This window comes from Lepidochelys kempii, chromosome 1 (assembly GCF_965140265.1).
Source record: "Lepidochelys kempii isolate rLepKem1 chromosome 1, rLepKem1.hap2, whole genome shotgun sequence".
NCBI classification, from domain to species: domain Eukaryota; kingdom Metazoa; phylum Chordata; order Testudines; family Cheloniidae; genus Lepidochelys; species Lepidochelys kempii.
Window position 1 is genome coordinate 309,219,420 of NC_133256.1, and position 117,742 is coordinate 309,337,161.

At 43.1% G+C, this 117,742-nt stretch overlaps 1 protein-coding gene across 1 annotated transcript; it reads right to left on the reverse strand.

Annotated features, from left to right (window-relative positions):
* Positions 1 to 23,907: 23,907 nt before the first annotated feature.
* Positions 23,908 to 115,622, reverse strand: SLC13A1 (solute carrier family 13 member 1). Its single transcript, XM_073341450.1, has 16 exons — positions 115,532 to 115,622; positions 92,102 to 92,235; positions 75,709 to 75,837; positions 72,683 to 72,819; positions 68,910 to 69,097; positions 68,746 to 68,803; positions 68,609 to 68,657; positions 65,834 to 65,994; positions 61,721 to 61,840; positions 40,135 to 40,233; positions 39,938 to 40,039; positions 33,171 to 33,274; positions 31,187 to 31,296; positions 28,842 to 29,003; positions 27,323 to 27,460; positions 23,908 to 27,174 (listed from the first exon to the last, which is right to left on the reverse strand). The coding sequence occupies exons 1-16, from the start codon at positions 115,620 to 115,622 to the stop codon at positions 27,031 to 27,033; spliced, it is 1,926 nt and encodes a 641-aa protein (XP_073197551.1). The 3' UTR covers positions 23,908 to 27,030.
* Positions 115,623 to 117,742: the final 2,120 nt, after the last annotated feature.

Below are 117,742 nucleotides of genomic sequence, written 5' to 3' on the forward strand. Positions count from 1 at the left end.
TGCCCAATGGCCTGTGATGGGATGTTAGATGGGGAGGGATCTGAATTACTACAGAGAATTCTTTCCTGGGTTTGTGGCTGGTGAGTCTTGCCCACATGTTCAGGGTTTAGCTGATCCCCATATTTGGGGTCGGGAAGGAATTTTCCCCCAGGGCAGATTGGCAGAGGCCCTTGGGGTTTTTCGCCTTCCTCTGCAGCATGGGGCACGGGTCACTTGCTGGAGGATTCTCCACACCTTGAAGTCTTTAAACCATGATTTGAGGACTTCAATAGCTCAGACATAATTTAGGGGTTTGTTACAGGAGTTGGTGGGTGAGATTCCGTGGCCTGTATTGTGTAGGAGGTCAGACTAGACGATCATGATGGTCCCTTCTGACCTTAAAGTCTATGATTCTAATACAATGAAGAACCTGGAGTCTTTCCCTGTGGTAGGGAAAGGCTCCAGCTGCAGGGAGGCAGTAAGACACTGCACTGCTAAAAATAACAGCACAGATGAGGAGGCGCAGCTGGGGCGAGTAGAGAGCTGTGTAGGGTAGGCACTCCAGTGCACACCCACGCACTTCAGGCGTGTCTTTACTCTACTCACCTAAGCCTGGCCTCACCGTCTACACGGATATGTATACGCCCATGCTCTGGGGCTATATGCATTTATACATGACACAGCCAAAAGATGTACCCATCGCATATGCTTCTTTTGGTGGCATGTGGTGTATGTACATGTGTAGCCCGTAGCACAGGTATATATATAGCAGTGCAGATCGTGAGGTGTATAAAATTAAGGCATGCCTGAAGGGCATGGGTATGTACTAGAGTACTTACCTTACATGGCTCTCTAATCTCTCAAGACATGCCTCCCCCACTATGCTTCTATTTTAAGCTGTGTAGTGTCCTGCTGCCTCCCTGCTGCTGGAGCCTTTCTCTGCTGCAGGAAAAGACCGTCAGTGGGGAAAGGCTCTTGCAGGGGGAGCCCTTGAGGACAGGTTCTGGCAGCTCCCTGCTGCTGGAGCCTTTCCTCACCACAGCGAAACACTCCAGCAGCGGAGAAAGGGTCTGGCAGCTTCCCACTATTGGTGCCCTTCCCCTGCCACAGGGGGAGACTTTGGCAGTGAGGAAAGGCTCTGGAAGCATGAGGCTGTGGGGAAGTTTTCACAGGATCACAGAACATCCAGGGTTGGGAGCCGACCTCTCACTATAAGTCTAGAGCCAGTGGAGATTAGATAGGAGGCTGCTGGAGTCAAGAAAAGTAAAAGAAGGACAGTATTTATCAGGTAAAAAGCTGTAATGCTACCACTGGTAATAAATCTCAGAAGGAATCCCAGAGAAGGGTTCCTGATAGACTGCCTGCCCACATTTTCACCCCTTTTAATATGTTTACAATACTTACTGAAATACAGACAAAAAATATTCATTAAAACGTCCCTTTGAGAACCCTAGTAGCCATGTGGAGATCTCTTATGTTTATTTACATTTAGATTGACCTGAAAAGGCCTGCCCTTTAAATTCTTGTAAAATGTAGAATGCCAGTGCAAAAGGCATTTGCTCACATCTCCCACCACCAACTTACGCTTCCATCCTTATCTCCATTTTGAAGGGCCTGTCAGGCCATCCCACTTTCAAGCTCTGGTTTCATATGTACTCTCCTGGTAATTCTGAAATGTGTTTTTCGAGTCCTCTGACACAGGATGTGCTGAAGATTCTGTACAGCTTGTGCTAGTTGGTGTAGTAAATAGAAACAAATCTTAGTTTCCTGTGGACCCAATTCATTAAACCTTGACATATCATTTATAAAGGCTTTCCTTAGTGTTTTACCAGTATAAAGTGTAAAAATATTTTTTCAAGTTACACATTCAAAAAAAAAAAGAAAAAAGAAAAAAAAAAGAAACTGGTTGTCTGCTATGCAAAAGTGGCTTCTTTCTCAGACACCCCGAGGATGGCAAGAAACAGATCCAGCAAAGCACTTAAGCACAGACTTAATTTTAAGCACATGGTTTACTGGACTGGAGCCAGAGTCTTGTAGGATTGATGCCAATAATTAGCATTTTGATAACTACTGCAGCAAACTCTATATACAGTACTGCCTATTCGAAAAGGATTGGAGCCTATCTTCTGGCACCCTCATCCTGCTGGATCTGGTTTTGCCCTTACTGAGCTAGCTCACTCCCTGGCGTAATTCTGTCGGTAGCTCACTCCCTGGGGTAATTCTGTCGGTAGCTCTCTCACAGAATCCCGGGAACCAGTTTCCAACAGGATTAGTTGGTTTTTATTTTAAGCCTTCTTAACAAAACAAATCAAAGCCACACAGACTCCTCCCTCAAAGTCTGTGCAGGTTGAGCAGACCCTTCCCCAAGTCTGCCTCTCACACCAGTAACTCCAGCAATCCCAAAATTTCCTGGCTCTTACCTCAGAGCCTCCATAATAAAAGACTTTGCACTGTCTCCCTTCCATCTGTTTGGTTTCTAGAATAATTCCTCTCTGCTGTAGCTCCTGTCCATGGAGGCACAACTCCTGGCCCCTCTACTTTCTGGAGAGTGTGACAATCTCTACCCTCCACTTCCTGCTGCCCTCTTTCATGAGGACCCGACAGTTAAGTTTTCAGCTCTTTTCTCAGGTGCAGCAGATGGGGCTAATCAGCCAGTTAGCTCGCTGTAGGTCCGACTCCAGAGGAATGTTATCCCTTATACTGTCACTCTGCTACTTCTTAGAGAAACCCATACATTATTCATTCTAAAACACAAGCATTTACTTTATCGATATATTTTAAGGAAAGATATCAGCAATTTCCCCCCACTTTTAAATGCTGATTTTTATAGTGAAATTCTTGTTCTTTCTACAGTTTAACATTCAGGTAAGTAATAATCCAGTGATTCTCAAACTTTTGTACTGGTGACCCCTTTCACATAGCAAGCCTCTGAGTGCACCCCCTTTATAGATTAAAAACACTTTTATATATTTAATACCATTACAAATGCTGGAGGCAAAGCAGGGTTTGGGGTAGAGGCTGACAAATCGTGACCCCCCATGTAATAACCTCATGGCACCCTGAGGGGTCCCAACCCCCAGTTTGAGAAACCCTGTAATAATCCATTTCTTCCTTAAAAAATAAATAGCTGCATTTGATAAAGAAGGGGAGCGGAGAATGAAAAGAAGAACTAACATGCATCTTTTGGCCATTCTCTATGAGGTCAATCTTTTATTGCTACTTTTACAAGAATTCAGCCATATCTTGTTAGATAAGAAGCTCTAGTGATGAATTCCAGTGATGAATATATGATTGGTTCTTTTCCCCCATTATACAAATATTATTTGATTTTCATATCTGCCATTTACTCCCCCTAAATGCCACCATTTTCAATTAATATTTAGGATTCCACACCCCCCCACCTTTCCTTTTTGAAGTAAAAGGTCATTATGCAACCCAACTTCAGTTTAAATGGCTTGGAACAAAAATACCCCACAAAGAGAACTTTTAATGTATTTATAATGAAGCTCCTCCTTTGCCATGGCTCTGTGCTCATCCAGGGTAGTGCTATTTTTTAAGCTCTTTCCTGGACGATGGAGTTGCCAGTGTCACCGATATTGCTGGGTGAAATTCTATGGCCTGTGTTATACAAGACTTCGGAGCAGATGATCATAATTATCTCTTCTGGCCTTAAAAAAATCTATGAGATACCTTGATATTGTTTCCATCAAATGTTTGCCCGTATAAATCAGCCTGGAGTTCTAGGAGAAACCCATGGTTCACCCCTGTGGCAAAGCCTTTGGTTAGTCTTGGAATGGGACCAATTGCTTAAGCCATATTCTGAGGCTTGTTTCTTAAATTCTCTCTTGACTGCCCAGCTAATGAGGTCATTCAGGACAGCCCTTTCATAATGGTCTGGTTCCACCTGGGTAAGGTGCCTCTAAGGGATCTACATGCACCTGGGAGTGTGCTCCCCTGCTCGGGTAGACAGCCACACTAGCTAGCACACCAAAATAGAAGCGTGGCCACGGGTAGCATGAGCGACAGCTTGGGCTAGCCACCTGAGTACAAATCTGCCAATACCTCCTGCATATGTACTCGGGTGAATAGCCCAAGCCACTGCCGATGTGACGCCCCCAGCTACATGGCTATTTTTAGCATGCGAGTTCGGGAAGCATGCTCGCAGCTGCAGTGTAGACATGTCCTCAGAGATGCTTTGAGAGGACACCTCTTAAATAAGTTGCAACCAAAGCAAATGCTAACTATGGCGTTTTTACCACTATTTACAAGGCCAATGTCATGAAGCAAAACAAAAGAGAAATTAAAATGGAATATACAGAAACTGCATTACCAAAAACCGAGCTAGAGAATTAAATTGGGGTATTGGAAAGCTCCACTTTGGATAGATAAAAATTAAACTTCATAAGACTTACCAACACCAGACTCAGGAGCTGATATACATTCTCCTCTGAGTGAGCCCTCCAGGAACAACATTTGCTTATAGAGCTTCTGGCTCTGTCCCCTCTCTTCCACAGAGCGGAGAAAAAAGGTGTCTGCCTTTCCTTCTTCATATACAAATTGGGTCTTTAAAGACACTTTAGCCTTTGTTAATAACCAGCAACACCTGACTTCAAAATGTGCTTTGGGGATATTATATTACTGATCCAGCAGATCTTCACGACTGACCAGGAAATCTCAGCTCCTGGGCAGACACCATCATAAGAAGAGTTTCACCTTTGTGTGTGTGCGTTTTTCACATTGTGTGCTCTACACAATAGACGTCAGCCCTGAATAATGACATGAATCTAAAAGGTCCATATGACACACGCAGAAACCTTTCTTTGGGGATGGGAGAGAACATTCCAATAAACAACTGATGCTATGAAAACAAGCAAATGCTATTTTAAAAAACAGTGGCCTTAGTCAAAGCTGTTCTAAGTAATTTTAAATTTACAGGCTAAACGCATGCTGCTATCACATCACTGTAACACTATCCCTAACCATGACATCTGTGTAGCTCGAAAGCTCATCTCTTTCACCAACGGAAGTTGGTCCAATAAAAGATATTATCTCACCCACGTTGTCCCTCATAATGTCAACATCCAGGAAAAAATCTTTTTTCCTAGCCAAGAGCCAGAGATCTGCAGAGAATTTTGACAGGGTTTTGAGACGTCATTCCCTAATCTGGAGGGGTGAAGGAAATTGCTAAATTCTAGGTAACTTCTACACAGGCTCATTCTTTTGGTTTTTTCATTGGCTCTGTTCTCAGCTTAGGGTGACCAGATGACAAGAACAAAATGTCGGGACACATAGGGGGCAGCCACATGCTCACCGCCCCCCACGAAGGCCTGCTCTAGGTTTTTTGCCGCCCCGAGCAAAAAAAAAAAAAGCCGGAGTGCCACCGAAGCAAAATATAGGGACAAATGGCATCTCAACCGTACATCAGTCGGGATGCAGGACAAACAACTAAATATCGGACAGTCCTGATTTTATCGGGACGTCTGGTCACCCTATCTCAGATGTTAGAGCCTTGCTTATGCTGGTGATTTGTCCTGTCGCCATCTATTAATTGCCAGGTAGCCAGCTGCACCAGTGTAGCTTAGGCCTGGTCTACATGAGGGACTTGTATTGGTGCAGCTAGACCCTCTCTGTAACAAACTTTCTGGTACTTGGCATTGTCAGTGGCAAATAAGTCTATCATAGGGGTTACCCAATGCAGGAATATCAGTTTTATAATGGAGCTCCACAGCAACCACTCATGATTGGTTAGGGATTGTCTGCTCAGGAAGTGTGCCGGGTTGTTGCTGGCTTCTGGGTGATTGAAGCTGGTTGGCCCAGTGCCACTCATGCCCTGGCTGAGGTGGAGCTCTAAATGAGGGACCCCTATTACCCGCCCCGTGGTCATGCTCTGAAGTTAAAGGAGACAGGTCTCTACTTGATGCTGGAGAAAAGGAGTAGGATGGTATAGGTGAGGATGAGTAGATTTCTTTTTTCAGTGGTGGCACTGTGATATGATACCAGTATCTGCCCAGGAACTGGTCATTGCTTCAGTGCAGACAGTGTCTCCAGAGCAGACATAGAGTCCTCCAGGGTGTATCTCAGCCCTCTGTGAGACTCAGATATGGATATCAGTCCTGGGTCTCATTTCACCCTGTGCCTCTCTGTTTTGGTGGAAGCTCTGTCCTTGGGAGAATGATGTTACAAGCCCTTTTTCTGGGTCTGTCCTCCTGGGCTGGAGCCTTGTTTGCACTCTCTCTGTCTCTCAATGTTGCTCTTTTCCAGGAGAATAGCTACTGGTTTTATTGCTGAGGTTCCTGGTTACAAGATGGCCAGTGTGGAAGTTGCCAGTGTTGGCTTAGTTGACCTCTTTTTTGCCTTCTTTCCACTGCCTGATCCCTAGCTGCTTGAGGGAACACTGGCCAATGATGGATTTTATGGGCCTGCTCTGGTAGTTACCATCACCTCTGGATCCAAAGTGACTCACGTGGCCTGCTCTAGCAGGTATAACTTAAGCTGAGCTTCCCTTGATTTGCAGGCTCTTGTGGAGAATGACGTACACCCAGAACACCTACCTGGGATGTAGGTCTCCCTGAGGCAGAATATGCAAGATGGGCAGGACTTGAACCCTGATGCCTGCCATTAGACATGGTGGTTGGTGTGAAGCATGTCAGCCCACTATAAAGGAAGTGTGCGGATCTGCGGTTCCTTAACCCGTGTCTCCGGGCTCCCAGTTGGCTGCCATCTCCATGCTGCCATTCCACCCCTCTGGTAGCACAAGGAACAGCAGCCTAGGAGCCCTGTGGGCTCATGCTTCACTCATGGGGGAGGCCCTGATTGGTGGTGCCTACTGAGTCTCCCGATTGGCTTAGGCCTGATAGTTAGGGCCTGGAGGAAATACCTGGAGGCTGTCTGTGCAACTAGGTGGGTCCTGGCCCATGGTTGCAGATAGACCCCGCTATGTTTCCAGATACCTCACACTCCTGGCTCTGCGTTCCAAGTTCTCCTGTCTCACTTCTGGCCTCTTGTCCTGCTACTGATCCACTGCCCCAACCTCCATTGGGCCTTTGACTCAGCACAGCTCACCGACTCCAATCTGATCCTTTGGCATGACACCAGGGCGGATTTCAGCTACCAGCCTCAGCCCATGCCCCGCAATGGGGATCCCTGCAGAGAAGTGAGCTGGGGCAATCTTTTTTTTTAAAATGTCATATTTAAGGAAACATGAGTGTGAAGATGAATTTTCATCACAAAAAGTTGTTGAAAAACCTCTGTGAAGTCTCTTAGGAGAGTAGCGGGTCGGCCACTCCCGGGGTTCCATGGCTGCTATGGGGCAGTAAGAGGGAACCGAGGGAGGGTTGTGGCTGCTTTGCCCTTTATGCCCTTCCTCAGCAGCATGAGAAGGCACAGGGTATGTGCACATGTGGACACCACTGTTTCAGTGACTTCGATCCATACACACAAGGTGCATACGCACTTATCCTGGGCTTCATACTGACACATACTCAAGGAAGAATATTGTTTACACAGGGAAATAAATTCAGAATATAGTACACAGTTACCCTTAACTGCCTTTACTGCTGCTGGACCCATCATAGGAAATGTTCAGGTTCTCTACAAACTTCTCAGCTGGAGTCTTAACATATTTTAACTGATGGCTCTTCAAGCAGCATCTATATTCTCACCTTGGGGCAGTATGTCCAAATAATCAATATAGTATTCAGCTAGTGACAGATTGAATACTCAGACGCCACTATGATTAGGGACCCACCAAATTCACAGCCATGAAATCTGGTCTCCCCCCACAAAAACTGGTCTTTTGGGTGCTTTTACTCTATGCTATACAGATTTCACAGGGGAGACAAGTGTTTCTTAAATTGGGTGTCCTGATCCAAAAGGGAGTTGCGGGGGTGGGGTCACAAAATTATTTTAAGGGGGTCACAGTATTGCCACTCTTATTTCTGTGCGGCCTTCAGAGCTGGGTAGCCAGAGACCAGTGGCTGTTGGCCAAATGCCCAACTCTGAAGGCAGTGCCCTGCCAGCAGCAGTGCAGAAGTAAGGGTGGCAATGACATACCACGCCACCCAGAGAGTGGTGGCTGCTGACCCAGGGCCCAGCTCTGCAGGCAGTAGCACAGAAATAAGGGTGGAAATACCATACCATGCCAACCTTACTTCTGCGCAACTGATGGCGGCAGCTCTGCCTTCAGAGCTGGTCTCCCGGCCAGCAGCCACCACTCTCTGGCCGCCCAGCTCTGAAGGCAGTGCTGCTGCCAGCAGCAGCAAAAAAGTAAGGATCGCATTACCAGAATCCCCCCCACATATAATAACCTTGCAACCCCCCCACAATGCCTTTTTGGGTCAGGACCCTTACAATTACAGCACTGTGAAATTGCTGATTTAAATAGCTGAACTCATGAAATTTACAATTTTTAAAATCCTGTGACTGTGAAATTGACCAGAATGGACCATGAATTTAGTAGGGCCCTAACTATGATGTGTTTCTGTACAGAAGCATTCATACAGAAGCACCACAGAATCCATCTCACTCTCTTGCACTGTGTGCATGCAACTCCATGTGTGTTAAATAGGCTGCCTCACACTTTTATTTCTATGTAAAACCCATTCAAATTATCAGACTGTTAGGCCGGGGCAGGAATGTCCAGCTGCACTGACCCAACAAGCTCATTAGTTATTTGTTCTTGGAATGATACTCAATAGTGTGTGGTTACTGCACTTAAGAAGGGAAAAATCAAATACACAACTACAAAATGGGGAATAACTGGCTAGGCAGTAGTATTGTTCAAAAGGATCTGTGGGTTATAATGGATCACAAATTGAACATGAGTCAACAATGTGATGCAGGTGTAATAAAAGCTAATATTGTTTTGGGGTGTATTAACGGGAGTGTTGAATATAAAACCTGGGAGGTAATTCTCTTGGTTTACTCAGCTCTGATGAGGCCTCAACCAAAGTACCATGTCCAATTCTGGGCGCCACAATTAGGAAAGATGTGGACAAATTGGAGGAGAGCAACAAAAATGATAAAAAGTTTAGAAAACCTGATCTATGAAGAAAGGTTAAAAACACTGTTCAGTCTTGAGAAGACTGAGTGGGAGACAGTCTTCCTCTTCAGAGCTGTTATAAAGGACAGTGAGTAATTGTTCTCCATGTCCCTAAAGGTAGGACAAGAAGTATTCAGCTTAATTTGAAGCAAGGGAGATTTAGATTAGATATTAGGAGAAACTTTCTAACTATAAGGATAGTTAAGCTCTGGAGTAGGCTTCCAGGAAGTTTTTGGAATCCCCATCATTGGAGGTTTTTAAGAACAGGTTGAACAAATTTCTGTCAAAGATGAGCTAGGTTTATTTGGTCCTGTCTCCTGCCTGAGGAGAATGGACTAAATGATCTCTCGTGGTCCTTTCCAGCCCTACATTTTTAGGGTTCTTTGATTAATAATGGTGGCATTTAAGGACTGAAGCCGTGACATTTAGAGCTGGATTTGGATTTTGAACACCTAAAATTCCTGGGGTGTGTAGGCTTTTGGACAGTGTCTGTTGGATCCTGTATTTTGATTTATTGATTCCATGACAACCATGCAATCAATTCCAACAGTGTGCAGCTTTGACCTCATGGAAATTATACCATCTCCACAATCTGCCTATTAGTAACACAGCCCCCACTTGCTGCTCTTAGCGATTGTCTAATGATTTGCATCTTCCAAAGGTCTTGCAGGCATAAGCCTTTCATCTCTAGTATCCCGCCCAAGTTCCAGTTTGAGGAATTACCCTCTGCCCACCAACAGTCTCACTACATTTTCAAATGGATATGCTATTCTTCTTTCTGCTTTAATCAATTACGTAAGTGTTACTCTTTGCTGGTAAGAAGCTGCCATGTTCCACCTGGGCATTGGCTGCATTTCATTTGTGGGTAAAGTGATTGCTTCACCAGATCGGGAGGCTGGTGTGACCTAATGACTACTGTTGGGCAAAAAATTTTCTACAAATTGCTTTTTATTTATTTATTTATTTATTTGCCAAAAAATGCATTTTGGGAGGGGCGGAAGGAGTTTTCTCAAAACTCCTGAATTTGGCAAATAGTTGCAATAGGAAAAATGTTCAAAAGAGTCAAAACATTTTGTTTCAACCAGTTCAAAACATTTCATTTTGAAATGTTTTGCTTTGAGTTTTTGAAATTAAAATGCCATTTCAAGACAAACTTGGACAACTGAAAAAAAGAAGGTGAAAAACACTCAAAAAGACTGAACTGAAAAAAACAATTAAATTTTTTTTCAGTCAGCTGACAAATATAGTTTTGTGTGTGTGTTTTTTTGATTAGATGAAAATATTTGTTTCAATTTGAATGAACCAGACCATATTTTTTAATTTTCTGTTTGGCCCCTGAACCAAAACCAATTATTTGCTCATGACTTGCCCTATCTCAGCAGCCAAGAATGTATATTAGACATATATGTTACTAACTTCAACAAATGTTTGCAGTGAAGGTTTCAGGCACTTGCCTAAAGGCTTTATAAATCCCAGAAATGTACAATTCTTTCTCCTGGATTTCCTTTTTCCATTACCGACTTGAAGATATTAATTCTAACACTAATAATACTTAGTAACTTTTTCTGTTAGTCTCCAGGATCATCTTACAAGAAAGTGAGTGGGAGTTTTGCCATTGTTACCAGAGGCAGCAGGATCAGATTCAGAGTTGGTACAGATAGATTCCCTCGGCCTTAGTTTTCCTAAAGACTTACAAAGTGAATCAGTGATAGGGTAGAGAAGAGAACCCCATGTTTCCTTGCTCACTGCCTTTCCTCTCCCCACTAGACTGCACAGCCGATAATGGTCTCTCTCTCTCTCTCTTTGGCTGAGTGTGAGCTGGCCAATAATTCAATAAGTAGGTTCTGGAGTTTAATTTATTAATGGGTAACTGAATATTGTTGCATATTTCAATTGCATAGTGTGAGTAGATAATGCCATGACAAATTAAAAAAAATTAAAAAACATCTTTCTCCAGTTTACCAGTCTTCATTACATTCTTATCATTTAGAGCCAACTATTCTTGACTATCACTAAGCAACTCGAAGCATGAAATTGGGGCAGAGATTGCCATTAAATCAGTGTTTGCATTTTATTCTGTTTCTCTTTTTTAAAAAACTGTGGGGAAGGCACTGGAAAATGTCAGTAAAGCAATGCACAAAGACCCTAATACATTTGCTGACCTTTATTCCCAGAGATGGGTTAGTAGTCATTATAATGCTGCAGATGCTCTCTTAAATAATTTAGATGCTGTTGCCTGTCTCTTGGAGACTGTGGACACTTCATCAAGCTCTATTAAAGCTCCCAAAGCAAGCATAAATGTGGAATTCTTCAGAAATAAAATACACAAAATTACCACGTTATTGCATTTTAGGTGGATTACCTTTTAGTTTCTGCTCAGCTATTCAAAGGGCTTCCTCTGTATTCTCTCAGATAAACGTTACAATAAAGAGGTTCATTCTGAAGCAGAAATGCATGAAGCGATAAAAAAACCCTATGTACATATATCTGTGCTTAGTAAACGCATGCTCTTTGTTTTCTTGTCAGCAAAATTCCTCCAGTGCAGATGGCCCAAAGGAAAGGAAGCCAGGTTAGGCAAAGCAACAACCTTAGCCATATGGCCACAATCCATAGAAAGGGAATGGTAAATAAAAACAGAGACCAACTTGTGATTTAGGGTCACATTTTCAAAAGCACCTAATTGATTTGGAAGCCTAATTTCCCACTTCAGAGCCTAAATCCTATTGATTTTCAATTAGGCTTAAGCTTCGAAGGGCTAGATCTACAAAGGGGACTTATGGCTTGTCTACATGGGCAGTTAGTTTGAGGCAAACTGGGTTATGAAGTAGCAGTCATTTGGCACGGACTAACTGTCCACTTAGCCCCAGTGATGCACATGAACCGTTTGTTAATGCACTTTGATCTTGTCCTCATTGAAATGGGACTAATCAAAGAGCATTAACATACTGTTAATGTGTGTCAGCTGGGTCCACATCGACAGTTAGTGCATGCAGGATAGTGCAGGGTAGATTCACATCCCAGCTTGCTGCTAACTAAATGTTTGTGGAGATAAGCCTTTAGACTCAGTGTTGCAATGCTTAAGTAGAAGGGCCCTGCTACGGACTGGAATCCACAGCCCTGAGTTAGGCACCCAACCTCCCTGTACAATGCATGGGGAAAGTTAGGTGCATGAGAATGGGATTCACAGAAACCAGCATGCTGAGTTGGGAGCCACCTAAACTAGTCAGTAGGAAATAATGAGGAGAAGGGTGGAGCTTAGGCTCTGTCCCCCAAAGGGAGTTAGGTAACTCCTTGTGCTGAGGATTCATGGGTATGAATACTCTTCTGGAGTTAGGTGTTCAAGCCAGGTCAGCTCCTTTTCACAGAAAATTGAGAGGCCACCCTTTTACCCCAGTGGTTTGAGGACTCACCCAGGATGTGGGAGACCATGGTTCAAATTCTCCCTCTACCTGATGTGGAGCAGGGACTTGAAGCCAGATTTCCCAGGTGAGTGCCCTAACCACTGGGCTATGTGTATTCTAAGGGGGGGTCACTACCTCTCCTCTTGAAGCTGTTCCATTTTGTATAACATAATTACAAACTTCTTGGAACAGGGCCTGCGGCTTCTAGGTGAGAACATAAACAACTAGGCTATAGAGTCACTCATTCTCTCTCTCCCACTGACTATTTAAGTAAGTATTTATGTCACTTTCTGAAATGGGACTTAGGCTCCGAAGTCATGCGAGACCTTCTGAACATTTTACCCTTTGTTGTTTCTTGATTGCTGAAGGAACAGAAGTTAACTCTGGAGGCTGAATTACTTCATCTCTTCAATGTTTTTTGCACCAGTTCATTGACTTACAAACCTCATCCTGCTCCTCCAAGATTTTCTACCTGCCTTCAGTTCCCATTGACTTCAGCAAAAATGCTTAGGAGTTTGCAGGTCTGCACCCAATGATGCACTAGTACAGATTGTACAGCATCACAGGCCACCCTACTGAAGTTGGGCTAAAATAGATGTCCTCTTGGAGCAGATACTTGATGTACCTTGTCCATTCCACATTCCTTTGTTGAATACAAAGTGACCATTCACATTAGTCATTTGAACACTGATTGCTTTTGTTGGCATAATGACTGCCAGGGAATGTCATAATGAAAGGAGATGTGGCAGCCATATTAACGTTGTGCTGAGCAGGGAAGGAGAGAGTTTAAGGAACACACCTATTCCCCACTTGTTACTTAGGTCCAAGGTTAGAATTGGACCTAATCCAAATTACTGTTGAAGTCAGTTTTTTGCCACTTGGAGCAATACTTTTTCAACCCCTGCTAATATCAAAAACAAAAATTGTGACAGGTGCTAAATTGTGTAATCAAACACTTTTAAAAGCACAGTCTTTGTGCCAACCCTGCATAAGTGGAACTGGGATATCATGTTATGAGTAGAAGTGTTTGAAAAAGTTTTGTGGGACATTTCTAAACTGTTTCTGGGTTTTGTGAAAGTTTCCTTGACATTCTTATGGCTTTTTAAAATCAAAATTATCTTTAGAATCCTTATCAAACAGTTTCATTTACCAAAAATTGTATTTTTGGTAAACAAAAATGTTCAATAATTTTTATACAAATTTTGATTTTTAAAAAATGGGTAAAAAAAATCACAAACTTTTAGGAAAAATGGAAAATTTCAGTGCTGACAATTTGCACAAAAAATGTGACTTTAAGAAAAAATCTTTTGTCTGCAGAAAAGCCTTTAATGTGAAAAATTTCAAGCCGCTCTAGTTACAGGTGATGACAGAGAGGCCTATAGACTAGAAAGGCTGTACAACAGCTCCACAACCTGGCTCCAGTCTGAAGATTTCACCAACACAGAGCCTGATGTGCATGGAGTTAGTTTTATCCCCAGTGAAAAACAAAAAACACCAAGATTAGGAAAGTGTTGGTTTTTTAGTAATTTATTTAGGATTAATGACTTCGATGAATGGCACCTCTTCCATTTTTTCTTGTTTCTCAATAGATTTGGAAATGAGTTTGGATTTGCTCCCACAGACATTCAGAAATGATGGTTAAAAACTTGTAAGTTTCTCATAGCCCTAAAATTTATTCATTGCCCTTAACAAATGAAATGCTACTTGCCTTACTCACTTGATGTCTCATCCAGGACTGAATGTAGGCAATCCTGGAAACCTAGTCACGTCATAACTCCTCCCAGATAGTACTTTCTTTTTTCTATGTCCTCCTCCTCTCCTGACTTGCTGGGACACAAGCATGGGCCCTCCTTCTTCTCTCCCAGCAGCGGCAACAGGGTTCCTCCTCTCAGGAGCTGCATCAGCAGGCGTCCCCTCTCCCACTTCAGGGATGGCAGCAGGGAATCCGTAGTATTTACCCCCAGCAGCCAGGATGTATTCATTTGGTTGAGTGGAGTGAGCCCACTTCACTCTTCTCCTCCTGCCACACATAGAGCCCTTTGCTGGGGTGGCAGGGACTCCCAGAGCAATGTACATTGTACATTGGAGTTAACACTTCATTGTGATGCATGGGGCTATTCACCGTCCCCCCCACCCGAGCTATTACTGCAGGCTGTCTGCAGACTCAGGCATACATCACATTTCCAAGCTATTCTTTGTAAACACGAGGGCTAGATACTATTCTGTTTTGAAATGAAAGCTTAGATTCCGACGTAATCAAATGACTCCAGAAGTCAGGGCCTTATGTACAGTTCTGTAGTGTCTGTGCCTTAATCCAGCACTGACCTGATCCACTTCCCATTAATGTCAGTTGTAAGACTGCCATAGGTTTCAGTAGAATATAGATCAGGATCTTGAATAGTCTCATGGAAAGGACTTACATCTGGAATGAAATTGGCTTATTGAGACTACTCATGTAAGACAAGTAGGATTTGTTTTATATCTGAGCTTATGTCTAAGTAGTTGAAATCTTCCATTACTTTGTCCATAATCGGTTTCTAGTCTTATTTGTTTCCATCACATACAATGCTTTTCCTTTCCTATGATACTTCCTAGCACTTTACAATATCTGGCAGTGGATAGTACTATTGATTTTTACTTTTCCACTACTGCTAACCACCTGAAGTAAAAAATTTCTAGTAGTTTCCAAATAGGATTAGACATTTATTAATGTGCAGTCTCTCTGGCTGAGATAACATCTGAAGAGCTATCATGATTCTTGGCATAAAATGAACATCAGCTGGAGTCAGGAAACATCTCCTTTCATAGTAATGTATTCTACGGTTATGTACATCCAAGGATATAAGCACAGCTTCTGGTAAAGCAGCTTGTATTGTTCACCTTTGCAGACAAGATCACACACTAGATGGCCCAAGATTCACTATGCGCTTCCCACCTGTCCCAAACTCCCGTGCTGTGCTGGCTTGGGAGAGGATGTAGATAGTATATGGAGGTTTCACATTAAACAGGAGAGGCAGTAGGGTACCTGCCATATGTCCCAGTCATAGCTGTGATGAAGAGACATTCCGCTTCTCTCCAACTTCACATTATGATCCTCACAGAGTTCTGTCAGCGTCATGCACTACATTTCCCCCCCAATGCAGCAATGGTGAAGGAAGCGTAAAACAAGACTTGTGAGTGACGGCCAGTGCAGTTGTCGGGGTAGTGACATTGGCTGCTCTGCTTTGGACTAAAAGGTACTGGCTATAAGGCAGTATTGTACAAAGAGCTCCTCACAATTAGCTCTTTCGGGGTCAGTGCTTTCAGTATATTACTGTAGCAAGGCGTGACTCACCGGCGCAGCGCCTCCCACTGCTCATCCTGGGAATTAGCTCTCTAGCCTCCGGAGCGCCCTCTGCAGGCTGGTGTCCTGCTTGCTTCAGGCCCCCCGTGTCCTTCCCGGACCCTGGTGCCCCTCTACATCAGGGTTCTGCCCCTTGCAGTACTCCCACAGTCTGGGTCTCCCCTCCCCGGGGAATCCACACCCTCTATCCCTACCTTGCCTCAGCAGCTACTGCCAGTCCTCATCTAGTTACCGTACACTGGGGCGGACTCCAGTCTGTACCACTCATCATCGGCAAGGAGGGTTTGGGACCTGCTGCCTTTGCCTAACCTTGGGCTGCCCCTCTGCAACTCCAGCACCTGCTTTAGGCCTTCAGCAAGGCCTGCAGGCTGGGGGTTTTCCAGCCTGGAGCTCCCCAGCCCTGCTTCACTCTAGGTACCCTGGTGAGCTCCCAAGCAGCCAGGCCCTTCTCTCTTCACAACTAGAGAGAGACTTTCTGAGCTCCTGGCTTACAGCCTTCTTTAGGGCCAGCTGAGGCCTATTGGGGTGTGGCCCCAGCTGTGGCTGCCTTCCCCATCAGCCTAGCCTTTGGCTCACAGCCCCAGCCCTCTCCCAGGGCTGGCTGTAACCCTTTCTGGAGTGGGTGACTACCCCGCGACAATTACTCATGAAATATTGGAAGGAATCATAAGCCAGTGTTGTGCAAACTATAACTGCTTCCCTGGGACTGTACAATGCAAACAGGAAAGGGTTAACACTTGGTTGGAATGGATGAATGGTTCACAACATGCACACAGCTCCACCTGCTTTTGCAGTACGAACATTGCAAATTATAGTATTTTCTATGCCACCCATTTTCTCCTCCTTTGATACGTTATCATAGCACCTGAACAAAGCACGTGACATCTGAAAAAAGAAAGAGACAAGCATGTGGCTTTTCTAGTGCTATGCAAACCAATCTTTTCAAGTCAATCAAGGATGTCAACAAAAGGGGTCTCAATCTTGTATCTGGATCACTGCCATTTTTAGAGGACAACAAAGCTTCAAACTGCCGGCTTTAGCTTATCAAACCTTTCTAAATGCTTTAAGTGTATGGCAGTAACAAGTAGATTCTTGCAAGATGCTATAGAGGATAAAAGCCAATTATTCAGACAGCTTATTTAGGAGAGCAGGAACTCTTTGCACACACTTTTATATGTAAAAAAGAAAAGGAGGACTAGTGGCACCTTAGAGACTAACAAATTTATTTGATCATAAGCTTTTGTGAGCTACAGCTCACTTCATCGGATGCATTCAGTAGAAAATACAGAGGGGAGATTTTATATACACAGAGAACAAGAAACAATGGGTGTTACCATACCCACTGTAACAAGAGTGATGAGGTAAGGTGAGCTATTACCAGCAGGTGAGGGGGGAGGGGGAAAAAACCCTTTTGTAGTGTTCAGAGTAACAGCCGTGTTAGTCTGTATTCGCAAAAAGAAAAGGAGTACTAGTGGCACCTTAGAGACGAACCAATTTATTTGAGAATAACCTTTCGTGAGCTACAGCTCACTTGTAGCTCACGAAAGCTTATGCTCAAATAAATTGGTTTGTCTCTAAGGTGCCACTAGTACTCCTTTTCTTTTTCCTTTTGCAGTGATAATCAAGGTGGGCCATTTCCAGCAGTTGACAAGAACATGTGAAGAACAGTAGGGGGAGAAATAAACATGGGGAAATAGCTTGAATTAATATGCAAACTAGATACCATTAACCTGGGTTTGAACAGAGACTGGGAGTGGCTGGGTCATTACACATATTGAATCTATTTCCTTAAGTTAAGTGTCCTCACACCTTCTTGTCAACTGTCTAAATGGGCCATCTTGATTATCAGTACAAAAGTTTTTTTCTCCTGCTGATAATAGCTCATCTTAACTAATTAGCCTCTCACAGTTTGTATGGTAACTTCCAACTTATCTGTATGTATATATCTATCTTACTATATGTTCCATTCTATGCATCCAATGAAGTGGGCTGTAGCCCACGAAAGCTTGTGCTCTAATAAATTTGTTAGTCTCTAAGGTGCCACAAGTACTCGTGTTCTTTTTGTGGATACAGACTAACTAGGCTGCTACTCTGAAAAAAGAAAAGGAGTACCTGTGGCACCTTAGAGAGTAACCAATTTATTTGAGCATAAGTTTTCGGGTAGCTCACGAAAGCTATGCTCAAATAAATTGGTTAGTCTCTAAGGTGCCACAAGTACTCCTGTTCTTATTCCACTACTGCGGATTCAAACAGTTATAAGTATAAGTAGTATAAATATTCCTTGTAAAAAGCCCCCATGAACCTTGGAGATGCCTTGTATACTGAAGAAAGAGTTCCTCAGGGTGATAAATTACTTTGAAACCTGTTTTAAAATCCACCTGTCTTAAGCGATCACCCCACATACTTTACTATAGACTTTTTTTCTTGTCTAAAATTTGTATTCTTATAATAGGAAATTCACTAACCTGGAATCTGTCTCTTGGGTTCAGCGGTGGATTGACTGTTTAGGGGTATGTATATTAAGCTACTTATATAGACAAGCCCTCTAAAGCGATTCAGAACTGGGCCCAGATATAGTAGTTCCTAAGAGACCAGGTGAACTGACTTGGACTTCCATGCACCCATGGCACAGAGTGGGCTTAATCCAGGAGCTGCCACCCAAACCAATGTCTGCTGAAGTCTCTGGAAAGATTCTCCCTGACTTTAGTGGGCACTGGAAAGGTACCCAGTGTACCGGAGATTGCATTTCATGTAGATATATGGATTGCTTTAACCTTTTATACTGAACCCCCGACTGCAGATGATGGAAAAGCGTTCCATCTTTATTTCACCTCTCAACAAGATGCCTAGTAGAAAGACAAGTGTTTCAGCTACAAGTGACTTTATATATATTTTAAAAACTTTTTTTGTTAAGTATTTACATTTCACTAACAATAAAAATATGAGTACTTCAGCATTTGCGTCTGAAAGTATTTTATAAGCTAAGCAGGGCTTTTGTTGTTGTTAAATACCTATAATTTATTCCCTAATGAGATTTCCTTTAGCTTTATCCATGATGGTCCTTTCCTGCATTGATTCTGAAATATTATGACAATAGAAGGTATTTTAAATTCTCAGTCACCTTTGTCAAAAGACTGCCTTCCTTCACAGATCAGGACCCATTAAATGAACACTTAACATAGGTTTCTCTGTACAACATTTGGCAAATATTACTTTTACAAGTAAGATTTAACCATGTGAAGGTATAGCACTGTCATACAGTAATTGTACATTACACAGGTAAACTGAAAACATACAATAACTTCCAAGAACAGTGGGGGAAAAGATAGCACTAAAAAGCAATTCTATGTATATTGGTCAAAAAGAGACTAAATATTTAGTCAACTTTACACACACAGGTGGATAATTTATTGTGGTATTTCCCTCAATCATTAATATTGTATGATTTTCCTGATGCTTCAGTACTTTGGGGCTTCTTAGTGCTGCTCCAACGGCACAAAGAAGCTCCAAACCTGGCAGATCTGGCCACTGAAGGATTTCCCCTACATGGGGGAATTCTTCTGTGGTCTAGAGCTGCTATAGTGATTGCTACACTCTCTACTCCTGGCTACTAGTGCAAGAGGGTGGAAAAGGAAACACGAGTGTGGTGAGAGACCATGCACTCCAGCTGTCACCAACTGTTGTAATGGTATCCAGGGGCCGTTGGCAATTGGGCATAAGTTGCAGCAGCCTTCAGACTGTTGTACTTGACACTAGGGTCAGCTTGGCATTTGGATTCTCAAAAGACTGAGGGAACATAAAGGTGGTTTTGCACCCTCTCTCTGTTTTGAGCCACTGTGCTGAGTGCTCCTTAGCTGCAGCTCAGGGTATGCATTAGGTGGGTGTGCAGGCAAGATGAGCTGAAGTTCCTTGAAGTATTTGATTTGTATTTTCTGATCATTTGAACACATACCTCCAAGAAATAAAGTGAGGGAAGGATAAATTAAATACTGAACATCAATAAAAATAGCAAAACAAAGGCCTGACCCTACGCCTATTGAAGTAAAAAGCAAAATTCCCACTGAATTCCTCAGGTGTAGGATTGGGGCCACTAGTAAATAGTAATTATATTACATATCCTAAATGTTACTTATTTGCTAAAACATTCTACTTATACACATTAATGGAAAACGAAAACACATTCATTTTTATATTCATTTATGCCTGAAGCATTAAAAATATTTAATATATTCATCATATTGGTCAATTGTTAAGAATAATTTTGACCATTTGCCAAACCGTATACATCCTCTGGATAAAGCCATAAATAACTAATGCACAAGTGACAAATAAAGAGGACATTTTCCTTTGGCAATTGGAATAGTGCCCCATGCAGCCTGTCAGAGATGACTCAACCCAACCTGTGGAGCCTAACATTTTGTATTTCTATTTTCCCTCTATTCTTAACCCTTTAGAACCAATACTTTGTGGTTAACATTATCAGTTCTACATCTGCAAACTATCCAGTTTCTTTTCCAAATGTTAGATTAGAGGGAGGCGTAGTCCAGATTGCTAGGATAATCCTAATTATACTTCTCTATTGTTACTGAGGTTTTGGTTTTAGTGTAAAACATTTTTGAATTTCCATGCATTTAAGCATGTGTCATTTTAACTGACAACTAACTATCATGATGATATGAAGCTCATGGCAGACTATTGGCCTGCAGCCAAGATTTTCCAAGACAGTTTCTAGTGTATTTCATCTGCATAATGCAAGTGCAAGCCACAAGTTAAATGTTTTCCTCAATGGCCAATACCTGCAGCATGATCCAAACCTGGTTTACCTCAGTGTGACATTGATCATTAATGGACCACAACCACTTGAGACAGATGGTAGCCAAAGTCAGCACTTGGAATAACCTGCTCAGAAAATTGGTCAGTTCAATCTGGAGTGTGAGCACCTGGACCAGTGGTTTTCAACCTATTTACCTTTATGGACCACATAGGCAGCTCTCTCTGTGTTATGTGGGTTGCATCCACACAATACATATACTACATGTATGGCCCTGAGGATGTCACATGGACTGCAGCTGTGTGGTGTTTGGGCTGCAAGCAGCCCTCGGGTTGAGAACCACTGGCCTGGATGCTTAGAACACCAGCCCTTGCTCCCTGCTATTCAACAGCAGAGTACTGTGCTCCTGTCTGGTGTTGCTTGCCTCACACAAGACTGGCTGAGATAAAGCTTAACAAAGCTATGCATATTGTTACCAGGACTTTACAGACAATGCTGCCATTGCAATGGCTACTGATCCTTAATAACACAGCACTGTCCCATATTCGCCATGAGAAGGCCTCTGTTATTCTGCTGGCCAAGATCCATGAGAATAGCGACCTGCCTTTATAGGCAGACCTTTTTAACCACCCACCAACTTGCCTGTCTTCTAGATGCCTTTATGGTCATTTATGCCACCACATGACAGGACAGTGGAATGTGCTTGGCTCAACGAGCTATCAGCGATGAGTGTTGTTAATCACTCTCTCATCGTTTAGTTGCAGATTGGTCCTGCTTTGAGCAGAGGGTTGGACTAGATGACCTCCTGAGGTCCCTTCAAACCCTGATATTTTATGATTCTATGATCATTGACCCAACTATCTGTCTACAGGTGCCTTGGTAGATCAAAACCTTGTGGTCATCTCTGACCTGGTTTCGAACAGGACAGGGCAACTGTGCAGCCAATCTCTTTAAATGGGGTTTTTCTAATGACTCACGATGCAGCTGTGGTCAATTTCAGACTATGTTGCATATCCTTGAGGAGTGCCCACTGACTTATTTCAACAGCGGGCTACCAGTGCTCCACCTAGCTGATGATGACACCATCAAATGGCTGGGCACATTGCGCATATGCTGATATATTTTAACTGAAATATTCTTTAAAAGATTTTTCAAAAAAACGTTAATGTTATGTCTGAAAGTTAACAAAGCTGGTTTGTCTGCTAATTTCCTTAGTTTTTTAAAAAAAGTTTAACAGTGGTTCAGTCACAGGAATCCCACATTCACTCAACCACCCACTCCTTTACTCATGAAAGGATAACATTCTTTTAATGAAAATTGTGCTCATTTTAGCTGTCACTACTGTCATGTGATACAATAATTAAAATATTGATAAGAATAAAAATCAACCCACTCACAGCATTGCATTTCATTTTGAAAATAGTGCTAAAGGCGTTGGCGGCTGTGATTGCAGAGCCATTGGCCATTATCTTTGAAAACTCATGGCAATCGGGCGAAGTCCCGGACGACTGGAAAAAGGCTAATGTTGTGCCCATCTTTAAAAAAGGGAAGAAGGAGGATTCTGGGAACTACAGGGCAGTCAGCCTCACCTCAGTCCCCGGAAAAATCATGGAGCAGGTCCTCAAGGAATCAATTCTGAAGCACTTAGAGGAGAGGAAAGTGATCAGGAACAGTCAACATGGATTCACCAAGGGAAGGTCATGCCTGACTAATCTAATCACCTTCTATGATGAGATTACTGGTTCTGTGGATGAAGGGAAAGCAGTGGATGTATTGTTTCTTGACTTTAGCAAAGCTTTTGACATGGTCTCCCACAGTATTCTTGTCAGCAAGTTAAAGAAGTATGGGCTGGATGAATGCACTATAAGGTGGGTAGAAAGTTGGCTAGATTGTTGGGCTCAACAGGTAGTGATCAATGGCTCCATGTCTAGATGGCAGCCGGTATCAAGTGGAGTGCCCCAAGGGTCAGTCCTGGGTCCGGTTTTGTTCATTATCTTCATAAATGATCTGGAGGATGGTGTGGATTGCACTCTCAGTAAATTTGCAGATGATACTAAACTAGGAGGAGTGGTAGATACGGTGGCAGGTAGGGATAGGATACAGAGGGATCTAGACAAATTGGAGAATTGGGCCAAAAGAAATTTGATGAGGTTCAACAAGGATAAGTGCATGGTCCTGCACTTAGGACGGAAGAATCCAATGCACCGCTACAGACTAGGGACCGAATGGCTAGGCAGCAGTTCTGCGGAAAAGGACCTAGGGGTAACAGTGGACGAGAAGCTGGATATGAGTCAACAGTGTGCCCTTGTTGCCAGGAAGGCCAATGGCATTTTGGGATGTATAAGTAGGGGCATAGCCAGCAGATCGAGGGACGTGATCATTCCCCTCTATTCGACATTGGTGAGGCCTCACCTGGAGTACTGTGTGCAGTTTTGGGCCCCACACTACAAGAAGGATGTGGAAAAATTGGAGAGAGTCCAGCGAAGGGTAACAAAAATGATTAGGGGTCTGGAACACATGAGGAGAGGCTAAGGGAACTGGGATTGTTTAGTCTGCAGAAGAGAAGAATAAGGGGGGGATTTGATAGCTGCTTTCAGCTACCTGAGCGGTGGTTCCAAAGAGGATGGTTCTAGACTATTCTCAGTGGTAGAAGAGGACAGGACAAGGAGTCTCAAGTTGCAGTGGGGGAGGTTTAGGTTGGATATTAGGGAAAAACTTTTTCACTAGGAGGGTGGTGAAACACTGGAATGCGTTACCTAGGGAGGTGGTAGAATCTCCTTCCTTAGAAGTTTTTAAGGTCAGGCTTGACAAAAGCCCTGACTGGGATGATTTAATTGGGGATTGGTACTGCTTTGAGCAGGGGGTTGGCCTAGATGACCTCCTGAGGTCCCTTCCAACCCTGATAGTCTATGATTCTATGAAAATTTATAGCAAATATTACTATTTTTATAAGTTTAAATTAGGACTATATTTTGTAATACACCCAATACCTCCTCCATATCATCCAAAGTATGATATTCCCTTATGGTTAGTGATCATGTAGAGAAATACCTTATATTAAATAAGTTTGGCAGAATTTGATTTTTTTTTATAATTTTGACAAAATCTATTAATTTGTAAGCATTTTTTTTCAATTTAAATTTTCAGTTGCTCAAAATTATGGGTTAAGTTTTTGTAATGTTTATTTAAATTTTCCCACCTGCAGGAAATTTTAGGGGGATCAGAAAATAGAGGGGGGGTCAGACATTTAATGAAATTAGACACTGAGATTCAAAAAGTTAAAGCTTTATAACCATTAACACACAAATTGTTGACATCACATGACAAAATATACAAGGTAAATATCTTTAAATCAAACAAATAAGTTCTCAAGCAGCATTTTTGTTACTTTGCTATCAGTAAATTTCAATCATCATTGATGGAAATATTTTTTCTTCAGTTTGTGTGTGTACAGTGAAATCGATATTTACTGACATTTGCCAGTAAAAATCTAATCCTTCCAAGCCTAATCATAAAGAACATGAACTCTCTGAAGGCTCTTTCAGGCCAGAATCAGAACATGGTAGAGTAGGAGGAATGCATGTCAGGAGGCATTGGGAAGTGTCCTCTGCAACACACTTTAAAATATCCAAAAATAGAACAAATCACTGCAGTTTATATTTTCTGTACAACTCTCACTTCTCCCTCCTGCCCCCTGCAAACTATTCACTTCAAGTGCAATCTGTTCATAAAAAATAACTTTTAAGAGTACATCCTTTCCTGAAATGTTTAAACTTGTCTCCAGTTTACTTGGATGCTTTTTTTATGCTGTCAATGGGATCATTAAAAGCCTCTAAATAAAACAGCAGTAAAGCTAACTGACAGTTCTACTGTACAAACTAAACCTCAGTTTTATAATGAAACAGTTGTATTAACTGTTAAGGGGCTGGCAAAATATAACTAGTCAGCATTTTCTTTAATAAAGATGGGGAGAATACAGGTACCCGAGCATGCAAGCTCCAGGAGCTCCATTCAGATTCGATAATTGCTTGCTGGGACTAAAACTCAGTGGGCCACAATGCCATATTCAAGATGACAATTTCAATCAGTGCTGCTGTATCAACATTACAACACTGGGTTGTAAGCAATAAGCAAATTGCCTTGGTTGGGCAATATTTAGATGCCCCAGAAATAAGACAATAGATATCCTTGGGATTGCAAAGACTGGATAACTAAGGATATCACATTCATTGTGGCAAAGGCACAAGAGGTTTGCTTACTTCATGTTTTCCATAGCAGAAGAAAATATGTCCTCTTTCTTCAAACTTGCCAAGAAAATATCTTTGTAAAATTTTGCTCCCTGGGATTGCCTGAAGAGACACCAATCTTATTTTTGTGAGGTTCCCCAGGGGGAAAACACTCCTATCGTCCCTTCCCACTAGGGTTTACACTGTTTGTAAGGCAGCCACAAAGGTGGACCTGATCTCAGGCATGCAGACTTGAGTCTAACACTTGGATGATGGTACACATAACTCAGTAACTACTGTAAGAGGAGAATGTCATAGCTCTTAATCTGCAAAACACACTATAACAATGTAAATTATCTCTAAACAGCTTTTAACTGTAAACTTCCTCTTCAATCACATGGGCTTTTTTAAGGTTTCTAACATTAATACAGTCTAGGAAGCTTAAAATTATACCTATCCCGAAGGGGATATTAACTTGTTAAAGAGAGTTGAATTTTAACTCTCCAGGACTATATACTGTGTATTAATCTAAGAATGCATCTATTGTTTTGACAGGTACTGAGCAGAGAATTATTCTGATAGGGTTTATTCTTCACTCTTATAGGCTCCAATTCAGGAGAGCATCTCTATCTAGGACAACTCTAACGTATGTCCTTAACTTTAAGCAAATGCTTAAGTCATGATGACCCTGAGCTCCAGCAGTTGCCGGCCCTGGGTACAGATCCCCAGTGCGACAGCAGGTGCAGACCCCAAGTGCCAGTTCCAAACCTGCTGGCAGTCAAACCCTGGCTGTGCGCTCTGACCCCCAGCCCTGGCTGCTGACCCCTGCACTGCTCCTGGACGTCGACCCTGGGTTCCGGCAGGTGCTGGCCATGGCGACCGATCCCCAGCCCCTAGTGCAAATCCCCAGCCCTGGTCACGCAGCAGCAGACACCAACCCCAGGCTCTGGCAGGTGCTGGCCCTAGATATCAACCTCCAGTCCCCATTGCACAGCAGCTGGCTCCAGTGGGTGTTGGCCCAGGACACTGACTCCTAGCCCCCTCTGTGCAGCAGTGGGCACGGACCCCAAACGCTGACCCTGGGTGCCGACCCACAGCCCTGGTCGCACAGCAGCAGGTGCCAACCCCCAGCTGCATGGCAGTGGGTGCTAATCCCTGGCCCTGGGCGCCAATCCCTGGCCCTAGCCATGCAACTGCGAGCAATGACCCTGGGCTCCAGTGGGTGCTGGGCCAGGGCACTGACCCCCAGCCCCAGGTGCTGACCCACACCTCCAACCACGCGGTGGTGGGGCCCCCCCATCCATCGCCACTGGCCTCTGCTGCCTCATCCCCCAGCCCTCCATCCAGGTCTTAACTTGCCAGGACTTTCTGTGAAAAGTGATATTAACAAACACACAAATATCACTTTACACAGCATTATTTTTATTGAGTCTGAAAAAAAAATCCTACGTAAATAAATTGCATGATCTGGATGTGTATACATGCATATTTATTTGTTTTTCCTAAAATTAATTAAGTATTTTAGGGAAAAGTGTCAGTGTGGCCACCAGCAAGAGTTGCAGCCACCAGCTGCACTCTGAGGCCACCAAAAAATGTGTTGTGAGAACCCCTGGCTTAAGTGCAGTCCTGGACAGGGATAGATTTAAATAAATGCTTCATTGCTTTCCAGAACTGGGGTCTGAATGATTCTCCTTGCAGATAGTGAGGGGATGGCCAGAGAAACATTGACAGAAAAGCGGTAGTATAAATGCCCAGGCAGCTCTCCACGGGTTGTACTTTTCCTACAAGATCAGATGTATGGACAGGGCCGTGAATGGATTGTTCAGACAATCCCCAACCTGACCTTTCATTTGTAATCATCATCATCAAAAATTTTATGACTTGGAAAAAAATATACAGTGTGTTCTACAGACCAGCAGCAAATGTTCCTACAACATTTAAAATGTTAAAATAGATAGCTCCTGTTATTTTATGACCCCAAGAACAGGGCCAATTTGGCAATTATAAATAATGTGCACATTTATAGATGGTACTCGACAACATGTACAAGTAAAATCTGAATAAGATGACCTGGATAAGAAACACATTGAAGCTTGATGGTGCTTGCAAGGTCCATATTTGGATAACATTATTCCTGATTAGGATCAGCAGATCATCAGTCCCTGGGACTGGGAAATATAGATCACTATCATTATTGTGGTGTATTTTGCATTACTACTAACTCACCAAATAATAGTAAAAAACCCCACAAAAACCTTGCCAGACAGTTTTTACGGCCCTGTGTTATTCACAGTGGAAAGATCTGGTGCCCAACTTGGATATGTGTGAAGATCTAACAGGGGCACTGCCCATGTTGTGACTGCAAGCATAACTACAGCAACTCCGATGACATTAACACCCAAACCAGCCTTCACCTAGAGTAATAATAAAAATCAAAAGTTGGTATCAGGAAAACTAAGCACTTTTGAAGAAAATTTCCAAAATGGCAAAATCAGACAGCAGCATTAGTGTGATTATCAGAGAGCAACACTGGATGTTATGGAATTTTTGTTAATAACTCACCATTTCAATAACGTTCAAATGACCATATGAAAATACAATGGCATTGGGTGGATTTGCTACCGGAAGCAGGAATGCAAATGAAGTACACAGTGTAGCAGGTATCAAAATATAAAGTGGATTCACATGAATAGCTTCAGCCTGCCAGATGGTAAAGATAATGAGAAATAACAGATTTCCAGGGACACGTACCTACAAATACTTACTTGCTACAATAATACAAGTGCATGAATGAACTGAATAACTTGTTCAAATACAAAGGAACAATCTTCTAAAGAACAACTTATTTGTTTATATTGTGTAACAAAATATTATAATTGCAGCATGATTATATTATAATACTTCTTGTAATTATAATTAAACATTAGCATAGAAAATACACAGTGTTTTATGAACCACAGACTAAAACAAGGGCCCCTGCATCAGAGTGTTTGCATTCTAGCAGATACAATGCAACAGTTGCAGGAAGAGCTTTGAAAGAGAGCGTGATGAACTTGAATTTGAATGTGGTAAAAGACAGGAAGCTAGTGAAGGGATTCAGGAAGTTAAGTAACGTGACTGGGGCAGTGGGAGAAGAAGATAATTATAGAGGATGGGGGAGCCAGGCAAGATGAGAAGAGGGGGAGCTGAACATAGTAGGTTACATAGGAGGAGGAAGAGTAGAGAACAGAGAGGGTGCAGATGGTAAAAGGAAGGAGAGGATGAACTTTATGCCATTCCCCCAGTACTTGATCAGGAGGACAGTGATTGACAGTGGGAGAAGTGATTGAGGAAGTGGGAAATACATATTCAGGAACTCTCAGTTGGCTTACTACTGTTTTTCAGATTGAACTTGTCAAAGATTTTGACTTTTGATTTTTCAACAAAACGTTTTCTCAAAAATTTCAATTGTGATAGAACCCTCTTCCAGAAATTTTCTTTGAAACGCTTCCTTTTTAAAAAACAAGATATAGAGATTGTTGGGGATTTTTTGATTTCAAAGCATTCAAAAGTCCATCAAAATTTTGAAAAAAAATTAAAAATCATGTTTTTTGTTTGTTTTAACTATTTCTTTGACCAGCTCAGTTTTTACACTGATGGCACCCATGCTTTGAAAGTCTATTATATATCATTGTCACTGTTTCTTGGGGTAGTCTCTTGAGGGGTCTCAGCTTCTCCTGACTGACCACCTTACTTTGTTTCTCAGTCAGGTCAGTTCCTGGACCCTCACCTTCAATTAGGTCTACCAGTCCCTCAATTTTAGGCCTTATAGTCTCCTTACCTTTTCTTGAAGGCAGCCTGGCACAGGACTGTCACCCCTTTGCTAACCCAGGACTTTCTACCTCCCCTTCTGGCTCTGTACTCTCCCCTTTATAGCAGGCTTTGTTTTCTCTACTGGTTGCAGCTGTGGGTGCCTGCTTCCATTATTGGCAGCTGCATGGTGTGTGTGTGAGTTTATAGACACATTACAATTATATAGTGTATTTTTCTTGCATAGAGCAAGGAACATGAAGGTTAAAACAGACCTAGATAGGGTACTCACCAAAGGTGCTAATATAGGCAAGAATATAGTGATGGTAGCTGGATTGCTGGCCACTTCTGTTACTGAGGTGACAATCAGACACGATATTAGGATGATCAACCAAATTGGTAATGATCCCAGAGGGGTTATTTTACTTCCTATCCAAGCTGATAGTTTTGAAACCTGAATAAGGAATAGGATATTATTATGACACAACAATTATTGAATGAAAAATGTAACCAACACAGTATTAATGAAGTTTATTCACTTATTAATATGTGGCATATTTGTATAGTTAGAGATAACAGATTATAAAATATACTTCATCCTACCATGTGTTTTTATTGCAGTGCTCTCATATCAAGACATTGGCTTATGAGAAGAAATGAGAAACTATACTGCAATGTTTATACCTCACAGATGTTTACAGAGACAACCTCAAATGTTTTTAGTCTGCTCAAAAAAGAACTAGATAAATTCATGGAGTATAGGTCACTCAATGGTTATTAGCCAGGATGAGCAGGGATGGTGTCCCTAGCCCCTGTTTGCTAGAAGCTGGGAATGGGTAACAGGGGATGGATCACTTGATGATTACCTGTTCTGTTCATTCCCTCTGGGACACCTGGCATTGGCTGCTGTTGGAAGACAGGATACTGGGCTAGATGGACCTCGGGTTTGACCCAGTATGGCCGTTCTTATGTTCCTGGACAAGCTCTAGGACCAAATCCTGCTCCCCTTAGTTATGGGATAAATCAGTGCTGCTCTACATGGGAGCTCCACCCATGCAGAATAAAGATGGGAGAATTTTTTTGGCAAATAGTTTATTCACTGAAAAATGCAGTTTTGGGCAACCCGACACTATCTGTGAATTTGTGTTTTCACTGTATAGTTTCAACTGAGAAACCTTTCAGTTTTTTGGGCTGGAGTCAGAGCTCTCATAACTTTTAGCCTGGTGGTTGGGGCACTCACTCAGGCTTTAGGTGACCCAGGTTCAGTTCTCCTCTCTACCTGATGTTGAGAAGAATTTAAACTCAGCTCTAGCCTATACTATAGGGAGACTGCCTTAGCCACTGAGCTATACTGGGATGGGTACCTCTCAATCTCTCCTGTTGAAGCTGTTCTATTATGTATAATTAATTAACTAACCAGTGGAGTAGGGCTTGAACTTGGGCCTCTCTCATCCAAAATGAGTACCCTAACAGCCACAGAGTCTGTCTCACTCACAGTTTCTTGCCAAACCTTGGATGTGGGAGACCAAAATTCAAATCTTCTTTCTGGAGTCATGTTATTTGTTTGTATAGTTTGTAGTACAATGGGAAGATGTACTAAATCCCTCTTTGGATCCCTAATGGCTACCACAGTAACAACAACAAGTAATACAAATCTGCGACAGGATTAAAAGATTTTGAAATGACTTCACTGACCAAAATATTTGTATTTTTTCTCCAGTTCATTGCTTGCCTTTAGATTTTTTTCCCTCAACAGCAGAAAAATACAACTGTTCAGATAACAAAGGTTTTGGATTAACTGGGAGTCATTTATATACAGTGAAATTCAGCAAGTAAGTCTTTATGTCAAACTTCTGTGCACAAAGACTTAGATGTTACTAGCTTCATGCATATAATTTATGAAGTCTGTTAATTGAGGCTTGACTCTGTTTTTTTTAGTGTCCTATCTGAATATTCTTGAATCTTCTCTGCATTTCCATGTTCCAGGTTTAATCGTTAGCAAGATACACTGGTAAAATGACATCATAACCTTGAATAACCTCAATAACAGACTTAAAAGTGGCAATTCTTCAAAAAAACCCTTCAAAAACAGACTCCAGTGAGAAACTGCAGAACAGGAATTAATTTGCAAACTGGACACCATCAAATTAGGCCTGAATAAAGACTGGGAGTGGATGGGTCACTACAAAAACTAATTTCCCCCTGATGATAGTCACACCTTCTTGTCAACTGTTTGAAATGGTCCACCTTGATTACACTGGCCTCATTAGCACGAGAAAAGTGATTTCCACCCCTTCTTGTCAACTGTTGAGAATAGCCCACCTCCACCTTAATTGAATTGACCTGTTAGTACTGACCCGCCACTTGGTAAGGCAACTCCCATCTTTTCATATGCTGTGTATTTATACCTCCCTACTGTGTTTTCCACTCCATGCATCTGATGAGGTGGGTGTTAGCCCATGAAAGCTTATGCCCAAATAAATTTGTTAGTCTCTAAGGTGCCACAAGGACTTCTCGTTGTTTTTGCTGATACAGACTAACACAGCTATCACTCTGAAACTTGAATATGCCATTAGTCTGTGTTTGTCTTGGCACAGGTCATGTTAATTGTTCAGAATCTTGTAGAAATTGCATTACCTCACAGCCCTCTGCCAGTGCAAAACCTCCACCAACAAGAATCATTATCTCCCAGGGCATGCATGACTGAAATTCCTTCCAAGTAATCAGCGGAGTGTAATCAAAAACAGCTAGGGGAAAAAAAGTTTTTAAAAGACCTCTTGATACAGCTTTTCTCCAGATACACAAGTGAAATATTTAAAGACTAATCTTTATCATCAAATTAGGAAGGCTTTTCTTCTGATCATCTTGAACTTTCTGGGGCAGACCCTTTGCAGCTGTGAATTGTCATTACGCCATTGACTTCAGTGGAGCCATGATACTTTACACCAGCTGAGAGGCTGCCCCCTTATGAAAGATAGCTATTGATGAGACTAATGCAGCAAGATGGCTACTCTATTTAAACAGATTGCAGTGTAAATTCTGGGCTTCACTGAGACACATTTAAGGTCTGATCTTGTATTCCTTGTTCATCTAAAAAATCTACTGATATAGTAGGAGTTTTGAGTACATACAGAATTTAAACTCAGGTCATATTCTAATCTAGGTAAATTACTTTCTAAAACAGAAGAAGGGAATGAAAATAGACTCATTCACCATTTTATATTTTCCTAAGGTTAATCTAAATAACAGCTGAAAATATTTTGTTAAAAAACAAACTTTAGTGTCTAATCCAAAGCCCACTGAAGTCAATGGAAAGCTTTCCACTGAATTCAATGGGCTTTGGATCACTAAGAGTGATCCTACTTAGAGTGAACTTCTGCTGCCCTTACACTGAGTCTGTTCTTACTCTGCAAGTATTATCACTTGATTTCCTTGGCAAGGAATTAATTTTCTGCTAAGGTACTACTCATTGTGATGGTGGCAGAATTAGTCCCCTAGTGAGAAAAGAAAACCCCCCCGCAAACCAATAACACTCCCACAAAAAAATCCCCCACTTTTTACCTAGGAAAAAGTATATATATACAATTCTGATTCTCATTTATGCTACAGAGACTTTACACAACTCTACCAGTGTAAGTGAGCCTTAAAGCAAGTGTAAATTTCAAGGCCCCTTTCCAATATGTCCTTTTAAAAACCTCTTTCCACTGCCAAAGCTATGTAAAGCCACCTTATTGTAAATGAGAATCCGGCCCATATATGCACATATCAGTGAACCCTTTTTATGAACACATGTAGCTAGTTTATGTACCATAGCAACAATAATATGTAAAGTAACATTCAGTGTTACATGGAGTTAATCTGGATTTACATGAGTGAAACTGAACAAAATCTGGCCCAAAGAATTTTAACAATCAAATGTACTTCTCGCCACTTATCCAGCTATTTTTAATTTGTTCTATTTGGTTTTCACTCGCTTTGGACACTGAAATGAAGCTCAGTATCACTTTCTCTTCATAGGTCAATTTTGCTTTCTGAAGGTTTGTCATCATTACCAGGGAGATTGACACTGCTGCAATCGATGCAATGGGTGTCAATTTAGCAGGTCTAGTGAAGACATGCTAAATCAACGGCAGAGCGCTCTCCGGTCAACTCTGGTACTCCAGCTCCTCGAGAAGAATAAGGGAAGTCGACCAGAGAGGGTCTCCCGTTGATGCAGTGCAGTGAAGACTCCGAGGTAAGTCAACCTACACTACGTCGACTCCAGATACGTTATTCACATAGATGGAGTAGCGTAATTTAGGCTGAATTACCCCAGTAGTGAAGACAAGCCCTAGATCTCAGGAGTTAACTCAGTGCTCTTGTGTTATGGTTTCTAGCACTGCAGGGGGAAGTTTAAATGGGAACAAAAACTATTTGAATTGATATCATGAACATTTTTCTATTTCTATCAAGTTTTTCTAACAACTCCCACCCTCTATACACTTTTCTTTTTATTTAACAAAATCTGTACCTGTTGGGCTTAAATACCTGATAAATTTCCTAGACCAAACACTGAATTATATTCACATAGGGTCACCTACAGTCCTTGCTCTAGCAAAGCTCCAATAAAAATATACCCAACTGTTTTCTCCATTTGAAGTCTTAGACAAAGTTTTTGCTGGAATAATGAAGAAGAGGAGGCCAATTATTAAGGCAGCTGTTGAATCTGTAGCAAAACCTGGGTATCTAAGGAGAGATTAAATGCATATTTAGTAAAGAAAGAATAAAGGATATACAGCTCCAGGAAAAATAAATATTCTGTAGAAATATTATATAACAATATTATAAATACTAAACCTTTTAGTCTGCATGTGACTGTACAGTAATTTGTCGCATTCTATCAAGTTTACAAATCTGTAGTTATATGGTACTTAAAGATTCCCATTTCCACACAAAAAATGGCCAGATTCTTGGGTGTAATATAGTTGCTTTGCACTTCTCCCAGTGGTAGAATCTAGCAATAGAGCCAATGTAACTTGTCCCAGGAAGATCATTCCTGCCCAAAGGGGGATCCTCTCATGATCTAGAGATGACATGGAGCCTTTTATGACAACCTCTCTCTGCTGCCACCGTAGGAGGCATAACCATAGAGTGTGGGGTGCCCCTATGCCGCACTTATCTCTTGGTGCATTTTCAGCTCCTTGGAACTGTCTACAAGTGGTGCAAATCAGAGTAGCCCTTACACTGCTCTGTTTACTACAGGGGATCAGCTCAGCACAGAGCAGGCTCAGGATCAGAGGAATAAAAGGTGAACTTTATACCACCTTAACACACAAATACTCACCCAATTTATGCTGTGTGCTTCTCAGGCACAGGCAAAGATCTAGTCGATTGTGTACAATTCTGCACTTCTTACTCAGCTAAAACTCCCATTAAGTAGAATGAGAATTTTGCTTGAGCGAGAAGGATCCGAGCCAATGTCTTGTTAGTGGTTTTTTTTTTTTTTTTTTTTTTTTTGTGAAGGGCCCCTGGGATCTCCTTATTTTTGGATTGATACAGAGTATTTTTCCTTGCAGCATCATGCCACATTTCCACATATTTCTGATCCTATCCTGATTTAGTATGTTCCAGAAATAATTTGGCCCTTAGGTTTTATATTATGTTAGCTATTTCCTTGGAATAAAACATCACACTTTCTTACACTTTATAACATTGTATAATCCAACAGGGCAACCTAGGGAATCCTAGATTTATTAACAGTGCTGAGTGAAACTCAAAGACATTTTAATATGAATATTGCACTGAAGCCACCTCATAGCTCTTCTAAAACTAATTTTGTCCCACGAACTCTCATGTGAAAGGAATGTTGCTAGCTAGCTTCTTAAGGATGTAAAAAAAGGAATGGTCCATAAATGCTGGGAGTGTGCTTTAAACATATTTTTGTTCTGTTGTCTGCTACCGCGGAAAAGATTTGTTTTTGCAAGCTATTATTTTTAGAAATATGTAGGACACATTAATGCCCCTGCTACTGCAATATCCTTATGGCCGCATGTACAATACTCATGTGACAATATTGCTCAGCTTTCCCAGTAGCTTCATCAGTTCCTAGCACAGCCCAGAGGAGAAAGTAAGCCGGACCGGACCAGCTTCCCCAGCCCCTTTAAACTGCCGTCCGAGCCCCTGGGGTAGCGGCGGCAGGGCTCCGGCAGTGATTTAAAGGGCCCGGAGCTCTGCTGCAGCGGTGGCCGGAGCCCGGGGCCCTTTAAATCACCCCTGAGCCCCGGGGTTCCCAGCCGCCTCTGCAGCTGATAGCTCTGGGGGTGATTTAAAGGCCCCAGGGCTCCCAGCCGCAGCCGGAGCCCTGGGGCCTTTAAATCTTGATTTAAAGGGCCCAGTCCCGCCTCCTCCTGTTGAGGCCACACCTCTTCCGGTCGAGGCCACACACCCCTGCTCAGGACTCTGGAGTACCGGTAAGTCCTTTAAGTTACTTTCACCCCTGACACAGCCACATACTCCCTGGTATTCCAAGCAGAAATTTATAGGAGGATCCTATTCTGCACTCTGGTATGAACTCACTGGGAGTTGTACTGGAATGTAGGATTCGGCTTGTAATGATATAATGCCTACAACTACCATGTCCAGGAAGCAGACACATCTGTGAACAATAGTGAGGTTACAGAATTAGATTTTCTGATGCAATTGCATTATTCCTGGAAAATCTGCTCTTGGGACAATATTGCATACACAGAAATGGATTTAAAAGGAGAACAATACCTGAACTGGAATTAAAAAATGGCAGCTGTCACTGCTGTTTGGCCTGATGGGCATGGGTGTCTCTCTAATTGTAGTTTTCCAAAGATCACTGTGTATTGAAATATAGGATTTTTAAGCACCTATTTGTCTGACTTGTGATACCTGGATACAAAATATGTATCAGCATGAGGTCCTATAAAAATAATTGCCCCATATATCAGCTCAGTACTGTCCTGTAAGGAAATCTCACAATGGGCTGATCTGAAGCAATTCTGGGAAATAGGCCCAGTGGCAACCTAATGTGAATGATTCTATTCAGGTTCTTGTCCCACATTCATCACTGTGGTCTCTGAACACCTTCCAGAAATGCATGTAGATGGCCTAATATTAGAACTGAATAATAAAATATAATCAATATATGTCATCCTTGCACACACTCCACAGTACATTATTATATTAAAAAGAAAGTAATTCAACCCCCTGAACAAATTCTCAACTCCCTTCTGAAACTGCAATGTACAAAACTTGGACAAAACTATATTTATGATAAATCTAAGGAGGACTGTAAGAATAAGAATATAACTGCTCATTTTTATGGAAATTATTACACAATTAATTAATTATAACAAGAAGAATACTGAATAGCAAGACATGTTATTTCTTATGCTTTCATTGTAAAGAAGTACAGGCTTTGTATTTCAGCAGGTTAGTTCAGCTATCATACAATACAATGACAGGTTTCAGAGTAACAGCCGTGTTAGTCTGTATTCACAAAAAGAAAAGGAGTACTTGTGGCACCTTAGAGACTAACCAATTTATTTGAGCATGAGCTTTCGTGAGCTACAGCTCACTTCATCAGATGCACACCGTGGAAACTGCAGCAGATATTATATACACACAGAGATCATGATTTAGCCTAATGTGAAATGACACATGTTTGCATTCTATTCCAAATGAAAACATTAAAGGACAGCCGCAAGTAACACACTTGTGCAGTACCTGTAAATAGTGAATAGTATAGTTACACTCCACTTATCTCTTTTTAAGATCAAGATAGTTTGATAAACAACAAACAGAGAAGATAATATAGGAACATATCAGTGTGTGCACCTTTAACAAGCTGTTTACAATTGCTTTTTTAGTATCAGGGATAGGTCATTCAGTGGTGCTATATGAACATTACATGCTATTTTAAAGCAGGTAGGCATGGTCAAGGCAGCTTGATTGCTTGATTGGCTGAGTGCTTGATTAGCTCAGCACTTTAAAATCTTCTTTAAAAAGATGTTGCTTCAAGAGCAAGAGCAAGATCAGAAGCTCTTCTATCGTTGCTGTGGGGATAGTTTTTTTTTTTTTTTTTTTTTTGCATTTTTGCTACTGTTTGAAGAAATATGTTTAAAAGATAAAAAAACAATTTTAAAACTCCAAGATGCTTTATACCGATCAGGATAAACTGATGATCTTTCTTTGGGTGTCACAAAATAACTCTACTTAACACTTTACTTTTTCAAAGAGTTACAACCATTAACTAATTATTCCTTATGATACCCTCCCGGTGTATGTTTTGGGAAAGCAAGTGACTGAGTGTGTGTGTGTGTGTGTATTTATAGACAGTAATGAGAGAACTTACTATCCCAGCTGAGATAGAGATATAGATCTGGGCGTCATTATAGATAGTATTTAAAGCTAGCAGAGTGAGGTTTGCCCAAGGAGAGGATATATATAGAGAGAGAAGAGTGGGGCCAAGGACAGGCTCCAGGGGGAACAACAACAGACATCTGGAGAGTCGAAGAGGAGGAGGAGGAGGAGGAGCTACAAGAGGATATGCAGAAGAATTGGTTAGGGAGGTAGGAATAGAACCAGAAGAGATGAGAAAATAGTGAGCTTGGGGAGGAGAGTTTTCAGTATAGTGAAGTGATCAAAATGTCAAAGGCAGCTGACAGACCAAGAAGGGTAAGAATGGAGTTGAGTTATTGATGAAGTGCCCAAGAAATTTAAAAAAAGAAGAAGAGGAAGATGGGGTGATACCTGGATAAGCAAGTGGGGTCAATACAGGCTTTTTGAGAGAATGAGATGAAGGGTGATGAAAAGGGAGGAGTTGAGAAGATCAGGAGACAGAACTGGATTGAAGGACATGCAAATGAGAGGAGGTTGGACACTTTAGAACCAGAGATCATGCTAAAGGAGGAGAAAATGGCAGGCTGTGGGAAATGGGGCAGAGAGAGGGGGATTGTTTTACACCAGCTCACATTGATTTTTTTTTTGGAAGAAGAAGTGAGTCAGATATTGCAGGTTGAGGAGGGCGTTGAAAGCAGAGAATGCACTTGTGTGGAGGAATCATGCAGAACTAGTTTCTGGATTTTCTCAAGAGTCATTCAGGACACACAAGCAGCAGCAGACAAAGAAGATGCAAGGAGTGAGCCAAGCCTGGGCATGTGTGGGATAAATACAGCTGTTTGAGAGAAGTGCAACAATACCTGAGAATGGATGAAAAGATAGAGTTGTGTGTGGAAACTATGGAGTCGATGTAAGAGTGAGGTAGGACAGGGAGGAGTGGATGGAGGGCATCAGGTAAAGTGTTATAGGACATTTTAATGTAGATTGCCAGATGGATTCCTTCCAAGCCCAGAAATAACCAAAAGATGCACTATTTGGTGGCTGCATTATGGTCTGCATGAAGTTATTGATATTTATTATTTTATGACACACACAAGTATGCTAGTTGCTTCACAGAAAAACTTCAAAAGGACAGATCCTTGCCCCCAACACCTTCGAATCCAAATGGAAGACATAACCAGCAAAAAGAAAAACAAGGTGGTTAAAGTGGCCCATTAACACCCCTCCAGTCAGAGGGAGAAAAGAAATGGGGAGGGGGGAAGGTAAAGCAGCTCAGGGGAGTTGTTAGTGGATTATAGATTGTTGTAATAAGCCATAAACAGCCCCCTCCCCAACTGGCGAGGTGTTAATGGGCCACTTCACCATGAATGGTCCCTCGAAATGTACTAACTACAGGTGGTAAACAATTTGTTCCACCTTGTTTTCAGCTGTGACATTCTGTGGCCAGGTCTACATTACAGACTTATATGGGTATAATTATGTCGCTTAGAGCGTGAAAAATCTATACCCCTGAGTGATGTAATTATACTGACCTAACTGCCTACCCCTCTGCGTAGACAGTGCTGTGACGAAAGGAGAGCTTCTACTATCGACATTGCTGCTGCCTCTTAGGGAGGTGGATTAATTATGCCAACAGGAGAGACTTCACTTAAGTGCTACAGTGGTACAGCTGCACCGTGTAGACCTGCCCTGAGTTAGTTTCCCAGATCTGAAGAAGAACACTGTGTAAGCTTGAAAGTTTCTCTCTCACCAACAGAAGTTGGTCCAGTAACAGATATTACCTTACCCACCTTGACTCTCTAATATCCTGGGATTGACATGACTAAAATAACACTGCATGCAGGCAAAAAGGAAGGGGAAGGTGAGAAAGGGGCACAGGTCTTATGTACATGTAGTTATTCCATTTAAGTAACACACTGGTCATGATGGTTCAAGAGGTTTGTTTTCTGTTTTGACTGAAATAAGGTGGTGCTTTCAATTGAATTCCTAGTAGGTGGTTGTCTACATCACATCTGACACCACTGTTTGGAGTTTCAGCAGAGAGGCTAAGGACTGAAAGAACATGGAAACTGAAATACCTTTTCCTCCTGGAGGTATTTCCTCCAGGTTCAGCTGGAAGGTGGGAAGAGTCTGGAGAAGCTTGCTGTACTTGTTTGGGTTTGGTCATCTCATTGGTTATTCACCAAATCACAACCCCTCTCTGCATTCGAATCCACCCTAAAACCCCATTTCTCTGCATTGCTGATAAGCAGCGAGTTAATGTAAACAAAGCACATTTTTACATACTCAAAAGAACCACCAAGATGTGTCCACTCATAACTAATCTCATTTCTCAGTTAACTACAAAATCCCCATCCCCTTAGTCAGTCTCACTCACTGGGCATATCTGAAAGTAGACTGAAGCGCCTCAAATGTCCACCATGTCCTTGAATTTGTTCTGTAAAATTAGTCCATTTTAGTACTAGTTGTCATCTGATGAAGTGAGCTGTAGCTCACGAAAGCTCATGCTCAAATAAATTGGTTAGTCTCTAAGGTGCCACAAGTACTCCTTTTCTTTTTACATTTTCAATACGGTATAAAGAAATAATATTGGTGCCTGTGCTGTACCCATTTTGTAGATAAACACAGATTTCCACTGCTGTCAGTCTACGGCCTTTCCAACTACTAAAGTTCACTTTAAATCTGGAAGAAAATGCAAACACTTAGCCCTGGTCTACATTGCGGGGGGAGGGGGATTGATCTGAGTTACGCAACTTCAGCTATATGAATAACGTAGCTGATGTCGACGTACTTAGATTGACTTACCGTGGTGTCTTCGCCGCCGTGAGTCGACTGCTGTTACTCCCCCGTCGACTCTGCCTGCGCTGGAGTACAGGAGTTGACGGGAGAGCGCTCGGGGGGTCGATTTATCGCATCTAGACTAGACGCGATAAATCGATCCCCGCTGGATCGATCGCTGCCCACCGATCTGGCGGGTGGTGAAGACATACTCTTAATTAAATACAGTACAGTCATTGTTGGTATTTCAGCTGTTTTACTTACTGAGGAAAAAGAGAAAACCATCCAGGGATGAATCCAGGTTCTCTGGTAAACCACAAGAGGGCCATTAAAATGAACAGGACAAGGGTAGTGATTTCTGGGTAGCTGCAGCAAAAGCACAATTTGTTAGTGTCTGGATTTCCTTAAATTTAAATCTGTGCTTGTTTTGAAATGGCCTGGTGTTTTGCCGTCTCTGTTACCTTATTGGCCCAAGCTTTGTATACTCCTCTTTAATCACCTGTGCTGAGGCCTGTTCTCTGGCTGTTTTTTCCTTGCCACATCGGAACATTTCTTTGAAACTGGAATGTAAGTCAACAATAATGGAGTGTTATTCTTACAGGATAGTCACAGATCCCAACCTGTCCAGCTAATTGTACCAATTTACTAGGCTAAGATTTCAGTTCTACCAGCCAGTGCTCATTATCTCCTATTTCATTGTGCATAGTCTGAACTTTACAATACTGATTTGGAGTAACCTGAGCAGATTGGAGTCTACACAAATGCATGGGAGCTTGGCAGAAGCAGTAGCAAAATATACCCCAACACTCAGGCTTGTCATTAAGGGAGAGGAGGCAACCTACATCACTAGGTTCTATAAGGATGCATCGTGGTCTAGTGGCTAAGGCACTGGACTGGGAAATGAAGAGCCCTGGGAACTATTCCTGTAATGTACTGTCCCTTTAAATGTTTGAGCACTCTGCTCTCTGCAGTGGAAAACCTCACTTTTGTGTTAGTTTCAGTTTTGACAGCACAGCAAACAGCTGTCTTTCTATCAGTTCCCTCTGTGTCTGTGACTCTCTCCTTCTCTGCTGGGTCCAGAAATATAACATTGGTCACACAGGATTTATATCCCATGAGCGTCCAGTGCTCCCATTACCTGAACAACAAAGAGAAAGAGTGAGCAGATAATACTGTGAAAGGGGAACAAAGTTCACCTAGAGGCACAGGGTAACAGACTTTTGTTCCTGGGAACTAGTTAGCTACAGAGGGGGAAGTAGGCAATTAGAAGCAGAACAAAGGAGCTGTTCAAACAAGACAGTGAAGTAGAAGCAAGCAGCCATCTTTGTTGACCAGGTGCAAGCAGGCAGGCAAACAGCCTTTAGCCTGCACTACAGCGTCTATAATCAGCAGAGGGAGCCCAAATGCAGCCAAAGGAAGAATTTTGAATTTTGCAGTATAAGAACACAGCCAGCAGAGGGTGATCCAGAGAAGATAGTGTACGATTGGGGGCGGGGGGAAAAGGTAAAGAAAGAATTTCCCCATGGAAGAGAAGTCCAGGAGGTGCGAAGTTCTACAGGAGAGCAGTAAAAAGGCAGCTTTTATGGGCAATATTGGTGAATAATGGGTGATGTACCTCAAACATTCTGAGCAATTTGTAACCTGCAACACCATTCCAGATGGACAAAGAATTTCAACCTTACTGACAGTGACGCCATATGGACTGCTGTGTCTCCAACTATGCCCAGAACTGCCATGTATGCTGCAATTACTGCAGCAATGCAGGAATATTTTTCTTCTATCCCATTGATGATAGCTGAATGATAGTGGTTTCATCAGTGACATCAGGGAAGTGGACAGTCAGTAGCACAGTTTGTTGCCGCTCTCAGGAAGTTGTCAGAGCATTGTCAGTTTGGAGAAACATTAAGTGATGCCCTGCATGACCAGTTAGTTTCTGGGTTACACAATGACCACATTAGAATGAAGTTACTGGCTGTAACAGAGGTTACATTCAGAAAGGCTGTTGATGTAGCAGTTGCAATGGAAACCACAGAGATGGGATTCTCTGTGAAGGGATAAAATCCATATGCTGTTTATGTTACAACCTGCTATATAGACTGTGTCAGCTCTTTTTACAGGCCCCAAATCCAGAGCTTGGTCAAGAAGACAGAGGCCTAGCAAATAGTGAACAATATTAGCTAAGAACAGAAGAAACAAAGGACAACCTTGCTTTTTGCTAAGATAAGCTTGGTCAGCAAGAAGCCAGGTGGAAATTATAATTGGGGGCTTTATCTCAAAGTTGCAAACAGACCAAAGGAATGAAAGGGGCCCTGTTTCTTCTGTAGAAGTGGTGCCTTCCTACACACCAGCCTTGAGTTTATGGAAGAGGTTCAGACATGTCAGTATGAGATATGATATCCTCCCTCTCACAGATGTGCACCTCTCCTCCAAGCCATTGCCAGTGCCTACCTTAGAAACACAAATGAACAACTAAAAGACAATCTTTATTGCTATATATTTTTCATTTGTCCTTTTGCTTTAACTCCTAGGTGTGTACCTGTCGGACAATCAGGGGAGCTACTTCATTCCTATGGATCCCAAATCAGAATTCAACATATATATTTTATACTAACATACTCTATATATTGTTTAAAGGAAAACACCTCTGTACTAATTAAGTGTCATGTGTTAACCTGAAACCATGGGCGAAAACATTATGTAATCTTTGACTATTGGCTACTGTGCTTATCTTGTCTTGCTGTTGGACCTATCCAGGGGTCTGGGATGCCTACCCTGTCATTTCCCTCCGCCCATGGAAAATCCATAGAATGTATTTAATCAATTGTTTGGCAGTGTCTCTGAGCCTAATAAGCAAGGTGACACTCCGCCAGCACTGTGCGTAATAAACCCACATGCTTGATTCTACACGGTGTCCATATTCTGTTCCTTCAGATGGGGGCTCATCCGGGATGCAAGCTTGTGAACTGATTGAGGAACTGAGACTGAAATCCCAAACGAGGTGAGTATGTTTAATTTACCACTTCATTAGGCCAGGGATAGAAGTCTCTTATCCCCTTTCAGACACATCTTGTTCTCACTTTTTAAATTTAAGTGCAAAGGAACCTAGACACGGGTAGTATAAACAGAGGGGTTAATAAAGGTACCAGTTGGGAGGGGAGACATGTGCAAGAGGGTTATGTACTGTTTAAATTAAGGGGTGTGTTACAGAGGACTTGGACAAACCACCAGCAAGCGATTGGCTATGAGTTAAGCCCAGGACTGGCTGGGTACGCGAGCGGTAGGCAGTACAAACTGGTGGTCCCATTTCCTCATTGCACATAACATTGCAAGCCCTAGGGGAGTGCCTCCCCCAACCCTCGGCATGTGATGTACATGCCTTCGAATAGCACAAGTCTCCAATAAGGCCGGCAAGGTACATCCCCATCAAAGCTGTCAGTGTGGAGATTTAGACCACAGTATTCAAAAGGGGAAACATAAATCCCCATTAAGGCTGACATTTGTGGAGATTGAGACCACAGAAATAAGAGGGAAGATGTACATTCCAAACAAGGTCAGCAGCCAGGGTGAGTAAAAGCCCATGGCATCAAAAGGAGAGGCGATAATCAGCCCTCGAGAATATTTGGAGTGTAAACATGTCAAAACCCGACAAACAGCAGCTAAAAAACCAAACTATTCCACTGCCGGACCAAAGGCAGATCTGGTTACTTGGTGGAATAATCAGAAAAGTAACAAAACAGACAAGGCAGTAATAGTGATATTGGATATACTCAACCTAAAAGAAAGAGAAATTGCAACTTTAAAATCTGAGAATCAGGTTGTGAAGGATAAGAGTTTGTGCTTTAAACCATGTAATTGGCAGGAAATTGGAAAGATCCCAGAACAAAAGAACTACATTCACCATGCCTGGGACACACGCCCAGAGCAGAAGGGGGAGAGCCCACTCCCGGCATTTGTCAGCCAAGCCCAACAAGGGCGCCACTGATTAACTCTCTGTGGGAAAACTCAGCAGCACAAGACAAAGGGGAGGAACAGAACCCCCCTCCATACATTATTTCATGTGAAAGGCCAAATTTAAGCCCCCAGAGAGCTAATGAAGGGGCACCACAAGGATTAATTGCCCCAGCAAGTACAGTGTATGGCTCGAATCAAAACACAGCTAAGAAGGTTCAGAAATGTTAAGGTGGAGGGTGAACAAGTAAGGGGACTCAGGACAGAAACTACTGAAATCTACCATCCCTTCACCCCCCCCCCCCCCAGGAAAAACAGGCACTGTTGTCTGATTTACCCAAACTCAAAAGCGATAACAAAAACACTGAGTTCTGGGACAAGCTGGATGGCCTTACTGAAATACACGGCCTCCATAGGAAGGATGTTCACATCCTGGTCAAGTCAAATGCCCCAGGGATGTGTGGGACAACTTAGACGATAAATGGAAGACGGGGCACTGGGCTGAAGATCATAGCCCCAGCCCTGCGGGAGGGGATTGGCTGAAGAACCAGCAGGAATTCCAAACCCAGATGCAGGCACTGTAATAGAATTCAGGAATTCACTGCTGCTCTAGGAGCCCAGACCAGTAACTGGGGGGCTTTGCAATCAGTGGTTCAGCAGAAAGGGGAGTCTGCCATGTCCTATGCTGAAAAGAAATGAAATGCATTTCGAGCTTTTTCAGGTCTTGAGAATTTAACATCCCGAGACCATGATGCTAAATTCTAAAGGAAGGGCTGTCTGCAGACCAACAAGCAGTCCTGGCATTAGGCATCTCAGTGGGAGAGACATACTCAGCAGTAATGAAATGGGCCACAGAAGTAGATAACAGGAAAAAAAGAAAGGTAGCAACAACCATCCCCTCTGAGGAAGTTGCAACAGTTCATGCAGTCAGAACCACCATCTGCTTCACTTGCAATAAGCCTGGACATTTGGCACGTGACCGTAAAGATAAAAAAATCAAAACATGCAGTAATTGTAAAAGGAGCGGCCACCTAAAAGAAAGCTGCTTCCACCCCTCCCCCCCGGGTGGGGGGGGGCGGGTGAGAAAAGTCAGTGGCTGAACAAGCAGAATAAAACTGATACAACTAGCACCCAAGAACAGGAAAAGGATAAACATATGCAGGAGTTGCTCAAATTCCTGGTTAGCAAATAGGTATCAGTGGCCTCTGGGGCTGGAACTGAAGACGACCCCAGTGGGGGGGCCAACCATGCAGTATGTTAATAGACACAGGAGCCTCGGTATTGATAACCAGCCAAGATCTCCCCTTCACCTTGGATCCATATGGATTGAAGTGGCGGGAGGGGGAAGATTAAAAGCAACCCTAAGACAGCCAGTAGAAATAGAATTTGAAGATATGGTCACAGTCAGTCAAATCTGGGTTTGCCCCGAGCAGGGAGACAATTTGCGGCTTAGATCTCCTTAAGGAGCTCAGGGGAGTAATCAACCCCAGAGCTAGCTGCACTGAAAGGGCTGGAGGATCCAAACAGGAGAGATTATCTCAAAATATAGCCATGGTTGCCAGTAGTAAAGCAATAATACCAGAGTGGGGGGGGGGGGAGGGGGGAGTCCAGTAAAAACACTGTGTTCCCTTCACCCTGAAGTGTGGGCAACAAATAAACAAGATTGTGGGCTAGTAAACATGAAGCCTGTAACTGTAAAAGGACCAACTCATAAAGTCCACAGGCAGTACCCAATTATACCAGAAGCCTTAGAGGCAGTTCAAAATATAATCACTAATTTGGAATCTAGAGGGGTAATTAAAAAAACACCTCCACAACTAACTCCCCAATTTGGCCCATCCGGAAGCCAGGCGGGACCTGGAGGTTAACTATAGCCTACACCCACCTCAACCGGGTGACTCCAAAGGCATATCCTATTGTGGCAAGCCCTGCCACCATCCTTAATTTGCTAAAACCAGGACACTCAGTATTCTCAGTCCTGGATATAGCTAATGGATTCTGGAGTATTCTCCTTGCAAAGGAGAGTCAGGAGAAATTTGCAGTGGGAGACCAGCAGTACACTTGGACCCGAGTACCTCCGGGGTTCCATAATTCTCCCTCCATCTTCCACACGGCAATGGCAGAAATAATAGCACAAGTACCCTTGGAGGGGGACACAGTGATCCTGTAGCATGTAGATGACTTGCTAATTGCCAGTTCAAATGAAAAGGACCATTTAAAAACCCTAAACAGACTGGATGAGTGAGGTTGGATTTAAATTAAGCGCGAGGAAAGCTCAGTTACAGCAGCAGCAGCATGTTTTATATCTAGGGCATGACATAGCACAGGGAGTTAGAAAAAAGGCAATTCGAGAGTTAAAAAGACCACGGACAGTTAAGGAAGTCTGGAAGGTATTGGGACTCCTTAATTACTGTAGAAGATATATACTGGAGTACTCAGAGATGGCGGAACTGATTCAAAACCTCACTAGAGGGGGAAAGCCTGAAAATGAGTCAGTAATATGCGGCACAGAACAAGAGAAGGCATTTATAAAGATAAAACAGGCTTTAGCCTCCACCCCCAGCCTGGGCTTACCTGATATGGGAAAGCCGTTCCACCTTTACTGCAGCTGCAGGGAGGCTCAATACTCAGCTGTACTGAGACAGGTGACAAGCAGTCCATACCTATCTACCTTAAGACCCCCTGTATCCCAGGGACTAGGGAGTGTGTAGCAGCTCTGGATTGTTCTACTGTGCGCGGTAAAAGCTTGTGAATCATACACCCTCACGGGGAAATTAGTGCTACATACACACTTACTGATCTCCTTAATACAGGGTGGCTAAGATCTGTAACAGTTGCCCGGAGGAGTCAGTGGGAATCCATATTGTGTTTGCAAAACCCCAACTTCTCTATAGTAAGGGACAAGGGAATAAATGTAGCTGAATACCTGAACATAGAAGGAGAGGTCATAGATCATAGAATATCTGGCTTGGAAGGAAAGGAGTACTTGTGGCACCTTAGAGACTAACCAATTTATTTGAGCATGAGCTTTCGTGAGCTACAGCTCACTTCATCGGATGCATGCCGTGGAAACTGCAGCAGACTTTATATACACACAGAGAATATGAAACAATACCTCCTCCCACCCCACTGTCCTGCTGGTAATAGCTTATCTAAAGTGATTATCAGGTTGGGCCATTTCCAGCACAAATCCAGGTTTTCTCACCCTCCACCCCCCCGCACACAAATTCACTCTCCTGCTGGTGATAGCCCATCCAAAGTGACAACTCTTTACACAATGTGCATGATAATCAAGTTGGGCCATTTCCTGCACAAATCCAGGTTTTCTCACATCCCCCCCCACCCCCCTCCCAAAAACCACACACACAAACTCACTATCCTGCTGGTAATAGCTCATCCAAAGTGACCACTCTCCCTACAATGTGTATGATAATCAAGGTGGGCCATTTCCAGCACAAATCCAGGTTTTCTCACACACACCCCCCACCCCCATACACACACAAACTCACTCTCCTGCTGGTAATAGCTCATCCAAACTGACCACTCTCCAAGTTTAAATCCAAGTTAAACCAGAACATCTGGGGGGGGGGGGGTGGTAGGAAAAAACAAGGGGAAATAGGCTACCTTGCATAATGATCCATAATAATAACCCAGGAACTTATCCTTGCAACAAAGCCCGTTGCCAATTGTGCCCACATATCTATTCAGGGGACACCATCACAGGGCCTAATAACATCAGCCACACTATCAGAGGCTCGTTCACCTGCACATCCACCAATGTGATATATGCCATCATGTGCCAGCAATGCCCCTCTGCCATTTACATTGGTCAAACTGGACAGTCTTTACGTAAAAGAATAAATGGACACAAATCAGATGTCAAGAATTATAACATTCATAAACCAGTCGGAGAACACTTCAATCTCTCTGGTCATGCAATCACAGACATGAAGGTCGCTATCTTAAAACAAAAAAACTTTAAATCCAGACTCCAGCGAGAAACTGCTGAATTGGAATTCATTTGCAAATTGGATACTATTAATTTAGGCTTAAATAGAGACTGGGAGTGGCTAAGTCATTATGCAAGGTAGCCTATTTCCCTTTGTTTTTTCCTACCCCCCCCCCCCCCCAGATGTTCTGGTTTAACTTGGATTTAAACTTGGAGAGTGGTCAGTTTGGATGAGCTATTACCAGCAGGAGAGTGAGTTTGTGTGTGTATGGGGGTGGGGGGGTGTGTGAGAAAACCTGGATTTGTGCTGGAAATGGCCCACCTTGATTATCATGCACATTGTAGGGAGAGTGGTCACTTTGGATGAGCTATTACCAGCAGGATAGTGAGTTTGTGTGTGTGGTTTTTGGGAGGGGGGTGAGGGGGTGAGAGAACCTGGATTTGTGCAGGAAATGGCCCAACTTGATTATCATGCACATTGTGTAAAGAGTTGTCACTTTGGATGGGCTATCACCAGCAGGAGAGTGAATTTGTGTGGGGGGTTGGAGGGTGAGAAAACCTGGATTTGTGCTGGAAATGGCCCAACCTGATGATCACTTTAGATAAGCTATTACCAGCAGGACAGTGGGGTGGGAGGAGGTATTGTTTCATATTCTCTGTGTGTATATAAAGTCTGCTGCAGTTTCCATGGTATGCATCCGATGAAGTGAGCTGTAGCTCACGAAAGCTCATGCTCAAATAAATTGGTTAGTCTCTAAGGTGCCACAAGTACTCCTTTTCTTTTTGCGAATACAGACTAACACGGCTGTTACTCTGAAACCTGGCTTGGAAGGGACCTCAGGAGGTCATCTAGTCCAACCCCCTGCTCAAAGCAGGACCAATCCCCAATTTCTGCCCCAGATCCCTAAATGGCCCCCTCAAGGACTGAACTCACAACCCTGCGTTTAGCAGGCCAATACTCAAACCATTGAGCTATCCCTCCACGAGTGTCTCATAGATAGGGCAGATGAAGTTTTGGGAAAAGTTAAGGAAGGACCATTAGAGAATCCAGATATAGTTTTGTATGTAGATGGATCAAGAAAGTATGAAAATGGAGTGCCACACACCGGATGGGCAGTGGAGCTTGGTGACGGAACAGTGACAGCGTCAGGACAGCTGGATGGATCCAAGTCAGCACAAGAGGCAGAGCTGACAGCTCTCGCTGAAGCTCTGAGAGTGGGGGAGGGCAAAAGGCTCACTGTGTATACAGACAGCAGATATGCATTCGGAGTAGTGCATGATTACATGGATGAGTGGTCACGAAGAGGTTTTATAACAACAACCTGCAAGCCCATCAATAATATGGAGGCAGTTCAAAGACTAGCAGAAGCTGTCAAACTACCATCAGAACTGGCAGTAGTAAAGATAAAAGCACATAAAATCTCAAGTGAGGAACAAAAAGGAAATTACTGGGCAGATAAATGTGCTAAAGAAGTTGCACATGCAAGTCCTATTAAGGTCTGTGCAGCTACAGTACCAGAGGAAGAGTTGAATTTAAAAAAAACTATATGCAACCGTAAGCCCAGAAGAGAAAAGTAAATTGGAAGAACAAGGCTGTGTGTATAAAAATCACCTCTGATATGGGCCGAGGGGGAGGGGGGGGGGCAGGGGGAAGCTGGTAGCCCCAGAGTGCATATAGGCTCTGCTGCTCCGTGCCATCCACTCTCCAGCTCATCTGGGGTGGAGACAAATGAGGGCTGCCCTGGAACAATTTCTCAAAAGATGTGTGATGCACACAAGTTAATGTGGGGAGAAGGAAAAAAGTACCCTTGAATCACCAGCCACGGCCAGAGGGACCTGCCTCTGCAAATCTGCAAATTGATTTTACTGGACCCTTGCCACAAAGCAGGGGGTTCACTTATATCTTGGTAATTATTGACACTTTTACCCGATGGGTAGAGGCATTCCCCACTAAGAACTGTACTGCCACAACAGTGGCTCAGATCCTAGCAGAAAAAATAACACCCAGATGGGGTCTGCCATTGTCAATAGAATCTGACCAAGGAACTCACTTTACAGGGTGAGTAATGAAAGAGGCATGTAAGGCACTAGAAATAAAGCAAGGATTCCATATACCATACCACCCTGAAAGCTCAGGAATGGTGGAAAGAATGAATAGAACAATAAAAGCAGCCTTAACAAAAGCAGTACTGGACACAGGGAACAGGTGGGCTTGTATGCTCCCTGCTGAATTGTATCGGCTCAGAGGAAGCCCAAACAGGCTGACTCAGCTGACACCCTTTGAGCTAATGACAGGAAGAGCAATGAGAATGCCTAGTAATGTGATCCTCCCTGCGGGAGGGGTTGGGGCTTTTTGCAGACAGGCTGTAGAATTACATCAGGGCACTGGAAAGAGAGTTAAAGGATTTATACAACCAAGTGAAAGAAAATCAAACCCAGCTGGATGTTAACAGCAGTTTGGACAAACCTGCATTTGAAGTTGGGGTTTTGGTAAGGTGCTGTATTTACCCAGAAGTTAAAGGAATTTTAAAGCCAAGGTGGCAAGGCCCTATGAGGGTCCTTCTGACTACTAATACACATGCAAAGGTTGGGGACAAATTGGGAACTTTTTGGAGGCACCAAAATCAGTTAAAATTGTTTCAAACAGCAACTGTCAATATTAACAATGTTTCCACAGGTGTCTCCACAGGTGAACAAGAGGAAGTGGAAGAGGAAGGACTGAAGGGTGACCAGGGCAACCAGAGTGACCATGGGGAGGCTCCTGCTGTGGCTTCTGCTGTCCCTGTGGTGCATGAGGAAGGACGCAAATAGTGTGCCATGTGAAAAGGAGGACGGGGAGTGGGTCACTAACCCCAGTCCTCCGAGTTTGCTTCGCTTCAACTGCCACGCTAAGGAAACACTTAGCTTTTGCAAAACACGTGCAGTGGTCAATAAACAGCTCTGGCCAGAGGTAAAGGTGGCACTATGGTTAGGACATGAGCACACAGTGGGACGTAAAAAGGTCCAAATAAAATCATACACTGATGCTCATAACAATAGGAAGACTAGTAACATCACAATTTTAATAACAGCTGACTGCCCAGTTATTCGCTGGTGGCAGGTGCCAGAGATTATGGAGTTTTATGGAGGCATTTGGAAGGAATCATGGAAGTGCATGAGCTACCCCTTTGAGCAGGGTGACAGCCTTAGATGATGTTGTAGCCCTCTTAGAGGGACAGTGTCTATACTTAATGCAACCAGTGTCCGGATCACCTTTAAAGGGGGACAGCTGCATACTACTAGTGAAGGGGACTCAAAGTCCTGGGCTATCCCTCATTTGAACACAATTACATGGCATATTGCCACGATGGCTTGGGAGGAAACACATAGACCTCGGTACTGGAATTTGTGCGGGATTTTGTGCAAAAGAAACCAAACACTCATGAAAGATCATGTGCCAATTATACTGACATGGTACCTGTGAAGGTTGGGCCTGCTGATTCAGGATAGGGCTTACCACTTAAAGCATGGACCGAGGTAACCCCAAAGGCATGGCAAACGTCGTTAAACGATGGCCCAAATTAGAATGTCCATGACTGGTAACAACCAAGTTATCAGATACAGAGTGGAACCACCTGACTGTGTGTCATGCCCTGAACAAATCCCTGTTCCAGAACCAGGATTGGTAATGATAGGACCAGCACTACCGGTCCTCACCTCGGTAGTATTCCACACCTACAGGGTCGAGGGGCATATTCCATTAGAGGAAGCGAACAGACAGTGTGCAAAGGTCAGGCCTCAAATGAGTAGAAATATTACTAGCCTAACAAACCAAATTGGTGACCGCTTAACTAGACAGAAAAGGGGGTTACTAGATACCATTGCAGGATGCGTTGGTGCAGGTAATTCTTTTGGCAACACCTATAACATAGCACGCAAAGCTGAGAAGAGGGATCAACTTGAGTCAAGGTTGGCAGATGCTGTAATCTCTAATGCCTGGGGAGGACTGGATACTAATAAGGCCAGTCGATTGATCCTAGACAGTTTAAAGGATCTGTCAACCTCTGTATCTGTCAACCTCTGTCCACCTCATTAGATATAACAAAATACCTGGGTAAAGAAGTCACCACCCTGCTGATAAATGGTACCAAAATAAAGGCACTGGAAGAGAGTTGTTGGAGAGCAGGACAAACTTTGGCCATCACCACACGATCTCCTTGATGGCTGGATCCACCCAGCCCTTATGGAAGTGGTGGGACCCTATCTCCCCAGTACCCCTCCGTGGGCATGGGGAAACAGAGAATCAATGAGAGTCCAAAGACCAGTTTGGACAGGTCACAGTATACTCTTTAACCTTCTGGTACCTCTGGGCATCCCTAATTTCCAGCGAGCCAGGATGGTGACCTCCTTGCCAGTATGGAGGAGGGGTCATGTTATTAAGATAGAAGGCGTTGCATACTCCGAGGTCACTGGGAGAGCATTGTATCCTAGTGAATGTTGCACCCACTCTGATAAGGAAATTCTGTGTACAAGCCCATATAATATTCTAACGAATCTGTCTAGGTTCGAAGTGGCCATCACTGAGAAACTGGTGCACACGGAGCTGGTCCAAATGAACAGTACCTATTGGTGTGTGACTGCCCAGAACCACTCCATCGAGCTAAATGGAAAGCCCTGCCCCTCGAGACATCCATCGGTGTGCATGACAGTACCCCGAAGGGCGACCCTGACCGTTGATGGGACGCGGCTCCACAGTACTCCGCCAATGACGGGTAACCTAACATGGGATCCGGAATGGCACTATGGCAGTAAGTGTCTAGAGGAAGGTCTACAGGCCCTGCAGGCGAAGATCAAGGAGTTGGTGGCTGAGACCCAGAGGCATATTGAGGAAGGCTGTCTGAGATACAACCTGATAGAGGAAACTGTGGATCAGACCAATTTGAAGTACTCGAAGGCATGAAACCAGGCAGTGGAGGTTAAAGCGATGATTATGGTCAGTGCCATCTCAGGTGATGGCCCATACAGGCGCAAAATCCAGAGTTTGCTCAAGAAGACAGAGGTCTAGCAAATAGTGAACAATATTAGCTAAGAAGCAGAACAAACAAAGGACAACCTTGCTTTTTGCTAAGATAAGCTTGGTCAGCAAGAAGCCAGGTGGAAATTATAATTGGGGGCTTTATCTCAAAGTTGCAAACAGACCAAAGGAATGAAAGGGGGCCCTGTTTCTTCTGTAGAAGAAGTGCCTTCCTACACACCAGCCTTGAGTTTATGGAAGAGGTTCAAACATGTCAGTATGAGATATGATATCCTCCCTCTCACAGATGTGCACCTCTCCTCCAAGCCATTGCCAGTGCCTACCTTAGAAATACAAATGAACAACTAAAAGACAATCTTTATTGCTATATACTTTTAATTTGTCCTTTTGCTTTACCTGTGTACTAATTAAGTGTCATGTGTTAACCTGAAACCATGGGCGAAAACATTATGTAATCTTTGACTATTGGCTAGTGTGCTTATCTTGTCTTGCTGTTGGACCTATCCAGGGGTCTGGGACTGCCTACCAAGTCATTTCCCTCCACCCATGGAAAATCCATAGAATGTATTGTAATCAATTGTTTGGCAGTGTCTCTGAGCCTAATAAGCAAGGTGACACTCCGCCAGTGCTGTGCATAATAAACCCACGTGCTTGATTCTACACGGTGTCCATATTCTGTTCCTTCACTCTGCAATTTAGCCTGCACTGAAAAGTTCATCTCCTGAATCAGCAAGACAGAGGACCACAGAAGCATAAGGAATTTCCATGTGGCAGTTTGCACAAACTGTGCTTGCTGAAAAGGACTGCTGGGCACACCAAGTCACTTGCAGAAGGAGGGACACATCAACATGATCTGTCGCACAGTTCAACAACTAGTAACAGAGTAAACATACATAAAAGACACCTGTGACAACTGAACCTAAGAAAGGATGGAAGTTGGGAATTCATAATGTAGAAAAAGACAAGAGCTGTAGTGACACTGATCAAGGCCTAGCACTGCATGTGTTATCTGAAGATGGAGTCAAAGATGGGATCTGGGTCACACCCTTGATAGAAGGAGTTCCTACAAGAATTCAGCTTAATACGGGGGAGCTGCTGTCTCATTGATTTCTGCATCCACCTATCACCAGACTTTGTCACAAGTTCCACAAGAAGAAACATCCATGGTTTTGAAATGTTAGTCCTAAAAGGGATACTCCAGGTAAAAGTTCAATTATATGGACTATCAGTTGTTTTACCCTTGTATGTGACTGAACAAAAGTATCCACCATTATTTAGCAGATCTTGGCTTGAGATGCTCAAAGTGAATTGAACTGATATCAAGGCGATCACCAAAGCACTTCAAAATCTTCAAGAAATACTGGACAGACACTTCAAGCTCTGTTTCAAAATCTTTGGACAAAGCAACATGTCAGTGAAGCTCACTGTTAAGTCTGACAGCCAACCATAATATTGCAACCCCAGAGTTATGTCTTATGCTCTGAAGCCTCTAGTAGAAGCTGATTTGGACTGTTTAGTGAACATTGGAGTCTTGTTATTGGTTTCACACAGTGCGTGGGCTACATCTATTGTACCAGTGTTCAAGAAGGAAGGCTCAGTCCAAATTTGTGGAGATCTCAACGCAATGCTGAATCCAGTTTTACATGCAGACCAGTATCCTCAGATGAAGTGTTCTATCTCAATTTGAAGGATAGGTTACTCATCACTAGCACAGACATCCACAAAGAAACTGCTAAGGATAATGTGTTTTTGCTTATGAAGGGAATGGTACTACAGGGTATGGCATTGGATCAAAATAATCCCCAGTTTATACAATTCATATCACGTCAATATGAATTATCTGTGAATCATAGTTGCATTTTATGGAGAATGTGAGTGAATGTTCCAAAAGCACTTCAGGGTCAGGTTTTGAAAGCTCTTAATGAAGGTGATTTTGGCATTGTATGGATGAAGACCATAGTCTGGAGTCATATCTGGTGGCTGGGGACTGACAAAGCTATTGAGAGGAATGTAAAGTGCTGTACTATGTGTAAGCAAATTCAGCATGATCCTGACCCATCTCATCTACAGCCTTGGTCGTGGCCTCAGACTTCTTGAATATATATTCATGTGGACTTTGCTGGACCTTTAGAAGATTGCATGTTCAAAATGGCCAGAAGTTTTCAGAATGACTTCTACAACAGTCACTAAGACCATTGGACATATCTGTAGTTTGTTTAGCAAGTTTAGTTTACTGGTACAGTTGGTGAGTGACATTGAACCTCAGTTCTGTTCTGAAGAATTTCACAGGTTCCTAGCTTCAATTAAAATTCAGCACATATGCTCTGCACCATACTATCCTGCTACAAATCGACTAGCAGAATGCTTTAGGTAAATACTTAAGAATGCCTTAAAAGCTAACAAATCTATTTTAAGTCATCAGCAGAAATTGGACAATTTCTAGCTTCTCTCCAGGAACCCTCCACATGCTACTACCCAGGAATCACCTGCACCTCTTTTCTTGAAGCAATATTTGTGTACCTGTTGGAACCTGCTACGTCCTGAAATTGCTTCATGTGTAGCCAAATTCCAAACTATGCAAATTGATCAATCATATGAGACTCGTCACCACTGTTTTCAAGTTGGAGACTTAGCCCTGGACTACACTACAAGTTTAGGTCGAATTTAGCAGCGTTAGATCGATTTAACCCTGCACCTGTCCACACAATGAAGCCATTTTTGTCAACTTAATGGGCTCTTAAAATCGATTTCTGTACTCCTCCCCAACGACAGGATTACAGCTGAAATCGAAATCGCTGGGTCGAATTTGGGTTAGTGTGGATGCAATTTGACGGTATTGACCTCCAGGAGCTATCCCACAGTGCTCCATTGTGACCATTCTCGACAGCACTGACAACTCGGATGCACTGGCCATGTAGACAGGAAAAGCCCCGCAAACTTTTGAATTTCATTTCCTGTTTGGCCAGCATGGCAAGCTGATCAGCACAGGTGACCATGCAGATCTCATCAGCAGAGGTGACCATGGAGTCCCAGAATCGCAAAAGAGCTCCAGCATGGCCCGAACGGGAGGTACTGGATCTGATCGCTGTATGGGGAGATGAATCTGTGCTATCAGAACTCCATTCCAAAGACAAAATGCCAAAATATTTGAAAAAATCTCCAAGGGCATGAAGGACAGAGGCCATAACGGGGACCAGCAGCAGTGCCATGTGAAACTTAAGGAGCTCAGGCAAGCCTACCAAAAAACCCAAGATGCAAATGCTCGCTCAGGGTCAGAGCCCCAGACATGCTGCTTCTATGATGAGCTGCATGTAATTCCTGGGGGTGCCCTTACAACTACCCCACACTTGTATGTGAACTCCTGCAAAGGAGTCTCATGCAAAAGAGATGAGGATTTTGGGGATGAGGAAGATGATGAGGAGGGGGAGGTTGAAGATAGTGCACACCAGGCAAGCAGAGAAACCATTCTCCCCAACAGCCAGGAACTGTTTATCACCCTGGAGACAGTACCCTCCCAACCCGGGCTCCTGTACCTTGAAGGTGGAGAAGGCACCTCTGGTGAGTGTACCTTTGTAAATATAATATACGGTTTAAAAGCAAGCGTGTTTAGTGATTAATTTGCCCTGAAGAATTGGGATGCGTTCGTGGCCAGTACAGGACTGGAAAAGTCTGTTAACGTGTCTGGGGATGGAGCGGAAATCCTCCAGGGACATCTCAATGAAGCTGTCCTGGAGGTACTCCCAAAGCCTTTGCAAAAAGTTTCTGGGGAGGGCAGCCTCATTGCGTCCTCCATGGTAGGACACTTTACCACAGCAGGCCAGTAGCACGTATTCTGGAATCATTGCATAACAAAGCATGGCAGCGTGTGGTCCCAGTGTTTGCTGTCATTCAAGCAACATCCATTCTTTATCTCTCCGTGTTATCCTCAGGAAAGTGATATCATTCATGGTCACCTGGTTGAAATAGGGGAATTTTATTAAGGGGACATTCAGAGGTAGCTGTTCCTGCTGGGTTGTTTGCCTGTGGCTGAAAAGAAGTCATCCCTGCTGTTAGCCATGCGGTGGGGGGAGGGGTGAAGCGATCATCCCAGAGAATTGGGTGTGTGTGGGAGTTTAGTTGGGTTTATGCTGCACGTTAACCCGAAAACATCAGCCTCTCCTTTTAAATGGCCAATGTGTCTTTTTCAATTTTAATCTCCCTTTTTTTCCTCCTGCAGCTGCAAATGTTTCAACACTGTGACTAGCATCTCCATCCCTGAGGCTAGCACAGATAAGAAGGCGAAAAAAACGCACTTGCGATTAAATGTTCTCTGAGCTCATGCAGTCCACCCAAACTGAAAGAGCCCACCACAATGCATGGTGGCAGACAACGGCAGAGTCCAGGAAAGCACAAAATGAACACGAGGACAGGAGGGATGCATGAGAGGACAAGTGGTGGGAGCAACAGGAGAGGTGGCGGGATCAAGAGGAAAGGTGGCGGCAACATGATGAAAGGAGGCAGGATGCAATGCTGAAGCTACTGGAGATTCAAACTGATATGCTCTGGTGTATGGTTGAGGTGCAGGAAAGGCACAGACCGCCACTGCAGCCCCTGTGTAACCAACCGCCCTCCTCCCCAAGTTCCATAGCCTCCTCACCCATATGCCCAAAAACGCGGGGGGGAGGGGGCTCCCTCTGGGTACCCAACTACTCCACCCCAGAGGACTGCACAAGCAACAGAAGGATGGCATTCAATAAGATTTGAAGTGCAGTGCAGCCTTGTCCTTCCCTCCTCCCCCACCCCACCCAGTGTTTTCCTCCTCCCCCACCCCTCCCGGGCTACCTTGGTAGTTATCCCCCTATTTGTGTGACTAATTAATAAAGAATGCATGAATTTGAAACAACAATGACTTTATTGCCTCTGAAAGCAGTGATCGAAAGGGGGAGAGGAGGGCGGTTGGCTTACAAGGAAGCAGAGTGAACCAAGGGGGCGGGTTTTCATCAAGGAGAAACAAACAGAACTGTCACACTGTAGCCTGGTCAGCCACGAAACTGGTTTTTAAAGCCTCTCTGATGCGCAGCACACCCTGCTCTGCTCTTCTAACCGTCCTGGTGTCTGGCTGCACGTAATCAGTGGCCAGGCGATTTGCCTCAACCTCCCACCCCGCCATAAACGTCTCCCCCTTACTCTCACAGATATTGTGGAGCACACAGCAAGCAGTAACAACAGTGGGAATATTAGTTTCGCTGAGGTCTAACCGAGTCAGTAAGCTGCACCAGTGCTCTTTTAAATGTCCAAATGCACATTCTACCACCATTCTGCACTTGCTCAGCCTGTAGTTGAACAGCTCCTGACTACTATCCAGGGTGCCTGTGTACGGCTTCATGAGCCATGGCACTAAAGGGTAGGCTGCGTCCCCAAGGATAACTATCGGCATTTCAACATCCCCAATGTTATTTTCTGGTCTGGAAAGTAAGTCCCTTGATGCAGCTGTTCAAACAGACCAGAGTTCCTGAAGATTCGAGCGTCATGTACTTTCCCGGCCATCCCACGTTGATGCTGGTGAAACGTCACTTGTGATTCACCAGAGCTTGCAGCACCATTGAAAAGTACCCCTTGAGGTTTATGTACTGGCTGCCTTGGTGGCCCAGTCCCAAGATAAGGATATGCATTGCGTCTATTGCCCCACCACAGTTAGGGAATCCCATTGCAGCAAAGCCATCCACTATGACCTGCACATTTCCCAGAGTCACTACTGTTGATAGCAGCAGCTCAGTGATTGCGTTGGCTACTTGGATCACAGCAGCCCCCACAGTAGATTCGCTCACTCCAAATTGATTCCCAACTGACGGGAGCTGTCTGGCGTTGCAAGCTTCCAGAGGGCTATCACCACTCGCTTGTGAACTGTGAGGGCTGCTCTCATCTTGGTATTCTTGCACTTCAGGGCAGGGGAAAGCAAGTCAAAGTTCCATGAAAGTGCCCTTACGCATGCAAAAGTTTCGCAGCCACTGGGAATCATCCCATACCTGCAAGATTATGCAGTCCCACCAGTCTGTGCTTGTTTCCCGGGCCCAGAATCAGCGTTCCATGGCATGAGCCTGACCCATTGCCACCAGGATGGCCAAATTGCCGGGGCCCGTGCTTTGAGAGAAGTCTGTGTGCATGTCCTCATCACTTTTGTCACTGTGCTGCCATCGCCTCCTCACCTGCTTTTGCAGGTTCTGGTTCTGCATATCCTGCATGATAATGCGTGAGGTGTTCACAATGCTCATAACTGCCGTGGTGATCTGAGTGGGCTCCAGGCTTGCCGTGGTATGGCATCTGCAGGAGAGCAGAGTTGCAGGGGAAGCGGTGGTTGGATGACCAGTTTTGCAGACCTACTGCAACGTCTGCTGCCAGGCCACAACAGACGAGTGGGCTGCATGTTTGCTGTGTTATGGCAAGACAGGAGCAGCTGAGCAGAGAGGCAGCAGAAGTGGCCCTGCGAGACCACCAGGAGAGCAGAGTGGCAGTGGAAGTGGTGGATGACGACAGTCATATAGAGGAGCTGCGAGGTGGATTCATAGCATCAGGAGAGCAGAGTGGCAGCAAAAGCAGTCATTCAATGATGGTTAGCAGTCCTACTGCACCGTCTGCTGAAAGCAGTATGGCGCCCGCACGGAAAAAAGGCGCAAAATGATTGTCTGCTGTTGCTTTCACGGAGGGAGGGGCAACTGACGACATGTACCCAAAACCACGCATGACAACGTTTTTGCCCCATCAGGCATTGGGAGGTCAACCCAGAATTTCAATGGGCGGCGGAGACTGTGGGAAGTGTGGGATAGCTACCCATAGTGCACCGCTCTGTGAGTCGACGCTAGCCACGGTACTGTGGAAGCACTCGGCCAACTTAACGCGCTTAGCGGGGACACACACAATTGACTGTATAAAATCGCTTGCTAAAAAATCGACTTCTATAAATTCGACCTAATTGTATAGTGTAGACTTACCCTTAGTGTAGAATTGCAATTACAGTTGGAGAACTTGTAAAATGCACAGGACCTGTTTTGTTCATGGTAGGACTATCCAGTAGTATTTTATGGAAATAACATGGACCAGTTTCAGTCCTGATGAGTACCAGAGTCCAGGGATGTTCCAGTAGGACTTTTTGTTCCTCTAACTGAGCCTCCTTCTCTTGCAACTCTTAGTTTTGATGACTCATCAGAAAAAAAAATGTGGTACCCGATCCAGCTGATTCCATACTAGATGCAGCTGATCCCTTGCCACCGACTGCTCCTGTTATTCAGAACTCTGCTGCACCACCATCACCACATTGTCCCAGGAGAGTGAGAAAACCACTTAACCTGTTCAGTTAGTGAGTTGCTATTCCAGGACAGAATAATCCCTTGCATTTTAAGAGTCTGCTGTAGTCCACCCACAACTCTTAGTCAGGTAATATAGTGCTTATTTTTAGTCATGTGAATGATAATGCATGTGTGTTTGGAAAGTTTTTATAGTAGGTTGGAAGAATGTGATGTCCTGTCCCTTGAAATGCTTGAGCATTCTCCCCACCCCAGTGCAAAGCCTCACTTTCATGTTAGTTTCAGTTTTGCAGCCTGAACAAGAGAGCCAGCACAACAGAGATCGCTGGTTCAGTCAAATCTCTGTGCCTATGTCTATCTCCTTTTCTGCTGGTTCCAAATATAACAAGATGTGGGCCAAGATATGGCCTTAGGCAAGTCACTTTACTTCTGCCTCTCTCTGTCCCATCCCACTCTTTGTTATTCTATTTAGATTGTAAACTACTTGAGGCGGGCACTGTGTCTTGCTATATGCTTATGCAGAACCCAGCATAAGTAGGGCTCTAGGCTCTGCCATCAAAGAAATGATATTAATAACAACAAAAGGCACATAAGACTGGAGTACTGGTGTGTCTACCAATAAATATCTATAGCTAAGAGCCACCTCATGTCAGAACATGGGAAGTTCATGTTTTAGACAATCATCCTTATGACTGTACAGTATTATTCATCATAGTATTTCTATCAGAAAGAACAAAGGCCTGAAAAGTCAAATTGGCTTGTTTGCCCAGGAAGGGCAGTACTTACACAAAGGAACAAATTAAGCACACAATGTATCCATCTAATTAAGGGAAGTCATCTATGTCTTTGCTGAATCAGACTCTCTCCTGTTAATACATTGCCTTCTTTTCTAATGGGAAAGTTTTTACTGTGTAACTAGCCAGCACATTAATCAGGGTGTTCTGTAGCATCTTTCACAGGGGACAAGATTAACAATTTTGGCTTTCAATTCACACTCTTTTGCGGTGAGCTACTCCACAGTGTTAATAAGAACACTGTCAAAATGGTCTAGAAAAATGAAATGTTAAAGTTTAAACTATCAGTGGAGTGAGAAGGAAACTTAAGATGCTTCTATTTAACATTAAATATAGAGGGCCAAATTTTCCACTGTCTGCACCTTAAGCAGCCATTTATACCCGTGGAAAGCAAATGCTATATGGGAAGCATTTCACACTAAATTAGCCTGGCTCCATTTTTCATACTTTTGAACACCTACTTCATACAGCTGTAAATAAGTATCCAGAGTGCAAGGCAATTGAGAATTGGGCCCAAAGAACTGTCATTCTATCCAAAAACTTGAAGCACAAAACTCAGGAGTGAAGCAAACCCACTCAAAAAACACAAACAGGAATATCTGTGAACAGGAACTATTGTATTTTTCTCTAAATATAATATATCAGTCTGCTCATCAAGTTTGTTAGATAAACGTTGTTCAAACATAGGGTCAAATGCTGGCCTCATTGAAATCAGCCAGGAAAGTACTGTTATTTCAATATCATCAAGATTTGGACCACAAACTGTAAAATCTGAATTCTTCTCTCAGATACTCTCTACTAATGGTGTGTGTATATTCTATAGAAATGTACAACATATTTTACAAAATGGATCCTTGAATAAGTTTTCCTGTGGTGTCCTGTTGGACAGTTCAGAGAAGCCACAACGACTGGCAGTGTGAATTCCCAGCACTTCCAGAGAACTCATTTGTGCTATTTGACACTGAAAGGACAATAAATGGTCACCATTCTACAGTGTGTGCATTAGATATAGATATGATATTCTTTTTGATCTGTATAGAATATCTTTTAACATTTACTCACTTGAAACCAAGGAAAAGCCATTGGAGCCAGACCCAGGAGAGCAACATCATGATAGTAGTGATGGGGATGCAAAGTACAAACCAGGACCCAAAATTGATGCACTGGCAACCTGGGTAGCGTCTGAATGAAAATAAAATAGGCTTAAATTAGGCATTGCAAGAGTAATCAAACCATATGTAAAATGCCATCAGGCTCTGCTGCAGCAGGAATACTTGGGGAAGGCTGCTGCTATCAGCTGCCTCCAGTGAAGCAGGAATCTTCAGCCAGAGACTGTCAATGGCCTGCTCTCACCTCACTCTCCCATCCTGTCCCATGATGATAATGGCCATTAAAGTAACTGGGCTGCTCATACCTCTGTGTCCAACCCTCATGCCATGAGCACTGAATATCAGAGCAGCAACAGAAGACTCCATTGCTCACTGGATTGAAAGAATTAAATATCTACTCTGTGGTAAAGGCTCCTCATGGGGATGGCGGTGAAGGAGGAAGGGCCATTAGGACTCTGGGGCAAGAGGAGATGGGAGGAAGAGAAGGAAGGGCCTTTCTCTGAGAAGGGGTAGTGGTGGAGGAAGATAGGGCCTTACGGCTCTAAGATGGGCAATGGAGATGGGAAGGCAAGAATTGGAGGGAAAGGGCCAGTGCACATTTAATAACAATATAATTGCTCATAAAATGTCCAAGAACATTTGCTGGGTTGGAACCTGTGGGACAAGTGGGTGGAGCCCTGCGATCTCATTGTGGCCCCATATAATCTGAACCCACCATGCAGGTTTTCAAGTCAAAGGGCCACCCAGCCACAAAGACCCCCCACCTGCAGACCTCTAAGGAAAGTAGAGTTGTTGTGGGATTTTCTGAAAGAAAAGGACTGGCTGTTGCAGGAGATGGAGACCAACTGGGACCAACACTTACTAATGTGTTTTTATTATTTTTAGAACATTCTTAAGCATTTATATGATTAATTCTGGATACGGCCTGACTCTTCCTTGTGGAGTTTATGGACGGGTCAAAGTCAATTACCTGACTATGTTTGCAATAATCTAGGGAATTTTCAGTGGGCCAAACAGAAGGAAAACAGAGGTTCCCCTCTGCAGGATCATCCCTGTTGAGCTGTAGGGGCAGGAGTCAACCTCCTCTGTGGCACCATCTCCAGATGCCCCTCCCTGGGACCAGGCATTTGTAGTTGGATAAGGAGTAATCTGTGGGTAGCACATCAACCCAAGCCTACAAAAAGTTAATGAAATTTAAGGCTTCATCACCCTTTCTGTGGCTTTCCTCTGCATTTGGTAATCTGCCTTAAAAGTGGGTCTTGGGACAACCACCAGCTGAAAGACTCTCTTTACTTACAAACTCAACTTGCATTTGATATTGAAATCACTGAGACACAATGAATATGAAACGCCACAATGCTATTTTAACTGTACTGTAACAAAGTGGCCAACTCTAGAACCCTGCATAAGGATGAAAGGCTCCTTTGCAGAATCATCCTGTTATCAGGTTTTCGAATTGTCCATGACAGTATAGTGCAAAGATCTGTAGACAGGTCATACTAGTGGGGCAATTCAGTTAACTTCCATCAGGATATAAATGGGTTTGGAGCCTCTCTTGGAGCAGAGGAAACTAAGCATTTAGACAAAAAAAAGTATGCAGTGAAAACCCTGGGAACAGCCAAGCTAAGGTTGAGGAGAAATAAAGCTTGAGATTTATGATTAGTAAATGCACTGAAGGATGTAAAACTGGATGATGTGTATCTATACTGTTTTCCTAGGATGGATGGGGAACAACGCTGCTTACACACACTTGGAAAGACTGCTCAAGTCTAGGGGAGTTGGAAGATAGGCTTTGAGCCAGTTTCCTTCCACCTGAAGGAGATGAAAGATGGCAATGCCTGTCCCTAACTCCCAGTGTCTTGGGGACCTCCTAGGCTGCTGGAAGAAACTGGTTCCTAGCAGAATCAGTTAAGTGATTGTACATTAAATGCATGAGCACTTAGCTGTTGCTACAGATTTCTGGAAATTTGCAGGAACCCCTACAGACTTACAAAGGTCCTTCCTGCAGGGCTCAGTCTCATTCAGACAGCCCTGTGCATTAAGGGCTACACTGCAATCTCAATCTACTCTGCAAAAGGGGCAGCATGTCATTGTGTTGCCCCACAAGCAGACTCTGTGTTATAATTTGGTTCCTACTTTCCCCACTGCTCCATGGGAGAAGTGATCTGCACCAGACCTTTTCCTAGTGCAGTTTGCTTCTCCCCCTCCTTCCCGTACCAGTTCAGCTGTGGTGGCCAGTGTATTGTGGGGTAAGAGCCAACTCTCCACTCCCCACCTCCCATCCCTGATCACTGGCACTGGAAGGGTAGCAGCAACCCATCAGTGGCTGCTCTCGTCTCCGCATTGCTATGAGTGTTACAAGTAGCAAGCACAGGGGAATGAAAAGAATGTTTACGCCTCCTTACTTCCCTGCCTGAGTATGCAGCAAGGGTCACACACTGGTTCTGAATGAGAAGGGTTTCAAATGTTTTAGTCAAATCTCATATTCCACACAGCTTACTTATACCCACTTTCAAAGCCATTACAATGACAGGAGATCATTATTTATCAAACTCTTATTGTTAGAAAAATAGTACACATATGTGGAGTATGATTCATGCTGTTGGAACAATGAAGAATGAAAGTCACATGTTCAGAGTGTCTCCATGCCAAATCTACCTACCTACCCTCCTGCTTTGGTGCCAGAGCTGCTCATAAAACATTGTACAATTTTTTTTCATTAATTTATTTTTAGTAGTGTCAACCATATTCTTTCCCAAACTCTTCTTGAAAATGGTTGGACTTTTTTCCTCAAAATGTCCAAACTAAAAAATACACATGCTTGGTCAGAGAGCAGACCCAGAAAATTTCAGTCTTAAAAGATTAAAGTTTGAGAAAAGTTTTATACAAATGAAAAAGGAGCTTTTAGATGAAAACTCTTAGACTATTTATGACTTCCACTGTGTGCTACAGATTTGATTTTACAATCTATTAAACAGGTTTTAGGGTTTGAAAACACTGTCTTCAGACTGGTGCAAATGAATGGAAAATCAGCATTAGGGCTGAATCCTCAGCTGTGAGCAAGAGCAGGAATTGGCTGTGATCTACCTAGGACGAGCTGGGGACCAAACTACCCCATAGTACAAGTTAGAGTAGCCACAGGTCTGCTCTAAATTATGCTAATTGGAACAGTTGGCACAGGAGCAAAAAAGGGCAGTGCACTTTGGCTCCACTCCAACATGTTTCTTTCTATCCTAGAGGCTGAGAAAGCAGGTGGTTCCCTCACAGCAGCAGAATGTGCCGTGTCCAAATATAAAACTGATTTTAAGTCCCATTGTGATGATGGAGACGAGGAAATAGACCTTAGCTGGAGCCTTAGCTGTTTTGGTTTGTTTGTCTGTTGTTTTTTTTAATCTAAATGACGGTAAAAGTTCTGTAAAAGCTCAATTTTCAATTATGCCAGTTTTAACAAAACATAGGGGGCAGTCAGACATTATTCCTACTACTTAGAAATCACATTAGCCCATTAGAGACATTTGGGACACAAAGTGAAACTGACAAAATTATCATTGATATCACTCAAAGAGATCCCAAATTAGTATCAGGGAGATAAAATGGTGCTGTCACAGCTGCTTTGGAATTAAAAGGCAATAAAAACTTAGCTCCAATTCTATTTAGGAATGAGCAAACGTCTCTTAGGGCCAGAAATTGTGCCATTGGTTATCAGTATTTACACGGAGTGGTACCTAACTCCTCAAATAAACCCACTTGTTTCAATGGGAAAATTCAAAGAGTAAAGTATTATTCAATTTGAGGAAGGATGACAGAAGTCTGGCTGTCATTTTGCATTTGTAGAATGAGTCCTTGCTACCTTCCCTAGTGCAACTGCATGTATGCAAATCAGATATCATCATGGAATTTCATTGTATGTCTTATGGGAAAACAACAAAATCATGATGCCAGGCATTGCCAAGTCATAGTATAAAACTGCAGACTATAACACACTTGGGGGGAACCAGCTAAGAGTACAAAAAGTAGTATCTGGACTTCTGGGTAACAGGTACAGAAATAACTTGGTATCTCTTACGTATTGAACTGCTCAGCAAAAATCAAATTTGTTGATGTTCCTGTGATTGTAGTCAACCCTCCAATGGTAGAAGAATAAGCAATACACAAGCACATCATTTTGCACATCATCTGGTCTTTCTGGTTTCTGTATTTCCTTCCTGTCTCAGCTGGGGGCAGATTCTGCTCAATAAGAATACACATTGATTAATGTATGAGAAAGGTTCATCTGACATCATAAACTCTACATAAAAAACAGTGTCTTTAAGAAGCAACCAGCTTTCAGTATTTCCCAGCATTCCACAGGGCTCTTTCATTTGCTAGGAGTATTGTCATATGCAGCATTTGTTGGTGCCTAGGACTATGGTTAGGGCCCTACCAAATTTACCATCCATTTTGGTCAATTTCACAGTCATGGGATTTTAAAAATAGTAAATTTCATGATTTCAGCTATTTAAATCTGAAATTTCATGGTGTTGTAATTGTAGGGGTCCTGACCCAAAAAGGAGTTGGGGGTGGGGTTGCCAGGTTATTGTAGGGGGGGCTGCGATATCACTATCCTTACTTCTGCACTGCTGCAAGTAGCGGCGCTGCCTTCAGAGCTGGGCAGCTGGAGAGCGGCAGTCAGGGGCCAGGATCCCAGCTCTGACGGCAGAGCCACCCCCAGCAGCAGTGCAGAAGTAAGGATTGTATGGTATTGCCACCCTTATTTCTGTGCTACTGCCTGCAGAACTGGGCCCTCAGTTAGCAGCTGCCACTCTCCAGCCGTCTAGCTCTGAAGGCAGCAGCGCAGAAGTAAGGGTGGCATGGGATGGGGTATTGTCACTCTTCTGTGCTGCTGCTGGCAGGGCACTGCCTTCAGAGCTGGGTGCCTGGCCAATAGTCCCTGCTCTCCAGCGACCCAGCTCTGAAGCCAGCAGTGCAGATGAAAGGGTGGCAATATCACAATCCTCCCAAAAATAACCTTTCAACCCCCTTTTGAGTCAGGACCTCCAATTTGAGAAGCTCTGGTCTCCCCTGTGAAATCGGTATAGTATCGGGTACAAGCACACAAAAAGACCAGATTTCACAGGGGGAGACCAGATTTAATGGTCCATGACTTTTTTTTTTTCATGGCCATGAATTTGGTAGGGCTCTAACTATGGTAATAGAAATATTACAGAGAAGAGTTTTTCTCTAGTTTTTCTCAGTCCTTACACAGGTAAAATTCCCACTGAAATTAATAGTCCAGAACAAGGATGAGTAATAACTGATTAATAACTTCAGGATTTGGCCCACAGACATTTCAAATTCTGGGAAATCCTGACTGGATGGTGATGTGCACTGGTTGCCTTTTGGTGGAATGTACTAATTTATTCTATTGTGGGTGGAGCTAAAATTCCTCCTTAGAACTGCTGCCTAGCCATTCGGTCCCTAGTCGGTAGCGGTGCATGGGATTCTTCCGTCCTAAGTGCAGGACTCTGCACTTGTCCTTATTGAACCTCATCAGATTTCTTTTGGCCCAATCCTCTAATTTGTCTAGGGCCCTCTGTATCCTATCCCTCCCCTCCAGCGTATCTACCTCTCCTCCCAGTTTAGTGTCATCTGCAAACTTGCTGAGGGTGCAATCCACACCACCCTCCAGATCATTAATGAAGATATTGAACAAAACCGGCCCAAGGACCGACCCTTGCAGCACTCCACTTGACACCAGCTGCCAACTAGACATGGAGCCATTGATCACTACCCATTGAGCCCAATGATCTAGCCAGCTTTCTATCCACCTTATAGTCCATTTATCCAGCCCATACTTCTTTAACTTGCTGGCAAGAATACTGTGGGAGACCATGTCAAAAGCTTTGCTAAAGTCAAGGAATAACACGTCCACTGCTTTCCCCTCATCCACAGAGCCAGTTATCGCATCATAGAAGGCAATTAGATTAGTCAGGCATGCCTTGCCCTTGGTGAATCCATGCTGACTGTTCCTGATCACTTTCCTCTCCTCTAAGTGCTTCAAAATTGATTCCTTGAGGACCTGCTCCTTGATTTTTCCAGGGACTGAGGTGAGGCTGATTGGACTCCTTCTTCCCTTTGTTAAAGATGGGCACTACATTAGCCTTTTTCCAGTCTTCCAGGACCTCCCCCAATCACCATGAGTTTTCAGAGATAATGGCCAATGGATCTGCAACCACAAACACCAACTCCTTTAGCACCCTCGGATGCAGCGCATCCAGCCCCATGGACTTGTGTTCGTCCAGCTTTTCTAAATAGTCCTGAACCACTTCTTTCTCCACAGAGGGCTCATCACCTCCTCCCCAAGCTGTGCTGCCCAGTGCAGCAGTCTGGGAGCTGACCTTGTTTGTGAAGACACAGGCAAAAAAAAACACTGAGTACATTAGCTTTTTCCGCATCCTCTGTCATTAGGTTGCCTCCATCATTCAGTAAGGGGCCCACACTTTCCTTGACTTTCTTCTTGTTGCTAACATACCTGAAGAGATCCTTCTTGTTACTCTTAGCATCTCTTGCTACCTGCAACTCCAAGTGTGATTTGGCCTTCCTGATTTCACTCCTGCATGCCCGAGCAATGTTTTTATACTTCTCCCTGGTCATTTCAAAAGTCCAGTCTTCCACTTCTTATGTGCATGTAATGTGTATTTAAATATCTACGTATATATGTGTACATATAAAAATATAAACATTTAGATAACAGTGAGAGGTGCTATGTAAAAACTAGATTAGATGGCTAGGTTAAAATTATGTTAATTAGCATGTACTAACTGCATGATTTTTTTTCTCAAAATAATCGCATCTTAAATACCTTTTCCTTTTCAATCTTGCACACAGTGTGACCCTCACCATTGTTGTATCTGGAAAAAAAATTCCTTACTGTAATAAAAGAACTATTTTGCTTAAACAAATTCTTAAAATATGAATGATGAAATCCATAAATTGTACCCATGAACTTCTTTTGTTTTCTCTTTCCAGTCACTATCTTCACAGTCATTAACACTTTCTGTAAAATATTAGTGGAATTAGAAAGATAAATACTGCAATTTAGCTGGTCACTTTCAAACTGAAGAATGAGGGTGGATGAATATCAAAACTGTATCTATGCACACCATCAAGTTCCAATGCCTCATTGGTGGATCCAGTTGCATAATTCATCTCCAAGGCATCGACTTCTGCTTCGGCACCCATGATCTGCTGAGCTACAGCCTCTACAATTGGCATCACCATAGCAGCAGTAGAGGTGTTGCTAAGCCACATAGACAAGAAGCCACAGCTAATCATGAAACCCAGCGTAAGCCTGAAATGAGAAATACTTCAGTCTTTGACTGTTCCAGTCTATTACTGTTCCATTAACCTCTGCTATCAGCATCCAATTCAATACAAAAGCATAACTTTTTCGGCATAAAAATTGGGACGATAAAAAACACCAGTGTTAAGGGCTGTTGATTTGATTGTGATTTTTTTAATATATTAAAGAAGAGTTATTCACACAAATTGCTCTCCCTAATGACTAAAGGCAACATTTTCATTTAAAAATAGAAGTCCTTTTTCATGATAGAGACACAAAAAAAAATGAGTGGGCTAAATTCCGGCCCTGGACAAGTAGATGCTCTCTCTGCTTGTATTTCTGCCCATTTTTAATAGCTGTGATAATACAGAGTTGTACTTTTTTGACTGTAGAATTTGCTAATTTACAGTCTAATCCCAAACACTAGAATGACACTCATGGACCTCACAGGGCTTTGGATTAGATCTTCAGTTAGTCTCTTGTAGGAGTTGTGTGAGAAGTGGGTCTCCAGGACCAGGAGGCATTTGAATGGGGGAAGAGGAGTGGCTTTGAGGAAGACCAAAAGCTCTGGTAACAGATTTTTTTTATACTGGAAAAACATACAACCTTAACAGAGCTAGCAGCAACTGTAAGAAATAAAGAAAAAGAAGACATTCACTGACAGCTGCTTTGAAACAATTTCTTATTAACTTAATACATTTGATGGTCAGATGTTCAAAGGATCATTCAATACATTGGAGAATTAACCTATTCCCAGTAGTTCCAGTGATTAAGAGCTGATGATTCACTGATCTAAAAAATAACAGAGCATGTCCTAACCTGTTCAACCTCAATTTTTCCTAATCTGTTCCAGCCGCAGTATTTCAAGTGAGGTTTTGTATGAAATCTTGGATGACGGCTTCATTTATAACGAATAATAAAGCTAATACCCTTTTGCCATATAACAATGAGAGGAAAACCCTGTTTGCCTTACTCACGCAATTCGTCCCTGTGGGCTACATCCTCAGCTGGAAGTGAAATACGGTGCAATTGGTGGTGAGGTGGTGAGGTGCAAAGGTTACTCTATGCGATCTCTGTGTTTTTTTACTAATCTTGGGGCCAACAAGGGAGTGGCCCAGTCATGAGTGTAATTTAGAGTAGCCTCAAGGCTATTCTAAGGTATGCCATGCGAAGCTGTTCATGGCCCTCAGGGGCCTTTCTGGATGCCAAGAAAACCAAAGCACAGTGCAGCTTGGCCAGACCTGAGGATGGAGCCTACTGTCTGTTGAATTCTTGAATGAAATCCTGGCTCCATTGAAGTCAATGCCAAAACTCCCATTGACTTAAATGAGACCAGGATTTCACCTCTCGTCTGTGTTGAGGTCTAGGGCACAGTTCTAACCTGAACTCCAGGTCAGATGGTGCACAGATGTCACAACTGATCATTTAAACAGCTAGCCTGGTTGACTAAGAAAGCATCTCCACCCTGTATGATTTTGGCCTGCATACGAAGTGGTGGTACTACATCTCAAACTATCAAGGTTGTAGGCTTCTCTGTATTTTACTTGTGACACTGCATCTAAAAAGCTGTATTTGAAATGCAAAATACATAGTACAAAACTGGAGGGGATTTAGGGAAGAAGAAAAAATGGGCAAACACAGCTTTCACTTCTGTGGCTTTATAGTCTTCCCTGTCAGAGAAACTGCTGTGGTTCCTATATGCAAGGGCAGGGCTCGGGTGCAGGCTGCTGCTCAGAGGAACAGAGAGCTCAGCACAGAAAGCTTGTGCCTGGTAGTTTGCAGAAGGCATGTGAGAGTTGGGCATGAGCTGGATGGGGCTGAAGGTGAGGCTCGAGGAACCTCCACTACTTAGAACTTTCTCAAGAGGAGGTGGTGGTTTAGCGGTGGGGTGGGGTCAGGGCAGAACTGCTGCAATCCTCACGGTTTCAGTATTGCCTGTGGAATGTCTACCTCCAGCTTGAGGGCAGGATTCCTTTCTCCATAACTGCACAGGGGGCTACCCAGCCGAGTCCTCAGCACAGCATTCAGGTCATCTGCCAGGTTACTAGACTTCAGCCAAGATGAAAGGACTGGCGAGTGTGAGTGATTAGGAAAGATTAAAATAGCTAATGTGCAAAGCTTGGCTAACCAATGAGGAGGGGAAGATACAAAAGCTCGGTACAAATATTTGAAGGGCATGAACATCAAGGAAGGAATAGAATTCTTGAGGGGGCTCAAGGAGGGTAGTTAAGAGTAATGGGAGAAAACTGAACACAGTAAAATGTAGAATAGCAGGAAGATTTTTCTAATAATAAAACCTGTCAGGGAAGAGAATAGTTATTAAAGGAAGTGGTGGAAGGCCCATTTAAGAAATTATTGAAAACTAAGGCAGACAAAGCATTGGAGAATAGGGATAATTCTGCACTGCCAGAAGGAGAGATTAGATGATCTAATAGGCATTTTCCACCACTAATATCTGACTTCTTTTTGTCTGGCCTTTTAACGTCTAGCTTTTAACGTCTGTTTCTTAAAGTAAGATTATGAGAATCTCATATTCTGGGGAGCCAGACTGACACAGCACATTTCCTGTCCAGTCTTACTGAGATGCTGATGGAGGCCTCTACTTCACCCAGAGCCTTCTTGTTCAGAAGCCAAGGGTAGCGTATTCACTTCATATGATATCGCTAGCTCATTATCAAGAGATGAATGTGTGATGAGTATTTTCAGTTCCTTCACCGCATCATCTGACCATTCTGAGGCTATGACTACACCCACACCCCTGACCAACAAAAACCCCACACCCCTGACCAACAAAATTTACACTGACAAAAGTGCTAGTGTAGACAGTGCTATGTCAGTGGAAGAGCATCTCCCGCTGATGTAGCTATTGCCACTCATTGGGGATGGTCTAATTATGCCAGTGGAAGAGCTCTCTCATGCTGGCATAGAGCGGCTACACAGGAGACCTTACAATGGTGCAGCTGCAGTGGTACAGTAGTGTAGACATAGCCTGAGTTGGAGAAGTTCAGTTCTGTTTGGTACCTGCTTTCTTCACAGATAATGGCAAAGAGGAGGCTCGGTCTAGAGAGCTGAGGCTCTCAATTTTCTTTTTGTATGTTTTCCCCCTTCTCCTCCACCTTTCTTATTGTCCTCCCTACCTTAAACTGTGAACTATTAGGGTTGAGGACTGTCTTACAGTAGATTTTGAAAGTGCCCAGAACACTGCAAGTACTTCTGAAATACAAATTACTAATAATAAGCATGTTACATGACTCTTCAGTTGTGGGCTTTACAATCAATCATTAAGAAATATGAGTCTTAAATACATTCACAAATTCATAATATATTTGTTCTGAATATTACTAGTTATTGTGAATATCAGAGGCATTAGAAATAGAACTCATTCATACCCTACCTATCCCTATAATTAGAATTTCAGCAAAAGAATAATGTTTCACCTACTATAGTTCAATCAAAGCATTTCACATATTTTCATTTTATTTCAGCAGCAAAAGGTGCCTGGAACAAAACACTACCCCTCTGTAGGCAATTATTTCTGTACTACCAAGTTTTTCATGAGCATTACCATATTCCAATGTAGTATTTAGTACATACCATGCAGGGTTCACACCCACCATCATCACCATTTTCAAAGCAATTCTCTTGTGCAAATTCCATTTTTCTATTGATGTGGCCAAACAAATTACTCCAGTTAATAGCAAATGAAAATCTTTGAAATAAGCAGACGCCACCTGAAATCAAAAACAATTTCTTAATGAAACAGGTGCTTTTTAGCTATCATTTTTAATATGACCAAATAAAAAATATCAGCCTCAGTAGAAACAAGTTAAGGCATGCATTGAAAAATGTGCTGGAAAGGTCCCATTTTGTTTTAATTAGGTCAGTGTTATCGCTTAAATCCATGTGAATCACTGGGTACATGGAGTTAAATAGGTGTGAAACAATGGAAGAAAGAGGATAAGTAAGGCTGTCAATTAATTGCATTTAACTCAGGCGATTAACTCAAAAAAATTAATCACGATTTAAAAAATTAACCAAGATTAATCTCACCGTTAAACAATAGAATACCAATTGAAATGTATTAAATATTTTTGGAGGTTTTTCTACATTTTCAAACATATTGATTTCTGTTACCAGACAGAATTCAAAGTGTACAATGCTCATTTTATATTATTTTTATTACAAATATTTGCACTGTAAAAATGGTAAACAAAAGAAATAGTATTTTTCAATTTACCTCCTGCAAGTACTGTAGTGCAATCTCTTTATTGTGAAAGTGTAACTTACAAATGTAGATTTTTTTTGTTACATAACTGCACTAAAAACAAAACAGTGTACGAAATGTACGAAATGTACGAAAAATAACTGCATTCAAATGTAAAACTTTAGAGCCTACAAGTCCACTCAGTCCTACTTCTTGTTCAGCCAATCACTCAGACAAACAAGTTTGGTTACAATTTGAAGGAGATAATGCTGACCACTTCTTGTTTACAATGTCACCTGAAAGTGAGAACAGGGTGTTCGCATGGCACTTTTGTAGCCAGTGTTGCAAGGTATTTACATGCCAGATATGCTAAATATTCATATGCCCCTTCATGCTTCGGCCACCATTCGAGAAGACATGCTTCCATGCTGATGATGCTTGTTAAAAAAAGAATATGCTAATTAAATTTGTGACTGAACTCCTTGGGGGAGAAATTTGTGACTGAACTCTTCTGTTCTGTTTTACCTACATTCTGCCATATATTTCATATTATAGAAGTCTTGGTTGGTGACCCAGCACATGTTCGTTTTAATAACACTTTCACAGCAGATTTCACGAAGTGCAAAGAAGGTACCAATGTGAGATTTCTAAAAATAGTTACAGCACTTGACAAGAATCTGAAGTGGTATCCAAAATCTGGGAGGGACGAGGTGTGGAGCATGCTTTCAGAAGTCTTAAAAGAGCAACACTCAGATGCAGAAACTACAGAACTCGAACCACCAAAAAAGAAAATCAACCTTCTGCTGGTTGCATCTGACTCAGATAATGAAAGTGAACATGCGTTGGTCTGCACTGCTTTCGATAGTTATCAAGCAGAACCCATCATTATCATGGACGCATGCCCTCTGGAATGGTGGTTGAAGCATGAAAGGATATATGAATCTTTAGTGCATCTGGCACAAAAATATCTTCCGGCACCAGCTACAACAGTGCCATGCAAATGCCTGTTTTCACTTTCAGGTGACATTGTAAACAAGAATTGGGCAGCATTATCTCCTTCAAATTGTAACCAGACTTGTTTGTCTGAGTGATTGGCTGAACAAGAAGTAGGACTGAGTGGACTTGTAGGCTCTAAAGTTTTACATTTGAATGCAGTTATTTTTCGTACATAATTCTACATTTGTAAATTCAACTTTCATGATAAAGAGATTGCACTACAGTACAGTATTAGGTGAACTGAAAAATACTATTTCTTTTGACAGGTTTCAGAATAGCAGCCGTGTTAGTCTGTGTTCTCAAAAAGAAAAGGAGTACTTGTGGCATCTTAGAGACTAACAAATTTATTTGAGCACAAGCTTTCGAAGTGAGCTGTAGCTCACGAAAGCTTATGCTCAGATAAATTTGTTAGTCTCTAAGGTGCCACAAGTACTCCTTTTCTTTTTACTATTTCTTTTATTTTTCACAGTGCAAATATTTGTAATAAAAAATAAATATAAAGTGAGCACTGTACACTTTGTATTCTGTATTGTAACTGAAATCAATATATTTGAAAATGTAGAAAACATCCAAAATATTTAAATAAATGGTATTCTATTATTGTTTAACAGCACGATTAATCCTGTGATTAATCATGATTAATTTTTTTAATCACGCAATTAATCGCGATTAATTTTTTTAATCGTTTGACAGTCGTAATAATAAGGTTAATGATGTAAGCAGCCTAAGATCATCAAGCACATTTCACATATGAACTAAGCTAAAGGTGAAAACCTGCTGCATTAGTCCATTTGATCTTTAATTCATCCAGCTACCTCTCCATAGCAAACACTTTGAGATATAAGGATTTAGGACATGATCCTACAGTGCCTGTCACAATGGTGCCTCAAGCTCAGGACTGTTCACATGTTTAAATATTTTTCTGGTTTGAAATCAACTGGTATCTATTCCCACTGATATCAAGGTAGGCGTTATTGGGCTCTTAGCATGTCATATTTCTGATGTAATGTAGTGTAACATTAATAACACTTTGCATGTCCATAGCACTTTTTCATCTATTGATCTCAAAGCACTTTGCAAAGGGAGATACATTTTATTATCCCCATTTCACAGATGAGACAACTTTGGCTAGGAGATGATGCCTGCAATAATTTGTGCTGGCTTCTGCTGCAGGTTTGAGCATGAGATGGAACCAATTGAATATATCTCGGTCCAGAAAAACACTTAAGCTGTGTGCTTAACTTTGAGCATGCGAGTAGTCCTGAGCTTGAGGTCCCATTGTGATAGATGCTGCAGAAACACATAGTAAAAACAGCTGATGAAATTGCAGCATTACGCCAGTTCTTTCTTTGGGGATTCCACAGTTTATGGCTATATAATATGTGAAGCGTAAGAAGATGGGGAAGAAGAGGAAGGTTACCTCCTTGGATGCCATAATACCAAACAATGGGAACATTAAGGCAGGAAGTAAAGCTGAAACAGCCAGTGGCAGAACTTCTGTGAGCCAAAAGATCGCAACCACAAACAGCGTGTATGCACATTCTGCTTCCTAGAATACACAAGACATCATTAAAAACAAGATTGGCTTCATCTGGCAAACAATCCTACAGTTGTATAGGGGACCAATCCAAAGCCCACTGAAGTCAATAGAGCCATTCAAGCCTCAGAAGTTGCTGGCCTGAAATTACTTCATACATTTAGTTTAAGTGTGACAAAGTTCTTCCTCTACCTTGGTGGGTCTTGCGCTTATTGGCGGATTTGCTCGCCTTGCAGCTTCACAGCAGCCCTTAGTTTGGCCGTTTTCATGAACCCACAGTCCAGGTCAACTCCTCCTGTGTCTGACCAGGAGTTGGGAGGAAACCGGGCCCACGCTCTACTCCGGGTTCCAGCCCAGGGCCCTGTGGAATGCAGCTGTCTAGAGTGCCTCCTGGAACAGCTGTGCGACAGCTACAACTCCCTGGGCTACTTTCCCATGGCCTCCACCCAACACATTCTTTATCCTCACCATAGGACCTTCCTCCTGGTGTCTGATAATGCTTGTACTCCTCAGTCCTCTAACAGTCCGCGTTCTCACTCTCAGCTCCTAGCACCTCTTACTCCCTGCTCCTTACACGCACACCACAAAGAGAAGTGAGCTTCTTTTTAAACCCAGGTGCCCTGATTAGCCTGCCTTAATTGATTCTAGCAGCTTCTTGATTGGCTGCAGGTGTTCTAATCAGCCCGTCTGTCTTAATTGTCTCCAGAAGGTTCCTGATTGTTCTGGACCATTCCCTGTTACCTTACCCAGGGAAAAGGGACCTACTTAACCTGGGGCTAATATATCTGCCTTCTATTACTCTCCTGTAGCCATCTGCCCCAACCCTGTCACATATTTCTCCCCCCCCCCCCCCGCCGCGCAACACTTTGGGGTTAGGCAACTTGAGACGTCAGGTAGTGTAATCGTGACAAGCCATCTGCATTGCTAAGGTGGCTTCCAGCCTGGTGTTGTATGGTGAATTGGAAAGGTTGTAGGGACAGGAACCATCTGGTCACCATTGCATTCCTCTCTTTATTTCGCTGTATCCACTGCAGGGGTGCATGGTCGGTCACAAGGGTAAACTGTCGTCCGAGAAGGTAATAACGTAGTGTGTCCATGGCCCATTTCACAGCGAGGCACTCTTTCAACCACAGCAAACTTCTGCTCTCTTGGGAGGAGTTTCCTGCTGAGATAGAGGATTGGGTGTTCTTCATCTCCGACTGTCTGCGATAGGACAGCTCCCAATCCTACTTCAGATGCATCTGTTTGTAAAATGAATTCTTTGTTGAAGTCTGGGGCTATAAGCATGGGGTTACTGCAGAGGGCTCTCTGTAGATCCGTGAATAGAATCATAGAATATCAGGATTGGAAGGGACCTCAGGAGGTCATCTAGTCCAACCCCCTGCTCAAAGCAGGACCAATCCTCAATTAAATCATCCCAGCCAGGGCTTTGTCAAGCCTGACCTTAAAAACTTCTAAGGAAGGAGATTCTACCACCTCCCTAGGTAATGCATTCCAGTGTCTCACCACCCTCCTAGTGAAAAAGCTTTTCCTAATATCCAACCTAAACCTCCCCCACTGCAACTTGAGACCATTACTCCTTGTCCTGTCCTCTTCTACCACTGAGAATAGTCTAGAACCATCCTCTCTGGAACCACCTCTCAGGTAGTTGAAAGCAGCTATCAAATCCCCCCTCATTCTTCTCTTCTGCAGACTAAACAATCCCAGTTCCCTCAGCCTCTCCTCATAAGTCATGTGTTCCAGACCTCTAATCATTTTTGTTGCCCTTCGCTGGACTCTCTCCAATTTATCCACATCCTTCTTGTAGTGTGGGGCCCAAAACTAGACACAGTACTCCAGATGAGGCCTCACCAATGTCGAATACAGGGGGACGATCACGTCCCTCGATCTGCTCGCTATGCCCCTACTTATACATCCCAAAATGCCATTGGCCTTCTTGGCAACAAGGGCACACTGCTGACTCATATCCAGCTTCTCGTCCACTGTCACCCCTAGGTCCTTTTCCGCAGAACTGCTGCCTAGCCATTCGGTCCCTAGTCTGTAGCTGTGCATTGGGTTCTTCCGTCCTAAGTGCAGGACCCTGCACTTATCCTTGTTGAACCTCATCAGATTTCTTTTGGCCCAATCCTCCAATTTGTCTAGGTCCCTCTGTATCCTATCCCTGCCCTCCAGCGTATCTACCACTCCTCCCAGTTTAGTATCATCCGCAAATTTGCTGAGAGTGCAATCCACACCATCCTCCAGATCATTTATGAATACTTTCTCTGTGGCATCTTTCCACTTCACTATGTCTGGACCCCGGGTTTTTATCAGGTCTGTCAGGGGACTCGCTCTGGTAGGAAAATGGGATTAAATCGTCGGTAGTACCCCACCACCCCCAGGAATACCCGGACCTGCTTTTTCTGATTCAGCCGGGGACAATTTTGGGTAGCCTCTAGTTTGTTTAGTTGGGGCTTGATCATGTCCCTTCCTACAATGTAGCCAAGGTATTTAGCCTCTGCTGGGTTGGCTGTGAGGCCAGCCCATCTTAGCATGTCCAGAATCACTTCCACCTTTTCTAAGTGGGTTTCCCAGTCGGGGGTGTGAATAATCACATCATCCAGGTATGCCGCTGCATAACTGGTATGGGGCCATAGGAGCTTTTCCATAAGACACTGGAAGGTGGCAGGTGCCCCATGCAGTCCAAAAGGAAGGACAGTATATTGAAACAGACCCTCTGGTGTAGAGAATGTCATCTTTTCTTTCACATCTTTGGCAAGGGGAATCTGCCAGTATCCCTTTGTTAAATCAAGGGTGGTCAAAAATCTGGCATTGCCCAGGCGGTCAACTAACTCGTCGATACGGGGTATGCATCGAATCTGGATATCTCATTCAGCCGGCGAAAGTCATTACAAAATCTAGTGGTGCCATCGGGTTTGGGCAGCAACACAATCGGGCTTGACCACTGACTATGGGACTCTTCAATGAATCCCAGCTCCAACGTCCTTTTTAGCTCTGCCTTGATCTCCCTTTTTGCCGCTGGGACCCAATAGGGTCTTAAAGTTACCTTAAAGGGTCTGTGATAATGTGGTGATATGCTTCGGTGGTCCGACCTGGTTTGATTGAAAACACATCCTGGTATCGGTTGATCATCTCAGTTACCTCCTTCTCCTGGTTTGGCATCAGATCAGTGGATATCCTGATCTGCTCCTGCATATTATTTCCCTGGATCGGGGTCTCTTGGGCCACTACACACACCTCTCGTTGGTGCCAAGGCTTTAAGAGGTTAATGTGATAAATTTGTTCTTGTTTCTGGAGTCCTGGCTGCCGCACCTTGTAGGTTACTTCCCCCATGGGTTCAACCACCTCATAGGGTCCCTGCCATTGGGCCAAAAGCTTGCTTTCTGCCGTGGGTACCAACACCATCACCCGATCCCCTGGTTGGAACTGTCGGACTTTTGCCTGGTGATTGTAATGGGTTCACTGGGCCTCCTGCGCCTTTTCCAAATGTTCCTGTACAATAGGAATGACCCAGGCTATCCGTTCTCGCATCTGCAAAACATGGTCAATTATATTTCTCCCCTCATTGGGTTCCTCTTCCCAGATTTCTTTTGCGATATCTAGTATACCACGGGGGTGGCGTCCGTATAATAATTCAAAGGGGGAAAACCCAGTTGAGGCCTGAGGTACCTCCCAGATTGCAAAGATAAGGTAGGGTAGTAGGGTGTCCCAATCCTTCCCATCCTGACTTACCACTTTCCTTATCATTGCCTTGAGGGTTCGGTTAAACCTTTCTACCAGCCCATCAGTCTGCAGATGATAGACTGAAATTCTCAGGGTATATATATGGAGCAGCATACACAGGTCCTTCATTAGCTTCGACATAAATGGGGTACCTTGGTCTGTTAATATCTCCTTTGGTAGCCCCACTCGGGCAAAGATCCCCACCAACTCTTTAGCTATCGTTTTAGAGGTCGTGTTCCGCAGGAGGACGGCTTCTGGGTAGTGAGTAGCATAATCCAGAACGACAAACATATATTGGTGGCCAGGACTGTCTTCTCCAGGGGTCCCACTAGGTCCATGGATATTCTCTCAAAGGGGACCTCTATGATGGGAAGGGGTTCTAAAGGTGCCCTCAAGTGGGGACGGGGACTGTGCAGCTGACACTCCGGGCAGGATGCACAGTACCTCTGCACTTCTTCATGTACTCCAGGCCAGAAGAATAGTCGCAGGACCCGAGCCAGGGTCTTCTCTACCCCCAAATGCCCCCCCCCAAAGATGACTATAGGCCAGACTTAAAACAGCATTCTGGTGTTTTTGAGGTACTAGGATCTTCTGTACCTTCTGCCCCTGTACTGGTGCAACCCGGTATAAGAGATTCTTCTTCATTATGAAGTAGGGTCCTGGTCTCTGGGTTTTCCCTTCCACAGGGACCCCATCTATTTCGGTCACCTCCTTCCTAATGTTGTCATACCTTGGGTCTTCAGCCTAGTCCCATCCAAAATTTCCTCTCCCGGGGCTACTCTGCCCGAGATCTAGGGGGCCAGTCTCTGTTGCCTCTACTGGTTCTGAGGCGTTAGGGTGTGGGTCAGACTCGGGTGCTTCTCCCTCCTGGGTAACATCCTTCTCAGCTGCTCGGGTCCACCTACCTACGAGAGCGACCCTCTGGCTTACCCAGGCACGAAGGTCTGGCGGTAGTCCTCTCATGTACCAGTCGATGACCAGAACCTCTAGTATTTCCTCCGGACTCTGGGACTCAGTTCGTAACCACTTTCGTGTGAGATGGATGAGGTCATATAATTGGGACCGTGGGGTTTTGTTTTCCTGGTACCTCCACTCATGATATCGCTGGGCCTGCACTGAGGTCATTACCCCATGTTATACCAATAAAATAAAAACCAGCAGCATCTTATTAAAGGGAAAAAGGCAAAATGCCACATTTATTGTGAATACAGAAAGAATCATAGTAAGCAGTTAGTTATAGCTATAACATTCCATTCAATTTCATATTTATTCACACATTCATTCATACACACACACACACACACACACACACAGGTTCTGCAAGGTTGTTATCATAGTTGCCAGCCTTAGAGTTGCTCATGCCAAGCCACTGCCCAGGTGGCCTGGACATGAAGAGGGAGCAGGACCTTGTCAGATGCTCATCTGATGCTCCTGGAAGTTGGTTTGCAGAATCAGACCCCAAAGTTCTCACTTTCTAGAGTCCATTTTTATAGGAATTTCTTCCTATGCCAGTCTATGGGAATTGCTTCATCATGCTGTTGCCGAATCAATCAGCAGATGGCACATTCCTGATGGCTCCGTGCTGCCAGATGTTATCTTGTTCTTTGGTTCTCCCATTCTTGAGGCTGTTGGGTGGATTCCAGTCTGCCCTCCGGGGGTCCTCTGGTTATTTCCACTTGACGCCTTCTTCAGCCGATGGACACTGGATTCTTAGGCTGGCACCTCCCTGATCATTCAGTTATTATCCACACCGAGCATCCATCCACATACATCCTCTATCTCTATTTTAATCACAATTGTTAACAAAGCAAGATGAATACAACAAAAGGGCGGGGAGTCTCTGGGTGCTGTTTCTGTTACAGAGTATTGCTTTGAGTCTCTCTCTGTGTGAGTAGTTGTCGTTACAAAGAATTGCTTTGAGAACAGACTCTGTCTTAGAATGTACTAACACAATTAGCAGCTTGCAGGTTTCACACATAGAGGGAGAGAAACAGTACCAAACACCAAGAGACCTCTTAATTAGTAATACCCTGGAATTTAAACTATGGGGAATCAAATTCATTTGTGATTTTAATACAGAACTTCTTTAATATGATCCAACACCCAGATCTGGATTTCTGCTTTTAGCTGGGGGTACTCTGCCGCAGCCTCTTCAGGCAAATCATAGTAGGCCTTTGGGGCCTCCCCACACAGGAATGGAGCGAGGATGCCAGACCACTGTCCTCAGGGCCAAGCCTCCCACAGGGCTGTCTTCTGAAAGGCCAGGAGGTATGCCTCTACATCATCCTGCTGTGTCATTTTCTGCAGCCAATTGCTGGCCCGCATGATCTGCGTCCCATCATAGCCACAGTTCAGCTCTGTAAGGGCCTTTACCTGGTTTACCAGTTCCCACAACATAGCCCAGTCTTGAGCAGCCTGGTCCATCAGCAAGCGATTAGTCTCTTGCTGCAGCCGTACTGCCTCCTGTTGGGCAACTGCCTGGACACGGGTAGACTCCTGCTGGGCAGCCGTGGCTTGTATCAGTGCCCGCACTACCTCCTCCATTGTGGTGAAAAAAAATAAAAATAGACCCTCTCCCCTTTTTTTTTCCCCCAAACACCCTCCTTCTTCCGCCACGCTGTGTACACCAAATCCCACCACTGATACCAGTTGTGACAAAGGTCCTCCTCTACCTTGGTGGGTCTTGCGCTTATTGGCAGATTTGCTCGCTTTGGAGCTTCACGGCAGCCCTCAGTTTGGCTATTTTCGTGAACTCACAGTCCAGGTCAACTCCTCTTGTGTCTGACCACGAGTTGGGAGGTTTGGGGGGAACCTGGGCCTGCCCTCTACTCCGGGTTCCAGCCCAGGGCCCTGTGGAATGCAGCTGTCTAGAGTGCCTCCTGGAACAGTTGTGCGACAGCTACAACTCCCTGGGCTACTTCCCCTTGGCCTCCACCCAACACATTCTTTATCCTCACCATAGGACCTTCCTCCTGGTGTCTGATAATGCTTGTACTCCACAGTCCTCTAACAGTATGCGTTCTCACCCTCATCTCCTAGTGCCTCTTGCTCCCAGCTCCTTACATGCACACCACAAACTGAAGTGAGCTCCTTTTTAAACCCAGGTGCCCTGATTAGCCTGCCTTAATTGATTCTAGCAGCTTCTTGATTGGCTGCAGGTGTTCTAATCAGCCTGTCTGTCTTAATTGTCTCCAGAAGGTTCCTGATTGTTCTGGACCCTTCCCTGTTACCTTACCCAGGGAAAAGGGACCTACTTAACCTGGGGCTAATATATCTGCCTTCTGTTACTCTCCTCTAGCCATTTGGCCCAACCCTGTCACATAAGTAAAAAATCAAAAATGATCCCTGCTATAATCTTTCACTATATTTGTAGGTCACCTTGTGATCTTGATATGGTATCTTTATATTATATTTATTTATACTAAAATGTAGGTAACCTGACCTGAAATTGAAGACATGGGTCATGTCAGAGCAAGATTTTATTTAATATGATAACATTTTTTACCATTGAAGTCAGAGCCCCTGATTCTTGTTTACACTTAGGCCCCTTTGCCCTACACAGGAAGTACAAAGGGCCCTTAAAGTGGGTAAAAATTACATTTACTGAGACTGTAAATGTAGATTGTTGCTTAGATTGAAAACTCTTCAGGGCAGGGAGTTTTTTCTTGTTATGTGCCTAGCATAATGGGGCTGTGGCCCATGAGGCGGGCACCTTGTCACTATTGCATACTTCCCAACATTTCAAGGGGCTAAAGCAAGATGCAGCGCAACTCAGATTTGCCCCGTCTACTTCACCGTAGATAGCAATGGAAGGGCCGCTGGGCCAAACCTGAGTGGCGCTGCTACCCTGTGTGCCAGGTCACAATGCCACTTCGTTTGGGGGCCATCTTTAATGGGGGTGTGACAGAATCCCTGGGGTGCAGCCTGGGACTGTGAGACTACTGTGCCCCCTGAACTCTCTCCAGTCTGGGCTGTATCTCACAGTGCTTTGCTAGTGACCAGCAGCAAACCCCTCCAGGAGCTGTGATCACTCAGCACAACAGCATGTGGAGCCCCCACACCCAGCTAGATTGCATGAATGTTCCTAGAGCCACTCATGAATCACACAGAGAAAGGCACCAGCCAAATCCCCCCAGCTCCCAGCCTTGTACCTCAGGAATTTACCGTCTTGCACTGCTCAAGATGAGCAGTGAAAATTTATCAATTGGTTTACCACTTCATCAATGGAAAGTGGATATACACCAGCCTTTGCAAAACCTGAGCCGATTTGCCACACACTTCAGACAAACTCACAGGTAAAGATAAAAAGCTAAAGAAGTTTATTGACTATAAAACATAGATTTTAAGTGATATTAAGTGATAGGCAAAAAGTCAGAGTCAGTTAACAAAAGAAATAAAATATAAGCACACAGTCTAAACTCTCAAACCTATTAGGCTGAGTAACAACTAGACTAAGCAGTTTTTCTCACCCCACTGGATATTGCAGTCCTTAATATACAGATTTCACCCTTGCAATCTGGGCCAGTCCCCTCAGTTGGAGCCTTCAGAGTGTCCTTGTTGCTTGCAACGTAGGTGGGTGATGGAGAAAGGCCCAGCATGTGACCACTGTGTCTCTTTTATATACTCAGTCCCATGTGCTTATAGATCACAAGTCCAGGCATGTCTGGTGGGCATTGCTGAGTCTCCAGGCAAGGTTGAGCAATTCCCCTGGTGTGGCCTTATGCAGGTGAGTCATTGCATTGTAGCTCCCTTGCAAGACAATGGCTGTTGGTGGGTTGATTGACGCTGCACCTGGGTGTTAGCTACTTTCCTTGCTGTTGCCTTTGGGGATCTAATATCTGGCTGATTCCCGAACTTACAGCATGTTTTAGAGACCACCATACAACACATTTCTCATAACTTCATATGTATTCATGATACACATATATGAATAGAGAAATGACTTTCAGCAGATCATAACCTCAGATCATAACCTGATACCTTACAAGGCATGCTTTATGTGTAAGATCACAATTATATAAAAAAGAGGAATAAGGGGGTTCCAGGATCCCCCTTATCCCCCAAGGTATAGAATGTCACAGTGGGTCCCAGAGCAAATTGCCCCATTTCCTCCTTCCGCCCCAATCTCAGGTGATTCTGAATATAGGAATGTTTCACTTCAGCCAGGACAGAGAGTCTGGGGGTGGGGGTCAAAGTGGGATAGTCCCGCAAAAGCCAGGACTGTCGTAAGATCTGCCACTCACTGCTATACAAATATTTTGAATCATTATATTTTACTCCCCACTTTATATTCTATTTACACAGTCGGAGTGGTGTAAAGGGGCCTTATTGTAAATGAGAATCAGACTCAGAGTCTACATACCCTGGTCTAGACTTGGCCCGACACTTGGATACAAGACTAGGTCAGGCTTCTTTACACCATGCAAAAGTACTTGCAGATATTGCAACACATTCTTCTTTTATTACTATTATTATTATTATTCGTACTAGTGCCAGAAATGTACATGTGCTACATCAATGTAGTGAAGACACAGTCCCTTCCTTGAAGAGCTTACAGCATAGTTCAGACAAGTGAACAGAAAGCATAACAGCTCAAACACATAGGGCTAACTCCCCTTACATAAGTAGTACCAGTGAAGCGACGTTCCAGAGAACTCACTTTGAGTTAGACAAGCAGAGGTAGGCCATGGTGCCTAGAGGACAATGACGGCAGCAGCAAAAGGAGGCAAATGATAGTCCCCATTGAGCCAACCTGCCTGGCAACTGCAGGGTAGCTTTTGTATTGGATGTATTATGATCAATACTGCTCTGCTTCCTCACCTCAGCTCCCTCAGATAAGGACAGGATTTTGTCCTAAAATTCTCATATGTTCAACAAGGGAAGTGATTTAGCATTTGCTCTGAACTTCAGTCTTACACACAAGAATAGTTTGCTTTTTAGTCTATTAGCAGGCAGAAAGAGAAATATCAAGAAATTAACATCCTGTAAAGTTATGCCAAACACTATGGGGTAATAATAATTGGCTGAAGGTAATCCTAGGCATCTATCTACATCCTACAGATTTTTTTATTGAAAAAATGCATGACAACATTATCAAAAGTGCTGCTTGGAATCTAGGGGTTTTGACACCAGGAGAGGTGATTGCTGAGGCTTCTGACACTCAGGGAGATGTGGGAAGGTTTTGTTTTTGTAGCTACAAAGGAACTGAAGCCTTTGATACTGGTGAGCGGGTGCATCTGCTCTTTAAAATCCTGATTCAGTAAGATAATTGAGCGCATGCTTAAATTAACTCATTGCAATCAATGAGCCTACTCACGAAGTTCAGCACACTCATAAGTACTTTGCTGAATAGGGGCCTAAATTTGGGAGTGGATGCAGGGTTGAATTCTTCATTTGCCACCCCTACAAAACTACACCTTACTTCATCCAACAACAATACAGAGGGACCACCTGGATTATTCTGCTAAAACGATCAGCGGTGCAAGCATTACCAATATTAACACTTATTATGAGACTTCAGAGTTGAGACTTCATAGATTCATAAATTCCAAGGCCAGAAATTATTATTGTGACAAAGTTCCTCCTCTACCTTGGTGGGTCTTGCACTTATTGGCGGATTTGCTCGCCACGGCAGCCCTCAGTTTGGCCATTTTCGTGAACCCACAGTCCAGGTCAACTCCTCCTGTGTCTGACCAGGAGTTGGGAGGTTTGGGGGGAACCTGGGCCTGCCCTCTACTCCGGGTTCCAGCCCAGGGCCCTGTGGAATGCAGCTGTCTAGAGTGCCTCCTGGAACAGTTGTGCGACAGCTACAACTCCCTGGGCTACTTCCCCATGGCTTCCTCCCAAAACATTCTTTATCCTCACCATAGGACCTTCCTCCTGGTGTCTGATAATGCTTGTACTCCTCAGTCCTCCAACATTATGCATTCTCACTCTCAGCTCCTTGCGCCTCTTGCTCCCCACTCCTTACACGCGCACTACAAACTGAAGTGAGCTCCTTTTTAAACCCAGATGCCCTGATTAGCCTGCCTTAATTGTCTCCAGAAGGTTCCTGATTGTTCTGGACCCTTCCCTGTTACCTTACCCAGGGAAAAGGGACCTACTTAACCTGGGGCTAACATATCCACCTTCTATTACTCACCTGTAGCCATCCCGTTCGACCCTGTCACATTATCTAGTCTGACCTCCTGTTTAGCATGAGCCATAGCACTTCCCCCAGAAAATTCCTGGAGCATATTTTTTTAGGAAAACATCCAGTCCTGATTTAAAAAGGGCCAGTGATGAAGGATCCACCATGACCCTTGGTAAATTGTTCCAATGATTAATTACTTTCACAGTTAAAAATTTATACCTTATTTCTCATCTGAATTTGTCTAGTTTTAACTTCCAGCCATTGGATCGTGTCATAACTTTCTCTGCTAGATTGAAGAGCCCATTATTAAATATTTATTCCCCATGCAGGTACTTATAGACTCTAATCAAGTTACGTCTCAGCTCTCTCTTTGTTACACTGTATAGACTGAACTCCTTGAGTCTATCTAATAAGGCATGTTTTCTAATCCTTTAATCATTCTCCTGGCTCTTCTCTAAACCCTCTCCAGCTTATCAACATCATTCTTGAATTGTGAGCACCAGAATTGGACACAGTATTCCAGCAGCGGTTGCACCAGTACCAAAGATCTGTGAGAGTGAGGGATCATTTTTCAGGATAGGTTGTAAATCTTTGATGACGCGCTGGAGAGGTTTTAGTTGTGAAAACACCATCCTGTAGAAGCCCTCTACACCAACATTCCACACAAAGATGGACTACAAGCTATCAGGAACAGTATCCCTGATAATGTCACGGCAAACCTGGTGGCTGACCTTTGTGACTTTGTCCTCACCCACAACTATTTCACATTTGGGGACAATGTATACCTTCAAGTCAGCGGCATTGCTATGGGTACCTGCATGGCCCCACAGTATGCTAACATTTTTATGGCTGACTTAGAAAAACGCTTCCTCAGCTCTCATCCCCTAATGTCCCTACTCTACTTGCACTACACTGATGACATCTTCATCATCTGGACCCATGGAAAAGAAGCCCTTGAGGAATTCCACCATGATTTCAACGATTTCCATCCCACCGTCAACCTCAGCCTAGACCAATCCACACAAGCGGTCCATTTCTTGGACACTTCTGTGGTAATAAGCGATGGTCACATAAACACCACCCTATACTGGAAACCTACTGACCGCTATACTTACCTACATGCCTCCAGCTTCCATCCAGGACACACCACACGATCCATTGTTTACAGCCAAGCTCAAAGATACAACCGCATTTGCTCCAACCCCTCAGACAGAGACAAACACCTACAAGATCTCTATCAAGCACTTTTAAAACTACAATACCCATCTGCTGAAGTGAAGAAACAGATTGACAGAGCCAGAAGAGTACCCAGAAGTCACCTACTACAGGGCAGGCCCAACAAAGAAAATAACAGAACGCCATTAGATGTCACCTTCAGCCCCCAATTTAAACCTCTCCAGCACATCATCAAAGATTTACAGCCTATCCTGAAAAATGAGCCCTCACTCTCACAAATCTTGGGAGACAGACCAGTCTTCGCTTACAGATGTTAAGGAAAAGTTAGCACATGTGACTCCATTTTGGTTTGGGGCCATTGTCTAAAAGCAAACACATCATGCTCCAGGAGGAGTGTTCTTTAGATACTGCATTCCTGTGAAAATCCTCCTCCTTGTCTCCAGCCTGCCTTGACTCCTGGTATCTGTTCTTTGTCTGTCCCTAACTCCCTGTCTCCTGGCCTTTGATATGATAATAAAAGTTACTGATGCATCGCTTTAGGACCATGCTGTGTAATTAACATACTAGTTTAGCACGAGGAATGCACCAAGCAGGGATAGGTGGTAGATAAGAAAAGGGTTTGTTTATTGGCTAAGGTTTCCGATGCACGAGGGCAACATGCTTTGCTAAAAGGTATATAACCTTTGTATAATCTGTATTCGGGGTCCCCTCCTGGCTAGCAGGGGGTCACCATGCTCGAGCATAATAAACTTGGTGTTTTTTGGGAACTCTGCAGTTGTGGACTTTGTTTATGTGCCTCAGCCTAGATTCGAACTATGCGTGACCTATCAGGTATAATTCGTAGCATTTGTGTGCATGTCCTACCAGGTGTAATTCATAGCATTTGTGTGCGTGTCCTACCAGGTGTAATTCGCAGCTGTTGTGTGCGTGTCCTATCAGGTATAATTCGTAACACAGACAGCCTGAAGCAAATATTCTCCAGCAACCACACACCACACAACAAAAACACTAACCCAGGAACCTATCCTTGCAACAAAGCCCGATGCCAACTCTGCCCACATATTTATTCAAGTGACACCATAGAATCATAGAATATCAGGGTTGGAAGGGACCTCAGGAGGCCATCTAGTCCAACCCCCTGCTCAAAGCAGGACCATCATAGGACCTAATCACATTAGCCACGGCATCATGGGCTCGTTCACCTGCACATCTACCAATGTGATATTTGCCATCATGTGCCAGCAATGTCCCTCTGCCATATTCATTGGCCAAACCGGACAGTCTCTATGCAAAAGAATAAATGGACACAAATCTGACATCAGGAATCATAACATTCAAAAATCTGTAGGAGAACACTTCAACCTCTCTGGCCTCTCAGTGAAAGATTTAAGGGTGGCAATTTTGCAACAGAAAAGCTTCAAAAACAGACTCCAACGAGAAACTGCTGAGCTTGAATTAATATGCAAACTAGATAACCATTAACTTGGATTTGAATAGAGACTGGGAGTGGCTGGGTCATTACACAGATTGAATCTATTTCCTTAAATTAAGTATCCTCACACCTTCTTGTCAACTGTCTAAAGGGCCATCTTGATTATCACTACAAAAGTTTTTTTCTCCTGCTGATAATAGCTTATCTTAACTAATTAGCCTCTCACAGTTTGTATGGCAACTTCCAACTTCTATGTATATAGATCATCTATATCTATATCTATCTATCTTCTTACTATATGTTCCAATCTATGAATCCGATGAAGTGGGCTGTAGCCCACGAAAGCTTATGCTCTAATAAATTTGTTTGTCTCTAAGGTGCCACAAGTACTCCTGTTCTTTTTGTGGATACAGACTAACATGGCTGTTACTCTGAAACCTGTCATTAAAAATAAAAGTGTCCTGGATTGTCAGTCCTGTTGCTTGAAGCCCTACTTTTGACCCACCAAACAGGTACAGCACGGGCAGCAGCACATTGCCCTACCAGTGTGCTCCATTCCTAACATTGAGCCCTATGTCAGAGAAGGAAAGCTGGCTGAGTGTGCATGTCCAGGCAAACTTTGGCTTCCTAAAACAGCCTGTCAGGAAGGATGCCCATTAGCATCAGCAGTGATGACACAACAATTAGATGTTTTCTTTAATATAGATCTCAGCTCTTGCAGTTAAGATTAGCTGAAATACAGTGAGGTGGGTTTTTAAAAAACTTTAAAAGTGGTTGCTAGCACATTGCTATCATTTCAACCACCATTAGACGCTTTAAGTCCCGACAGCAACTGGCCAGCTCAGCTGGGTGGTGGGGAGAGAATATGGACTTTGGACACTCCTGCCCCCTCCTCATCCCTCTTGCATAGCAATACTGCTGGCAGTGGAGACACTGGAGGATTTTTTATAATGGGGATGCTAAAAGCCATTGAACAAAACTGTAAACCCTGTATGTGAAGGAAGCCATGCATTCGGCTGCTGCCGCATCTTCAGCACCCCTAGTTCCAGTGCCTCTGGCTGGCCGTGCTACCCACCTGCACTCTCTGCATTCCCCAGACACATTGCCACTGGCCTCTGGGCAAGTGTGCACAAGCACAGAAGGTTTGGTGCCCCCTTTTACACTCGTGCCTTTGCACAGGGCCAGCCATGATCTCACTTTTAATACTGACATATTCAAACTCAGATTCTTAATTTAACCCAGTGTTGTTCCACTGGCATTTCCATTGGTTTGAATTGGATCCAGTGGTTTGGGCCATGGGCCAAATTCAATGGAGCAGCACTCACTTGCACCAGCAGAGAAGTAATTGGATCTGTGCCAGTTTATATCAGCAGAGAAGTTGGCCCCATTTATCTATTGCTATCTCTTTCATTTTAAAAGCAGTGTCTCAGTTTATACATTTTTAACCTTGAAAGACATACTTTCCTTCCTTTGATGGAGAACAAGAAACAATTCAAATCAATACATTCCTGCTTTGATTAGTGATAGATGGACTGATTAAAAATACATTTAGCATACCCATAAAATTCAGATCACTTTACTGCTCAGGGAAAAATCTTTTTATTGACATTATTTTTGACTTCTAACAAATGTCTTGATTACACAAGAATGGCCAGGGACAAATTCAGTTGTGTCCTAGATGCTCAGTAAATGCAAGGACTGTAATCTAAAGCACTGATCTTATGTGCAACAATTAGACATTTTCTTAAATGTAAATTTGGCTTTTGCTGTTAGATCATACAAAGCATTTTTTCCCTTTAAAAATACTTGCTGCAAATTTTATCTGAAAGATTCAGGCAGACACACTTGAGAACAAGTGCAGAACAGGGGAAAAGATACCAGTTGAAGGGAAAAGTTAAAGGTTAAAGGTAACTACAGTAATGGACAAACATAAGGAATTCCACTTTTATAGGAAGACATGTCCAGCCTGCCTAGGTCTAAGACCAAATTCTTCCCTTTTCTTCTTTCTACACATATGAGCCAGTGAAACCTGTCAAGTGGAGCAGGGGCACTTGCTCTGTAGCAAACCTCTTCATTGGGCTCCAGGAACATGGGCTTAGGGGCAGGCCTATGAGTGCAGTAAGGAGGGACTGATGAGCATGGTCTGCTGCAGATTTTGTGGAATAGCTCAGATCTGTACTTAACATTTTGGGACAGGCCTGTGAAACATTTTTTCACCAGTCCATCCTATTCAAATAAGGAATGCAACAGCTCCTACTCCAGTTCTCCAGTCTTCAAAAGAGACCTCCAGGTTAGACAAGAAAATTGATACTTCTGATATTTCTAAGGTAAAGAAGAAGCAGAACTTTCCTTTTTAAAAAATGAAACACAGAGATCTTCTTTATACATCAGGAAGAAACAAAATAAAGGGCAAAACCCCATGTTTCCCTCTTTTTAGTTCATCTATATTGTATAATATATTGCAAATAGATTGGGCAACTTCATTGTGTCCAAAATTAAAACAAACCAAACAGGGTGGAATTTTCCGAACAGGCAATGTGATTTGGATGTCCAGTTCCCAATGTTAGTGAGAAATCTCTTAGCCAGCTCAGCTTAAGCAGAGAAAATAGATATAAACGGTTTCAGAAATAATTTTCACTTTGCTTTTTACATTAAACTTGTTCTGTTTTATATATTTCTGTAAAAACACTGCAATGTGAAGAAAATAATCCCTGATGCAAGCATATTTGAGAATCTGGCCATTCTGAAAGGATGTGGGAAACTCACACAGACATACAGTATATAATAATTGCCTATAGCATCAGTTCACTTACTTTGGTTCGAATGATGAGTGGTAATGGAAGTAAAAGCAGTGGAGTGAAGAGAATCAGTAGGAACCTTCGGTAGACCCAAAGCTGACTGAAAATTTTCATTGCTGAGAGCTGGCGGCTCAGTTTTCTGGTAGAAACTACCAAAAAAAAAAAAAAATCAGATGGCCTATAAATAGTTGACTGATTAATATTTCTCTGTCTAAACTATCACCTTTAGCCTTTGCAACAGACTGATTAGTCAAGCTGAGTTAAAAATAAATCTTGCTCTTTATTGTTTTAGTGTCTTTACTAACACTAGGAAGATAAGACTGGTGTTCATCAGTAAACCTCAGGCTTCAAATGTGCTCTGCGTTTAAGGCTTAGTAGTTTTCTTATTACTATCTGCCCCCACCCGTAACATATTCCTATAAGTGGAATAGGGAATAGAGAGCTAGATCCTGCAAGGTGTTGAGAAAGCTCTTAACTACCATTGACCTGAATAGAAACTGAATACTCCCACTCTTATAGGAGTGGCCCCTTGCAAGGACAGGTTATATTCTATGCTTGACATTTTATTTATGTTAAGCTCAAGCCTAGCCTGCTCTGTTTTAAAGGGAGCCCAGGAATTAACAAGAACCACAGAAAACGTGTGATCTGGAAGAAGAAAATTGTTTACCTACCAATGGCACTTCTAATACAGCTTTACTGTTAATGAAAAAACAGGGTTCATTAGCATGAACAGGACATCAGCTGGCATTTTTGAAAGACATAATTGAAAATAAATGCCTACAAAATGTAAAGTAGAATGGAGTGAGAGTCAGATCTCTGACTGTAATGGCCCATGGCCTCGTATGTGCTGTGAGAGATGCACTCAGCTCAGAAAAGCTTTGCCAGGCTCCCACTGCCACCGATCCATTTTCATTTCCTCGACTTGCTGCGCAGAGTGATTGACAGCTGGAATTTAATAATATTCAGCCCTTAAATAGCACTTTTCATCCATAGATCACCAAGGAAGGTAAATATCATTATCTCCCTTTTACAGAGGAGGAAACAGAGAATTAGAGGGACTCGTTTGAGGCTGCACAGCAGACAAGTAGCAGAGCCAGGATGTCTCCCGCTTCATTGATGCCCATGATGCCTCCCATCAAATTAGAGGTAATGTGAAGAGGAGATGGCAATGTGCTGGGCCTTGATGAGGAGTCAGTTCTCTGAATAACAAAGGGAGGGTCAGAAGCAATGGATATTGGACAAAGGCCATGGCATCTCTAGGATATAGCCACTGTAGTGGCAGACAGGACTATCCACTTTTCTTTCCATGTATTCAAGAGCTCCCCTTTCTGAACTCATAAGCAACATGGGGTGAGAAATGACTCTCTGGCCAGCTGCAGGATTTAATACATATGTATGCACATACCTACTAAGGGGGATGCAATCTGATACACTTTAAACCTACACGTTTATCGTTTTCCCTTTTTCTGATTCCCTCCTGATGAATAATCACTTCTGACCCCAGCAGAATTCCATCATGGAGAATGTAATTAGATTGCAAAACAATAAAATTAAATCAATAAATAAAAATAAAAACCAACATGCAGAACAACCGGAAGAAACAACTCTATAAGATTTTAATGAAATGTGATTTAGGAATCTGGACAAGAAAACATGGGTTTAGGTCTCGGCAGAGGTGCCACTAAAAACATTTAGTTTGTACAGGTTCCTATGATCTCTTTAGCTTGATTTTCTTAGGGCTGCTAGTGGATTGTAATTTTCTATTTTCCCTTCCAGCTATTCTAGGACTTCTGTGACTGAACTTACATTCAAGAGCTGCAAAGCAACTGGGAAAGAGATAGCAGCATAGGAGAGTCCATTGGCAGCCTTTGAAGAAGCAGCTCACAGAAACCACATGAAGCTCCACTTTCTTCATGTGACCCTGTGGTCCACTTCTCCATAGAGTGGGGGGAAAACACTTATATTTTATGCTTAGCTATGACCTCTATTGCTGACTGTAAAATAGTTGGCTTGCATCCAATATATTCCAGAACAGTGTTCTTGTAGCATAGTTCATTAACAAAACATTTTGCATTTTAAAAATCTTACAGTAAGAAGAAAATTGGAAGCTTTGTGAGCTATTGATTACAATACATTTTATGGCTCCTGTGAAGCTGGGTGACCAGGTCATGTCAGAGTGTACTCAGGTCAATTCCCTTGTGTATAAGTATAGATCAAAGCAATTAGTGTTTTGCGTGTTTAAACTTAATAATCATAGAATCATAGAATCATAGAATATCAGGGTTGGAAGGGACCCCAGAAGGTCATCTAGTCCAACCCCCTGCTCGAAGCAGGACCAATTCCCAGTTAAATCATCCCAGCCAGGGCTTTGTCAAGCCTGACCTTAAAAACCTCTAAGGAAGGAGATTCTACCACCTCCCTAGGTAACGCATTCCAGTATTTCACCACCCTCTTAGTGAAAAAGTTTTTCCTAATATCCAATCTAAACCTCCCCCACTGCAACTTGAGACCATTACTCCTCGTTCTGTCATCTGCTACCATTGAGAACAGTCTAGAGCCATCCTCTTTGGAACCCCCTTTCAGGTAGTCGAAAGCAGCTATCAAATCCCCCCTCATTCTTCTCTTCTGCAGGCTAAACAATCCCAGCTCCCTCAGCCTCTCCTCATAAGTCATGTGTTCCAGACCCCTAATCATTTTTGTTGCCCTTCGCTGGACTCTCTCCAATTTATCCACATCCTTCTTGTAGTGTGGGGCCCAAAACTGGACACGGTACTCCAGATGAGGCCTCACCAATGTCGAATAGAGGGGAACGATCACGTCCCTCGATCTGCTCGCTATGCCCCTACTTATACATCCCAAAATGCCATTGGCCTTTTTGGCAACAAGGGCACACTGCTGACTCATATCCAGCTTCTCGTCCACTGTCACCCCTAGGTCCTTTTCCGCAGAACTGCTGCCTAGCCATTCGGTCCCTAGTCTGTAGCTGTGCATTGGGTTCTTCCGTCCTAAGTGCAGGACCCTGCACTTATCCTTATTGAACCTCATCAGATTTCTTTTGGCCCAATCCTCCAATTTGTCTAGGTCCTTCTGTATCCTATCCCTCCCCTCCAGCGTATCTACCACTCCTCCCAGTTTAGTATCATCCGCAAATTTGCTGAGAGTGCAATCTACACCATCCTCCAGATCATTTATGAAGATATTGAACAAAACCGGCCCCAGGACCGACCCTTGGGGCACTCCACTTGATACCGGCTGCCAACTAGACATGGAGCCATTGATCACTACCCGTTGAGCCCGACAATCTAGCCAGCTTTCTACCCACCTTATAGTGCATTCATCCAGCCCATACTTCCTTAACTTGCTGACAAGAATACTGTGGGAGACCGTGTCAAAAGCTTTGCAAAAGTCAAGAAACAATACATCCACTGCTTTCCCTTCATCCACAGAACCAGTAATCTCATCATAAAAGGCGATTAGATTAGTCAGGCATGACCTTCCCTTGCTGAATCCATGCTGGCTGTTCCTGATCACTTTCCTCTCATGCAAGTGCTTCAGGATTGATTCTTTGAGGACCTGCTCCATGATTTTTCCAGGGACTGAGGTGAGGCTGACTGGCCTGTAGTTCCCAGGATCCTCCTTCTTCCCTTTTTTAAAGATTGGCACTACATTAGCCTTTTTCCAGTCATCCGGGACTTCCCCGGTTCGCCACGAGTTTTCAAAGATAATGGCCAATGGCTCTGCAATCACAGCCGCCAATTCCTTCAGCACTCTCGGATGCAACTCGTCCGGCCCCATGGACTTGTGCACGTCCAACTTTTCTAAATAGTCCCTAACTACCTTTATCTCCACAGAGGGCTGGCCATCTCTTCCCCATTTTGTGATGCCCAGCGCAGCAGTCTGGGAGCTGACCTTGTTAGTGAAAACAGAGGCAAAAAAAGCATTGAGTACATTAGCTTTTTCCACATCCTCTGTCACTAGGTTACCTCCCTCATTCAGTAAGGGGCCCACACTTTCCTTGGCTTTCTTCTTGTTGCCAACATACCTGAAGAAACCCTTCTTGTTACTCTTGACATCTCTGGCTAGCTGCAGCTCCAGGTGCGATTTGGCCCTCCTGATATCATTCCTACATGCCCGAGCAATATTTTTATACTCTTCCCTGGTCATATGTCCAACCTTACACTTCTTGTAAGCTTCTTTTTTATGTTTAAGATCCGCTAGGATTTCACCATTAAGCCAAGCTGGTCGCCTGCCATATTTACTATTCTTTCGACTCATCGGGATGGTTTGTCCCTGTAACCTCAACAGGGATTCCTTGAAATACAGCCAGCTCTCCTGGACTCCTTTCCCCTTCAAGTTAGTCCCCCAGGGGATCCTGGCCATCAGTTCCCTGAGGGAGTCAAAGTCTGCTTTTCTGAACTCCAGGGTCCGTATCCTGCTGCTTACCTTTCTTCCCTGCGTCAGGATCCTGAACTCAACCAACTCATGGTCACTGCCTCCCAGATTCCCATCCACTTTTGCTTCCCCCACTAATTCTACCCGGTTTGTGAGCAGCAGGTCAAGAAAAGCGCCCCCCCTAGTTGGCTCCTCTAGCACTTGCGCCAGTAAATTGTCCCCTACGCTTTCCAAAAACTTCCTGGATTGTCTTTGCACCGCTGTATTGCTCTCCCAGCAGATATCAGGAAAATTAAAGTCACCCATGAGAATCAGGGCATGCGATCTAGTAGCTTCCGTGAGCTGCCGGAAGAAAGCCTCATCTACCTCATCCCCCTGGTCCGGTGGTCTATAGCAGACTCCCACCACTACATCACTCTTGTTGCACGCACTTCTAAACTTAATCCAGAGACACTCAGGTTTTTCTGCAGTTTCGTACCGGAGCTCTGAGCAGTCATACTGCTCCCTTACATACAGTGCTACTCCCTCACCTTTTCTGCCCTGCCTGTGCTTCCTGAACAGTTTATAACCATCCATAACAGTACTCCAGTCATGTGAGTTATCCCACCAAGTCTCTGTTATTCCAATCACGTCATAGTTCCTTGACATCACCAGGACCTCCAGTTCTCCCTGCTTGTTTCCAAGGCTTTGTGCATTTGTATATAAGCACTTGAGATAACCTGTTGATCGCCCCTCATTCCCAGTATGAGGCAGGAGCCCTCCCCTCGCAGACATTCCAATAAAACTAATGGGATGTTCCGTGAGTTGTTTTCACTTATCTGTTGCCGTCATAATGTAATACCAAACATGCACATTGTAAATACCCCTGTAACTAAATAACTCAGACATCAAAGAAGCCTTGGGGAATGCTAATGAAGGACTTTATCAAAAAAGGTGCTAAGTCCAAAGCAAATGACTATTGTGATGACCTGAGGTCAGAGACTCAACGTGCATTCCACATGCAAAGGAAAAGTCCACATTAGAGCCCATCCCCAGAGTTATTCTGGGTACTCCTGAGACAGTTTTGGGAAACTGGCAGATTATTACATCTCTGCTATTATTTGGAATTATAAACTGAGACTCACCTGTATATATATTTTACCTCCTTTAACTTCTCAATAACTCTCCTTTCCTTTGCTTAGCTAATAAACCTTTAGTGAGTTTACGACAACATTGGCTGCCAGCATTGTCTTGGGGTAAGTGACTGGTATCTTGGGACCGAAAGAAACTTAAATCTGATTTGATTTTTGGTTTAAGTGACCTTTTATCACAAAGTCCAGTTTGTCTGGGTGGCAAGATAGACTGGAGAGGCTAAGAGGACTGTCTGTGACTCCACGGTAAGTCTTAGAGTGATCCAGGAGTTCACATTTGTTACTGGCTTGGTGAAATCTAATTATAGAACACATCACCAGTTTGGGGTCTCTGCCCTCTGACAGTCTGCCCTGAGGTAGGCACTCACAGTTGTGAGCCACTCCAGACTGTGTGAAAGCTCCTTTTTAATTTTCTCAGGCATGGAATTCCTCTCATGCCTGGATGCTATGGTCATGGTTGGGGGTTAGAAGTATCTCTGACCCCCTTTATAAGTCGGAGTGCACCCCTCTCAGGGCTCAGGCCTTGAGCGTTCACATCTCTGCATTGGAATCATGTGATTCTCCCACCTTTAGACCAGGGTACTGGGCTACAGGCCCCCTGTCCACCAACTGTGATTACTCAGCAAGCCCACCAGGACTTCACCACACTACGAAGCTCTGTTTCCTCACTGGGAAGTTCTGACACCCCTGCTACTCATCCCAGGTTTCCAGACTGAGGTGAACCCATCTGGTTCTCCTGCACCAGAAGCGATGGTCCAACCATGGGCATACAGTGGGATTCGCCATATCTGTTCCATGTGAACTGAATGAGTTGTCATTGACCCTCCTGGTTATCCATCTTCAACATGTCAGAAAATTCAGCCCAAATGCTATCCACATACTCCACTGTATAACCATTTGTCCCATGATAAGAAGCAATTGGGGAAACAGAGCACCATCCTATTTCTGCATTTCTTCCACCCAGTTTAGCAGGGAATTACAGTGAGGGGCAAAGTCATCAGGAACTGCCATCGTAAATATTTGATTGAGAGGGTCAGCATCAATACTGCATAGGAAAGTGGTTCCTAGAATGTCTCCCTGTCTGCACAGAACCCTGGGCTACACCATACAATTTCAGGGGTGATAACAACAGTGGCAGAGTGGATGCAGATATACGTGTATGCACAGTGTAAAACCCATGTCCAGCACAGCATAAGATGGACACTTGCGGTGGGGAAGGGGAGTGTGCGTGAGCATGTACGTGGTCCAGGACTCAAGTGTGTGCATCAGCACAGACCTAGCCTGTGTGGTCCTCCTGCTTCAGTAACAGTCCTGCCATTAAAATAACCATTCCATACAGTACATCTCTAAATAGTCACACAGTAAACATTTCCCCTGACCCAGTCACATACAGTCTCTGAATTAATACAGATCAAGTATTCCTAAACTATTATATATCAGCCAACGTCCTTCATGACTACACCAGTTTAAGATTGCATGGTGTTACTTATTGCATGCACTACAATGCCCAGGCACCGTAGGCTACAGCTGACAAACACTGATAATCCTAACCCGGCTTTTCCTCATTTTTTTAGATTAAATCCTTAACACTGTTTCTCTTCCTGTGTGATATGTACCTAATTGTGTTCTTATTGCCAGGTGGTTGCCCAGATTCCCCTGGATGCACTTATCCTTTATAGCCAAATCCTCCTCACCTTATTCACACAACTCCCACTGAATTCAGTAGATGTTTTACATTAGTAAAGAACGCTGCTTTTAGACCTTTATGATTTTGTTTGTTTTTTACAAGTCTCCTTTTATAAAGTTGTGAGGTGCTTTACAGTGTTGTTAAAAAGTGTGTGCCCGCATGCCCTATGCTGTGATTCAGCACTGTGAGATTCCATTATTCTTGGTTGGCTCTTCCAGGTACCACCTATTCCTTTCCTGGTCAGCAGGCATCCCTACAGCCTTCCTTCCAGGCTGCCCTGGGTGCAGCATTCTCCACAGCCCACCTTCTAGGGGCTGCATTGAAGAATCTTTTAACAGGTTTCTCTGCTGCCCTAGGCTTCCTTTAAAATCGGCATCATTCTGTAATCTCAAAGTGAGTGCACCCTTTGAATTCACTTACAGCTACAATCTTATTGGATGGCAGAAAAAGCTTCTGATTATGTAATATGGCACTATTTATTCCAGAGGGGATCTCCTTCATTAAAATGAAATCTGTTTTGTACAGTCATCCATCAACAAGAATATGAGTCGGTAGCATTATATTGGATCAATTTCTGTTGAGACGAGTCACCAGAAAGGGGAACTATTTACAGCAGCTCATCATTGGTTCATATTAGTGTTAGAGCACTTAACCACTGCAATTATTTCAAGTGATCATAGTTAATTTAGGCAGCATAAGCCATACTTTTAGGCAGCATCAATTGCATCTTAATGACAAAATAAGGTTCATGATTAATTCAAATATATCCATACTGGCTTTATCTGAGTTGTTAGATCAATTTATATTATATCAGGGTACAATATTAATTGGACACAACTCTGAGCTAATACCTTGGAATGATTAATATTCAGCACAATCAGTTAATCAGCTTCCTCTCTCAGAAACCCATGGGGATAAAGAATATTGAGGAAGAATACTCAATTGATCTTAGTCAAACAGCAAAATTGAATCAAGTTAACAACATTGAATCAATAAACAAATTATTCAAAAAGTTTCAGCAAATGAGTCTCATTATATCTTTCTTGGTGGGTAAATTAGTAACCACCAAGACATTGGTAGTTCAACTTTAAATTACTGTTGGAAATTTTCAAACTTATACGAGGGGATCTATTCACACAACTCCTATTGAAATTAATGGGAATTGTGTGGCTGAAATCTTCTAGTCAAATTTCAATGTGTGTGTGAGTGTGTGTGTGCCAATTAAAAAATTATTTAGGAGTAGTTACATTGTTAATAAAATTTCTTTGGAACATTCAGAATTCCAAGGTCCCTGGTAGGAAGTTTGAAACCTGTTACTGGAGGAATTAACTCTGATATTTTTGAAAGTTACCAAATTATTAATACATAGCAAGTTGTGGCTTTTATGGTCAGCACTGAAGTCTCCTGCCACACTAGTTGAGCGAGAAACTGGATTTTGAAGGAGATTATATTTTCAAACTTCCACAAAAAGAACTTGAAGGAGAGGTCAAGTGCCGGGGGGGGGGGGGGGGAACTCTTGAGAAATACTTTTCAAAATTGCTGATACTTAAGTGATGAAAATCAGCCAATGTAAAATGGTCTAGTGTTCATAGAGTTAAAGCAGACTTATTAACAAATAGTTTCATTTGCATGACTAGAATATTTGTAACCAGTCACCTTACAAGAAGTCTCACCAGCTTCTGGAGCAAACCCCTTAATGTGCAATAACAAGCAATGAGCAATTTTTCATCTCAAGAGCCGGTATGAATTTCCTTGCTTTCAACATATTTTCACTTCAGTAAACCAGTTTATTGAAGAATCTGAGGGCAAACTCCTAACAAAAGAGCTTGTTCCCATCAACAATACTGATTTAAGAGCTGTGAATAATGTTACATTTCTTTTAAGACAGACGACTGATAATTACCAATATGTTTTAGGTTCCACATGTGAGATCACTCTTTAAACATCCACAATACATTTATTAAAACAATACAATAAAAATACAGAATAACTACTTGATCTTTTAATACTTCCTTTAAAAACAGGCATGCAGTGCCAATTTCAGATCCAGAGCTAGGGCACCCCAAATTTTAGGGATCCACAGAGATTCTATTTGAAAAATTTGAGTTTGGATTTTAAAAAGCCTGAAAATCCAATTTGTTCACATCCTTTCTGTAGTGGGGGGCCCAAAACTGGACGCAATACTCCAGATGTGGCCTCACCGGTGCTGAACAGAGAGGAATAATCACTTCCCTCGATCTGCTGGCAATGCTCCTACTAATGCAGCCCAGTATGCCACTAGCCTTCTTGGCAACAAGGGCACACTGCTGACTTATATCCAGCTTCTCATCCACTGTAATCCCCAAATCCTTTTCTGCAGAACTGCTGCTTAGCCAGGCAGTCCCCAGCCTGTAACAGAGCATGGGATTCTTCCGTCCTAAGTGAAGGACTCTGTACTTGTCCTTGTTGAACCTCATCAGATTTCTTTTGGCCCAACCTTCCAATTTGTCTAGGTCACTCTGGACCCTATCCCTACCCTCCAGTGCATCTACCTCTCCCCCCCATCTTGTGTCATCCGCGAACTTGCTGAGGGTGCAATTCATGCCATCCTCCAGATCATTAATGAAGATGTTGAACAAAATCATCCCCAGAACCGACCCATGGGGCACTCCGCTTGATACCGGCTGCTAAGTAGACATTGAGCCATTGATCACTATTCATTGAACCCAACAATCTAGCCAGCTTTCTGTCCACCATTAATCCAATCCCTACTTTTTTAACTTGCTAGCAAGAATACTGCGGGAAACCATATGAAAAGCTTTGCTAAAGTCAAGACATATCACATCCACCCTTTTCCCCATATCCACAGTGCCAGTTATCTCATCATAGAAGACAATCTGGTTGGTCAGGCATGACTTGCCCTTGGTGAATCCATGTTGACTGTTCCTCATCACCTTCCTCTCCTCCAAGTGGTTCAAAATGGTTTCCTTGAGGACCTGCTCCATGATTTTTCCAGGGACTGAGGTGAGGCTGACCGGTCTGTTTCTTTGCTTCCTCCTCTCAAGAGTTACACTCAGCTCCTTCCCCTGGTTTTCTCTGCCTCCAGCACACACACAGCCTGCCACCAACAGCTTAGCCCCTGATTTTACAACCAGAGAAACTCCTGAGTCCACATGGCTTAGCTCTGACCTGACCCATGGTCTAATGCCTCAAGTGGTAGCCACACAGCCCTCAGCTATTTCTGCCACGGAAGGGGCTTGATTGCCCCTTCTGGTGAATCTGAAATAGAGTGCTTAAGTACACCCAGGAGGTCTGTGATTGTCTTTGGATCCAAGACCCACTACTGGCAGCCATTCACTCTTTTCTGCATAACAATATTAAATGGTGTAGTTTGAAAAACATGAAATCTCAATGTCAAAGAGAAGCAAATGTACCCAGATAGGGACATTCTCTGCTGTTAGTTAATCTGGCTACAAATGCTGGCACAGTAGTTGTTTGTGCTGTCCAAAACCAAGTGTAAGAAGATTAACCAAATTAGTTCCAACAATAAAGGGCACGTTGACCAGACTCATTTTACTATGTTCTGGGAGAACAACGGGGTCTAATGTCAAGATTTTCACAGAGGAAAGCCAATAGTAGTACTTTAAATGTCACCACACTGCAGTAGGATAATACCTATTTGAATTTACTTTCAATAGATTGTCAACACACTTATACCTCTCACATTAGCACAGCACTGCACTGAAGTTAATCCTTCCTTCAGTATCTCTATCACTTTTTACTGAGTGTGTCTGTGACCCATTAACCCGTTAATGTCTACTGGCAAGGGGGTTACAAGAATATCTGAATGCTCATATGTACATTCTGGGTCACCAAAGAATGTCACGGGAGGGAGGTCTTAAATGAAAGCAAGCGTCACACTGGTCATTGTGATATCACTGTGAAATCGTGCGTACAGATACTATGTAAGAAGTTCCGAATGTATACTGAAAATGGGTCTTAGATTCTTTATCACAGAAGAGGTGGAGAAACAGGTTTCCTGTCAGACAAAATATGTTTATTCACCTGTCTCACCATCGGCAGGTAAATTAAGCATTGTAAGCCAACATAATGGTGGCACATTTACATAGAAAGTTTAGGTCAACAAGGAAGAGCACACTGTGGGACAGGAGAACTTTATCTTGAGATACACTTCAGTGGTTTGCTGTTTGGGGAACAGAGAAGACACCCTGTCATCTGCACTTAAGTAGTAAATGGTCAGCATGTTTACATTCATGAAAATGGGCTCTCTGCCTACCTTGGTGGAAGATGCTGCAAAAGACTTTGGTGAGATACGACTGCTTTAGACAGTAGGTTGGCCTGTTAAGTTTAATCTCTAGAAAGCGTGTTATGATTTTGTTTTATACATAACCCTTCCCCCATCCTTTATCCTAGCTCACCATCTTTTGAATCATTGTTAATAAACGTATTGCTGTTTACACTATTATAACGATGTGCTGTGATATTACGTGCTGCTGATCCTGAGTGGAATCAGACAAGCTGGTGAGTACATTGTTCCTTTGGGACAGCAGACCTGGTATTTCTGTGAGTGTTCAGTAGATAAAGGGCTGAACACTATTTGGGGGAAAGTTTCAAGGGGATTTGGGGTTTACGTATTGTTAACCTGCAAGGCAAAGTATGGGCTGGCACAGTGTAGAGGAGACTGCTTGTGTGGCTAACACGCGGGTGGTGTCAGATCTAACACCCAATTAAGCACAAGCAAGTCCCCCTTTTGCTGGAGGCATGGGGGGAGGGGGGGTTACAAGGTGACTAACAGTCCTGGGTATTCCAAGACTGTCACAGTGTCCTACCTGCCTTTCCATGCAATACACATAATCCCTTACTAATTTTTCTCATTTTATGATTCAAATGTCCCTCCTGATTGAAAGTCTTTAAGTCTATTGATAATTCAACCACCTCTTAAGTAAAACAGATGCATATAGAAAACACAATTCAATTTCCAACTCTGCCACTGACTATGCAGACCTTGTGCAAGCCATTTAATTTCACTGTGCCTCAGTTGTTCATGTGTAAAATGGAGATAATAAACCCCACCCTTTGATTGTCTTGTGTATAAGCTCTTTGAGACATTTAATGTTTTTAGTAGGTGTATTAAAAGCACCCACAAAAATGGGCCCCCATCTCAGCTGGGGACGATTGTAATAATTGGAGTCATGCAGGCCTACTTTAATTGTTAGCCTAACTGGTGAAAAGTGGGTAACATTTCATTAAATTAATACACCAGGCCTCCAGGCCATACCATAATACAAATAATAAATATTAGTATCCATCTTAAGATGAGTGTGTTATGTGTGACAGTATGGTGACCACATCCGTCTCAGTTATTTTTCCTACTTTCTTACGTGGCATATACATCTCCTTTGGTTGTAATGTAAGAAATTATAATGGGATAGATAGCTTGAGTCAGATCTTGGGCCTTTCTTACACCCCTTTAACCTGCCATTTTGGAATTTCTCTGGCATAGTGGGCCATGCCCCTGCATTCCCCGTTACTCTCCCATCGAGGTGTGAGCAAAGCAGAAGTGTCAGGATAATCTCTGACTGCAGACAGCTTCTTTGTGACTGTTTGTAACCCAGTCTAATTTAGGGTAGCCCTGAGGCTGCTTTACATTATGCCAAAGGCTGCCTTGGCCCCAGCCAGCCCCAGGTTGGGGAAAAGCTAAAGTGTCTTAAACCTACCTTCTCCCCTCCTGAGCTGAGTCAAGGAGTAGCTGGTGGCGATTGTTGTGATTTTAGAAACCTAACTACGCAAAATGTTCACAACAGAACTTGAAACCACATAAAACTTGTCTAGTTTTGTGACAAAACTCAGACCAGGTACACTGAAATTCACTGAAATTCACAATTTTCTTTTTCTTGAGCAGCAGTGAAGCGACTGTACCCTGCATGAGGAAAGTTGAAGAAGTGAAGAAGGTGTTGCTCCAGTGGTTTAGTCAGACAGAAAGCTGGCAAGTGCCCATCATTGTAAAAATCCAGCAATTCAGCAGGAGTTAGGGCTTTCAGATTCAATAAAACTAAGAATCCATGTTGTACTGAGACTAGAAAGACAATCGTGGCACAATTGTGTGGCCTATACAGATGATGTGGAAATGGTATTTCCTACTTAGAAAACACAGAGCTAGCTAATGGACTAGGGTATCATGGTTTATTTTAAGAATTGTAATGACTCCCTTGTCCTTCATTGTGTCATGAGCATTTTAGATGCAGACAGTGATGAACAAGCAGTTACGCTGGCAAAGACTTTGACCCCACTTGACTTGATGCACCTGAAAAAGAAGGCATGGAGCCATAGGAACAACAGCCACAACTGCCAAATGTTACACGCTGTCAGCTTTCACAGTTCTTTGTCATATGTCAAAATCTGGAAAAGACAGATTTCTGATAAAAGGTATTTACGTTCCTCAGATTTCAACCTTTATGTAGACATTCAGTATCAGCACTTACCCCAATGTCAAAAGGAGGAAATGGATTCAGAATTGTGTGCGCCAAGTGGAAAACAGAAAAGTTTCAGATGAAGGACACAAAGGTGATTGACGTCACAGCAGTGAATCAAACTCTTCAAATCAAACACACCCCAGGCTACTCAAGGCTGTAAGATTAATCACATGCATAAATGTTTTCAGGATTAGAGCCTAGGTTTCCTCTTGGCTTTATGCAGTTTAAATGGCTTAGATGGGTTGCAATCTTATAACATTTTCTATCAAATCTAAATGGTCATTTGTGTGAAGGGTGTGTGAAAATAGGCACACAAATCCATGTCTATTTTTGCATACTGTTAAAAAAAATTAGGCCCATAATGTTTAATTGCTCTCTAACTCACAATTCCCCTTGTGTGGTTGCCTAATGATTAAATATATTAACCTTCACTATAAACCATGTAGGAATATTGATCTATCAGCGTGTCTTTGGTCATACATTGTAGTAAGGCTCCATTTATAAATATTTAATCATAGAATCATAGAATCATAGAATATCAGGGTTTGGAAGGGACCCCAGAAGTCATCTAGTCCAACCCCCTGCTCGAAGCAGGACCAATTCCCAGTTAAATCATCCCAGCCAGGGCTTTGTCAAGCCTGACCTTAAAAACCTCTAAGGAAGGAGATTCTACCACCTCCCTAAGTAACGCATTCCAGTGTTTCACCACCCTCATTGTGAAAAAGTTTTTCCTAATATCCAATCTAAACCTCCCCCACTGCAACTTGAGACCATTACTCCTCGTTCTGTCATCTGCTACCATTGAGAACAGTCTAGAGCCATCCTCTTTGGAACCCCCTTTCAGGTAGTTGAAAGCAGCTATCAAATCCCCCCTCATTCTTCTCTTCTGCAGACTAAACAATCCCAGCTCCCTCAGCCTCTCCTCATAAGTCATGTGTTCTAGACCCCTAATCATTTTTGTTGCCCTTCGCTGGACTCTCTCCAATTTATCCACATCCTTCTTGTAGTGTGGGGCCCAAAACTGGACACAGTACTCCAGATGAGGCCTCACCAATGTCGAATAGAGGGGAACGATCACGTCCCTCGATCTGCTCGCTATGCCCCTACTTATACATCCCAAAATGCCATTGGCCTTCTTGGCAACAAGGGCACACTGCTGACTAATATCCAGCTTCTCGTCCACTGTCACCCCTAGGTCCTTTTCCGCAGAACTGCTGCCTAGCCATTCGGCCCCTAGTCTGTAGCGGTGCATTGGATTCTTCCGTCCTAAGTGCAGGACCCTGCACTTATCCTTATTGAACCTCATCAGATTTCTTTTGGCCCAATCCTCCAATTTGTCTAGGTCCTTCTGTATCCTATCCCTCCCCTCCAGCGTATCTACCACTCCTCCCAGTTTAGTATCATCCGCAAATTTGCTGAGAGTGCAATCTACACCATCCTCCAGATCATTTATGAAGATATTGAACAAAACCGGCCCCAGGACCGACCCCTGGGGCACTCCACTTGACACCGGCTGCCAACTAGACATGGAGCCATTGATCACTACCCGTTGAGCCCGACAATCTAGCCAGCTTTCTACCCACCTTATAGTGCATTCATCCAGCCCATACTTCCTTAACTTGCTGACAAGAATATTGTGGGAGACCGTGTCAAAAGCTTTGCGAAAGTCAAGAAACAATACATCCACTGCTTTCCCTTCATCCACAGAACCAGTAATCTCATCATAAAAGGCGATTAGATTAGTCAGGCATGACCTTCCCTTGGTGAATCCATGCTGGCTGTTCCTGATCACCTTCCTCTCATGCAAGTGCTTCAGGATTGATTCTTTGAGGACCTGCTCCATGATTTTTCCAGGGACTGAGGTGAGGCTGACTGGCCTGTAGTTCCCAGGATCCTCCTTCTTCCCTTTTTTAAAGATTGGCACTACATTAGCCTTTTTCCAGTCATCCGGGACTTCCCCCGTTCGCCACGAGTTTTCAAAGATAATGGCCAATGGCTCTGCAATCACAGCCGCCAATTCCTTCAGCACTCTCGGATGCAACTCGTCCAGCCCCATGGACTTGTGCACGTCCAGCTTTTCTAAATAGTCAATCAAGACTTGCTGATTAACAGATGTGATAAGCATGAGTAGTATGTGCTATAGATGGTTATAAACACATCAGTAGAAGATGTTATTGATTGTTGTAAACCAGTGATATTCTGACTCAGCCTCACGAGCGCAAATGGCTCTTTAATGGTTCTCCTGTGGCTCTTTGCTATATATGGTATTAAAACACTGTGATTTATTATTAACCAGTCAGGATGCTTTCACTATATAATTAACCATTTGTAGTTAATAAAAATAATACTTGGTCAGTCATTTTGCTGTGAGAATAACATACGTATGTACATGAAAACTAAATATTTCCTCTGTCATACTGTTTAAATATAAATATGTAATACTATAATAAATGAAACAATGAATTCACACTAATGTGGCTCATTTAGTGTTGATGGCTAATTTGGCTCCTGAACCACTGAGGTCTGAGTATCACTGTTATAAACCAAGCAATTGGACACTAACAATCTATAAACAATTCATTAAAACATCATCATTAACCCTTTATAAAACTATTTATAAAATGGAACCTTAATAGCAAGACTGAATCTTCTATAGCAACACATCACCAAAGTATCTCAAATGCTTTATATAAAAAATCGTGTTTGTACCTAAGTTATCACACCTTTTGCTCTTTCTGTATTTTCACATCAAATAAAAATATACAGTAGTTCCCTGCTCATAAATTTTACTTAAAAATAGAATAAAAAAACAGCCTGTCATTAATTGTGTGATTTAGGGCAAGTCACTTAACCAGCCTGTATCTCGTTTCCCCCCATGTATAAAATGGGGATAATAATGCTTAGCTTGATAAAGTGCCTTAGGAACCTGGGATAAAAGTATTGTTATGAGTGTGTCTTGATTGTTACAATTGACCAATCTCTGCTGTACAGCCAGTGTTGAAGGAGGTGAGAAAATGCTATGGTGCCCTTGATTTCAAAACCATTTTTTAGAAATCACAGCTTTCCCTGGTTGGGAAAACATGTCAAAGAATAATGGCAATTCTTATACCACCACCAGATTAGAGGTCTGTTTCTAATTTTGGATTTCTATGAGACTGGTGATATGAGAAATATAATGTGTCGTCTGAACCAATCTAAGCTATTGTGCAAACAAACTGTCACTATAAGGAAATATTCTGGATTAGGCATATTGAAAGCCGTGATCCATATAGTATCATCTTGTTTGCGGCTTAGTTGTTTTTGTTGCTGTCACAATGAATGAACATAACGTATTGTACTGGTCTCTGTGTACAATTTTGCTAAAGTAGTATTAATTTAGAATGCCAAAAACAATTAGAAAGTGAACGGATTTCTTTTAGTGTGCCTCACTACAGGAAATACAAAAAAGTGCTTTAACTAATAATTTGAAATCAGGTGAATTTAAAAAATAGAAAGAGAATAGTGAGTAAAAGGTCTTCAGCATCGGTCCTGTCCCATTACAGGCTTTGGGTCTCAAAAGTATTACATAAGGTGCATTGAGTTATGAGATCCAAGTCATATTTGGCTAGAGGACTAGCTATGTTTTTGTAATAGCAAAGGTACAGCACAACTAGGCATATATTTTGTACATAAAGAGAACTGAGTTTATTTTGGCATTGTGCAAAAAAAACCCTAAATCATTCATCCTCACTTCAGTTTGAAGAGTTTTTGTCTCAAGCAAGAGATGGTTATTTATTTTATTTCTACTTTGCAAAACTGGGGGAAAAAATCAGGGCATTTTGTGACCTTTGTTGCCAGGCTTGCAGAAGGATGGCAAAATGGCTGAGGTGTTTGTGAAACTGCCTGAGAGTCTGCAATGCAATTGCACAATTGTACAAAATCCTAAAATGAGTTCCAGTGTAATGGAGCTGCTAAGCAGGGGGCTACAACTCCCATCAGCCCTCTCCCAATTGCACACACCTTGTTCCTGGCCAGGTAAAGAGAAAGGTCCCGAACCAGGAAGTGGCTGGACTGAGTTTGAGAGTGGCAGCTACATGGCAAGCCATAAGCTGGATACAGAGTAGATTCTCTAGGAACTGTAGGCAGAGCCTTATGTGGAACAGGCTGTGACTGCCGGACATCACAGTTGGAGGAAGGTGTGTGAGGGACTTATGGGGGAGCAGCAGCAGCAAGGCAGAGAGCCAGTGCAGAGGGGCCACAAAGAGAAACATTAACTGAGCCCTTAACTGGAAACCCACAAACTCTTATTTGCTTGACTAGAGACCGAGGCACAAGGCCTGAAGAGCCCTCGGTCTCTCCTGGACCTCCCCCCCCAGGGAATTAAACAGCAATTGCCCTTACTCACTGTGAACTGTAACTGTTTAAAGTCTCTGTACCTAAGGTATTTGCTACCCTTCCTTTCCTGACAGGCCTAGTAAAATGCCCTTTCCCTTAGCCATGCATCTGAGTGGTTATTGGGTCCCACCCGGGCTAGAACCTACAAGGCCTGCCTGCTAGAGCATCTACAGTGATTGCCTCCAAGGTGCGATGCACCTGGCACCATAGGGGTTTGGTGTACTCCAGTACTGAGTAGCCTGAATAAGTTACACCAGTTTTGCTGTGAACTGTTTGGGACAGTAAACATCAGAAGCTCTGTCCTTCACTAGAGAGCCGTTAGGTTACTTTGACATCAGGGAAAGTCATACTGTTCTTATGCCAGAGCACATCACTGACCAGGTTCTGCTTTCCAGCCCCTTTCAACAAGCAAGTTAGTCCCTGGTTCTATATCATTTTGAAATCAATGGGAAAACTCCCATTGACTTGAATGCGGCAGGATTGGAGCCTTAGAGTTAAATTGTGGTCAAATTGAAACCAATAAGATTTTGCCATTAAATTAAAGGGGTTCAGGGTGCTGACCCTTAGTCTATTTTTTTCCTAAATATTTTCGTGCCAGAGATACAGAGAGGTGTTCTCATTGAAACCCAGGGGAGGTTGATCATTAAAGGCGAAACAGTCACACTACAACTATCAGCTATGTGCTGTAGCCTGTATAGTGCTGTACCTCCAGCTGTCACTGGGGATTGCTCATGGAGTTGAAGCTCCTCTAGCTCCTGGAGGTTGCAGTACACTTGGCTTCAGTGGGTCCTGAGGGCTTGCAGCAGTGGGAGGAGGTACGGAGTAGGGAACAGGATACAGGATTCTGGGTGGTAATTCACTTCAGACCCACAGAGGCAGAGCACATGGCTGCCTGCATGTGTGCTCTGCTCACATGTATACGATTCAGTATTCTCCTGCAGACTGAAATTCCAAGGGAGCCAATAAGAATAGGGAGGAGCTGAAATAAAATCCTGGGCCTGAATCACACCCCCACACTTTGGGAAAGCCCATGTCCATCTGCAGCAGCTCTTTGTGGTTGGGGAAGACACTCATATCTGTATCTGAACTTTATTTATTTATTCAGGATGGTAATAAGTCACAGTCATGGTGATAATCATTTTATTTGCGAATCACCATTCTCCCTAAGCTCCATTCATTCCAATACAGATGCTAAATGTAATGAAAACAAAATGCAATAATGATGGCAAATGGAAAAATAGTTTAGCCTCAGTTAATTGCTGCTTTAACACTGCTTAAGTCTCCCTTAGCAGACAATTTTGATGTGTAGTTTGCAAGCAGTTTGTTGTGAGCATTTGATATTTGAAATTCAAAGTGTGTGGTTAGCTGTGAATAGATACATGTGTTACAATGGTCTGCTTCTGTTACCTGTTTCCTCTGAATTTGTACAGAGGTTGCAAATACGAGCATTTGCTAATTTATAACTCACTTTCTGCAGATATTTTCCATTGTTTGCTGTTTTCACAAACATTTCTATATAAACACATTCACTAGCCTATTCACGAATAGCAAACACAAAGGAGGCACAAATACATCAAACAAGCATCACAAACCAGCAAATTCATTTAAAAGTTAGAATGGAGATTCACAATAGTAATCCCTCTCGTTTTCAGTTATGTTCAGTTTCCTGGCCCTGGGTCAGTTGAACTGAACCTTTCCTATCAATAGTGCCTTGCTCACAGAACCTGAAACAGTTTCACTACCAGACCTGGCAAATTTATGAGCAGGGAACTACTGTATATTTTTATTTGATGTGAAAATACAGAAAGAGCAAAAGGTGTGATAATTTAGGTACAAACACGATTTTTTATATAAAGCATTTGAGATACTTTGGTGATGTGTTGCTATAGAAGATTCAGTCCTGCTATTAAGGTTCCATTTTATAAATAGTTTTATAAAGGGTTAATGATGATGTTTTAATGAATTGTTTATAGATTGTTAGTGTCCAATAGCTTGGTTTATAACAGTGATACTCAGACCTCAGTGGTTCAGGAGCCAAATTAGCCATCAACACTAAATGAGCCACATTAGTGTGAATTCATTGTTTCATTTATTATAGTATTACATATTTATATTTAAACAGTATGACAGAGGAAATATTTAGTTTTCATGTACATATGTATGTTATTCTCACAGCAAAATGACTGACCAAGTATTATTCTTATTAACTACAAATGGTTAATCATATAGTGAAAGCATCCTGACTGGTTAATAATAAATCACAGTGTTTTAATACCATGTATAGCAAAGAGCCACAGGAGAACCATTAAAGAGCCATTTGCGCTCGTGAGGCTGAGTCAGAATATCACTGGTTTACAACAATCAATAACATCTTCTACTGATGTGTTTATAAACATCTATAACACATACTACTCATGCTTATCACATCTATTAATCAGCAAGTCTTGATTAAATATTTATAAATGGAGCCTTACTACAATGTATGACCAAAGACACGCTGATAGATCAATATTCCTACATGTTTTATAGTGAAGGTTAATATATTTAATCATTAGGCAACCACACAAGGGGAACTGTGAGTTAGAGAGCAATTAAACATTATGGGCCTAATTTTTTTTAACAGTATGCAAAAATAGACATGGATTTGTGTGCCTATTTTCACACACTCTTCACACAAATGACCATTTAGATTTGATAGAAAATGTTATAAGATTGCAACCCATCTAAGCCATTTAAACTGCATAAAGCCAAGAGGAAACCTAGGCTCTAATCCTGAAAACATTTATGCATGTGATTAATCTTACAGCCTTGAGTAGCCTGGGGTGTGTTTGATTTGAAGAGTTTGATTCACTGCTGTGACGTCAATCACCTTTGTGTCCTTCATCTGAAACTTTTCTGTTTTCCACTTGGCGCACACAATTCTGAATCCATTTCCTCCTTTTGACATTGGGGTAAGTGCTGATACTGAATGTCTACATAAAGGTTGAAATCTGAGGAACGTAAATACCTTTTATCAGAAATCTGTCTTTTCCAGATTTTGACATATGACAAAGAACTGTGAAAGCTGACAGCGTGTAACATTTGGCAGTTGTGGCTGTTGTTCCTATGGCTCCATGTCTTCTTTTTCAGGTGCATCAAGTCAAGTGGGGTCAAAGTCTTTGCCAGCGTAACTGCTTGTTCATCACTGTCTGCATCTAAAATGCTCATGACACAATGAAGGACAAGGGAGTCATTACAATTCTTAAAATAAACCATGATACCCTAGTCCATTAGCTGGCTCTGTGTTTTCTAAGTAGGAAATACCATTTCCACATCATCTGTATAGGCCACACAATTGTGCCACGATTGTCTTTCTAGTCTCAGTACAACATGGATTCTTAGTTTTATTGAATCTGAAAGCCCTAACTCCTGCTGAATTGCTGGATTTTTACAATGATGGGCACTTGCCAGCTTTCTGTCTGACTAAACCACTGGAGCAACACCTTCTTCACTTCTTCAACTTTCCTCATGCAGGGTACAGTCGCTTCACTGCTGCTCAAGAAAAAGAAAATTGTGAATTTCAGTGAATTTCAGTGTACCTGGTCTGAGTTTTGTCACAAAACTAGACAAGTTTTATGTGGTTTCAAGTTCTGTTGTGAACATTTTGCGTAGTTAGGTTTCTAAAATCACAACAATCGCCACCAGCTACTCCTTGACTCAGCTCAGGAGGGGAGAAGGTAGGTTTAAGACACTTTAGCTTTTCCCTAACCTGGGGCTGGCTGGGGCCAAGGCAGCCTTTGGCATAATGTAAAGCAGCCTCAGGGCTACCCTAAATTAGACTGGGTTACAAACAGTCACAAAGAAGCTGTCTGCAGTCAGAGATTATCCTGACACTTCTGCTTTGCTCACACCTTGATGGGAGAGTAACGGGGAATGCAGGGGCATGGCCCACTATGCCAGAGAAATTCCAAAATGGCAGGTTAAAGGGGTGCAAGAAAGGCCCAAGATCTGACTCAAGCTATCTATCCCATTATAGTTTCTTACATTACAACCAAAGGAGATGTATATGCCACGTAAGAAAGTAGGAAAAATAACTGAGACGGATGTGGTCACCATACTGTCACACATAACACACTCATCTTAAGATGGATACTAATATTTATTATTTGTATTATGGTATGGCCTGGAGGCCTGGTGTATTAATTTAATGAAATGTTACCCACTTTTCACCAGTTAGGCTAACAATTAAAGTAGGCCTGCATGACTCCAATTATTACAATCGTCCCCAGCTGAGATGGGGGCCCATTTTTGTGGGTGCTTTTAATACACCTACTAAAAACATTAAATGTCTCAAAGAGCTTATACACAAGACAATCAAAGGGTGGGGTTTATTATCTCCATTTTACACATGAACAACTGAGGCACAGTGAAATTAAATGGCTTGCACAAGGTCTGCATAGTCAGTGGCAGAGTTGGAAATTGAATTGTGTTTTCTATATGCATCTGTTTTACTTAAGAGGTGGTTGAATTATCAATAGACTTAAAGACTTTCAATCAGGAGGGACATTTGAATCATAAAATGAGAAAAATTAGTAAGGGATTATGTGTATTGCATGGAAAGGCAGGTAGGACACTGTGACAGTCTTGGAATACCCAGGACTGTTAGTCACCTTGTAACCCCCCCTCCCCCCGTGCCTCCAGCAAAAGGGGGACTTGCTTGTGCTTAATTGGGTGTTAGATCTGACACCAACCGCGTGTTAGCCACACAAGCAGTCTCCTCTACACTGTGCCAGCCCATACTTTGCCTTGCAGGTTAACAATACGTAAACCCCAAATCCCCTTGAAACTTTCCCCCAAATAGTGTTCAGCCCTTTATCTACTGAACACTCACAGAAATACCAGGTCTGCTGTCCCAAAGGAACAATGTACTCACCAGCTTGTCTGATTCCACTCAGGATCAGCAGCACGTAATATCACAGCACATCATTATAATAGTGTAAACAGCAATACGTTTATTAACAATGATTCAAAAGATGGTGAGCTAGGATAAAGGATGGGGGAAGGGTTATGTATAAAACAAAATCATAACACGCTTTCTAGAGATTAAACTTAACAGGCCAACCTACTGTCTAAAGCAGTCACCAAACTAGAGCAGTCAGTATCTCACCAAAGTCTTTTGCAGCATCTTCCACCAAGGTAGGCAGAGAGCCCATTTTCATGAATGTAAACATGCTGACCATTTACTACTTAAGTGCAGATGACAGGGTGTCTTCTCTGTTCCCCAAACAGCAAACCACTGAAGTGTATCTCAAGATAAAGTTCTCCTGTCCCACAGTGTGCTCTTCCTTGTTGACCTAAACTTTCTATGTAAATGTGCCACCATTATGTTGGCTTACAATGCTTAATTTACCTGCCGATGGTGAGACAGGTGAATAAACATATTTTGTCTGACAGGAAACCTGTTTCTCCACCTCTTCTGTGATAAAGAATCTAAGACCCATTTTCAGTATACATTCGGAACTTCTTACATAGTATCTGTACGCACGATTTCACAGTGATATCACAATGACCAGTGTGACGCTTGCTTTCATTTAAGACCTCCCTCCCGTGACATTCTTTGGTGACCCAGAATGTACATATGAGCATTCAGATATTCTTGTAACCCCCTTGCCAGTAGACATTAACGGGTTAATGGGTCACAGACACACTCAGTAAAAAGTGATAGAGATACTGAAGGAAGGATTAACTTCAGTGCAGTGCTGTGCTAATGTGAGAGGTATAAGTGTGTTGACAATCTATTGAAAGTAAATTCAAATAGGTATTATCCTACTGCAGTGTGGTGACATTTAAAGTACTACTATTGGCTTTCCTCTGTGAAAATCTTGACATTAGACCCCGTTGTTCTCCCAGAACATAGTAAAATGAGTCTGGTCAACGTGCCCTTTATTGTTGGAACTAATTTGGTTAATCTTCTTACACTTGGTTTTGGACAGCACAAACAACTACTGTGCCAGCATTTGTAGCCAGATTAACTAACAGCAGAGAGAAAAGGAGGACTTGTGGCACCTTAGAGACTAACCAATTTATTAGAGCATAAGCTTTCGTGAGCTACAGCTCACTTCTTCAGATGCATATCGTGGAAACTGCAGCAGGCTTTATATATACACAGAGAATATGAAACAATACCTATTCCCACCCCACTGTCCTGCTGGTAATAGCTTATCTAAAGTGATTTCCAGCACAAATCCAGGTTTTCTCACCCTCCACCCCCCCACACAAATTCACTCTCCTGCTGGTGATAGCCCATCCAAAGTGATAACTCTTTACACAATGTGCATGACAATTAAGCTGGGCTATTTCCTGCATAAATCCAGGTTCTCACATCCCCCCCACCCCCATACACACACAAACTCACTCTCCTGCTGGTAACAGCTCATCCAAACTGACCACTCTTCAAGTTAAAATCCAAGTTAAACCAGAACATCTGGGGGGGGGGGGTAGGAAAAAACAAGAGGAAACAGGCTACCTTGCATAATGACTTAGCCACTCCAAGTCTCTATTTAAGCCTAAATTAATAGTATCCAATTTGCAAATGAATTCCAATTCAGCAGTTTCTCGCTGGAGTCTGGATTTGAAGTTTTTTTGTTTTAAGATAGCGACCTTCATGTCTGTGATCGCGTGACCAGAGAGATTGAAGTGTTCTCCGACTGGTTTATGAATGTTATAATTCTTGACATCTGATTTGTGTCCATTTATTCTTTTACGTAGAGACTGTCCAGTTTGACCAATGTACATGGCAGAGGGGCATTGCTGGCACATGATGGCATATATCACATTGGTGGATGTGCAGGTGAACGAGCCTCTGATAGTGTGGCTGATGTTATTAGGCCCTGTGATGGTGTCCCCTGAATAGATATGTGGGCACAGTTGGCAACGGGCTTTGTTGCAAGGATAAGTTCCTGGGTTAGTGGTTCTGTTGTGTGGTATGTGGTTGTTGGTGAGTATTTGCTTCAGGTTGCGGGGCTGTCTGTAGGCAAGGACTGGCCTGTCTCCCAAGATTTGTGAGAGTGTTGGGTCATCCTTTAGGATAGGTTGTAGATCCTTAATAATGCGTTGGAGGGGTTTTAGTTGGGGGCTGAAGGTGACGGCTAGTGGCGTTCTGTTATTTTCTTTGTTAGGCCTGTCCTGTAGTAGGTAACTTCTGGGAACTCTTCTGGCTCTATCAATCTGTTTCTTTACTTCTGCAGGTGGGTATTGTAGTTGTAAGAAAGCTTGACAGAGATCTTGTAGGTGTTTGTCTCTGTCTGAGGGGTTGGAGCAAATGCGGTTGTATCGCAGAGCTTGGCTGTAGACGATGGATCGTGTGGTGTGGTCAGGGTGAAAGCTGGAGGCATGCAGGTAGGAATAGCGGTCAGTAGGTTTCCGGTATAGGGTGGTGTTTATGTGACCATTGTTTATTAGCACTGTAGTGTCCAGGAAGTGGATCTCTTGTGTGGACTGGACCAGGCTGAGGTTGGTGGTGGGATGGAAATTGTTGAAATCATGGTGGAATTCCTCAAGGGCTTCTTTTCCATGGGTCCAGATGATGAAGATGTCATCAATATAGCGCAAGTAGAGTAGG

Bases quoted from the DNA above. Each gene is read 5' to 3' on its own strand.
- SLC13A1 (XM_073341450.1), bottom strand. From the start codon at position 115,622: ATGGGTCTTAGATTCTTTATCACAGAAGAGGTGGAGAAACAGGTTTCC. The intron at 68,804-68,909 runs GTGTGCATAGAT...AATATTTTACAG, and splicing joins TGAGGCATTGGAACTTGATG to AAAGTGTTAATGACTGTGAA. The intron at 65,995-68,608 runs GTATTTAAGATG...CTTATTGAGCAG, and splicing joins GCAAGATTGAAAAGGAAAAG to AATCTGCCCCCAGCTGAGAC.